Source organism: Aedes aegypti, chromosome 2 (genome assembly GCF_002204515.2).
Source record: "Aedes aegypti strain LVP_AGWG chromosome 2, AaegL5.0 Primary Assembly, whole genome shotgun sequence".
Lineage (NCBI taxonomy): Eukaryota > Metazoa > Arthropoda > Insecta > Diptera > Culicidae > Aedes > Aedes aegypti.
The window spans coordinates 58,002,280-58,112,905 of NC_035108.1; the positions used below are offsets into that span (position 1 = coordinate 58,002,280).

Here is a 110,626-nt window from a genome sequence, read left to right on the forward strand (position 1 = left end):
CTCAGAACCAAATCCGCTACAAAATTAATGTCTTCCAGCTTTGTCACCGGAAGTACCCTGAACTTCAAAAGAGCATTCACCACCACCACCTTCAGTTCCATCATTGCGTACTTCTGTCCAATACAGTTCCTTGGCCCTGCACTGAATGGCACATATGCGTAGGGATTTCTTCGGTCAACCTGCTCTGGCAAGAACCGATCCGCGTCGAAACGTTCCGGATCGGGAAACTGCTCCGGATCATGGTGCATATCCATTATGTGAATGTTCGCAACGCACCCCGCCGGGATGAGACTCCCGTCGTCAAGGATGATGTCCTCGGATATGCTACGCGATATAAATGTCACCGGTGGCCACAGACGAAGGCATTCCTTCAGGGCCCGGTCCAGAAATTTCATCTCGGAGTAGTCTTGTGGGGTGAAAGCTCGGGATGACTGAGGTTTATTGCTGTAAACTTGCAGTATTTCACGATAGATTCGATCTTGAACAGCTGGTTCGCGTGCCAAGGTGAAGAATATGAAAACCAGAGCGGCGGCCGTAGTGTCGTGACCTTCGAAGGCGAACGTGTCTACTTCTTCCCGAATGCCTGCTTCATCGATGAGTTGTTTCTGTTCAGCGAGTAAAAGCGAATCCAGCATGGCGTAACGCTTCTTTGGGTTAAGGTAACTGTGAAATACAAAAGCTTGAAGAAGGTCTGCTCTACAGGTACATCGGTCCGAGCTTACATATTTTCTTCGGTCAACTCGACGGAGGGTTCCAAGCTCTCCTGAAATTGCTTCCTTTTCATGTTGATGATCCCAGTTGTAAACAAATGAACGGGAAGCAGAAGTTTATCGAAAGCCGCCTTATAGCCCGTCAAACGGCAGAGGAAGTCGTTCAGCAACCATGGACGCATCAAGCGGTGAACCAAGACTTCACCGATTTCGTAGAGCTTCGTGCGGTACACATCTGCTCCAGAAACCGTAGATAACTTAACGCCCATCGATGTTTCTGAAACGATAGAATATTACCGTAGACATCGGAAGCATTGCAACTGAGTCTTTACCGCAAATGGTGTTCAACGTAAACTTGGACATGACCGGTTGCAAGGCCGTCGGAACTCCTTTGTCCACGTGTTCATCGATCGTGGCCAACAGTTGATCGCATTCTTCCACGAATGTATGGTGGAATCCATTGAGTATGTTGAAGTGGAACGAAGGCGTCAGGATTCTTCGGCGATGCATCCATTTGGATCCATTGCTGTTTAGCAGACCTAGTCCCAAGAAGGGATGGAGAAATTTGTAGAATCGACTCTTGTCGATATTTCTGGTGCTCGACAGGATGTGCTCGGCTTCACGAACTCTGACCACATTCAGTACGTACAGTGTGCTACTGAACCAGAATCGATACGATCCTCCGTATCGTTTGGGCCATTTGCGGGCCCACTGGTAAGTCGTGGCTGGAATCATGATACGGTTACTTAAACCCACGTTACAATTCACGCACTTACAACACTTTACCTTGATTCATGAAAAGAATTTCGCACAGAGTCCCAATGAGTGGCAAACATGGAGGTCCTGCAAATTTGTTTATGGCCCGATATATGCGCCCAGATTTGTCAATTGCATCCCGCACAAGAAGCACTGTTACGATTACCAGCGCTCCAAACCACCAATTCGTTAGGAAATCCATTTTGCTCCATCCACCTAGACTGATTCGACTCAATTGAACTGTATGCCTAGTGAGAACAATACGAGTTCCCTTTATTATCTCCCGCGCACGGTTGAGATTACTCAATGATGCGAAAAATATGACAGGATCAGAAAAAAACATTGATAAGCGGAGACAAACGTTGGTAATCAATTCAATTACATTGACGCCGTTTTGGTCCAGATTTGTTGTATACAAATGTAATCTATGTCTAGTTACGCATTGCATTTGCCTTCCGCCTAGCGTAGTCAACCTTGGCAGTCGGTTTTGTTTGCAGTATCTGATCAGCTATGAAGATCTTCATTTCTCAATAGCGCGATAACTGATCAGCAGGATGCAGATAATGGTTATCATTTCCAAAAGGGCGTACTCCGGTCCGCCATAGATCCTGGAGCCTTGATTCAATATGTTACATATATGGTAACTAGTTAGCGTACGGTAGTTACATTCTTCAGGAAGCGATACTTTAAGTTGTTATAGCTCATCCATGTGAAAGTTTCGCTCTCCGACTTCGAACTACAATCCTCTTAAAGTTTATCTTAAACGCGTTGTTGAGGTTCTTGCTCTGTTGCCAGCAGCAGAATCGAGAAGATCAAACCTGCTGCGGTCGTGTCACATCCTTCGAACATGGTGTTGTCCACTTCTTCCAGTATAGTCTCTTCAGCTGTGCCATCGTTTTTTCGGCTGTCAGTAAGATATTCATCATGATGTAGGTTGGCTTCAACCCGTATCTAGAAATTCTAGAAAGTTTAACTCAAACCGTAGAAGCGAAGGTCTGTTTGACCTCCTCACTGTACATCATCGAATCCTGGTTTAACTGCACACAATTCTGTAGAAAGATGCTCCGAATGAAGTCATGAATCGGTTCAATTGCATCCTACAGCGACTTCCGATACTTAAACAGATTGTAGACCCCATCGTCGTACAACAACTGGGTCATAATACTGTGATCGATTCTTCCATTTAGTCTGCCCATGAACAGCCCAAGTAACCATAAGCACTAATAATAAGCCCTTAATCAGCATCATAAATGCGTACATGCATTATAATAGCACCACAAATGCTTACAACCTTATAACAGCACTTCCGCTGCATAGAAACCCTATTACAGCATCATTAATGCTTCTAAGCCTGATGCATACGGGCATTAAATAAGCACTATATTGGCTCTATATTCGCATACAGGGCATGTTTAAATGCCATCCAGTGTTTTGACAGATATACCACGTGCTTTGTGTTTGCATATAGTGGTGAGAGGGAGTCAAACATAAGCCTTCTCACTACTACAATTGCAGGTTTTATGACGGGGAAAAGTGGTGGTTTAAATTGGTCACTTTTCTTTCCAATACTATTCATCTTATGTGGGCGAAGGAGCAAAGGAGCAGAACTTCAACAACTCAACAATACAGGTGTCGCAGGTTCGAGACGCATAATGAGGAATTTCATCATCATAAAACAAGGATCAACATGTGGCAATTTCAAGTCCTCAAAAGCATGAAAACCACCAAAATGAATAAGTCTGATATGGAGAAGTACTATCTCAATCATTTTATTACATTTTGCATACTATTCGAGGTTTCCGTTTTCATTCATTTATTTGTTTACCTCGTGTACCAGTTGCTTGGCCGCATACGCGAAAGCTCTCTGGCTGCGTACGCGAAAGCACAAAATATTCGCCCGAAAAACCTGGCGAAAACAACTGACGTTTCTCACGTGGTCTTATATCAGCACTAGTGATGCCGAGAAGCACGGTTATATCTTCGCATTATAATGGCACGCTATTTCGCCTTTTCTGGCATTATAATAGCATTATATGCGTATATAAAACTGACAAGCATCAAATGATTACCCTATATGCGCATATAATGCTGTTACCGTGCCGCATTATCGTGCTTACTGGTTACTTGAAAGAACCGATGTTCAACTTTGGTTTGAACCTTGCAACTTGTGTTGAACCGCGAACGCGCTTCGTCGTTGTACCAGTGTACCACGGCAAACCAGGTACATGTAAATCTTAGTTCAAACTTCGGTTTAAGGCGAAGTAGGCCGTCATTGAAATTTGAACCCGTCATTGATGATTGTACAAAACGATCTTCACTTTACACATGTTTGGGTTTAGGTTCAGCAATGCAGAGTACAAGGAGAGTACGAAACCGCCTGAACCGACGTGTTCGGTGTTCGCTTGGAAAGACTGCTTCCTTTCAAATCGTAGACTTGCCATAGGTACTTATTGATGCCGTTTCTCGTATCCAATTTCACATTCATCAATGTATCTTGAACACATTCGAGAAGATTTGTTCGCTTTCCTACAATATCCTCCACTAATCCTACACAGATTGTGATCAGCAAGGAACTAGAACACGATCTACTGCATGACTAGCTCTTCTTCAGTATCGGCACAACTAATCCCACCATTTTGTACGCCTCCTTTTAGAACACTTACAGAAACTCGCTCAAGATGCTGAAAGTGGGAATGTTTTTTGACAATACATGCACGAATCTGGTAGAATGTGCATTCAGTTTTTCAATTACTTTTTCTACACTGATTTTCATCCACCTACTGACATTTGGTCGAAGCAAATTCAATTTCGCTTGTGAAAAAAATCATATCCATCAAAATACCCCACAAAAACATCCGCAAATGGCAAAAGTTGTAAATTTTCCAATTGACATAGCACCATCAGTCAATTCAAATTCTCATCGGCCGAATAAGAGAAACAACGCGGAACCAAAATAAAGCGTGGCAGAAAACAAGAAACGAAACCGCCCGCGCGCACGGCTTGCTTCGATTTTTCAATCTTTACGGATACCACGGTTTAAGAGGAAAATAACCATCATCGTTTTACAAATTTCCAAAACCAGTTTTTTTGCTCAAATTCGAAGCAATGTTCATGAAAATCTATCATTGCATTACATTTGCTATCTATAATGTAATGATAGATTTTCATGAGGATTTCTTTAAATTTGAACAAAAAAACTGGTTTTTCATTTTTGATGATTGCTGATGATTGAATGATGGATTCTTGAGCCTTAATATATTGACAGCTACTTGACGACGTCATTCCTATCCACCTCGAAAAAAATTATGAAAAAAGTAATCTAGTGGTCTGGATGGTATATGGTGCGATAGCAGTGACGTCAGATGTTTACAACCAAAGTTGATGTGATAAAGAGCCTGTCTTGTTATTTTTTTTATGCCGTGACGGATACGATAGTGCATAAAACAAAGACGAAATAACCAATATTGTATGGCACACATAAGGGTAATATAGCAAAATATAAAACGCTGAGAAAAGTGTACTGCGATCTGCCAAACTTGTACATAGAGTTCAGTATCGAGGGACCAAATGTAATATTAGAAGGAATACCCATTCTGAGCCCAACTTCATTGTCTTCATTTTGTCCCTGCATAAACTGCTTCCGCCTAAAATTTCATTTTAAGAAACCTTACAACAATTAGACCAACAATGTAAAATTCAGTCATGCATTTCTCTTGGCTGCTTCAAGGATTCCACTATGATCAGAATCCATTCATAAATATCTGCAGCAATTATTCAAACGATTTGAATAAGATTCGATAGTCGGTAGTCGCTGCTTTATAATGAAAATATTATAGAAGCTTTTAAGCCATTAGATTTACTGGGTTGAAACCATAGCATCTTGAAATAAAGATCTTAAAGTTTTCAAGCGCAATCAGATACTGCTTCATGCCCAGGAGATTCAGAAGACAGATTCACGAAAATATGCAAGCAGTAGCGGTTCTCAAAGAGTCTCATTGGCTTCCCAACAGTTGCCGAGGAGTTTCTAAAAGGGTTTCCGAAGAACTCATTTTCACATTGGGCCAGACCGCAAAATTAGGACGAAAAAAATATTTTTACTATGAAGATGTTTTTTTTTAGAACAAAAGTGTCTTCGGCAAAAATGTTACATATAATGAAGACTACATCTTGACATTAAGTGGTTTAATAAAATACGGAAATATTTTTGCCAACTTTTATGCTTTTCAAGTTAGTGTTTCTTTGTTTAATTTTGAACAACTTTGCTGAAGACGCCAACCTTCTAGTCTACTGTAATCCTTGCTATGGCGTTTTCCATGATGCAGGGTAGGGCGGTCCATGAAAAATTGATATTTGAAACCATTTGAAAATGGTGATGCAATTTGCGCAGGATCTGAAAGGTGTAACTTAGAGGTGCAAATGGTATATTGTATTTCTGGAGGATACATTTACATACTCTCTAGAACACTTCGAAGTGCTAATTTGAAAAGCATAGAAGTTGGCAAAATATTTCCGTATTTTGTTGGACCACCCTAATATCACCTAATCACATGTAACATTTTTGCCGAAGACACTTTTGATCTAAGCGCTCTGGCCCAATGTGCAATGGTTCGTCGAGGTTCCGAAGGTTCATCGGGAGTATCTGGAAATTCTCAAGGCGTTTATAGATCTATCCAAATGTTCCCTTGGGTTTCCTATGAGATCCTAGATTGCTTCCAGGGACTATCAGGGGATTCCTCTATCAATTGTGAAAATATATTTTCACAATAGCACTTTTCGGCTCCGTTGAGTGTCATGCACGTTTGCGCCTTCCAAATAAATAGATAGAAAAAAGGGATTTTTAATAAGTTTGTAGTAGTTCCTATTTGTAGGGAATAAGATTAATTATAATTAATCTTATTCCCTACATCAGGATTTTCGAATCTATAGCACAAAACACAATTATTTAATTATTAAAAACTCCATTTTTTTTTGTATTATTTTCCTTCTTTTTTTTATCACACACTTTTCAAACACAACCATTGTCAAACACTTCATTCTTAAAACTCATCTCCCGTTCTCCTTCATATAACCCCATAACCCCGATTCAGATAGCCCATGTATACTCTTCTCCCTTACTCATTCTTCTATTCTACCCGTTCTTTTCGTCTTTGTCTGGAGCGTCCGATCATCCTTTGCTCGCTTGGGTTGACATCGATCCGATATAATGATGAAGTTGGATTTCCGTGCGCTTCTCTTGCTCATTCTTCTATGCGATGGGTACACTGATGTATATTTTCACACAAATTCTAATGATTCAATAAAACAACTTTCATTATAATTAATCTTATTCCCTACATCTTCCCCCTCTTCTACTCTTTAATCTCATTATTTACATAATTGAACGCAACATCAAGGGGTTTATTGAAATATGTTTTATGTCAATGAACGATTCAATGAAAATGAAGAATAAACAAATCTAAAAAAAAATATGTATATTGAAAAGGGCTGTTCTTTGCAATACCTAGATAATATTAAAACACCTCTATGAACCAATGTTTAATATCAATGGCATTACAACTCGAAAATTATGAAGCTTTGGTGTCGCTAATCCTGCAAATAAGAAGAATGCGTAAATATTATTGTGTTCAAGGGGTAATACTCACCACCATAAATAATAATATAAAAAAAAATATCCTCGCACGAAATTTTAACAAAAAAAAATGCTAATACAAACTTACCAAGTACCTACCAAAAAAATCCATCTGCAAAAAAAATCCTTATAAATGTTAAGTCAATTTCATCAACAAATTCAAACTCCCAAAATATGACTATAACTCAAACTGATCATACTTTTTGGATGAAGCTTGCCCGGCTTCAGAAGAATCCATCAAACAACGATATCAAAAAAAATACTATAACAACTGCTAAGTCAGTTTCATTAACAAATGTAACTCTCAAATTATAATTTATAAATAATAATATAAAAAAATATCCTCGCACGAAATTTTAACAAAAAAAAAATGCTAATACAAACTTACCAAGTACCTACCAAAAAAATCCATCTGCAAAAAAAATCCTTATAAATGTTAAGCCAATTTCATTAACAAATTCAAACTTCCAAAATATGACTATAACTCAAATTGATCATACTTTTTGGATGAAGCTTGCCCGGCTTCAGAAGAATCCATCAAACAACAATATCAAAAAAATACTATAACAACTGCTAAGTCAGTTTCATTACCAAAACTAACCTTCAAATCGGAAGCTCAAATTATAATTCTCATGAGATGACCCTCACTAAACCTGATCATACTATCTTGGATAGAGCTTAACAGGCTCCAAAAAGCTCTTAGCCCTTAGATGATGTAAAAAAAAATATGAAAATAAGTGCCAGTTTTATACCCCTGTTGTTTTTATTTTTTTCGTAAAGTTCTTCTTTTTTTTTCGCACACACAATCACTTCGAAACACTTCAAGAACCTAAATGTGAAAGAAAAATAAATCCAATGACTACCTAGTTCTCAAGTTATTTCGTGACATACAAACACCATTCCTTTTTTATATTTATGTAGATTCTCATAACATGACCATCACTGCATCTGATCTTTTTTTTTTCGGATGAAGCTTATTAGGCTCCAGAAGAACTGATCAAACAGTAAAACCAGAAGTTATGTCAACAACTGATTAAACCAGTTTACTTATCATTATGATTCTTATAACATGATATTCACTGAATCTGATTATACTCCCTCGGATAGAGCTTACCAGGCTCCAGAAGCAATAAATCAATTAAATCCAAGAAAGTACTTTTACAACTGCTAAGATATTTTCATTTACTATTTATAACTCTCAAATCAAGACTATTACAGTCTGAGCATACTTTCTCAAGCGGAGCTTATCAGGGTCGAGATAAAAAACAACGATCAAACAGCTATATCATAAATTATTGCAATAACATATTGAAAAATTCATTAAAAAATCTCATAACATGATCATCACTGCATCTGATCAAATTTTCTCTAATGGAGAAATCGATCAAACAGCAAAATAAAAAACTATTCCTGCAACTTAGATGCATTATTCCGCTCATGCATTGCATTTCCTTCAATCTGATCCACTCGGATCATACGTCATTTGTCACATGCACCAATCCGCTCGAGGATTGTTTTTCCTTCAACCTGATTCACTAGGATCTTACGTCATTTCTTAGATGCATTAATCCGCTCATGGATTGCATTTCCTTCAATCTGATCCACTCGGATCTTACGACATTTCTCAGATGCATTAGTCCGCTCATGCATTACATTTCCTTCAACCTGATCCACTCGGATCATACGTCATTTGTCAGATGCACCAATCCGCTCGAGGATTGTTTTTCCTTCAACCTGATTTAATAGGATCTTACGTCATTACTCAGATGCAATAGTCCGCTCATGCATTACATTTCCTTCAAACTGATTCATCTCAGACGCACCAATCCGCTCGAGGATTGTTTTTCCTTCAACCTGATCCACTCGGATCTTACGTCATTTCTCAGATGCATTAATCCGCTCATGGATTGCATTTCCTTCAATCTGATCCACTCGGATCTCAGGTCATTTCTTAGACGCATTAATCCGCTCATGGATTGCATTTACTTCAATCTGATCCACTCGGATCATACGTCATTTGTCAGATGCACCAATCCGCTCGAGGATTCTTGAGCCTTAATATATTGACAGCTACTTGACGACGTCATTCCTATCCACCTCGAAAAAAATTATGAAAAAAGTAATCTAGTGGTCTGGATGGTATATGGTGCGATAGCAGTGACGTCAGATGTTTACAACCAAAGTTGATGTGATAAAGAGCCTGTCTTGTTATTTTTTTTTATGCCGTGACGGATACGATAGTGCATAAAACAAAGACGAAATAACCAATATTGTATGGCACACATAAGGGTAATATAGCAAAATATAAAACGCTGAGAAAAGTGTACTGCGATCTGTCAAACTTGTACATAGAGTTCAGTATCGAGGGACCAAATGTAATATTAGAAGGAATACCCATTCTGAGCCCAACTTCATTGTCTTCATTTTGTCCCTGCATAAACTGCTTCCGCCTAAAATTTCATTTTAAGAAACCTTACAACAATTAGACCAACAATGTAAAATTCAGTCATGCATTTCTCTTGGCTGCTTCAAGGATTCCACTATGATCAGAATCCATTCATAAATATCTGCAGCAATTATTCAAACGATTTGAATAAGATTCGATAGTCGGTAGTCGCTGCTTTATAATGAAAATATTATAGAAGCTTTTAAGCCATTAGATTTACTGGGTTGAAACCATAGCATCTTGAAATAAAGATCTTAAAGTTTTCAAGCGCAATCAGATACTGCTTCATGCCCAGGAGATTCAGAAGACAGATTCACGAAAATATGCAAGCAGTAGCGGTTCTCAAAGAGTCTCATTGGCTTCCCAACAGTTGCCGAGGAGTTTCTAAAAGGGTTTCCGAAGAACTCATTTTCACATTGGGCCAGACCGCAAAATTAGGACGAAAAAAATATTTTTACTATGAAGATGTTTTTTTTTAGAACAAAAGTGTCTTCGGCAAAAATGTTACATATAATGAAGACTACATCTTGACATTAAGTGGTTTAATAAAATACGGAAATATTTTTGCCAACTTTTATGCTTTTCAAGTTAGTGTTTCTTTGTTTAATTTTGAACAACTTTGCTGAAGACGCCAACCTTCTAGTCTACTGTAATCCTTGCTATGGCGTTTTCCATGATGCAGGGTAGGGCGGTCCATGAAAAATTGATATTTGAAACCATTTGAAAATGGTGATGCAATTTGCGCAGGATCTGAAAGGTGTAACTTAGAGGTGCAAATGGTATATTGTATTTCTGGAGGATACATTTACATACTCTCTAGAACACTTCGAAGTGCTAATTTGAAAAGCATAGAAGTTGGCAAAATATTTCCGTATTTTGTTGGACCACCCTAATATCACCTAATCACATGTAACATTTTTGCCGAAGACACTTTTGATCTAAGCGCTCTGGCCCAATGTGCAATGGTTCGTCGAGGTTCCGAAGGTTCATCGGGAGTATCTGGAAATTCTCAAGGCGTTTATAGATCTATCCAAATGTTCCCTTGGGTTTCCTATGAGATCCTAGATTGCTTCCAGGGACTATCAGGGGATTCCTCTATCAATTGTGAAAATATATTTTCACAATAGCACTTTTCGGCTCCGTTGAGTGTCATGCACGTTTGCGCCTTCCAAATAAATAGATAGAAAAAAGGGATTTTTAATAAGTTTGTAGTAGTTCCTATTTGTAGGGAATAAGATTAATTATAATTAATCTTATTCCCTACATCAGGATTTTCGAATCTATAGCACAAAACACAATTATTTAATTATTAAAAACTCCATTTTTTTTTTGTATTATTTTCCTTCTTTTTTTTATCACACACTTTTCAAACACAACCATTGTCAAACACTTCATTCTTAAAACTCATCTCCCGTTCTCCTTCATATAACCCCATAACCCCGATTCAGATAGCCCATGTATACTCTTCTCCCTTACTCATTCTTCTATTCTACCCGTTCTTTTCGTCTTTGTCTGGAGCGTCCGATCATCCTTTGCTCGCTTGGGTTGACATCGATCCGATATAATGATGAAGTTGGATTTCCGTGCGCTTCTCTTGCTCATTCTTCTATGCGATGGGTACACTGATGTATATTTTCACACAAATTCTAATGATTCAATAAAACAACTTTCATTATAATTAATCTTATTCCCTACATCTTCCCCCTCTTCTACTCTTTAATCTCATTATTTACATAATTGAACGCAACATCAAGGGGTTTATTGAAATATGTTTTATGTCAATGAACGATTCAATGAAAATGAAGAATAAACAAATCTAAAAAAAAAATATGTATATTGAAAAGGGCTGTTCTTTGCAATACCTAGATAATATTAAAACACCTCTATGAACCAATGTTTAATATCAATGGCATTACAACTCGAAAATTATGAAGCTTTGGTGTCGCTAATCCTGCAAATAAGAAGAATGCGTAAATATTATTGTGTTCAAGGGGTAATACTCACCACCATAAATAATAATATAAAAAAAATATCCTCGCACGAAATTTTAACAAAAAAAATGCTAATACAAACTTACCAAGTACCTACCAAAAAAATCCATCTGCAAAAAAAATCCTTATAAATGTTAAGTCAATTTCATCAACAAATTCAAACTCCCAAAATATGACTATAACTCAAACTGATCATACTTTTTGGATGAAGCTTGCCCGGCTTCAGAAGAATCCATCAAACAACAATATCAAAAAAAATACTATAACAACTGCTAAGTCAGTTTCATTAACAAATGTAACTCTCAAATTATAATTTATAAATAATAATATAAAAAAATATCCTCGCACGAAATTTTAACAAAAAAAAAATGCTAATACAAACTTACCAAGTACCTACCAAAAAAATCCATCTGCAAAAAAAATCCTTATAAATGTTAAGCCAATTTCATTAACAAATTCAAACTTCCAAAATATGACTATAACTCAAATTGATCATACTTTTTGGATGAAGCTTGCCCGGCTTCAGAAGAATCCATCAAACAACAATATCAAAAAAATACTATAACAACTGCTAAGTCAGTTTCATTACCAAAACTAACCTTCAAATCGGAAGCTCAAATTATAATTCTCATGAGATGACCCTCACTAAACCTGATCATACTATCTTGGATAGAGCTTAACAGGCTCCAAAAAGCTCTTAGCCCTTAGATGATGTAAAAAAAAATATGAAAATAAGTGCCAGTTTTATACCCCTGTTGTTTTTATTTTTTTCGTAAAGTTCTTCTTTTTTTTTCGCACACACAATCACTTCGAAACACTTCAAGAACCTAAATGTGAAAGAAAAATAAATCCAATGACTACCTAGTTCTCAAGTTATTTCGTGACATACAAACACCATTCCTTTTTTATATTTATGTGATTCTCATAACATGACCATCACTGCATCTGATCTTTTTTTTTTTCGGATGAAGCTTATTAGGCTCCAGAAGAACTGATCAAACAGTAAAACCAGAAGTTATGTCAACAACTGATTAAACCAGTTTACTTATCATTATGATTCTTATAACATGATATTCACTGAATCTGATTATACTCCCTCGGATAGAGCTTACCAGGCTCCAGAAGCAATAAATCAATTAAATCCAAGAAAGTACTTTTACAACTGCTAAGATATTTTCATTTACTATTTATAACTCTCAAATCAAGACTATTACAGTCTGAGCATACTTTCTCAAGCGGAGCTTATCAGGGTCGAGATAAAAAACAACGATCAAACAGCTATATCATAAATTATTGCAATAACATATTGAAAAATTCATTAAAAAATCTCATAACATGATCATCACTGCATCTGATCAAATTTTCTCTAATGGAGAAAATCAGACTCCCAAAGAAATCGATCAAACAGCAAAATAAAAAACTATTCCTGCAACTTAGATGCATTATTCCGCTCATGCATTGCATTTCCTTCAATCTGATCCACTCGGATCATACGTCATTTGTCACATGCACCAATCCGCTCGAGGATTGTTTTTCCTTCAACCTGATTCACTAGGATCTTACGTCATTTCTTAGATGCATTAATCCGCTCATGGATTGCATTTCCTTCAATCTGATCCACTCGGATCTTACGACATTTCTCAGATGCATTAGTCCGCTCATGCATTACATTTCCTTCAACCTGATCCACTCGGATCATACGTCATTTGTCAGATGCACCAATCCGCTCGAGGATTGTTTTTCCTTCAACCAGTGTTGACCAGACTCATTTCCCCGAAATTCGAATTGTGAAGCTATGAACTATTATAACTGTGCGTTGTATTCCTGAGATGGAGGGGGAGGTGGTTGGGCTTGAGTGTTGCACATGGGATCCGACAGTTTCGATCTCGGTGGGCCGCAATTCAAGTTTCGGTGAAATGATTCGCACTCACTCACTCACTCATTTCATTTCACCGAAACATGAATTGTGGCTCTCTGGGATCAAAATCAATCGATTTTGTGTGCAGTATTCAAGCTTAATCATCTGCTTTTCTATCTTAGGAGGATAGAGCATGGTTGTAGTAGTTCGTGGCTTCGTAGTTCGGAAAATATTATTTTCGGGGAAATGAGTCTTAACAACACTGCCTTCAACCTGATTCAATAGGATCTTACGTCATTACTCAGATGCAATAGTCCGCTCATGCATTACATTTCCTTCAAACTGATTCATCTCAGACGCACCAATCCGCTCATGGATTGCATTTACTTCAATCTGATCCACTCGGATCATATGTCATTTGTCAGATGCACCAATCCGCTCGAGGTTTGTTTTTCCTTCAACCTGATTTAATAGGATCTTACGTCATTACTCAGATGCAATAGTCCGCTCATGCATTACATTTCCTTCAAACTGATTCATCTCAGACGCACCAATCCGCTCGAGGATTGTTTTTCCTTCAACCTGATCCACTCGGATCTTACGTCATTTCTCAGATGCATTAATCCGCTCATGGATTGCATTTCCTTCAATCTGATCCACTCGGATCTCAGGTCATTTCTTAGACGCATTAATCCGCTCATGGATTGCATTTACTTCAATCTGATCCACTCGGATCATACGTCATTTGTCAGATGCACCAATCCGCTCGAGGATTGTTTTTCCTTCAACCTGATCCACTCGGATCTTACGTCATTTCTTAGATGCATTAATCCGCTCATGGATTGCATTTCCTTCAATCTGATCCACTCGGATCATACGTCATTTGTCAGATGCACCAATCCGCTCGAGGTTTGTTTTTCCTTCAACCTGATTCGCTCGGATCTCACGTCATTTCTTAGATGCATTAATCCGCTCATGGATTGCATTTCCTTCAATCTGATCCACTCGGATCATACGTCATTTGTCAGATGCACCAATCCGCTCGAGGATTGTATTTCCTTTAAACTGATCCACTCGTATCTTACGTCATTTCTCAGATGCATTAGTCCGTTCATGGATTACATTTCCTTCAACCTGATCCACTCAGATCATAAGTCTTTCTCAGACGCACCAATCCGGTCGAGGATTGAATTTCCTTCAACCTGATTCACTCGGATCTCACGTCATTTCTTAGATGCATTAATCCGCTCATGGATTGCATTTCCTTCAATCTGATCCACTCGGATCATATGTCATTTGTCAGATGCACCAATCCGCTCGAGGATTGTTTTTCCTTCAACCTGATTCACTCGGATCTCACGTCATTTCTTAGATGCATTAATCCGCTCATGGATTGCATTTCCTTCAATCTGTCCACTCGGATCATACGTCATTTGTCAGATGCACCAATCCGCTCGAGGTTTGTTTTTCCTTCAACCTGATTCACTCGGATCTCACGTCATTTCTTAGATGCATTAATCCGCTCATGGATTGCATTTCCTTCAATCTGATCCACTCGGATCATACGTCATTTGTCAGATGCACCAATCCGCTCGAGGTTTGTTTTTCCTTCAACCTGATTCGCTCGGATCTCACGTCATTTCTTAGATGCATTAATCCGCTCATGGATTGCATTTCCTTCAATCTGATCCACTCGGATCATACGTCATTTGTCAGATGCACCAATCCGCTCGAGGTTTGTTTTTCCTTCAACCTGATTCACTCGGATCTCACGTCATTTCTTAGATGCATTAATCCGCTCATGGATTGCATTTCCTTCAATCTGATCCACTCGGATCATACGTCATTTGTCAGATGCACCAATCCGCTCGAGGATTGTATTTCCTTTAAACTGATCCACTCGTATCTTACGTCATTTCTCAGATGCATTAGTCCGTTCATGGATTACATTTCCTTCAACCTGATCCACTCAGATCATAAGTCTTTCTCAGACGCACCAATCCGGTCGAGGATTGAATTTCCTTCAACCTGATTCACTCGGATCTCACGTCATTTCTTAGATGCATTAATCCGCTCATGGATTGCATTTACTTCAATCTGATCCACTCGGATCATATGTCATTTGTCAGATGCACCAATCCGCTCGAGGATTGTTTTTCCTTCAACCTGATTCACTCGGATCTCACGTCATTTCTTAGATGCATTAATCCGCTCATGGATTGCATTTCCTTCAATCTGATCCACTCGGATCATACGTCATTTGTCAGATGCACCAATCCGCTCGAGGATTGTTTTTCCTTCAACCTGATTCACTCGGATCTCACGTCATTTCTTAGATGCATTAATCCGCTCATGGATTGCATTTCCTTCAATCTGATCCACTCGGATCATACGTCATTTGTCAGATGCACCAATCCGCTCGAGGTTTGTTTTTCCTTCAACCTGATTCACTCGGATCTTACGTCATTTCTCAGATGCATTAATCCGCTCATGGATTGCATTTCCTTCAATCTGATCCACTCGGATCATACGTCATTTGTCAGATGCACCAATCCGCTCGAGGATTGTTTTTCCTTCAACCTGATTCACTCGGATCTCACGTCATTTCTTAGATGCATTAATCCGCTCATGGATTGCATTTCCTTCAATCTGATCCACTCGGATCATACGTCATTTGTCAGATGCACCAATCCGATCGAGGTTTGTTTTTCCTTCAACCTGATCCACTCGTATCTTACGTCATTTCTCAGATGCATTAGTCCGCTCATGGTTTGCATTTCCTTCAATCTGATCCACTGGGATCATACGTCTTTCTCAGACGCACCAATCCGCTCGAGGATTGTATTTCCTTCAATCTGATCCACTCGGATCTTACGTCATTTCTCAGATGCATTAATCCGCTCATGGATTGCATTTCCTTCAATCTGATCCACTCGGATCATACGTCATTTGTCAGATGCACCAATCCGCTCGAGGATTGTATTTCCTTCAACCTGATGCACTCGGATCTTACGTCATTACTCAGATGCATTATTCCACTCATGGATTGCATTTCCTTCAATCTGATCCACTCAGATCATACGTCTTTCTCAGACGCACCAATCCGCTCGAAGATTGTATTTCCTTCAACCTGATTCACTCGGATCATACGTCATTTCTCAGATGCATTAGTCCGCTCATGCATTACGTTTCCTTCAATCTGATCCACTCGGATCTTACGTCATTTCTCAGATGCATTAATCCGATCATGAATTGCATTACCTTCAACCTGATCCACTCGGATCATACGTCGTTTCTCAGACGCACCAATCCGCTCGAGGATTGGATTGCATTCAATCTGATCCACTCGGATCATACGTCTTTCTTAGACGCACCAATCCGCTCGAGGATTGAATTTCCTTTAACCTGATCCACTGGGATCATACGTCTTTCTGAGACGCACCAATCCGCTCGAGGATTGGATTTCCTTTAACCTGATCCACCCGGATCATACGTCGTTTCTCAGACGCACCAATCCGCTCGAGGATTGGATTTCCTTTAACCTGATCCACCCGGATCATACGTCGTTTCTCAGACGCACCAATCCGCTCGAGGATTGGATTTCCTTCAACCTGATCCACTCGGATCTTACGTCATTTCTCAGATGCATTAATCCGCTCATGGATTGCATTTCCTTCAATCTGATCCACTCGGATCATACGTCATTTGTCAGATGCACCAATCCGCTCGAGGATTGGATTTCCTTCAACCTGATCCACCCAGATCATACGTCGTTTCTCAGACGCACCAATCCGCTCGAGGATTGGATTGCATTCAATCTGATCCACTCGGATCATACGTCTTTCTTAGACGCACCAATCCGCTCGAGGATTGAATTTCCTTTAACCTGATCCACTGGGATCATACGTCTTTCTGAGACGCACCAATCCGCTCGAGGATTGGATTTCCTTTAACCTGATCCACCCGGATCATACGTCGTTTCTCAGACGCACCAATCCGCTCGAGGATTGGATTTCCTTTAACCTGATCCACCCGGATCATACGTCGTTTCTCAGACGCACCAATCCGCTCGAGGATTGGATTTCCTTCAACCTGATCCTCCCGGATCATACGTCGTTTCTCAGACGCACCAATCCGCTCGAGGATTGGATTTCCTTTAACCTGATCCACTCGGATCATACGTCGTTTCTCAGACGCACCAATCCGCTCGAGGATTGGATTTCCTTCAACCTGATCCACCCGGATCATACGTCGTTTGTCAGACGCACCAATCCGCTCGAGGATTGGATTTCCTTCAATCTGATCCACTCGGATCATACGTCTTTCGTAGACGCACCAATCCGCTCGAGGATTGGATTTCCTAAAAATCCATCAGGCATCAAAATCAGAAAATTCTCAACAACAAAATAACAGATTTCCATTTATATGTTCTATCAATCAACAAACATCAAAAGCTGATTTTCTTATGCATTCTTGGATTGAGCTTATCAGGCTCCATAAGAATCCATCAGGCATCAAAATCAGAAAATTTACAACAATAAAATAGCAGAATTTCATTTATATGTTCTATCAATCAACAAACAAACATCAAAAGCTGATTTTCTTATGCATTTTTGGATTGATCATATCAGGCTCCATAAAAATCCATCAGGCATCAACATCAGAAAATTCACAACAACAAAATAATTGATTACCATTTATATGTTCTATCAATCAACGAACAAACATCAAAAGCTGATTTTCTTATGCATTCTCGGATTGAGCTTATCAGGCTCCATAAAAATCCATCAGGCATCAAAATCAGAAAATTCACAACAACAAAATAGTAGAATTTCATTTATATGTTCTATCAATCAACAAACATCAAAAGCTGATTTTCTTATGCATTCTTGGATTGAGTTTATCAGGCTCCATAAAAATCCATCAGGCATCAAAATCAGAAATTTTACAACAATTAAATAGCAGAATTTCATTTATATGTTCTATCAATCAACAACAAACATTAAAAACTGATGTTCTTATGCATTTTTGGATTGAGCTTATCAGGCTCCATAAAAATCCATCAGGCATCAAAATCAGAAAATTCACAACAACAAAATAACAGATTTCCATTTATATGTTCTATCAATCAACAAACATCAAAAGCTGATTTTCTTATGCATTTTTGGATTGAGCTTATCAGGCTCCATAAAAATCCATCAGGCATCAAAATCAGAAAATTCACAACAACAAAATAACAGATTTCCATTTATATGTTCTATCAATCAACAAACATCAAAAGCTGATTTTCTTATGCATTCTTGGATTGAGCTTATCAGGTGCCAAAAGAATCCATCAGGCATCAAAATCAGAAAATTTACAACAATAAAATAGCAGAATTTCATTTATATGTTCTATCAATAAACAAACAAACATCAAAAGCTGATTTTCTTATGCATTCTTGGATTGAGCTTATCAGGCTCCATAAAAATCCATCAGGCATCAAAATCAGAAATTTTACAACAATTATATAGCAGAATTTCATTTATATGTTCTATCAATCAACAAACAAACATTAAAAGCTGATTTGCTTGTGCATTTTTGGATTGAGCTTATCAGCACAGACAAACAGACGTTACACTTAGAACAAATCTCGATCAAAGTCATAGTCACGAAGACATATACGCCCAATGCTAAAATCGGTGTGTTTGGCCGACAGGCCAACAGATGGCGGTAGTGTGTAAACGTCAAACACGAACAAAAACGACGCGAGCGCTGCAGGTGGCGGATAAGCCACCAACAATATTTTTGAATTGACCGTTAAAAAGGTGGTCGATGGACAATGATGAGAGTGTGACGTCTGTTTGTCTGTGTTATCAGGCTCCATAAAAATCCATCAGGCATCAAAATCAGAAAATAGGGTCCTAAAGCCCTGTCCCAATTTCAGTATCAAACGCTTAAGTTTAGGGCAGAAACACATGTTTACTCAATTTTTAAATGATTTCCATTAATTTAAGTACAAAAACATTTTTCTATGATTTTTGAGATTTTGTCACGCCCCTTTGTTTAAACTCAAATTTTGGGTATATTTTGTTTTCCGTATCCCTTCCGAAATGTCAGATAGGAACAACCCCAGTGTTAAAACTATAAGCCCTGTGGCAATATTGTCGAAAAAGTGAATGTCAAACATGATCACAAGTGTCAAGGTTCATATTTGGAGCTATTTTTAAAATTGAATTTTAAAAAGGTTATAGCCGTTATTTGAGCTAGAAAAATTGCTAAAGTAGTTGCAAGAACATGCTCTTTCGTATTATTAAATAAAAACAAGAATTCATTAAACATTTTAGGACCCAATTCACAACAACAAAATAACAGATTTCCATTTATATGTTTTATCAACAAACAAACATCAAAACCTGATTTATTTTATGTACTCTTGGATTGAGCTTATAAGGCTCTATAAGAACCATCAGGCATTAAAATCACACTTAACATTTTAACTCTTATAACATGACTATCACTGAATCTAAACATTCTCTCTCGGATGGAGCTTATCCGGCTCCAGAAATATCGACCAAACAGCAAAATCAAAAATTATTCCAACAACTGTCAAAATCATATTATTAAAAATGTCAATAACTTGTTAATAATAATAAGTTGGATTTGCCTTCTTCTCGATCCAACCGGGTCCACGCCCAATGAAGCAACGACCAACTTCCTTCGAAACAGGCTTCAAAGTTGGATTGCTTGACCCACCCGGGTCCAGTGCTCAGCTTGGACACACTGACCAACTCCGTTCAAGAGTTGGATTTACATTTCTTCGCTCCAACCGATCCATTGGCATGATGGTTTATATTATTTAAAATCGTCATACTATTTTCTTTTAACTCAAACAACAGAAACAATCATGGCCGATTCGTTTTTTTATTGCATTGATACTATGATAAATATCCAAGTTGTGCTATAAATATTTCATTTGCGTTATTGCCTTAACTACTACTTTTGATATCACGGGTTAAAATTTAATTTATACTGTCTCAGATGAATCGTATTTGCATTTCATTGTAAACAAGTATCATTACCTTTTTTTTTCAATTAGGTATAATTAAAATTAAAATTCTTCATTGTATTTTTAATCAAGTATTCATCGTTTTCAGTTTTCGTTTTTTTTTTCACTTAATCATTATTATTTTTTTAGGTTTTAACGTTTGTTTGATTGTTTATCACACATTTCACGAGTTTCAACTAGGCAATTTGCAAGTTTCTACGCTTATTTATGAATAGAATCACTTTTAGCTTTCAAGATTGAAATGTAGTTCAACTGCAACCGAATTGCATGATCTTTAAATCAAAATGACATACTCAAATATCTCAAATCTTCCGCTGAGAAGATAATTTATATTCCAACGGCGTTACCAAAATTTGTCTAGTTTCATGTAAATAATTTATCTCTTTGCGCACCCCTTCCTGTACGCCGTCAACTACAATTCTATAACCAGCTACACAAAATGGATCCCAAATCCCACATTTTGCACCAACTGTTCATCAACATCTTATATTTTCACCTGTAAAATAAATACATACCCATCGATACAGCTTAGGAAATGCAAAAATTTAATTCATTTCCCCACAATATCTCCAAGTAGTAGTCAACCTCTAAGCCAAATAAATAATACGAACAAATTTACCTTGTCGCATGCCGCCATCCCTGAGACACTAGCTATGGATCGCTAACTAAACAGTTCACCAATTTACCGTTCGGATATGAACAAACATATCAGTTTTCACAAATACTTAGCACTACCGACTGTGCCATTGTCGGATTTTCGAATCTATAGCACAAAACACAATTATTTAATTATTAAAAACTCCATTTTTTTTGTATTATTTTCCTTCTTTTTTTTTATCACACACTTTTCAAACACAACCATTGTCAAACACAATTAAATTTTCAAGAAATTTGTTCGGATTTCCAAGAAATTCTTGAGAGGTTCCAGAAAATTTCTAGATTTTAGAGATGTTAGAAATATAGACTTCCTTGTGGTTTTCAACGAGATTTCATAGGAGATCCCAAGGTTTCATCAGGGGTTTCAATGAGAAATCCCTCAGAATCTGAGGAGAACCCTTTTGGAAACCTATAGGAATCTATAGAAATCTCTTATGGACCTCTGGGAAACTCTGCAAACTTCTTGACAAACGCTTCGAGAAGCCATGGTCTTTTTGAAACCTTTGGAACTGAGCTACCCTTTGAAGAACATCGACTATTTAAATTAAAGATGGGTTCACGGCGATCACACCCAAATCCCACCAAATCATCACCTGAGATCGAATGATTTACATTACAAAGAGGCAACATTTAGATTGTTATGTTGTACTTTCCTTAGCCTTACTTAGTTTTTTTTTGCCTCCCGCAGCGTAGTGGTAACGTCCGAGGCTAATAAGCAAAGCCATGCTGAAGATCTCTGGGTTCGGTTAAGGATTTTTACGTAAAGTAAATTCCCTTGACTTCCATGGGCATAGAGTATCTGTCCAACAAGTTGCGCGCCGGTGGCCCATGCGCCAAGTTGTGCGCCAGCCAAAAAGTAAATAAAGAAATGTCAAAATATCTCGCCGAGGAAGTGAATCACTTTTAGGGCTTCAGTCCTAAACTGGACAGCGAGCATAATTGTTTAATCCATAAAAAACATATGGAAGAAAAATTTTCGTACCTTCTTGTTTTCAAGTAGCAAGCGTTTTAAATCGTTTTGATTGATCACAACTCGGCGCATGAGCGATCGGCGCGCAACTTTTTCGAGGGTCTGCGGTTTTCAGAAAAGATTCGCAAAGTGCCCAACTAGTACCAGACCCTGGCGCGTAACACAAGAAGCAAAGAGAAAGTGATCGAAATGCTAAAAATTCTCGAGAAGCATAATACCTTCTGATCATAACGTTGTATGGCGAAATAGTCCACTGTTTCGGCTGTGGATAATTAGTTCCTAACTTTGAGATGGTCTAGAACACCCCAAAACCATCGTTCCGTATTTATTGAGCTTCCGTAAGATCAATATACACACTTGATGTCATGTCTGCAATCGCATAAGAATGTCGAGAGAATGAAAAAGACGACTAGCTTCCTTCCTAGGGTCTACCAGTCTACTGGCTGATTATTAATTAACAGAAAGCGAAGATGTCATATTCATTTATTACTGGGGATTTCACCTCAACTGAGCGAATCAAAATAAACTAAAACTTTGTATGTACTCTATATATGATAACCCGAAGGACAATCACTCACCTGTTTGACCTAAACTGCACACATCGACAGTTGCTTAAGATTAAATGCATATATTACGACGTGCGAAGCATAAGGCGAACTAGGATTGGTGAAATGATCCTAGTCTTAAAGAAGGACGCCAAGGAAAAGGGTGCAGTCTATAAGCAACTGGCACAAGAAGTACTTGGTGACGAGGTTGATGTAAGATCCCTTACTGCTGAAGCGACTCTCCAGTGTAAAAATCTGGATGAGGTCACCGATGCAGCGGAGGTCTCGGCTGCCCTCAAAGAGCAGTGTGACATCGACGTAGCCAGTAAGGCCATCCACCTTAGAAAGGGCCCGCAGGGCACCCAGGTGGCGGCGATCAGGCTGCCGGTCGCAGAGGCCAACAAAGCGAAGAACTTGGGCATACTCAAGGTAGGCTGGTCGGTTTGCCGGCTGAGCATACAACAGCCTCCTGAAGTTTGCTTCAAGTGTTTCGGGAAGGGCCATAAGTCGTGGAATTGCAATGGTCCCGACAGAAGTAAGATGTGCAGAAAATGCGGCGCTGAAGGCCATAGGGCAAGCGATTGTAAGCAAATCGCTAAGTGCCTAATATGTGTCGACAGAGCAGACAACGGACACTTAACGGGCGGACCCAAATGTCCGGGCACAAGCGGAGTATCAAAGCAGCCAAAACGGAAGTAACACAGTTAAATTTAAACCACTGTGATGCAGCCCAGCAGCTGCTTTGGCAGTCAGTCTCGGAAACCAAGACTGACGTGGTGTTATTATCGGACCCATACCGCATACCAGCCAACAACGGGAACTGGGTGGCGGATAGGTCTCAACAGCTAGCAGCTATAGGGACGACAGGACGATACCCAATCCAAGAAGTAGTCTCTAGCTCAAATGACGGTTTTGCGATAGCAAAAATCAACGGCGTGTTCTATTGCAGTTGTTACGCGCCCCCAAGGTGGTCGATTGAGGAATTTTCCCACATGGTTGACAGGATGATGGCCGAACTAGCTAATCGGCAGCCAGTAGTGATAGCTGGCGACTTTAATGCATGGGCAGTGGAGTGGGGTAGCCGCTGCACCAATCAAAGAGGCCAGCTATTGTTGGAATCCCTGGCCGCATTAAATGTAGAGCTGGCAAATGTGGGTACAGTGAGTACCTTCCGCAGAAATGGTGCAGAATCGATCATCGACGTGACGTTTTGTAGTCCTAACCTTTTAGGTACCATGAACTGGCGCGTTGATGACGGTTATACTCATAGCGATCATCAATCGATTCGCTATAGTATAATACCAGGCGGGCAGAAGGCAGCGCGATGTAACTCGACCCAAGCCCGAGGATGGAAAACAGCGCGCTTCGACGGCGAAGTATTCACTGAAGCCCTGAGGCGCGAACGAAACACTCTGGACCTAAACGGTGAAGAGCTAGTTGCTATGATATCACGAGCGTGTGATGCTTCCATGCCGAGAAAAGCCCCTCCTAGAGAGAACAGGCCGCCAGTGTATTGGTGGTGCGAATCAATTGCAAATCTTCGAGCAATCTGCCTTCGGGCTAGACGAAGAATGCAACGCGCACGCACAGAAGCACAAAGAGAGGAACGCGGTGCAGCATTCAGAGAGGCAAAGTTGGCTCTCAAAAAGGAAATCAAGAGTCGAAAACGGGCATGCTTTGAAAGTCTATGCGAGAGTGCCAATTCTAGTCCATGGGGTGACGCCTACAGAGTGGTAATGGCTAAGACCAAAGGAGCCACACGGTGTGCTGGAACACACATATTATCGAACTTGCATGAACCTCCGATCTTTTTTCACTAAAAGTTAGCCTTGATAGTCAGAAGAAGCTTGCAGAATATTAAAAAATCTTTCATCGGCAAAAAATTGGAAAAAGACGATTTTTGTATTTTTACCCTTCTCCCATATATGAGTTCATAGGAGAATATTAGAGATACACTAATATGATGACTTTTAACGGCTTAATGATCAATTTGACATATCTTTAACATGAATGAATTCTTAGATGTTTTAAATTAAGCATCATTTCCTACATACACTCACACAATATGACCAGCCCATGGTGGTATGCCGTATTTTATATAATGGAAATTTCACTTTTCACTTCAGAAAAGCTCATACGAACGCTTTGTATTCTTCTTTCTGAATCAAATAAGTAATATTTTACGTACCGTGAGCCATAGCGCCCCAAGAGAAATCGCCTGAGTTGCTGCGATCGATAATCGATGTACTCTTCCCGCACCATCCCATAAGCCCATGGCCCCCAGCGCCGTATGCGGCAGATGAAGGAGAAGAAGTGGCGAGAGTGACGAACGAAGAGCTGGCAGAAGTCGTGAAATCATTCGCGTCAAACAAGGCACCGGGACCCGATGATATCCCGAATGTTGCCTTAAAAGCGGCAGTGAACACGGATCCGGACATGTTCAGAACCACGATGCAACGCTGCATTGATCAAGGAATCTTCCCGGATGTATGGAAGCGACAAAAATTGGTGCTACTACCAAAGGCGGGGAAACCACCAGGTGACCCGTCGGCGTATAGACCTATCTGTCTACTAGATACGACGGGCAAGTTATTGGAGAGGTTGATTCTCAACAGACTAGTACCGTATACGGAGAGTGCGGACGGCCTGTCCAACAACCAGTTTGGATTCAGAAAAGGTAAATCTACTCTGGACGCCATCCAGTCGGTCGTTCAAACAGCTGAGGTGGCAATCGAGCATAAAAGGAGCGGCATCCGTTACTGCGCGGTTGTCACTCTGGATGTGAAGAATGCGTTCAACAGCGCAAGCTGGGAAGCAATAGCACACGCGCTTCACCGCCTCAAGGTACCGGTGCAGTTGTGTAAGCTTCTAGAAAGCTATTTTGATGGTAGGATTCTACTGTATGACACAGAGGAGGGGCAGAAAAGCGTTCGAATTACCGCGGGAGTACCTCAAGGTTCAATCCTGGGCCCGCTGTTATGGAATGCGATGTACGATGACGTACTGAGGCTGCCCCTTCAGACGGGTGTTAAGATTGTTGGCTTCGCCGACGATATCACTCTAGTGGTCTATGGTGAATCGATGGAGGAAGTAGAGTTGACAGCAGCGCACTCTATTTCCCTGGTTGAGGAATGGATGAAGTCTAGGAAACTAGGACTGGCCCGTCACAAGACTGAGGTGGTGGTGGTCAACAACCGCAAGTCCGAGCAACGGGCGCTTATCTCGGTAGGTGATTGCACCATAGAGTCCAAGCGATCCCTTAGGCATCTTGGGGTAATGATCGATGACAAGCTGAGCTTCGCTAGCCACGTTGAATATGCCTGTAAAAGGGCATCTACGGCTATAGCGGCGCTTTCGAGGATGATGTCTAACAGCTCTGCTGTAATTGCCAGCAAACGCAAGCTGCTGGCAAGCGTGGCGCTATCCATACTAAGGTATGGAGGACCAATCTGGTCAAAAGCGCTTAGAACGAACAGAAACCTAAAGCGGTTTGAAAGCACGTACAGGATAATGTGCTTAAGAGTAGCAAGTGCATACCGAATGGTATCTAAAGAGGCCGTGTGCATCATAGCCGGGATGACGCCCATCGGGCTCATCATCAAGGAAGATGTTCAATGCTTCAACCAAAGGGGTACCAGAGGAGTCCGCGACACGCATAAAGAGGAAACGCTCAGAAGCTGGCAGCAGGAATGGGATAACTCCACTAAGGGTAGATGGACCCATCGACTAATACCAAATGTGTCAGATTGGTATGGTAGAAGCCATGGGGAAGTGAACTTCCACCTGACGCAGTTTCTGTCAGGACATGGTTGCTATAGACAGTACCTGCATAGGTTCGGGCACTCAGAATCTCCTGCGTGCCCCAATTGTGCTGGTGTAGAGGAAACAGCGGAGCATGTCGTGTTCGATTGCCCCCGTTTCATTGTTGTGAGAGGTCGCATGCTCACTGTTATGAGCGTTACGAGCAACACTAAACCCAATCCTAGCTCGACGGAGAAACATTCACTCGGTATCGAGAAGGTTGGATAAACGGCGGTCTTCTGTCCCTCTCCTGACATTGACGGATAGAAGATAAGGTGTCAAACACTGACATATGAGATGATATGAGTCAGCAAAAGAGAAGAAAAAAAGCCAGATTTGAGTCTCAGCACTGTTCCAATTTATTGAGCTATCTTTGACTATTTATTTATCTTAAAATTACGCGAGTATATTATATCTAAATTGCTAATTGGAAGTATTCATATGTGAGTTACGAACTACTTTCTTTTATTTGTATATGATAAATAATATTATAACTACTTAAAACTATAGGGTGTGATCTTCGAAAAGGAGTTAATTTGGAGTCATAGCTACGAATTTGAATTAGATTAGCCGTTGTTTTGATTGTAAGTACTTTTTGCATTTAATTTCATAAAGAGTTTATTCCAATGAAAACATTACCTACTGAATTAGGGTGTAAACTCAGGTGCCACATTCGTCGACCGGAAGTAGATTTGGTGTTAAGGGTCACCGGAATTGTAAGGCCATAAAATACTTCTATTACCACTATCACTTTGACTAATTTGCTGTATTTTAGCTTTAAAGCGTGAAATAAACGGTACAGTTTCGCTAAAAGATCCGTGAATCCTGTTCTCTACTTCGACGTCGGAACACTCTTTAAAGAATTCCGATCAAGGCGTTGGTCGAAGACGGATTTCCAGCAGAACCACCGTAGGAGAGGCTGTTTGACGATGGCAACGAGCTCGGATTTGCAGAATTGCATTGCATGCAATATGCCGGACCGGGAGGAGAATTTGGTAGCCTGTGATGCCTGTAAGGATCGGTACCATTTCTCATGCGCTTCGGTAGACGACGGCATCCGAGAGAAATGTTGGTCATGCAGCAAATGCGCCTCTGCCATTAACGTGGACGACGTGTCGAAATCCGGAAAATCCGGCAAATCCAGCCGGAGCAGTCGGTCGATGAGGATTCAACTTCAACTGATGAAGATTGAGGAAGAGCGTAAGGCCGAAGAAAAGCTGATGTTGGAGCGACAACACCTAGAAAAAGAACGTCAGGAAAAAGCTTTGCAGGAGAAAGCAGCCATGGAAAAGCGGTTTCGAGATGAAAAATACGCCCTGCTGATGGCTGAAGCGAACGAAGATGACGACGAAAGCATTGCGAGCCAAAAAAGTCGAGTGAGCAGTAAGGATAAAGTTAACCGGTGGATAAAGGATCACGTTGGCATGTTAGAAGACAGCGACGGTCAACCTTATCCGGTTGGTGGAAAACCAGGATCTAGGGACCCCCCAACGAAACCAGCAAATAGGGTGGAAGAAGGAGCAAAGCGCCTTGAAACCCCACTTACGTCGTTGGGCGAAAATGTCGGCAAATCGAAAGCGATGGAAGTACTGAAACAAGGAGCCACCACATCGACGCCAAATCAGCCAAATCGTTTGGGACCACCAGAATCGTTTTTGCAGATGCAACAAGCACCCGAACGACCATCGAACCAGGAAGATCCGCTAGTTCCGAAGCAGCACGCTTTGAAATCAGGACCACTGCTGCCCAACCAAATCCACCAACCAGTTTTCCAGTCGGTGCAGCAGCAAGTTCCACGATCTGCAGCATGGCCACCGAATAAGCAATCGGAGCCGTGGCTATTTTCCTCGAAACCTCCATTAGTGCCCCCGAGTCAGCAATCAGTACTACTTCCGCTGGGCCAGCAAACACAACAGCCCACCTCGACGTCATTTCCACCATGGCAGCAACCTGTCTCACAACACGCCGAAGGTGTGCAGGTGGAGCCACCCCCTCGACCGCCTCCTGGATTTCATGGTCCCCTTGTAAACCCGAATCCACTAAGCAGATCGCTATCATTTCAACCCGATCAGTCCCAAGCTGCATGGGGCCAATTTCAGCAGCAGCTGGCAGCAAGGCAAGTAGTTCCGAAGGAGCTACCGGTGTTCTCGGGAAACCCCGAGGATTGGCCGCTTTTCGTGAGTAGCTACCGAAACTCAACGGAAATGTGTGGCTATTCAGATGCAGAAAATCTCATGAGGCTGCAGAGGTGCCTCAAAGGCAGCGCGCTGGAGGCTGTTCGAAGCAATTTACTGTTGCCTACGTCAGTCCCTCAAGTCATGGCGACACTAGAGACGCTGTTTGGAAGCCCCGACCGACTGCTGCAGACCATGTTGAACAAGGTGCGAAATGTTCCAGCACCGAAAGCAGAACGATTGGAAACATTGGTCAACTTCGGCATCACCGTGCAAAATCTAGTAGGACACCTGAAAGGAGCGAACCAGCAGGCCCATCTGATGAACCCGTCGCTGCTGAACGAGCTGGTGGAGAAGTTGCCAGCCAATATCCGTTTAGACTGGGCACTCCACAAGCAGCGTGCTGGATTCGTAGATCTGGGAAACTTCAGCGAATACATGATGGCGATAACTTCAGCAGCCTGCGATGTTACGCAGTTCAGCGACCAGGACGTCCATCGAGCCAACCGAAGCGATAGGCAGCGTCCCAAGGAGAAGGTTTTCATGAACACGCATTCCACACCAGATGTTCGTAAGTCAGGGATTGTCGGAGGTAAGCTAGTAGACGATAAGGCAAGACCGTGCTATGTTTGTCAGAGCTTGAAGCATAGAATCAGGGACTGTCCTAGATTTAAAACATTAGCTGTGGGGGATCGCTGGAAATTGGTCAGTACGCATCTACTGTGTAAAATTTGTTTAGTGCCGCACGGCAAGTGGTCTTGTAAGTCCAATAAAGTGTGTGAAGTTGGAGGCTGTTCCAAAGGGCATAATACGTTGTTACATCCGGGTCAGCCTGAAGAGTCTTCACGTTCCGGAGCCAGTGCACCGGCGGTCGTTTCTGTGCATCGCCATCTTCAGAGTACGATCCTATTTCGCATTATCCCGGTCACGCTCTACGGCAAAGAGACACAAGTATCAACCTTCGCATTTCTCGATGAGGGTTCACAACTGACCCTGATGGATGCCGACATCGCAGATCAGCTGAACATCGTCGGAGAAGTACGTCCGCTGTGCCTCACTTGGACAGCAAACATCAAACGACGAGAGGCCGCATCACAGCAAGTTAGTTTGCAAATCTCTGGTTCATCGACTGACGTGAAATTCGTGTTGGACGAAGTTCGCACGGTAGAAGGTTTAGCTCTACCGACGCAGACCCTTCAGTACAGCGAGCTGACAAGGCAGTATCCGTATTTGGAAGGACTTCCAATCCAGGACTACAAGAAGGCGGTTCCAAAGATCCTTATAGGGATGGACAACATTCATCTCTCTCTTTCTTTGAGAAGAAGGGAGCGCGGTGCACGAGAACCTGTCGCTACGAAAACGAAATTAGGTTGGACTGTATTCGGCTGCGTAGGAGATCCAGCAAAGATGAATGAATCGCCGTCGTTTCACATTTGCGAGTGTGAAGAACTAAAGGGAATTCATGAGCTGGTGGAAAGTTTCTTCACGGAAGAGAGTCTGGGCATTGAGGCGCCACGTACATTGGAGGGTGAGGAAGAACGCCGTGCAAGGGAGATTTTAGAAAGCACAACGGTGCAACGTAAAGATGGTCGTTTCGAGACTGGATTACTGTGGCGTTATGACGAAGTACAATTTCCACAAAGTTATGCCATGGCGGAGAGAAGACTAGCCTGCCTGCATCGTCGACTGAAATCGAGTCCCGAATTGCTAGCGAACTTAAATGCCCAAATTGCAGACTACCAACAAAAGGGATATGCACACAAAGCGTCAAAGCAAGAAATTGAGGAGTTTGAACCCAAACGCACCTGGTTTTTGCCGTTGGGAGTTGTCATTAATCCACGGAAACCCGGGAAGATCCGTATGATCTGGGACGCAGCTGCCAAAGTTAATGGCATTTCGTTCAACGGAATGCTACTGAAGGGTCCAGATCTTCTGTCGCCACTGCCAAAGGTGTTGTACCACTTTCGCCAGCGACAGGTAGCGGTGGTAGGAGATGTGCGGGAGATGTTCCACCAATTTTTCATCCGGCAAGCTGATCGTTCTGCGCAATGTTTCCTTTGGAGCCCGGATCCGTCGCATTCCCCGGAGATTTACGTAATGGATGCAGCAACCTTCGGTTCGACGTGCTCCCCGTGTCAGGCTCAGTTTATTAAAAATCTGAACGCAAAGAACTGGGCCAACGAGTTCCCGGAAGCAGCCGTAGCACTGATAGAAAACCACTATGTGGACGACTACTTGGACAGTAGGGATACAGCAGCAGAGATGGCGAAACTAGCTACGGACGTTCGAACGGTGCATGCCAAAGCCGGGTTCGAAATCAGGAATTGGCAGTCGAATTCGGAGCAGGTGTTGGAAAACCTAGGTGAGAAACTCACAGCTCAGCGGAAAGACTTCACCAGTAATAAGACCAGCCATGTTGAGCGCGTACTAGGGATGGCTTGGCTTCCTAGCGAGGACGTATTCACCTTTATTCTATCGTTTCCGGAGGACTTACAGCGACTCGTGTCGGGAGATTCTGCGCCTACGAAAAGGAGAATTTTACGATTCATCATGAGCCTGTTTGATCCCCTTGGCCTTATATCCCACGTCCTCATACATGGAAAGATCGTCATTCAAGATCTGTGGCGGAGTAAAGTCGGATGGGATGATCCTATTTCTGAAGAAGTCGATAGAGATTGGAGAAAGTTTGTAGACGTTTTTGATAGGCTGAACCAGATGCAAGTGCCGCGCTGTTACTTTCCCGATTACGACAGGAACAGCTATGATACTTTGGAGCTCCATATGTTTGCTGATGCAAGTTTGTCAGCCTTTTCGTGTGTAGCGTTCTTCCGCATTATTGATCGAGGGCAGGTACGGTGTTCGTTGGTGGCTTCGAAGGCGAAAGTAGCACCGCTTAAGCCATTATCGATTCCGCGGCTGGAGTTGAATGCTGCGCTAATAGGGAGTCGTTTAGCGAAGTCCATTACTGACAGTCATTTCTTGGAGATCAAGAAGCGATACTTCTGGACTGATTCCAGAACCGTGCTACTGTGGATACGGTCAGATGCCAGGAGATATCGTCAGTATGTTGCCGTGCGAATAGGTGAAATCCTCGACGACACCAAGGTACTGGAGTGGAGACACGTGCCGTCGGAACTCAACGTTGCCGATGATGCGACGAAATGGAAAGGCGCGCCAGATCTGAATCCAACCAACCGCTGGTTCAGGGGTCCGGATTTTTTGTATAAGACGGAGAGTGAATGGCCACAGCAAGGGATTGAATACGTCGAAGATCCGGCAGAGTTACGGGCAACAGCGGTACATGTACACCGCGAAGTCATCAACCAAGTTTTCATTGATTGCAGTCGATTCTCTAAATGGGAACGTCTTCTACGATCAACTGCGTATGTTTTCCTGTTTATTCGTCAATGTTGTGACACACGAAGTACTGTGGAGGCACCTGGAAGGTTGGATCAAGAGGATTTTCAGAAAGCGGAGCGGGAATTGTGGAGAATCGCGCAAAAGGATGCGTATTTAAATGAGTTAAACGCTTTAGAGCAGATAAGATCTGGATATAACAACGAAGCGATCGGCGAAGTGAAAAAGCGCAGTCCGTTGAGGAAGCTATCGCCTTTCATCGGTGAAGATGGTGTGCTGCGCATGGGCGGTCGTATTGGAGCTTCACCATTTGCTACATACGATGCAAAATTTCCTGTCATATTGCCCAAAAGACATCAAGTTACCGATCTCATCATCGACAAATACCATCGGAGGTACGGGCATCAGAATAGTGAAACAGTGGTAAACGAACTAAGGCAGAAATACCACGTTTCGAACCTGCGTGCAGAAGTTCGCAGGATTGCTAGGAAGTGTCAATGGTGCCGCATATACAAAGCAGAACCACAGATCCCTCGGATGGCTCCGCTGCCAAAGGAACGTGTTACACCGTTTGTAAGACCGTTTTCATGTGTCGGGATAGACTATTTCGGTCCGTATTCTATCAAGATCGGTAGAAGTCTCGTCAAACGATGGGTCGTACTTTACACCTGCCTTGCAATTAGAGCAGTGCACCTGGAGATAGCGGCATCTCTGTCTACAGAGTCGTGTATGCTGGCACTTCGTCGGTTCATCGCTAGACGAGGAGCACCGGAGAAAATTTTTACCGACAACGGTACAAACTTTGTTGGCGCGGAAAGGGAGCTAGCGAAGCAACTGAAGGATGTCAACATGAAGATATCCGAAAGTTTCACCAACACAAACACGAAATGGAGTTTCATCCCTCCTGCCTCCCCACACATGGGCGGTTCATGGGAAAGGATGGTCAGAGCGGTAAAGGTGGCCATGAACTCGATCAACCATCCAAGAAACCCTACGGAAGAAGTCCTCCAGACGGTTCTATGCGAAGCTGAGTCCATGGTCAACTCGAGACCTTTAACGTACGTCCCCTTGGAAAGTTCGGATCAGGAAGCTCTCACGCCAAACCACTTCATCTTAAGAAGCTCGACAGGGGTACAACAAACTGAGAAGCTGCCTACGGAGGAAAGAAGAACACTTCGAGACAACTGGAATCTCTGCCAACATATGCTGGATCAGTTCTGGTGCAGGTGGATTCGGGAATACCTGCCAACTATTACTCGAAGGACCAAGTGGTTCGCAGAAACTAAGCCTATCGAAGTTGGAGATGTAGTCTTCATAGTAGACGGAAGTCAACGGAATCGCTGGACAAGAGGTGTAGTGACAGCTGTATTCCCGGGTTCCGACGGCCGTATCAGACAAGCGGAAGTTCAAACTAGCTCGGTAAAACTACGTAGACCCGTTGCAAAGCTCGCGGTAATGGATATACGTCCTGAAGGTAAAGCTCAAGGAACCGAGTCGCTTTACGGGGCGAAGAATGTTATGAGCGTTACGAGCAACACTAAACCCAATCCTAGCTCGACGGAGAAACATTCACTCGGTATCGAGAAGGTTGGATAAACGGCGGTCTTCTGTCCCTCTCCTGACATTGACGGATAGAAGATAAGGTGTCAAACACTGACATATGAGATGATATGAGTCAGCAAAAGAGAAGAAAAAAAGCCAGATTTGAGTCTCAGCACTGTTCCAATTTATTGAGCTATCTTTGACTATTTATTTATCTTAAAATTACGCGAGTATATTATATCTAAATTGCTAATTGGAAGTATTCATATGTGAGTTACGAACTACTTTCTTTTATTTGTATATGATAAATAATATTATAACTACTTAAAACTATAGGGTGTGATCTTCGAAAAGGAGTTAATTTGGAGTCATAGCTACGAATTTGAATTAGATTAGCCGTTGTTTTGATTGTAAGTACTTTTTGCATTTAATTTCATAAAGAGTTTATTCCAATGAAAACATTACCTACTGAATTAGGGTGTAAACTCAGGTGCCACATTCGTCGACCGGAAGTAGATTTGGTGTTAAGGGTCACCGGAATTGTAAGGCCATAAAATACTTCTATTACCACTATCACTTTGACTAATTTGCTGTATTTTAGCTTTAAAGCGTGAAATAAACGGTACAGTTTCGCTAAAAGATCCGTGAATCCTGTTCTCTACTTCGACGTCGGAACACTCACTACATGCGGAGGGGACACGTCCCCCGACAATATTATAGAGAGAATGTGTGCGGATGCCGAGTGCTGGAATGCAGTAACTACGGCTGTCACTCACATTATGTTAGAATTGCAGCGTCTATGGCGCGCTGACCAAGAGTTGGCTGCAGAGGATTAGCCCTGCCGAGGCTGGTCCCTTGTAACATTGTTTAAGTCGGCTAGGAGAAGCAGTTTGCCTAGGCTACTTCTGCTACACGTGTTGTGCTATATGCACTGGTCCCTTCCCGAAGAAATGCCGTAAGGTGGTTCCGGGGAGATGAGGGTCTGAGTCCAAGGGTCATGTCGATGCACTGTTCACCACTTGAGCAATTCTAAATGAATTGCTCATGCACAGGGCATAGGCTGGTTTTAGCGGGTCGTCGTTGGTGCGTCATCCCCGCATTCCCTGAGTTATCCTCTCAGGGGATCTGTTTGCAGATTTCCCCCTTGTAAAAAACAACAAAAAAAATGCATATATTAATAATGCGCTTCTATGTGACTAAAATGCGAATTCTACTCTACCCTATCATCGTCCAAATGAGCTCCAAATCCAGCTCGAATTCGAAGGTTATCCGCTCCCATCAGTTAAGATTAATAGTTCAATCGCCATGTACGTTTTTACCATCGTTGCCAGTCTACTGGTGTTCATACTCATCCTGTACGAAATCTATCTCCGATCGCTTCCAAGCTACAGAGCAGCCAAATTCTTTCGCGGTTATCCGGTGTATCCGATTGTTCAGAACCTTTTCACAGCACTGTTTAAGACCCAAACCGGATCTTTCCAACTGGCACGGCAATGGGCTCGTACCTTCAACAACAGGCCCTGATACAAGGAGTCCTTTTCGTTCAGGTCTTAGTGTTCTTATGAGCACTTCCACATTTATTAACTGAGAGCTTTCTTTGCCAAATTTGCCATTTTTGCATTCGTATATCGTGTGGCAGGTACGATGATACACTATGCCCAGGGAAGTTAAGGAAGTTTCCATTACGAAAAGGTCCTGGACCGACCGGGATTCGAACTCAGACACCTTCAGCATGGCTTTGCTCGGTAGCCGCGGACTCTAACCACTCGGCTAAGGAAGACCCCACAGGCCACAAGCTATGATGTCATGAAAAAGACAGTATGAACACTAATACAGGAAAAGCTGAATCTAGTAGAGGATCTTATTTATGATAAGTTCAACATTTTATCAGGCGAGCAGATATATGTAACTTATCTGCAGTCACTGTCGAAGGCAGCAAGCAAACGTGTTTCAGAAGGTTTCTGAGGATCCCTACTATTAGTGGTAGGGTCATTGGGCCGAAATATGTCAGGCCGAATGGGTCATTAGGTAGAACGTGTCATTAGGCCGACTGATTGGTGGTGTAATGGCTTCCGCTTCTGCTTCATAAGCAGCAGGTCATGGGTCATGCTTTCTTGTGCAAGTGCGGCTGATCTGGCAATACTGGAGTAGTAACTACAGGCGGCTAATCAAGCTCAAGCTCAGTTTTGAAAGTTTCGGTCTAATGACCCATTAAAACAAAAATAACTTTAATTTCTATATATATTTTTGAGTGATTTTTTCCAATCACGGATTCAAAAGCAGTAACGGCTTGACTTAAGTAAATTATTTGACGATTTTATAACTAGATAACTAAACATATTGAAGGAATAGCTGCATTGTATCTTTAGCAAAGTTGTAGATTTTGAAGAGATCAACAAGTTTGCTGAAGACAGTTTATGTGTGTAGGGCTATAAGATATGTAGATAAATAGTGTTGAATTTTTCGTCGAAAATTTCACTTTGGTTAAATCGTTATTACTTTTGAACTCGTGATTGGAAAAACTATTCCAAAATATATGTTGAAATCTAAGTTAGGTCTGATGTTCTGTGATGTAGCTCACCAAAGTTGGTCATTTTGTATGGAAAATCGAAAAAGTCTCAAATGTTTTGTCCAATACTGTACCAGATATTTGGAAGAATCTCTCCTAAAATCCCAGAAATTTCTTCAACAACGGCATCTTCTGCCCTTTCTAACAACGTTTCTGTACTAACCCAGACAAATAAAAATCTGGTTCCCAAATCATAATTTACGAGTCATGAAATTCATAAATATGTTGGGTCATGATATCATGGTTACTGGAGTTATAATCATGATTCTTCATAATCGTAACATCCAGAGTGACAACAGTAGTGTGGTGAAGTTTGTGGTCTTCAATCAGAAGGTTCATGGTACAAATCTCGCTTTGGCACGTTTTTTTTCGTTTCATCAAATTGATTGACAGAACTATATTGCGGTGCTTATTTTAAATCCACGCGTAGATAATATGCGCGCAATTCAAACGCAACGTCAAAATCCAAGTAGGTTTGAATGTTTTCGTTAAGGACGCGAATGTTCCAAATTTGCTGAATCTGAAACAATTGGTGAGTTTTGTGATTTTGGATCAGTGCGACGGTATATCGACATTTTCAGATAATCACATTTCGTGGATTTTTGTTGCAGAGCACAATAAATAGATCTTAAATGGCCGTTTTCCATGCAGCAATGGTGAAAATGAGAGATTTATGATTACTTAAAACTTCGTATTAAGCATACGGAAATTCAGGCCTCTATTTCATATTTTATTATATCCAGAATTGGGTTGTTTAGCGATGAAAAAGTTAAGTGTTTTTGTGGGTCGATCGAAAGAGCCCGTTTTTTAAGTATATCTCAACTTTATTGCGCTTCATAATTTATATTCGGATATTATAGATAATCAAAAATAGTTTAAATATGTTCACTCAATGATATTTGAATTCACATAATGACAGCTCATCCCGTGGTAGTTTTCCGAGGGATACTCTCCATACTAATTTCAAACAAATTTCGAAATGAGTTTCTGTTCACTGACAATTTTGAAACTTTTAATTATGGTTCAATTTTTAACGTGGAACCAGAATATGTAAGAATCTGTATACCCATTAACAAGTCAATTGTACTTGGTAGACTCCTTATCACTGAAGTTACTGGTTACTGATCATAGCCGAATTCTTGCGTTACGGCGCAATTTTTGGATTTGTCTGCCAAATATATCTATTGCTTCACTCTGAGATCGTTGTCAGTTGGCAGTACACTAATCTTATGAATAGGATATTTTTGGAGCTTGACCAGATCACTCGCAGAAGTCCCGCATGATTCAGTTTGGTTCTCAATCTATGCTTCATTGAGTTCATTGGGCAAATTCTTCGTTTTCATAAGCCTCGATTTCAAGATCATTTATAATCAAAGCTCCGCAAGATGTTCGTAGACCTCCAAAGGGGGCCGCAAATTCAAAAAGCTTAAGAACCACTGCATGTTTCTAACAGTAGTGCCAAAACAATAAAGCTTCTACACAGCAAAAACAGAATATCGGCCGACGTAAATTTCAGCTATGTACTAATATTTGAACGTTATTTCATTTAATCACATCCGTTTTTCTACAATATTCCGCATTAAATATAAATGAGCGACATCGATGTAAATGCCAACAAACCTCTCTTGACCAACAACTGACAACTTGTTTCGAATTTATCTGTTCTTCCTCAATGTAGTGAGACGACCGCAAGGTAACGATCTTTGTTCTCTTACGCTGGATCGTAATTAAAATCCCGTTCATTTTTTTACTTTTTTTTATTGTCCATTATTCAAGTCGGTTCTATCGGTTGCTAGTCCAATATTCAGCTGCCCCCAGCTAGTTTTTGTGCGTTTGAAAGATGTAATTATGCATCATATTTGCGACCGGAATGATGTGCATTTAAAATGACGTGGTATTACAATTAGGGGCCCAGATAGCCGTAGCGGTAAACGCGCAGCTATTCAGCATGACCATGCTGAGGGTCGTGGGTTCGAATCCCACTGGTCGAGGATCTTTTCGTAAAAGGAAATTTTCTCGATTCCCAGGGCATAGAAGTATCTTCGTACCTGCCACACGATATCCAGCTTTTTACGCTAGCATGCCATAAATGTTCGAAGACATATCTTGCAAACACTATAATTTTTATGGCTTGATCATAGCAAGCTAAGCAGTGAAAAAAAAGTTATGTTGTCATAGAAAAGTCAAGCCTGCAATGTTGTGTTTTTGGAAATGAAAATCATTTCATTTTGAAATTGCATTTATAATTCTAATCGGTTTTCTATTTCAGGTTGATGGATAAAGTTATGCCAGCAGGATTTTTTGGCTTTGGTTCAAATTCGTGTTGTAAAAGCTCCAAACTAAATTCTACTAGGATGCAACATCCTTAAATACGTGCCGGATTTCACTGCAAGACAAGTCACTTTTATCATTCTAATTGGGAACGTTGTGGGGAGTGAAGCTCATCAACACTTGGCAACATCCAATGTGTAACGTGCAAATATTTCTTTTTAATATTTATCTGTTCTACTTCGATAAACTGCGTCAATTTTTTACTGCATTTGTACGATTTTAGAAGGTCTCTCTCCCTTAACCATCCTTAACAATATTATAAGTTGCAGCATGGCATGATATTGAAAAAAAAAACCATGACTGTTTTCTACAACGTATTCAAATAGCCCTCATTAGTGACGAAGGTTAACCAAATGTTCTCAATAGAAATCATTTGAATTTTTTGATCATTTATTGGATATTTATAAAGATAGGAACTTATTTCTTAAACCTAAATAGTTTCTTCAAGATTCCAGGCACAGATTTTGATCTGGGTTAATCGCAACGGAACTTTTGTTGTTTGAACCAATTATGAACAAATATGAGTGACTATTGAATAATAGAACTTGCGATGCATGGAAGCTTTCATACTTGCACCACAAAATATGAATTTATGCTATATCTTAAAGCCACATCAGCTGACAACGACGACAAAGGATATTTTCTAAGGAGGCCAATTTCATACCATTTTGCCAAAAGGATGCATTCTCTAAAATTCTCTTGGAAAACCTAAAAATATGTAAAAGAAATTAGTTATCAAAACGAATACGAAATAAATGAAAAATTTCAATAAAGGCTCCTGACTACGTTTCAAATGTTGTGAAAATTTTTGACATTTCAATCAACAAAGTAGAATTACTGCCTACTTAGATTTAACTATAAAATCTGCAGGCAAGAAATGTCAAAATCGAATTACCCCTAGTTGTTTTATGGCGAGCGTAAAAACCTGGATACACATGCAAAAATGGTCAATCGGCAATGAAAGCTCTCAGTTAATAACTGTGGAAGTGCTCATAAGAACACTAATCTGAGAAGCAGGCTTTGTCCCAGTTGGGACGTAACGCCAGAAAGAAGAAGAAGAAGAAGAAGGTATTACCATTAATTTTTTGCTGTGTAAGAACAGGTATTTCATGAACTCATCGATCGTTTATTTAACCTAAATAACCGTATCAACATAACAATTGTAATGGCTTTATATGATTTTTGTAATGTTCTATTGCAGCAATGAAAAAAAAAACCTTACAGTTTTATAACGGTATTTTTCAAAACTATCTAAGGATGGTTTATAAAGCACATTTGCAGTCTTCCATAAACCTATTCGTCAAAACTAATGGATTTGTAAAATTGTTCGTTTCATTGAAGGTTTTATTATTGTATTCAAGCGCATCACAACAACAATTTGTTAAACCGTTTTAACATTCGTAATAGTATTATGCTGTCGCAATAAAAAAACGGGTTCTTATAGATAAACTTTATGAAAGTTTAACGAAATGCTAAGAATAAGCACATTTTTTTTGCATTTATCTACGAATTACACCCGAAAGTTTTCAGTTTAAAATTTCAAAAACCGTGCAAAAACCGTAAAACTATTTCTCGACGTTTCATGCAAGAATAAGGTTTAGTCGAAAAAAATGTATGGAACCTTACACGGCCGTACAAAAAAAAAACCGTGCAAAAGCAGAATCGGGTGTAATGTGGTTTAGAAATTCTAAAAACTTTTCCATATGCGCATATATCAGCAGTTGCTCACAAACAATTTAATTTGGTTTCGTGAACCTCAAAATCAAAACCTAAAATGTTCCTTGGATATGCTTGTTTCTTAATACATGTGTTACAGTAGGTCACAGGGCTGGTAGCAAGTCACTTTTCAGTGACTTGATTACTTTTTTCGACCTGGTCACTAAAAACTCACTATTTTCAATAAAAAGTCACTAAAGTCACTTTTTTCAGGAAAATGGTCCCTAAAGTCACTTTTTTTCGTGATCTGATGATTATGAAATTAAAGGCAGGTTAGCTTTTCAAACATAAACTGAAAGAAATAAATAATTGTTATTCTAAAGGCAACTATAGTGTAAATTTGAAATCAATGTGTCAAGATTCTTGACTAAAGAAAATAGAAACTCCCGGCTAACTTTCTGGTAGAATTTAGGTAAATATTCCGTAGACATTTCCAATGGAAAATGTAAAAAAATTCTAGGGAAAAATTCTGTCAAAACTTAGAAAGCGACTTAGGGATGAATTTGTTGTCGGAAATATTTTGATAAATTTTGAAAAAAAAAACAGGACAATTATCTGACAGACTTGCTGAATAAATTACCAGTGATCTTTCTGCAGTAATCTGCGGCTATGGAAGGAATCCTAAACTTGCCTTATGAAAGAACATCATCAAAACTCTTTCGGGAATGAGCCAGAGACGGTTAGTAATAACATTCAAAAAATTCAAAAAGTTTTTTTTTTCAGAAACTCGTACAGAACTTCTAAAGCGAGTACTAATTTTGCTATAAATCATTTCAAAAATTATATTGGAAATGCCAAAAAATAAACTATACATTTATTTATTAATTGCATTTCTACTTCCAAATCTTTAATGGACTTTTGCCGGTAAGTTTCTCATGAACAAGAGTTTGTTTACCGTAGTTCATGTATTTGAAATCAGAAATTTAGAGTAATAACCTATATCATAGTATGAAATAGTATGAAAAAATAACTAAAATTTCTAAAAATTACTAGAGACTCAAAAGTGCTTATTGGAGGATGAAATTTTGTGCAGCTCATACCCAATATTAGGTGAATAGTCACAAAAAATGCTGATAGGAGTTTCATTTCTACAACATTACGAGGCTCATGTATAATCTTATTGTGACTGTTATGCGGAATGTAACAATTTTTTTTTATAGAACATTCTCACAGATATCAGTAATTTAACCGAAAGTGTTTATCATTTTATGAATCTCCAAGGTATCAACTCGAAATTGGTTTGTTTAGGGGTATCCAGTTTCTTACATATTCTGAAGCTATGTTAAAAATTGAAAAGGATCCAAAGTTTCACAATTTTTCGTGGCCTGGAACTATTTTCAAAACACGTTTGAAATTAGCAATGAATTCACTTTTGTATCACCCCTGTTGTTCGGTTTTCGCGTTTTGCTGGACAGTGCGATTCAGAAGCCCTAGCATGCGGTTTTGTGTTTATTTCCGCATTAAATTTTTCATTCACGCGTTTTGCTGTACAATGTTTTGCTACGGCAACCCAAGCCATCAGGATCATTTACAATAATCCCCGAGTAAAGAAAATTTGTTTTTGTTATGGTCGATTGAACGTTGAATTGCAGAGAGGTTTCAAATGCAGAATTCGGTGAGCTTGTTCCAATATGCCAAATTATTATTCATAGGTGCCAGAACGTTTGCCAAATGTATCCAATAGTCGTTCACATCCCATTACCATTCCACAATATCCCATAACACCTATGGGAGGTCATAGAGTTCCCTACATCTTTCTTAAGTAGGTGTTCAATTAATCATTACTTCCCATTCCTCAGCATTCGCAAGGACGTGGCCAGGACAGCTCTCAACTGTTGGAGGATGCGTCAATCTTGTCTAAGAGGCAAGAGTTAGTCCCAAATCTTTGACTTTGGTATCGGACAGGGAGGAGGCAACCCTCATACAAATCTTATTAATGTTCGAATCCTCTGAGCAGAATCTCAATAGAGAAACTTAAAAGTAGATGGAGTACCGTGTACCTTTTTATTCCGCTCCTAAATGCTTATCTTTGACAGATACGTGTATTTCGACTACCACTTGCAATCTTCTTTAGTGTCAGTTACTCGTATCCACTGAGGTAAAAAAAGCGGGCAAGGAATTGGAAAAGGGATTAGCGTATGACTTTAACGGTTTATGACTGTACCAAAAAATTGTGCGGTAAAAACTACAATTTTGGGGGGTTAACTTAAGCACTCGCACCGGCAATTTTCAGCAGACCAGATATGCGCTTGATTTTACCATGTCCGTAGTCGGAATCAGATTGTTGTAAATTATGTCTGTCAAATGTACCAGTAATGCGGTGGGGTGCACCGTAAACATAGTAAATTGGTCTGAATTACCATGGTAGTTTCAAGAATGGGTGTAGTCAGCTAAAATAGATATTTTTACAACAGAATTTTTTCCCGTGCACCTACGAATTTGTGCGAATTGCTTAAGGGGGCAGGATCCGTCAGATTTCGGAATTTTCAAATGCAGTTTTTTCGTTCAAAATTAAGAAAATTTACAGGAAAATGTGTTCACTGTATTCTTTTCTCCAACCGAAACACAATGAACACATTTTCATCGAATAAATTTTTGTTTTGAACGGAAAAACTGCTTTTGAAGTTTCGATGATGACGATGATTACGTTGACGGAGCGTTGAACATTTAATACTAATGCTAAAATTCACTTTTGAATTACTCACATATTTTACTTCGGAACGAGCTGTCATGTAAATTTAAATGCCACTGAATCGACGGATTGAAATCTTTTTTTTTATCATCGGGGCCTAGTTAGCCGTAGCGGTAAACGCGCAGCTATTCAGCAAGACCAAGCTGAGGGTCGTGGGTTCGAATCCCACCGGTCGAGGATCTTTTCGGGTTGGAAATTTTCTCGACTTCCCAGGGCATAAAGTATAATCGTACCTGCCACACGATATACACATGCAAAAATGGTCATTGGCATAGTAAGCTCTCAGTTAATAACTGTGGAAGTGCTCATTAGAATACTAAGCTGAGAAGCAGGCTCTGTCCCAGTGGGGACGTAACGCCAGAAAGAAGAAGAAGAAGCTCCTAAACATCAATACCGTGCATTTATATGATTAAAATGTGTATTATACTGACAAAACTGCAATTTTCATTTCAAATTTGTAAATATTTTGTCGATGAAAATTATTCCGTTTTTGTCAACTGAAAATTGCCGATCGTGTTGATAAAAACGGAACATACCTGTAGTATTATGCTGTCACAATAAAAAAACGGGTTCTTATAGATAAAGTTTAACGAAATGCTAAGGATAAGCACATTTTTTGCATTTATCTACGAATTACACCGGAAAGTTTTCAGTTCAAAATTTCGAAAACCGTGCAAAAACCGTAAAACTATTTCTCGACGTTTCATGCAAAAATAAGGTTTCGTCAAAAAAAATGTATGCAACCTTACACGGCCGTACAAAAAAAATCCATACAAAAACAGAATCGGGTGTAATGTGGTTTAGAAATTCTAAAAACTTTTCCATATGCGCATATATCAGCAGTTGCTCACAAACAATTTTATTGGATAATATATGACATTCTTGCTGTCTCTCTGTTGATTATTGGTTTCGTGAACCTCAAAATCAAAACTTAAAATGTTCCTTGGATATGCTTGTTTTTTAACCCTCTAATACCCAAATTTTTATTTTCGATTTAAGTATTATTATTCGTTTTCTAAAATCGTTCTAAACACGTTTTGGGCATTTATTTATTTTTATTCGCAAATTTTTAAATTTTGGTTTTTGATTTTTATAATTTTTATTTTTGAACATCCCTAGCTTTTTTCATTTTTTCTTGAAGCCTTTTCTATTTGTTGATTTTTGGCAATAATAAAAATTTTAATTGTTACGGTATTTTGAAAAATATTTAATTTTTAATTTTTTTTCGGAGCGTATTTCATTTTCTGTGTAACTTACGGAAAAACAGGTTTGAAATGATTTTAATACCACCAGGCTCTTAGTTTGTGATAGGTTAATCGTAGAAAAATATAAAAGGTACGATTTTTTATATTACACGTTAAATGAAGCCCAGGCATTTGTAGGTTATATAAGAATGCAATTTTTCAAACAATTTCTAAAAATACAAAAAAGTTTCAAAAGTCATAAAAAACTTTTCTTAAATGCGTGTTATGCACACTTAGAATCAAATGCCGAAGCTCGGCTTTCGGAAACCGAGATCCGCACAGCCGAGCGTTCGGCATTGATCTCGGTTTACCATTTGTAACTGATAAACTCGGTTTGTTCAAGAACTGTCATCTGATGTGTTTAACTGAAATTTTCGGTTAATTAAAACTGAAATATCAGCAAAAAATCAAAACAATCATCTTAGACGATACCGAGTATTCGGCTTTTTTATGTGATAAAGATATTTTCAAATTTGGTTTTTGTTGGAGAGCCAAAGAAACTTTTAACGCAATTTCGACGATTGTAATAAATAATGCTTTAATTCACATTTTTACTGTTCCAACCTAATTTATTTGAAAGTAATGAATTTCGGAATTCCGGATCACTTGATACAAAAAATTCCAGTCATACTTCGATTTTTAGCATGTCCGTGGCAGTAAAACCACTATTGTCAATCTGCAAAATATTTCCTGATTTGGTCAAAGGGTACGATGTCCAATTTGGAGTTTGTCGTTCTACACGCGGTTGAAGGTATCCATTTTTTTGGAGTCTTTTACAAGTATTTCTGTGTAGTTCTCGACTCCGGTTGCTCAGTAGGAAGTGGACAATTGAACAATCCTTAAGGATGTCGTTTCGAAGGCTTGTCATGATTTTTCCTAAAGCCGAGTTTGATACCGGATCGAAGTTCCTGTGGCGAATGTGAAGAAAGAAACAAGTTTTACTCAATATTAATCACTGAACGAAGAGAAAAACTGTAACATAATCACTGCTGACATATTTTTTTTCGTTTCAGTAATTGTTTCATTTTAAAAACCTTACCAACAATATTATTTACACTTTTAACATAAGAACACACGACTACCGAATGTTCCACTTGTAAATTAAAACAGTATGGCGGATAGAACAAAATGCTGAAAATCTCGGCATCGCTCAGTGATAAACCGATATGTCAGCATCTTAGACAACTGAAGTCGGCGAAAATATTGTAAACGTTGGTGCTCGGCACACGGGTATGCCGAGTTTCGGGTAAAAAATAATGTTATCCGAGATTTCAGTTTAAAAATAAGCCGAGAGTCAGTTATGATTATTATTTAACTGATTTATCAGCAAACAATCTGAATGCCGAGAGAGTTCAGCACTTTCAAATGCCGAGCTCGTGAATATATTTTAAGTGTGTGAGTCAAGGTATAAGCCAAAAATAAAATCATTTTGATTTCAAAGCTACGAAAAAATACACAAAATTCCAAAGTGTACCCCGTCTAAAGGCGGGGTTGGGTATTAGAGGGTTAATACATGTGTTACAGTAGGTCATCAAAATGAACTATTTTCGTTATTTTCGTTCAGACACTAAAGATAGTGAAACATAGTTTTTCGGCCACATCTATGGCGTTTTCTATATGTAGAAAACTTACGTAATGAAATGAAAGTGATTGTGATCGTTTTAATAATTACCGGCGATTTCACTTCACCCGACCGAATCATAATAAACTCAAATTAAAAATAAACTATCCGTATATACATTAAATGTAGATTAATCCGGTGCAATGTACAATCAATCAGTACATGTTCGACTTAAACGATCGTATACATCGATGGCAGCCGTAGACGATTAAATGCCGCTGCTGTATATGCGCCTCTATATGTAACTGAATTGCAAATTCTACACTTTTCTATCATCAGCCAAGCGCGCGGAGTGAGTTCCGGCTCGTATCCCGCCAGAGGTTATCCGCTCGCATCAGTTATGATTCATAGTTCAATCGCGATGTACGTTTTTACCACCGTTGCCGGTTTACTGGTGTTCATTTTCATCCTGTACGAAATCTATCTTCGATCGCTTCCAAGCTACCGTGCAGCCAAATACTTTCCCGGTTATCCGGTGTATCCGATCGTTCAGAACCTCTTCACAGCACTGTTCAAGAGTCAAACCGGATCGTTCCAACAGGCGCGACAATGGGCTCGCATCTTCAACCACAGGACTTATCGCTTGCTGATACAAGGAGTCCTATTTGTACAGATCATCCACCACAAGGACGTTGAGATGTTGCTGTCCAGTTCCCGGTTGATCACCAAGAGTCCGTTGTACAAGTTGATCGTTCCGTTCATTGGTAAAGGTCTTCTGAACAGCACCGGGGAAAAATGGCACCAGCGCAGGAAGATTCTGACGCCCACGTTCCATTTCAACATCTTGCAAGGTTTCTTGCAAATTTTCCACGAAGAGTGTAGAAAACTAGTGTATCAGTTGGATAAGGACGCCGCGCAGGGGATCACTACAACACTTCAACCCTTGTCTACACAAGTAACCCTGAACACGATTTGCGGTAAGTTTCATGAGTGTCATCCGATCCACATTCAATTTAACTTTCTCTGTCTTGATAGAAACGGCAATGGGTCTGAAACTGGATACGTCAGAGACAGCCGAAGTCTACAAGAGCAACATCCGAGAAGTTGGCAAGGTGATCCAACAACGGATAATGAACCCTCTGCTGTTTGAAGACTGGATCTACAAGATCACAGGTTACCAGGCGAAATTCGACAAGATTCTCCGTCCAATTCATGCCTTCATCAACAGCATCATCCGACAGCGAAGAGAAACATTTCATGAAACGATGAAAAACGTGGACACCCCATCGGAGGAGAACATATACACCAACATAAAGCAGCGCTACGCCATGCTGGATAGTCTTCTGCTGGCGGAATCCAAGCAGCAAATTGACGCCGAAGGTATTCGCGAGGAGGTTGACACGTTTACCTTCGAAGGCCACGATACAACTGGCAGTGCCTTCGTGTTCACCTTTCTGCTGATTGCTCACGAGCAACTCGTTCAGCAGCGTCTGTTCGAAGAGATTGAACGCATGTTCAACCTCCAACCCAATCCAGCCCTACAGGACTACAATGACCTGAAGTACATGGATCGGGTGATCAAGGAATCGCTTCGAATCTATCCGCCGGTGCCGTTCATCTCCCGTTTGATCACCGAGGACGTCCAATACGATGGGAAGTTTGTCCCGAGGGGTACCATCATGAACGTGGAAATCTACGATCTGCACCGGGATCCGGAGCAATTTCCCGACCCGGAACGATTCGATCCGGATCGGTTTTTGCCGGAGGATGTTCAGCGGAGGAGTCCATATGCATACGTTCCGTTCAGTGCCGGACCGAGGAATTGCATCGGTGAGTTTTGCGTTGCTTGATAATGGAGTTTTTCGTAGATTGCATACTGTCATGTTAGGTACTTTACCACTTTTATTCGGATTGCTTATGGGAAAATATTTTGAAAGGAATATTGCCGGCCACGAAGCGTAGACGTTAAAAGGGGCATACCGGAAAGCCTTTGGTGTTTTCGAACATAAAGTGATACAGATAACACGAGTTATATAAAGTGTTTAGAAATGCGAATTAAGCGTGTCAAATACGGCAGACTTCATTGGGCTGGTAACTTAGTGCGAATGTCGGAAGAAGAATTACGAGAATAATATTCAGCAGGGAACCAGGTAGTGGTAGGCAAATTCGTGGAAGACCACGAATACACTGGCTGTACGCAGTGGAAGAGGACCTGACAAAGCTAAACGTTCGAAGAGAATTATCGCCCAAGACCGACATGGGCATCGAAAAACCGGTTGCGAAAGAATTTTAAGTCCACCAGGGGATATTCCGAGTAGTTCGGAGCCTATCATTTAGTCTTCAAAGCGCCAGTGAATGCGTGGCTGTAGAGAGTCACAGTAGCAGATGTGGTTCAAGCTCCATTTCCTGAGAGTACGATAGCTGCTCAAGCCATGCCGTCAAAATCGGACAAAAAGTGCCGTCATGGAGCAGCTGTGTCACTCAGAAACTCAGAAACTCAACACATCCTGCAAAGATTCCTTGCCGCGTGCCGAAGTGTACCAGGATAAGGATTAGGGTATCTCAACGGATGAGAGTGAGGTGATTGGAAGGTGTAAGCAGCACTACGGTGAACACCTGAATGGTGAGGAGACAACACACCAAAATGGCAGGATGCATAGCTATTTCGGTAGATGATGCGTCGACTACCACGTTAAGAAATGTCAAGCATGCTATCCAACAGCTTGGAACGCAATTCATTAAGGTGAAACATCTCGGAATCCAAAGATGGCCGTCACAATGGCCGATTTGAGCCCCTACTCACGGTTTCAAAGGCACTAAACTGAAAAAATAGTTATCAAACGTTTCTGATCTTCTTATTTTAAGCTTTCTGTTAGTGCACAAAGCCAAAATAAAAAGTTCACTGTTGTTGGATGCTTTCTTTGTGAGATTTGTGCCTTTGAAGTTTCAGTGCAATCTTAGAAGTTGATTCCAAACTGTGTCCCTTTAAGATGGGCTAGCATAAGTTGGCTACTTGTTTCAATATGCCTAATTTATCAAAAATGTGGCAAGCTAAAATGCTAACGATCAAATTGGGGACGGACCTACTATACTATTTCTTGGCATTACATCCTAAATGGGACACCACCTGCTTCTCAGCTTAGTGGTCAATGAGCACTTCCACAGTCATTAACTGAGAGCTTCCTTTGCCAAAATTGCCATTTTTTAATTCGTATATCGTGTGGCAGGTACGATGATAGTGGGTGAAATAAGTCGACGATTCTAAGTATCTGCGAGCAGGACGAACCAAGCGGGATAAAGCTCGTATTGGTAGAAATATGACAATCGACAACGTCACAGGTGACGTCGAATGACTGCCTCTTTGAAATTCTGAGACGCGTAAATTACTCAAGTCATATTTACTATGGACTCCACAAGACTCTGTGGTCTGGTAAACCTCATTTCTGTTCTAAGTGAACCGTATTTTGTGCAAAATGGCCACCAGATGATGATTACATGGAGTGGACGATGGATTTTAAAGGAAATTGTTCTAAGTGTTACATCTGTTTGTCTGTGTTATGCCTATCGGTATTCATTCAACAACTCTTCATATCAAACTCTCTGCTAAATGTATTTCTAAGAAAAGAGCAACGATTCTGTAGAAATATTTTTCGCAACGTTTCCCTAGCAACGATGAAATGCACATTCAACAAATGGCGTTGTTTGCAAATAAATCATTCATCCGCATCTATCGAGCGTTCCAGACATGAGCGTCGCCGGACGATAAGTCCGTGTACTAATTATAGTATCAATACGCGGACAGATTTGCGCCCTTTGAAAATAAATCCAGCCTTATCGTCATCCGTCGGTGCATGATTCGGTTGAAATTCAACGCAGAGAGTGCGACACCTACCATACCGTTAAATTTACACGGAGTAATTGTGTTCTATGCCACAGATAAAAACAGACGATGTTCTTTGATGTTATATTTTAACGATAGATTATTATTATTAAAATCGTTTGAGCGGTTTTCGCCCTTGGCGAGTTCACCTCTATTTAACGATAGAATGAGCTATAACTATTTTAGCTATTTAATTACGTTAGACGCTTCTGTCACAGATTTTAGTTTTTTTCCAGGGTAAATTTGCCTATATATATATATATTTTTTTTCTGTTTTTAAATTTTATTAGTTGAAATGAATGTTCTAGATTCGGACTGTGACTCTGTAAAATAATTAGTTACTTTTTCAACAAAATAATAGAAATAAGCCAGGCCAGTAGAACTGGTAGCGACTAAATGTCCTAATAAAAAACTTTAGAGACCTCCTGCCTGAAAATAGAGACCAAGCAAAAACCAAGACAACGAAAAAAATTCAAAATTCATGAAGATTTATCAGAGAATCCGATCAGGAATTTTACTATGGATGTTTTTACGAGCTCTTTTTTGAATTCCTTGTGACATTATTATTACTATTCCACAAGTATTACTGTTTATTTTTATCATGATTTCCTTCAGGAACATCATCTGAAATTAATTCAGATGCTTGCTAACAGTGAGCTTCAAATATCATAGCGAAGATTTGTTCTGAAGTTCATTTAGTGATTCTTCCACGGTTTTTCTAATGAATTCTAAAATTAGACCTAGAATCTTTAAGAATAACCCTAGAAATAGCTCCAGAGATACCAACAGGAATTTCTCCAAAGAATTTTTCAGAAACTTTGTCAAGAAATTCATAAGTTCTCCAGAAATTCATCCATATCCAGATCCTTTAGATATTACACCGAAGATTTGTTCGGAAATTCATTTTGTGATTCTTTCACGGATTTACGACGTTTCGACTTTCTTCGTTTTTTCGTTTAGGACAACTTCTAGAATTCAACCAGCAATTCCTTCAGAGCTGTCTCCTGGGGTTTCTTGAGATTTTCTACAAAATTGTCGTTCAGCATTTATTTAAGATTTCAAGGAGGATATTCTTTAGCGATACTTTTGGAAATTACTCCCGAGATTTTTTTGTCTTTAATTAAAACTTCTCCATAATTCTTTGAGCAATTATGAGTCTTCAAAGAATTTGTCCAGCAATTCTTAGAGCGATATCTCCAGGGAATTGTAAAGGGAACTTTTAAATAAATTCCTGAAAAAAATATCGGTAGGTATTCCCATAGTAATTACTCATGAAACTTCTGTAGAAATGTTAATGAACTCGTGCAAGGATCTTTTTTTTTGTTTTTGTAAAACTGGAATAATTTATTGTATCAGTATTCGCTGGTGTGAAACCTGAGCCTTTGAAGAATCAATGGAGATGTTACTTGAGAAATGACTCGAGAAATGTTTGAAAGAACTGCAGAAGTAACCCCTGGAAGAAATGTTGGAGAAATACCTAGAGAAATATCTGACTGTGCTGCATGATGACTTCCTAATTGGATCTATTGAAAAATTCTTAGTCGATTTCTTAAAATAATCCCTGGTGTTATTTTTGGAATATATCCTAAGAGAAACTGCGTATGGATTCTTGTTAGAATCTATATTGATCCCCCTCACGAAAAAAAAATCAAATCGCGATAACTATTTTGTTTCTCGATATATTTGCACCATTTTCTCACAAGTTCCCAAAAAACTGAATACGAAAATATTCCAAAATTCCATGAGGGACCGACGCAACCATAACCCCTCGTTAATTTCTCATGCTACAAATTTTTTATCGTATTCAGATTATCACTCTTCGGGACAATACATTCTTGAGAGTATGTTGTGAAAAAAATGAAGCAATTTAGTGCAGCCACCTTTGAGTAATGAGTATTTAGGTTTCTGGTACCACGCTGGCCAATTAATTACCTGACATTATATAATCCACATTTTATTTCTTAGATAAATTGTCCAAAAACAAAATGGCTGCCAAAGACATTTTATATGGAGAATGTCAGTCCCTCAAGGAACATCGATATATCATCAAAATCAGATTAATATCGATACGGATTCTTAAAAAATAAATGAAGCTGCTTTTAGAGGGGTAAAGGACTGGAAAATTGACGTGAAAACTTCTGAAAGGAAAGTTTTTTTTTGCTGGAAAAATTCCTAACCGTTGTTTTTTTGCATAAATTCAGAAAAAAAACCTAGTGGATTTTCTTGGAAAAAATACTTGTAGGAGTTTCTGGACCAATTTCTGAGATAATTAGGTTGTTTAATTATGAAAGCATATTTTTCAATGCATAATACATTTTTTTTGCGCTTCTAAATCTAAATCTGGTTTAAAAAGATTTCAATTTGTAGACTCAGGCTGTGAACCGTTTCACCGATTAGTTTAACTTTTAGTTAAAGTTTGACATTTTGATAGTCATTTTCCCCTCAAATGGTTAAATTCAACTTCGCGTTCGAGCCATTTGAGTTTAAAAAGTCGAGTAGTATTTCAGAACAAAGCTCACAGATGGTTAATTATTCTCAAATTACCGGGAGCAGAAAATAACTTTCAAACTGTCAAGTTTAACCATGCTCCAGAGCAGGGTTATTTCTGATCGGAGGGGAAATAACTATCGAACTGTCAAATTTTAACTAAAAGTTAAACGAATCGGTGAAACGGTTCACAACCTCAATGACCTTTCAATTGTCATGTAGACAATGCGTGCCGAGGGTGATTTTCATGCTGATTTCAAACGTGTTTTAAAAATAGTTCCAGGGCACGAAAAAATTTGAAATTTTCGTTTCTTGACTCGTTTCTATGTAGAATCAGAATATTCTAAAAACTGGACATCGATAAACAAGCCAATTGCTAAAATAATCTCTAGATAAATTTTTGTTATTATCACTGGAGGAGTTGTTTAACACATTCCAGAAGAAATCTCTAGAAAGCTTTCGCGATATACTGAAGCTTTTCCTTGAGGAATCTAAAAGAAGCATTCACTGAAAAAGACTTGACAAGATGGAAAAAAGTAACAAAGAGAGACTATTTTTGTCAAAACATCAAATAAAAAGAAAACTTTTTAGAGGCTAGCATTAAAATAGTGACCAAGTCTCTGAAAAGAGACTTGCTACCAGCCCTGTAGACTATGAAAAATTGACAAACGAAAAGACCAACTCAACCAAGACAAAACGATAGACACTTTTACCCTTGAACAATTTCACCCCGTGGCCAAAACGTCGGACAGAATAAAACAAAATCGTTTGTAATATTAAAAAGTGAGATAGTCTGCTGAAATAGGGCTGGGAGCGGCTAGCTAACAAAATAATAGTGACTAAAATTATTAAAATAATGACTTACGACTAAGTATCCCATCATTCGCTTTGACAGCCATGTTGTTTTTGCTGCTTGCAATTTCAAAGTGATAAAACTGTGTCATCATAAGTAATATTGATTCAGAAAAGTATCACTACTTGCGCTTACATGCAAGAAGTATGCTAATACTTTTGCAACCAAATGATTTTCTAGTAGAAGCATTAACCTAAGAATGCTAATGTCGCTGCTGTTCGTGTTACCAACATCTAGTTTGCCACGAACTGACAGCGTGAGTACCGGGCTTCAAAGTGTCAGATTAGTTTTCAAAACCAAAACAACAACATGGTATTGAACAAACAATAAAAACCCATAATTTAAGGCAATAATTATTAAAATCAATTTTGTGACAACAACGCCTCTAGCATTCTACTACTAATATTTCTATTGATTTTCTTTAATTTGCAATCGCTAGACGAATTAGCCATAGTCATCGATGTCCAGTACAAATTTCAATTACGGCCTACTTCGCCGTAGAAGTGACTTCAACAATGTTCGCCGAAAAAAGCATAGCAACAAAAATAGATATATAGAAATGTAATGAACTGTTGTAATTTGAAATATTTCTGAACAGTAATCCATCCGTAATGAGACTTCATTGCCGTAAATGGCAAGAAATTAGAAATCAGGTCACCTTAACGTGATAGATGAGAAGCATCTTAAAGAAGAGGATTATACAAACATGATTACATATTGAATATAACTTACGCGACGAATATAGGCTAGAATTTCTGGTTAAAATCCTGTGTAAGGACTGTTCATTTAAGAAAGTGGACACCTAAATATTAGCATTTTGGTGTAAAAATTCCATAAAAACAAATAAAATTTTGTTTCAGTGTGATCTCAAGTGTTTATTTTGACAGCAGACAAAAGTTGACATAAAAAAATTATAAATTCTAAACGATGAGTCGAATTGACATGGCGACTATCATTTTTTTTCTGCACAAATGGTGTACAGAAAAACTGCCGTTCCGAGATTTGGCTTAAATCGCGAAGTGTCCAAATTGAATTTTTTCAACGCTGTGGCCAAAACAGATATTCCTGACGACGTACGATACATCCCAACAGAAAAATTTGGGAAAAATGATTTGGTATGGCAAGCAATTTGCTCCTGCGGTATGAAAGTACTACATATTTTACAACGGGTTCAATCAACGGCGGAAATTACAGAACTGAATGCATTAAAAATTGGCTTCTGCCCATCTACTGAAAGCATACCATGCCTCCATTGTTTTTGCCAGACCTAGCATCGGCTCACTATGCTTCAGCTACTTTGGAGATCCTCAAGAAGGAATAAGTCGAATTTGTAGAAAAATGATCGAATCCATCAAATTGCTCAGAACTACGCCTCATTGAAACATATTGGGCAATAATCAAACGGCATCTTAAGAAGGATGGAAGAGAAAAAAAAAAATGTGGTCAGCAGTTCAAAAAGCAGTTCGAAAAGTTCCGAAAAAAGTTGTGCAGAATTTTATGGGAGGTATCAAAAGAAAAGTAAGAGCATTCTCCAGCAATGCTCAATAAATGTTCAAATTTAAGTGAATTTGATCGAAATTACGTTGATTTCCATGTATTTTAGGTAAACTCATGAATTTGTTCGAAAATAAACAGTTTACTGTAAAAAACACGTGTCCACTTTCTTAAATGAACAGTCCTTATGACAACTTTAATGGCTGCAATTCACAATTGTAATCTTTTCAGAACTATTATTTTATTTAAATTTTCAGTCTGATAATCAGGGATTGAACTTTGATCCGAATAAGCCGATTGAACTATACTCAGAGAGTGTAGCAGTTCGTGGCACATCGTATGCGGAGAGCACTATGAGTGTTGATATTCATTCTCTCGCATGGTACATGACATCCAAGAGCATTAACTCTCATAGACGACAACGATATTGAACTATTTAGTCGGCAGATTTCTGGTTTGCTTAAAGTTGGTAACAATTTCCATATTTTCTGGTAACACAGTCCCAAGCAACTTAATTATAATCGATTGGTTCAAATGACACCCATTTGGTCGCAAACATTATACAGACAATGGAACATATCTCTTATGCTTCTTGATCAGAATCAGAATCAGTGTCAGCGAATGTAACATGTGATGACACACAGTGCCGATCAAATAATGACGAAAAAATGCCAAACAAATAATGGTGTGTCTTTTTTTTCTCTATCGTGACTACCTTACACGAACGATAAAAGTCATGCGTGTTGTACAAATGCGGGCGCAAACAAGGATATAAATATGGCTCGTTTTTTTTCCAAAGCCTGCTGACAATGGTGTTTGTCAACTTAAAACGCTTTGGTATTTGATTTTTTAAGAATTCTCTAATTTCACGATCAAAATAATCAACATTCTTTATTAACATTATTTAATCCAGTACCAGCTAGAATGATGACAAACAATACTCGAATAAGTTTTCAAAGGGACCTATTTAACAATATGAGATTCTCTTCTCTCGCTCTCTTCCGATAATAAAAGTTCAATACTAAAGTTTTTGGGATATTTTTGTATCTTTATTAATGTGAATTTTAATACTAAATGGGCACCTAGACAACAGAATGTACAAATAACGAAATCACCTTTTGCGTTATGTGATGCTTATATTTGCAAAGTTTCACGCGAAAAGGCCTTATACGTATAAAAGTGGAGGCGATATAAGTGCATGTTTTATATGATGAAAAACAACATGCAATGCGAGTGTATTGATTTTCTTGCGAATTAGTCTGTACTCTTATGCGACTTAATTTATGATAACAAAGTTGATTTGACAGCTGCTACGGATTGATCCGATTTACTTTGTAGGAGTATACGGGCCGAAACAAAATTCGCATATAAACTCATAAAATAGCGTTTTTTACGAGAAAACTCATCGTTCAAACGATTTCATCCACCATGTAGTGCGGGAGTGATGCATTTTGTACAAATAAACGACTCGAATACTACTATGAGATTTCTGGTTGTCTGCGCATTTCTTCACTCAGCTTCACTATGAATCGAAAGACAATGCCCTTGGCTAACGTTTTTAAAGAAAAACGCAACAGAAGAGGATAGCGTTCAAGGATCCGTCATTGTATTCATCGAACCCAAATAAAGATAAATAACAATAACTTCGAAAGCAGTTTTTCTGTTCAAAACTTAAAATTATTCGATGAAAATGTGTCCCGATTGTAGAATATTTTTGTGTAAGTTTCCTTGATTTTGAACAAAAAAAAAACTGCTTTTCAAAAACCGAAAATTCGTAATTACGAATCCCCTTAATGTGGATCAGTTATCTGTTAAAAAGAAAGTGAACAAAGAGAGCCATGTTGGATAGGTCTTTTTTAAAGTTACGTGTGAATAGTTTGGTTGTGAATTTCCGTGTTTTAGGAAAAGAAGGGACAAGAAGGGTAAGGGGGAACGATAGATCATTGTTATTTTGAAGCGCAATTTATACTTTTTTGACAACATGAATAATGTTATTAGATGATAAATGTGTAGCTACCGGAAAACAAACTCGCAATATTTTTTTAGCGAAATTCTTGTTTATGAGAAACTTACTGGCTAAAATGCATTGAAGAAAACAAATTACTGGAAGAATTTCTTAACAAATTTGTGGAATAAATCGATGTTTTTGATTATTATGTGTGCGATTCGTAACCTCACGTTTTACATGATCTACGACCAAGAATGGGAATTACAATCGGAAAAGCAATAAATTTAATCAATCGGTCATAATATTTGCCCATGGGTACTTGAGGTTTAGAGCTATGCTGATAGATACATTTGTCCTCAGTCTAATTATCGTTTGGAAGCTTAAGTAAGCATTTTAAAATCGTTTTTGAACAATTCCGCCTTTTGTTACACGTCTAAGTTAGTCTGCCTTTTGAGTTCCCGCCTTTTGTGATTCCGCCTTTAGTGATTCCGCCTTTCGTGTTTCCGCCTTTCGTTAGGGTCCCGAAATATTTTTACAAATTGAACATAATTCTGTTGAATGCCTTTAAAACTCATTTGATCGACCGCTGTTAATCGAACGTCCGTCGTTGAGTTTGCTCCCGTTTTAGTTGAAGATCTCGAACGTATTATAAGTTGTTTTATCATCTGTAACTACCGATCAACTGTTTGAAGACATTTGTCTGCGTATTTCAGTGATATTTGTGTTCGCGTCCGAATATTCGCAAGGAATAGTCATCGAAATCTGTTATCGATTAAAAGTGAATTGGCTTCCATTCCCGCTTCTAAATGGATCAACAAAAAGACTGTAAAAAGTGCTCTCTGAGTATCGATTTCAAAGCTGACTCCTATACGGTTTGTGAAGGTGATTGTGCCGGCTTCTTCCATGCAAGCTGCGTTGGAGTGAGCGAAGAGGCATTGTGCTTTCTTTCGTGCAATATCATCTGGATGTGTGACGAATGTATGAAGAATTTTCGGAGATGGAGAGACAGTTACCACTGCGACCCTGCCAATGCGATCAACGGAAAAAAGAGTTTGGAAGACGAAGTGAATCACTTAAAAAAAGCTGTCGCTGAAATTAAACGAATAGTATCGAATACCGTAAGGGCAACTCCTGCGAAAAACGTGCCACTACTCCATTCAACGCCAATACCATAATGCGAACTTTTGGATGGTACCAATGCAAATGTGGAGAGTGATAAGAATCAAACCACAACAAACGACGATAGCTTCTCGTTATTTTTAACGAATATCGACGAGAGTGCGACTGAGCGGGATATTCGTTCGATGGTTCTTCGCGCGCTGGATGCTTCCGAACCCGAGCACATCGATGTCGTAAAACTGGTGTCAAAATGGAATCAACGACGTTTAAGAGACTATGTTTCGTTCAAAGTAGCTTTAAATATAAAATGGAAACCCCGAGCTTTAGATCCGGCTACATGGCCAAAAAATTTAAAATTCAGAGAATTTGTGAATGTGATGCAAAACGAAACATGGAAACCTGTTTGATTGTCTTTTTGTAAATGTTTAAGATTTTCGATCATTTTTGTTTGTTTCTGAAGTTATTGATTGTTTGCTTCTGATTAATGTGAATTTAATTTGAGCTGTGAAATGTATTGTGTTGTACATGATAGTGATTTTGTTTTTCGTTTGTAATAGTTTGTTGTAAAAGCGTGATTTTTTTTCATTCAGTGCGTAATTTGTAATTGTACTTGATGTTTTATTGCTCACTTAGTATTAAGCCATTCAATAAGACTTGTAGTCAGTTAAATTGAACAATAAATAAATAAATAAATAAATAAATAAAATAAAACTGATACTTGATGGAGGTTCAAAATCGTGGCCTGAAAACATGATATAGATTTAATCCAGAAAACTAATACTCTGTATGTTGTTTCTACAACTAATAAGTTATAATATGACGAATTTTATTTTACGAAATTTTAGCAACAACTTTTTCATATAAATACTTTTTATAAAGATGTACCTATGCGGGGTGACTTGCAACACCTAATTTCCATGGAATTTAGAGTTTTATAAAAGTGGAAAACTTTTGTATTAGGTCTACTTTATAATAAAATGAGTCATAATGCGTCAATCATCTTCAAACACTCGTTAAATGTATTGTTGAATTAAGATATTTGACCTTGATGATTTTACGCCTCATTTTCCCATACAAAAATGTCTCAATCATTTTCTTGAAAATAGGTAATCAAAATGCTCTTGTAATGGTTCGAATGCTTTAAATACACGAATAATAATTCTTAACAAGTGCGACTAATAAAAAATATCAACATTTTGATGGCAAAAACTAAATTAGCATAGAGTGTTGCAAGTCACCCCGCATAGGGAAATTTGAAAATTTTTACCTTTTTTATGATTTTTGGTATGATAAAATAATACGATTCAATCTTCTGTCACCTCATTCTGTAGGCGGGTCGACCATTAAAAGTTCATAAAGGAATTCAGATTTTTAGATGACGTTTACATCATGGTTTTGGTTGATTGAAGTTGAAAAGTGTTGCAAGACACCCCGTTTGACGGTAAAAGAAATACGAATAATTAAAATATACCGTTTTGTCTCAAATTCCGAACAGACTCATATTTCGAACACTCAGTTTTTGTATGGCGATTTGGTTGAAATGTTTCGTTGAAATATGTCACCAAATAACAAGGAATTAACAGTCAATTGCAATTCAATTTAACCGTCTCCAATATAATTTATACCGCCGGAGCAGTAATGATTCTCTAGTTTGAGACCAGTAGAACAAGCTCAGATAAATTTATTTGCGAAATTATTCATTTGAATACGATTTATTCGTGCTGTTCGGAATTTGAATCAAGGTGTTCGGAATTTGAGACAGAATTAACACAGTGTTCGGTATTTGAATCAAAATGTTGTTCCATTCTTTTGCGTAAAACCAATACTGAAACTAATTAAATCAACATTATTATCGGTACATCCAACAGCTAAGAGTTAGACTTTGCGAAGAAATTAAAATTTACACAAATATCAGCTATTTTTTGCCAGTCAGATGCATTTGAAGTCACTGTTGGCCTTAAGTGTTCGGAATATGAGACAAAACGGTATAATCCACCAAATTTGCCTTATTTTCATGTTGTCGAAAATTTCCCGGAATCCCGGGATTTTCCGGGAAATGGGATTTTTGTTCCCGTTTCCCGGGAAGTCAAATCCCGAGAAAATTGGAAACTCTATCTAGGAACGTAAATTTTGTATAGAAATAGTTAACCAAATATATAGCTTATATGTTGAAATTTTCAATGTAATTTCTGAACTGATTTCTATCAAAATTAGTACCCACTTGCTTTTGAAGTCGTAGACGAGTTTCTGACAAACTTTTTTATTTGTTTAGATATTCATCTTAACCGTCTCTAATATATCCTCCGGAAATGTTTTGTTGAGGTTCTTTCAAAAAACAGATTAGCGCAGAAAGTTCACTTGTAATTTACACACATCCCAATACCACATTCTCAGTTTTGCCAGAATCTTCTGAACTTTTCCCAGAAAAAAATAACACTTTACGTTGGAATTTTTTACGGAATATTTACCTGAATTCTTCCAGAAAGTCCCTATCTTTCTTGATACTTAGATGTCCAAATCACACTGTATTTGTTTTTATAATAACACATAACTATTTCTTGCTCACTACCGAAAAACTGAACATTACAAATACTTTGCAATTGGATTGAATTGGATTAATCCCAGAGGCGTCGCGTCCACATGTGCAACATGTGCACTGCACAGGTGAGAGCTCGTTCATCCTAGCCTCCAACAATATGTACTACTTTTAAAGAACAATTCAATAATTTTCTTAATAAAATTAAATTTATTTCTTTTCAATTATCTCTCATTGATAGTTTGCAACGAAATTTTCATCTAGCAAAATATCTGTTGTTAAATTTTTGCTATGCAAATTAAATGAAAAAGCTGTTTCGTGCGACGCACGATATGGGACCTAAATTTTTCTTGGCGCTCGTCGCTATGCATGCTACGCAACTCTTCGTTCCACGCTACACTTCGTTGCTGTGACGTTGAAAACCAACGCGTGCACTCTCGTCGGGAAACACGCTGCCTTGTATTGTACACGCAGTTCTGTCTATGTGGAGAAAGCATTTTGAACTGCAAATGCGAGTGTGTAAGTAGCCAAAGCGTAAACTCCGGCCGGTGCACAGTCTTGCTACATCAACCAACTCGATCAGTGCAAGCGTGCGGATGAGAGAGATAAGAGAAAAATCGATCTACGGGAGAGATATGTTTCGCTTGCTCTTTTTTACCCTAGCGCCTTCAGCATTACCACGCTTGGGGTATGAAAGCAGGTCCAGTGCGATTTTTCCGATTTTTCAGGCGGCTGTCCGTAGGAAGTTTGTTCAAGCTTGGCACTCGCGCTGCTATTTTCTGTACAATACTGGTTAAAAACCTCGTTTTTAACATACAGTATTAGCGCGGTAGTACTTGCAAGCGATAGTCAATCAGATGACAACCTGAAAATTAACGTACCCTCCATCATCGCCAGCATCTTGGCGCTTGTTGTGTGTTTTAAAAGCCAGCATATTCCATGATGCGTGCACTCAGTACAGAATGCTACCGATCTTTTAGTTCTAGGTAAAGATATGTAAGCTATGATTACAGCAATATTGCGCATTTCTTTCATCACTGGACTATCGCAGAAGTTTTTACAAATGAGGAAACGCTAATGAAGGTGCGCAATTGCATCTAATCGGGTAGGTGTCTTCGGAGGACTTATTCTTCGCACAACAAAGAATAAGTGCTCTGAATACATCAACATGATTTGATGCTATCCCGCACCTTTATTCACACTTTCGCACTTATGAGACTGCACTTCGCAGTCCAGTGGTGAAATACCCAATATTGGCTAGAATCCAGTGCATTATAAATCGTCACTGATGACCCGCATAACTAGAATTATGTTCATACTCAATTTAACAATTTTACCATAATGATGACTAATCGTTAAAATTGAAAAATTGTTGGCTGAGTTGATAAATTAAACTAAACAACTCTATAAGTTTTAAATATTTTGAATCAACTGAAAGATCAGAAGAAAATTGTATTTGAAAACGACGTTTAACCACTGGATTATTAACATAAAAAAATGGTTTGAACCCAAGGTACCTAAAAATGACAAACATAAAATGACACTTAAATATAAGTGCACAGGTTGACAATTAGACCACGCGACGCCTCTGATTAATCCAATTGCAAAGTATACGTAACGTTTAGTTTTTCGGTAGCTGTTAAACTTCTACTCGGCTAGTTAGCCGTAAACCACGAATCATAATCATTTAAGTATTTCTTGCTGTTTGTGTTTGAAAAGCTAACTCAGCCTTAAATTTCACATCAGACCATGAAAATAGTGACTTTAGTGACTTTTTGTTGGAAATAGTGACTTTTTAGTTATTAGGTCGAAAACAGCCCTGCTAAAGCATTTTGGACGCTAAACATATGTCTATTCTTAGTTAATTCTTTGTATAAAACATAAGTATTTTAACGAGGTTATAAAAAGTCTAGGGTTTCAAAATAAATCATTTCTTTATAATTTGTTGTTTTTGTTTAGTCAATATGCATGTAACATTTTGGGAAATAGAAAAAAAAGTGATTTTTGCATATTTGTTCAGGTAAAAATTGAATTTAACAAAGGTTGACTCATTTGCCCCTGGGTCTATTGTTTAAGCATACGTTCTAAAAATTGCTCGTCAAAAGACGGTTATCAAACTTTATGACTGTTGATTCACCTGTTAGCAATCTATAGCATATCTATATGTAATCTTTCAAGTGTAATCAATAGCTGTGATATCATCACTTGTTTTAAAAATTTAAAATAAAAATCATTCAAAGAAAATGCAGAAATATTCAGATTTTCTTCCAAAAAACTATCTAAGTTACCCTATTTTATGGTACATACTATTTATCAATTCAGCTATCACAGGGTGGTAGCCACACTCTTCAACAAAAATGAAGCTAACAAAACCTATACGAAACAGTAAGCATGAATGTCATCTCTGATTGTCTATGACTCTATTATTAACCTCTGTATGAGCTACTCAATCAATTAGCCAATTTCTCCCGGCTGAGCTCGGCCTTATCAATTGCAATACATGCAAGCCCATCCACAATCATAACCAGCTCAGCAGAATCACTCTCTCCTTCTGATTGCGGATTCAGTACATTTCAAACTTTCACGCAGAATGGATTGGCTTACGATCGTACTTCTTCTAATCCTTGCCCTTCTGGCTTTGTACGAAGTCCATCTGCGGCTGCTTCTCAGTAATCGGGCTGCAAAACAGTTTCCTGGTCCACGCCGTCTACCCGTCCTCGGAAACGCTCTAGCGCTGCTGTTCAACGACCAGGTTAGCACGTTCAAGCTGCCTCGACGCTGGGCCCAACGCTACAAGGAGTCCTATCGGTTGGTAATCCGCGGAGGTTTCGTTATCAACGCGATAAGGGCGCGGGAAACGGAGGCACTGCTATCCAGCACGAAGCTCATCGATAAGAGCATACTGTATACGTTCTTGTACCCGTTCATGGGCAAGGGTCTACTGACCAGCACCGGCCCAAAGTGGTTTCATCGGCGGAAGATCCTCACGGCGGCGTTCCATTTCAATATCTTGCCGAAGTTCTTGGTGACCTTCCAGGAGGAATGCGACAAACTGTTGAGGAAGTTGGACGCAGATGTTAAGGCAGGCAACACGACTACGCTACAATCAGTGGCTGCACGCTTCACTCTGAACACTATCTGTGGTTAGTTATCTACCTACCAAATCAATTTGAATACTGAACCTTATGAAACCGTTTCACAGAAACCGCCATGGGCGTCAAGCTAGACTCGATGTCGATGGCCGACGAGTACCGTGCGAAGATCCAGGAAGTGATCAAGCTGCTTCTGTTGCGGGTCATGAACCCCTGGCTGGTCGAAGAATTTCCCTACCGCCTGTTAGGTTTCCGACGTCGACTGATGAAGGTTCTGAAGCCTATTCACGCCTTCACTCGGAGCATCATTAAGCAGCGACGAGATCTGTTCCACGCGAACGTCAAAAACGTGGATGACTTCTCCGAGGAGAACATCTACGTGAACACCAACCAACGGTACGCCCTGCTGGATACCTTACTGGCAAGCGAGGCAAAGAACCAAATCGACGAGGAAGGAATCCGCGAGGAGGTGGACACGTTCATGTTCGAAGGTCACGATACGACGGCCTCGGCCTTCACGTTCATATTCCTTGTGATTGCAAACCACCAGGAAGCCCAGCGGCAACTGGTGGAGGAGATCGAAACCATGATTGCGGGAAGAAGTAACCCTACGGAACCGCTAAGCATGCACGATTACGGTGAACTCAAGTTCATGGACCGAGTCATTAAGGAGTGTCTACGGTTGTATCCTCCGGTGCCGTTCATAAGCCGAGCGGTTTTGGAGGATGCACAGTTGGGTGATCGATTCATTCCCAAGGATTCAATGGCCAATGTGCACATCTTCGATTTGCACCGGGATCCGGAGCAGTTTCCGGACCCGGAACGGTTCGACCCAGATCGTTTTCTGCCGGAAAATGTGGAAAAGCGGAATCCGTATGCGTACGTGCCGTTTAGTGCAGGGCCGAGGAACTGTATTGGTGAGTTGGGTGTGGAGCAATGATAATTGTTTGTTCTGGGGCAGATATTTGTACAGAAACGCAATAACTGAGTACAAGAAGTCAATGATAGTCTATGAAGGTTCGCGGTAGGTCTGTGAAGTTCCGCGAAATGCTTTGCAGGGATTCCTGTGCAGATTCCTTTCGAACCTTATTCGGTGACGCTTCAGAACCTGTGGAGACGTATCCGGACATTTATGGATCTTCATCATTAAATTTTGTTATTTGTGTAAACGTTGCCTGATTCAAAAACTACTAATAGAACACTGGATACGTTTGTAGATCCAAAGATCTACACGGAGACGCGATTCTTCTCAATTTTGGGTTGTTTCAACGCAATACCGTAGTCGAGCCCAATAACTCAAAAAAAAATTCCTAGGTAGCCATTAGAAAGTTTGTCCTTATTTTTTAAAAAAACAAATTTTCGAATTTAGATGGATGCTACTTAAAATTGAGTTCTTTCAATTCAAGCATAATAAAAGTTGCATTTTATCAAATTTGGCTTATTGATCCAAATTACCTACCTTCATAGGATAGATACACCATCTTTTTGACACCATTCGTTGGGAAGAGAGAATACCGAGAGATTTTAAATTGAAATAATAATAGATGTACTTTTAAGTACATCTATTATTCTTTTAAATTAAAATCTCTCGGTATTAAATATGTACGTGTACATTATATGGATTTTTGGGAAGATCTAAAATATCTGAATAGCTTGATAGCTTTTATTTACTTGTATGAAAAGTTAATTGTTTGCCATATTGAAAATCACCAAAAGACCAACGATAACGCTTGTAGATCCAAAAGCTTGTGTTCCATGGAGACCTTGGAGGACCACGAACATCCACCTAATTTAAAATAATATTCCGTTTATTTGTACGAAAGGTTCAGGGACTGTGTCAAATTCGAAAACCATTGATAACATAGATCCTATGGTCTTATTCCAAGGAATTCTTGGAATTTATGAAGATATTTTTGGTGAAGTTGTAAAACAAACTTAGACTTTTAAGGAAGTAAAGGAGGAGAAATTCCTGAATAAATATAAAACAATCTACATGTATCTAACAATAATCTCTAGAAGAATTCTTAGAGAAGCAGGATGTCCATTCCCGGATGCATAAAAATTAAATGACATCATGATCCTTCATGATTACGATCCTTTGCCAGGCGTTTGATATTTTATTTGACTTTCAAAATAATTGTTTCCAAATTTTGAATTTTGAAGTAGCTTTTTCACCATTAAAAATCTTTATGTTGCTTGATAATATGGAAAATATTCAAATATTTTAAATTTTTATCAATGCCATTGCAGTGGCATAATTATTTAGAGCATTTGCAACTTAATCGTTTTTCCATACAAAATGTCCAAAGTATTAGATTTTTCTGATATTCAATTATCAGTACCTCTTTTTTGTCGAAAAACCACTTACGGCAGGGACACTTACGGTTTCGGCACCATTCGACTTTATCGGCAACTAAATTTCAAGCGACAAATAGGGAGCCGAATCATATTCTTGACACTTTTGATTCACTTCGGCAGTGAGGTTTTTTGAAAGCTTTTGCGCTCGTACTTGGCCACAATGTGCGTCGCATCAAAGAGTTTCTTTCTGCAAAGTTTCAGATAAATCGTCCGAGAAAATCTCCACATGCCAAAGTGAACCATGGAAGTTCCCAAGAAGAGCTGCATCCTACACAGTATTTTTCTGTTAAAACACACCAATGAAAACATTCAGCTTCCCACTGACGAGATATCCGAGACTGAACAAACAATTTCGCCAGATATGTCATCAATTCAAATGAGCATGCCTCAAAATGCGACTGATTTGGAGCTGCCGAAGAGATTCACCAGCAGTTCTTATGGGAAACCTGCCGAAGAAAATAAGGCTGCCGACAATAGTCACACTGACAAGAGATGTTCGAAGCGTTGTAAACACGTTTCAAGCAAGCTTTTAACAAGTCTGTCGATGTGAATCGATAGAGGATTGAGCCGTGCATAAATGTATAACCACGTATGTTGTCTGGTGATGTCCGAGAAAATTACAAAGTAAGCACGGTATCGGATTGGACTGCCGAGAATACGTAAATTCCACTATACTTTTGAATCTGTTGAATAAAATATTTGGCATTGTGAAAATAATCTTCCAGTATTTAAAGTTTAGAGTAGGTGAAACTACTGTGTTTATCATAATTTTAAGCATAACTGCACAAAAATACCAAAGTTTAATAGCTGTTCTAAAAATGTATTAGAAACTATGTGTTAGATATGTCCTATTACTGATCCCTGGATACATTCTGAATCTGATGAAATTTTTGTTTAATTCAGATCCAAGGAGTGATCTTTTTTGACAGAAATGATATAACGCCAGAAAATATTTCATTGTTTTCCTATGAAGCCTGCTAAAGTAATTACATAAATATAAAGCATCATCTTCTATGGAACTCAACAAAATGTTTACCAAAATTCATATCTAACAAAGCTAATAAAAAAGGGATTTCGCCATGGATTCATTAAGGATTCTAAAACAAGTTCACTGAAAATGACGGGAAAAACTCGCTGTGAATGTGCAGAAATCTATGCAAATATTTTCAAGGACCTTATAAGGACCATGTCATAGATCAAGGACTTTTCAAGCTAGTACTTCTAACAGAACGTCACGAAATTTCATCAGGAATACGCCGAACAGGAACACTTGATGAAGAATCTGTTTAGAATTTCACGAAAAATCAGCCCATAATCTTTTATACAATTTACTTATATTCTTATTAGCAATCATCTAATTACTTTTTCAGTGATTTCCTACAGAAGTTTCAAGTAACTGATCAATTATTGCCTAGATTCCTAGAATTTGTCATGCATTTTTAAAAACAATCTCGCGTAACTTTCCTAAAGGACCTACTGTTTTGTCTCAAATTCCGAACAGACTCGTATTCCGAACACTCGGGTTTTGTTTGGCGATTTGATTGAAATGTTTCGCTGAAATATGTCATCAAATTACCAGCAAATCAGCATCTATCTTATATCTCGGGAGTAATGATGATGCTCTAGTTCGAGACCAGTAGAACTAGCTCAGACGAATTTATTTGCGAAATTATTCATAGAAGGTGAATATGAATCGAAGCCAAATTTCAAATTTTCAAGAGCACGGATCTGGAGAACCAAACATCCGTTTAAGCTGAAAACTTAATCGATTGCTCACTAGCTGGTGGTGACCAATCGATTAGGTTTTCAGCACAAACGGATGTTTGGTTCTCCAGACCCGTGCTCTTAAAAATTTGAAGTTTGGCTTCGATTCTTATTCACCTTAACTATCTCTTCAAAAAAAAGTGTTTTGTCCGTAAATTGAAATTAACCCTCTAATACCCAAATTTTTATTTTCGATTTAAGTATTATTTTTCGTTATCTAAAATCGTTCTATCGTTTTATTTATTTATTTAATTTTATTCACACATTTTTAAATTTTGGTTTTTGATTTTTATAATTTTTATTTTTGAACATCCCTAGCTTTTTTCAATTTTTCTTGAAGCCTTTTCTAGTTGTTGATTTTTGGCAATAATAAAAATTTAAATTGTTACGGTATTTTTAAAAATATTAAATTTTTAATTTTTTTTCGGAGCGTTTTTTATTTTCCTTGTAACTAACGGAAAAACAGGTTTGAAATGATTTTAATACCACCAGGCTCTTCGTTTGTGAAAGGTTAATCGTAGAAAAATATAAAAGGTACGATTTTTTATAATACACGTTAAATGAAGCCCAGGCATTTGTAGGTTATATAAGAATGCAATTTTTCAAACAATTTCTAAAAATACAAAAAAGTTTCAAAAGTCATAAAAAACTTTTCTTATATGCGTGTAATGAGTCAAAGTATAAGCCAAAAATAAAATCATTTTGATTTCCGAGCTACGAAAAAATACACAAAATTCAAAAGTGTACCCCGTCTAAAGGCGGGGTTGGGTATTAGAGGGTTAACCGGTATCCCTTATTCGAAAAACATATTTTTACCGGTGTGTGTTTACAATTCCCCGGGCATTTTCCGTATTCTTCCCGATCATTTGAAATTCCTTGGATTTTCCGGATGGTTGGACACCCTGGAAGATTCTAGAGAAATTTCCTAATATATTTTTGAATACATCTTTGGTAGAATTTATGGAACAAATCTTTAGTTCATACACAAAGTTTTGATTACCATTAGAATTAGTTTTCCAGATACAAAAAAAAATTAGATTTCACGGTTCAAAATCAATTTAATTTGTTCACTTTTAGCCATTTTGAGATATTCTATATTGTAGTCAACTAAAAAAAATGTGTACCCTTTATGAAATATTAATTGAATTACACTTGATACCTGTAAGGGGCTATTTAAGAGGGATTTAAGATTTCTTACGCGCCAAACCATTTTGTTTTTAATTTTTGTTCAAAAAATCTTATCATCTTAAACAGCAAAAATTGTCCTACGAAATTAATGGAGAGCCCCACACCATTTTATTGAGCATAACAGTTCACTACTCAGGAGTAGATTCTAGATATTTATCATTTTTTCATGTTAGGTAGTGTTATCCTAGGGGTGGGACAGCTTTTGATTTTGAGCAAGCTCTTGAGCGCGATACAGAGTAACTCTGAGTTGCTCGATATCAAGCGCACATAGCAACCCGTGTTGTAACTGTCGTTAGCTTGTTAGAAGCAATGGCGTCAATGAGGTGCTTTCATGAATGCAGTTTTGTTTTCTAAGTTCCGACGCTGCTTTTGATCCGGATATCGCTTTTCTTTCGAACACAATTAACGTAGGAGTTTACATATACACACGAGTTGTTAGTTTACATTAAACGATCACTTATGAACTGAATAAATTAAATCGAGCACCATGATCTTCCCTGAAATGGCAGGCTTTTCTTAAAACAAACTGTTCGTTAAACTATTCCTTGAATCTTTTCTCCGCTGTTACACGGTATTACGTCGCAAAGTGTGATTTTCATAAAAGGTGAAATAAAAGACCATCCAAGTTTCAGAATTCTTTCACAATTTATCATTTTATTATCATGACCATACATTTAACATTTTATTGGTATTAAAGAAGTGATTTTTCCTCCCAGAAGGACTTCAGATGTTTTTTTTTTTTTTTTTTTTATTTTTTTTTTTTAAGGCACTCCGTGCTCGTGGCCACTACTATGCCGGAATCAGTTGATCTGTAGCTTCTTAACCGATACAGATCTATTTTTAACTTATCTATATTTACATCTACACTCTCTCCTACTCTTTTTACTCTCACACCGAGCAGGTAGGAGAGAGCTCTGCTGTTAGTGAGGCTAGCTGCCTGCGAAGAGGGTCAGTTTGTCTCAGTCACCATCTGATACTGACGGAGGATGGATGTGCTCCCCAAAGCACGGTCCTCCGTGAGGCGTCTTCTGGTGGCTGGACGGGTTTTTTGTGGAGGGGCTGGGAATCGAACCCATGACCTTCCGCTTATGAAGCGAAAGCGTAACCTCAAGGCTACAGACCCCCCTACACTTCAGATGTTGGAATCCATCATTTTCTCACACACAAGAACCTAAGCTGCTATTTACTTGAGGGTGGTCTTTTGCATATGGGATTGGATGTGAGTCAGTTCCTGGCTCCAGGTGCGGATGTTCGAAGGACCACTCAGGAACCTTAGTGCAAGCTTATCTTGGAACACTTTTAGCAATTCCATGTCTTGACTAGATCGCGCATGAGCTTGGTGTGTTTATTTTGAATTTCATTGGCATGAGACAGGCAATCTTCGCGATACTGCATCTGCTCAGCTTAGAGCTCATGTTGCCTTTGTTAAGACCGACACAGATTCCATCTCAGTATGAAATTGAGACCGCTAAAAATAAGGGACCAGTAAATTTCGATCAGTTTTGATATCAAATAAGGTTTCGGTTGACTTACATTGGCTGGGGTGAAGAATATTACCTTCACGAGATATTCAATATCAATTGACGTGTCACAATACTGGCACATGGCCACTTCAACTGGAACACCTGAATTAGGAACATCGCATTTAGAACTAATAAATATTGTTGAAAAAACGATTTGACATATGGACTACTGCGCATTATTGATGTTGGTTGCTAGTGAGATCTAAGTAATCGTACATAATTTTGAGCAAAATGTGAGTAACTCAAGCTTGCTCAATGTTCAAAGTGTTGCTCTGTGCAAAGCTGTCCCGCCCCTTGGTGTTATCAGCTAAATAAAAAAAATGTATATCATTGTATGGCAGTGCTGGGAATGGTAATAGTAGTAGGCTTGAATTTCGCGAAAATCACGTGGCTCTCTCACTACAGTAGTTTAAAATCGTGAATCTCATCAAGTAGTCTATATTGGGTACATGAATTTCTCTAAATCAGTAGTGTCATTGAAGGCTCTAAATGCGGGAAATGCAGCGGGAAATAGAACATTTTTCTACAGTAATTTTGGGTTGCCCTTAGCAACGGGTGTTTTGCAATTTTCAAGGCTTTTTGCCTACAGCAGCGATGAGCGTGAGTTTCACTGGCTTCGCTGACTGTGATTGGCTTTGTTTGACTACTGTAGAGTGAATTTCAGTTTTTTTCCCAACCCTGTTGTATGGGACATTGGACTGCAATCAATATTTTCTAAAATACTGTAAAATCGAATTGGCAATCTTGCAGCATATTAAAAATACATATTTAACACTTTCAATTTACTTAAACAGTGTTGCCATCTAATAAACTATGTATCATACATATATAAAACAGTTGATAAAGCTTATCTCACTTCATTTTTGCTGAAGATTCGAATTAGCTATCTAGCAGCACATTGATTCATTTCAATTAACAGTGTTGTTAGTATGGTGCTATTTCCTCAGGAGTTCATTAAGTAATTCTTTTACAAATAATTACTCCAAAAATTTCGTTTAGGATTTCTCGGCATTCGACTTGGAAGTTTTTAAGTATTTCATGAATTACTCCATAGATTCCTTCAAAGTTTCTCTCACAAATTGTTCAAGAAAGTCCTATGTTTTCCAGAAGTTTTCAGTGTTTTTTTCCTTTGGCTTCCCTAGTATTTCAACTAAAATTTTCGTTTATTTATTTATTTATTTATTTATTTCATGTCGTCAATCAGAAGTAGACCATTTTGATACAATTTTAAACTTAATATTATATAGTTTAAAAACGTTATTTTCTTAATCTAGTTCGAATTTTGATATGACATAAATTTTTGTTTTAGTTCCGATTTCGTCATAGTAAAGTCAATGGTTTCGCAATGTTTATTGTAAACAGACATTATTTGATTTAAAGGCTCAAATTTGGCATAATTTGTGCGGTGATGCAGTTGTCTAGAAGGAGCATAAAAATTTAATTTTGACAAAAGTGTCATCGAGTCAATACGATGCGAAACTATATCGTTTACGAACGAGACCATTGCAAATTCGCGACGTTTCTTCAATGTTTGAATATTAATGAGCATGCATCGTGCTTCATAAGATGGTAGAGGTAACCTTGTCCAACCTAATTTTCGAAGTGCGAACAACAGAAATTGTTTTTGAACTGATTTTTGAAAATGGTGACCAAACTATGCTACAGTATTCTAAAATTGAACGCACATAGGTTATGTATAATGTTTTTATAGTGTAAGGATCGTGAAAATTATAGCTAAATCGTTTTATAAATGCTAACATCTTGTTTTCCTTGTTGATAATTGTATTATAGTGATCTATAAAAGTAACTTTGGAATCTAAAATCACTCCTAAATCTCTTATTCTTACGCATTTTTCTACTAGTTGGTTCCCTAGGTAGACTGTTGTGTTAGGTATACTACGCTTTCTGCTAAAGGATATAGAATTACATTTTTTCACGTTCAATTGGAGAAGGCTTTTATTGCACCATTTGTAAAACATATCAATTTCATTTTGAAAAGTATGTATATCTTCATCGTATGCTATTTCAAGAAACATTTTTATGTCATCAGCATATATGAGAGCTTTCACTTTTTTTAGAATGAAGGAAATGTCGTTAACGTATAAAATAAAGAATAATGGCCCTAAATGAGACCCTTGAGGAACTCCCGATGTAACTTTAATTGGAATAGATTTTACTCCTTTGTATCTAACTATTTGTTGACGATTAGTAAGATAAGACTCTACCCACTTAAGAAGATCCGGTTGAAATCCTATTTTTTCTAACTTAAAAAGCAACATTGGTATGTTAATGCTATCGAAAGCTTTACTGAAATCTGTATAGAGAGCTTCCACGTGATTACCATTATCCATGGCTGTCAAAGAATAATGAATGAACTCCAGCAAGTTTGTGCATGTTGAGCGTCCCTTAAAAAACCATGCTGAGTATGAGTTATTCTGTTTTTAACCATATCGAATAAAATTTTATTTAAAAAAAAATTGCCTCGAAAATCTTAGGAATACAAGAGATAATGGCTATCCCACGATAATTACGTATGTCAGATTTTTTGCCACTTTTAAAGATCGGCACTAAAAATGAGCTTTTCCATGTTTCAGGGAAACTACCTGATTGCAGAGACATATTGTAGAGCCAAAATAGCGGAGATGCAAGTTCGATTGATAACATTTTCAAAAATACAGGTGGAATCCCGTCAGGTCCAGCACCTTTGGAGACATCTAGACTTTTTAGTGCATCTACAATATCATGTACTTTGATTTGATTGACGCAAATGTCATTTGGGATTTCCGGAAGAAATGAGAAATATTGTAAAATAGTGTAAACGTCTTGAAAACATGTTGCAAAAAGATTGCAAGTTTCTTGAAGGTTCACACCAATTTTATCATCAAGGTGCATTTCAGATGGAAAGTTGTTAGATTTGGTTTTTGTATTAACGTAATTAAAGAAATTTTTAGGACATGATTTCAATTCACGCTCAGTTCGTTCATTATACTCTTCAAATGCGGTATCAATGGCAAGATTTAATTGATCGCATATATTTAAATAGTTTTTCATCATTTTTACATTTTTTGTATATTTTATGTGCCTTTTGCTTACGATTCTTCAAATTTTTGATTTCTCTACTAAACCATATATGATACTTCGAGTTATGATTCCTTCTTCTTTTTATTAAGGGTATATCGTCGTGTTTTATTTCGTTTAAAATTTTGTAAAACATTTTAACGGCAGATTCAACATTTTCTTCGTTTCTTAACACATTTTGCCAACTTACTTGATTGATTTTCTGTCTTATATTGTCATAATTTGCTGAACGATAATCATGAACTTCTTCAAAGTCGTAATCTTTAGGTCTGTTATTTCCATGCACTAATAATGAAAACTCAATAGCTGTATGAAATAGTTCGTTTTTCCATAAGGGAGTCAATGATTCTACCACACAGAAATCTTCATCAGTATTCGTCATTAAGAGATCTAAATAACAGTTCTGCTGATTTTTAACGTGGTTGATATGATTTAGACCTAGACTTGCCGATGTATCACATATAAATTGTAAAGCCTCATTTTCTCCAAATATTGGCAGCAGGATGCTGTCGTTGTCGACGTCTGGGAAGAAATTAATATCACGTTGATTGAAATCTCCATATATATGCACTTTTGTTTCGGGAGGAAATCCGCCAATAACATGTTCAACAATATTGTAAAATTTCTCATAAACTATTTTACGAGCGTTATACACAGACACAAACACATGCGTTTCGCCTGCTATGTGTACTTTTACCCATACATGCTCGAACTTTTTAAATTTAGTGGTTTCTATGATTTCTGCACTAAACAATGTAGAAACAGCAATAAAGACTCCTCCTCCTGACTTCTTCTCAGACGTTTGACAGTCACGATCATTCCTAAAAACATTATAATTATTTCCAAAAACTTCTTCACTATTCACAGTTTCATCCCAGCTAGTTTCTGTTGCCAAAATAACTGTGTAAGGACATGTTAAAATTCTGTAATGGATTTCTTTTATCTTAGAAGCGCTTTTCATACGGTTAAAGTTTTGGCAATAAACCAAAACTTCTGTACCTAACTGTGAAGAAGTTTTAAAAGTAGTAGAACAATCTGATTTACTTAGATTAATTACCTCTTCATCTTTCAATTCGGTACTTGTTAAATTTGAAGATATATTTAGATCTAACACGTCATTGTTGTTTCCTTCATCTAGGGAGAGCGTCAGTTTCGTTGAAAACACGAGTACCTAGTACATCCACACGATTTGCATGATGCAGTTGATGTTGAAGGACAGCTCGGCTCCATCCAGTTTGTTGGTTGGTTGGTGGCGGGAACGTGACGTTGTTGACCATTGCAGACTGGATAGGGGTTTAGAGTTTCCCCCCTTTGGAATTGTATAGGTGGATAGTTCGTTGGCGGTTTCGAGTATCGTTCCTTTGCTACAGCCAGAAGCTCCTTGTCAGGTGGAAGGAAATTGTTTCCGTTTCGACATCTGTTTATGAACACCTTTGGTTTTTGGCTGTTGTCATGATCACACTTTCCGTTACTTCTGCCCCTGAAGTGACTGTCGTTATAGTTCATAAAGTTTGGTAAAACATTTCACGTCTTTTCTTTGTTGTTCATATTAGTATTTGTGGTGTTCTTAGAAGTGTTGAAGCTTTTCTTTGCTTTCTTCCGCTCAAGACATCTTCAAGAATTCAACCATTGATTTCTCCAGAAATTCCTTCAAGGAGTTTCTAGTACTTTTTCCATTATTGTCGTTTAAAATTGAGCATGAGTACCGAAGACACCAGCCTTCTGTCTGATCAGCATCGACAAATATAAAAAATTGAAACATTTCAAAACGCACTAGCGCCTTCTAGTTGTACAACCTAACGAACAACTTTGCCAAAATATCGGGCTTCTAGCTGTGCTGCATCTAGTATTATATGTGTTTCAAAAATTAGTAGCTTACTAGCGCCTCCTAGTAGTAGAATTTTGAACTAAGCACAGCATGTTGTATAGTCCTTGAGTGAATGAGCAAGTTGCCGAAATGTTTACATCGATTTTTTTTTCAAATTAACAGTTTACAGAACTACAGTGAAACCTCCATGAGTCGATGTTCCATGTTTCGATATCGACTCATGGAACCATATTAAAAACACAATTTCTTGGTTACTATGTTGGTCCCCTCAAAAAGCTTTCCATAGCAATTCTGTTCCATTACTCGATATTTCCATGAGTCGATGGTCCCTTCAGATATCGACTCATGGAGGTGCATTTTCTTTGAAGCACTCTTGTAGGATTTTTTTGGAAACCCTATAGCAACGGAAGCGGGTCATGTGGCATAAGGTCATGTGACACACGCTATGTCTAAACCAGCAAATTATGAAAGTCGAATGCACCTCTGATTTTTTTTTACTAGAGTTCAGTAATTGGGTTATATTTTCATAATAGGAAGGTTTTAAAATATTCCATCGGTGAAATTTTGATTTTTTTTCCCACTTTTTAGCTATTTTTCATATACAGTCTATGAAAATCAATTAAAATCGCGTTTTTCTACATATTTCAGCCCATACAAAATGTACGGGAAAAATTTCACCGACAGCATATTTTGAAACCTTCCGATTATGAAATTATAGACCAAATACTGATATTTAGCGGGCAAAAATCCGAGGTACATTCGATCTTTATAATCTGCTGGTTTAGACATAGCGTGTGGCATAATGGTCATTTGGCATTATGGTAATTTGATATTACCAGAATTAAAGCCCTTCTTTAAGAAGATGTCTGTTCTTCATGAAAAACTGTTATGCAAAATGACCATTATGTCATATGAATGGTATGCCAAATGACCCAGACCCTATAGTAACAACTGCAGAAATCTATGGTGGAGTTAGTGGAATAATCCCTGGGCGAATTTCAAGAGTAATCCCTATGGAAACTACTTTAGGTATTAACGTCACAATGTGCAAGGACTTCCTGGAGCGAATTCTGGATAAATGTCTCTAAACATCTCTTAACCCTCTCTTTCCCATGGTAGCACCGATTTTTGACGAACGCTAGCCAAACCGAATTGATGCGATTAGCTCAAATAATGATAGGAATATTTTTTTACGCTTATTTATCTCAAAAACATCAAGTGACCTAAGCGTTATAGTGATTTTGAATAATATAGCTCATTTGCAACAATTTTTGTTCAAGCTTATTCAGAAACGACATTTTATCAGTCAAATTGTGGAAAGCTATGTGAAAAAAAGGGTTGAACAATTGCTGAAGAAATTTCTGGGAGAATTGGAGAAATAATAATCGATAAATTAAAAAAAAACAAGATTTGAATAGCGTGTGGCATAATCCCGTAAGAGTTTGTGAAGTATCTGGAGTACGCAGAATTTTGCAACAGGATTCACAGACGAGCTATCAGCCTTGTAAACACTCTCAGCTAATGATCTTGATAATCGAGCAGTGTTGCCAGCTAAAGCCATGTATAACTATCCTCTTTTTTAATTGAAGAAAAAAAAACACGTTTTGAGCATCAAACTCAATTTATCGATAAGCAATTTTGTAACATGAACATGACTATTATCCCTTTGCCAAATCATGATAATCATGAAAAATAATCAAGATCCATCGTTCCTTTCCCGTTCTAGGTCAACGGTTTGCCATGCTGGAGCTGAAGGCCATCCTCACCGCAGTGCTCCGCGAGTTTCGAGTCCTGCCCGTTACCAAGCGCGAGGATGTGGTCTTTGTTGCGGACATGGTCCTCCGCTCGAGAGACCCAATCGTGGTCAAATTCGAACGACGCTAAGCTCTCTTTTGCTTTCTATAGCGACCCGTTGACCCAGTGAATTCAAGGATTTCTCAGTTTTCTACGGACAAAGAGCGCATCCTGAACTGCTACTAGGCTACCCAAGTGTCATATTCTTAAATTGTTAATCCTAACATACTGTGTGAATAAATGTTCTTTTATCGATTACTTACCGTTTACTGTTGTTGCACTTGTTGTTGCTGCTGCGGTTGTTGTTGCTGAGTTTGCTGTTGCTGCTGTGGAACCGACGGTTGACCGCCAGCTTGTCCAGTCGTTTGCGGCTGTTGAGATTGCGGACCACCCTGAGCAGGGCCCTGGCCAGCCGCCGATGCGTCAACATTCTGCTGATCGACACCGATCTCGTCCACGTTCAACCGGGTGATGAAACGTAGACGCATCTGCAAGGCCGGCCTCAGTCGGCGTATGATCGCCTCCAGATCGGACTTCATCATGTCCCCGATGAACATGTACTTGATGTGGTACAGCAGGTCACAAATGGGGTCCATGTATTTCAGCGCTAGCGAGGGTTGCGCTTTGTCGACCTGTTCGAGCAGTTCGTACAGGATGAGGGTAATATCCGAGACGGCACGCGATCGCTCGGCGCAGAGGCGGTTCAAGAACGGACCAACCAAGTGACACAGGTAGATCAGTTGGTACTCGGTTTTGATGATGGGTTTGAAGTTTTCCTTAATGTGCCTGAAAAGAGAATGGGGGAATGTTAACAAAGTTCTTCTGTAGATTCAGAACAACGTACTCTGTAACTGTCGAAATCTGCCCAATTCCACTGTGGTGCAGAATACTCTGCGCGATCGCCAAAATTACCACGTAATTCTTTTCCAGCATAGCTTCGCGGACGATCTTGAAGTTGAACAGCTCGAACGGGCTCTGCCGGTGAAGCCAGTCGGTCATCTGCGGGCAGCTAATGACCTCCCGAAGCCGTTCGTAGATCACACCCCAGTAGGACTCCGGCAGGGCAGCCATGATCAACCCGATCGTGTTGATCCAGTTGTGGACGCTTTGCGATGGAATGACCGGGTAGCCCTTCACGACCACATCGATCAAGCTGTTGGCGACGCCCTGGGGTCCCACCGGGAGTCCCAGCAGTTCGACGCACGTTACGTACAGGGCATGCGCCGGTGGGTTGGGGAACTCGTTGAAGCGCCAGTCTGTGCCCGGGAAGATGTTGGTACCGTCAATGGCTAAGAGTTGAATGAGTTAAGGAAGCCTTTTTTCGGATTGATGGTAGTTTGAATTGGATTCATTTCGTTTTAGAACGAATGATTCGATGCGTAGGGGGGTTCTGTAGACTTCAATGTCTGAACTTTCTTCTTCACTGGTGACATGTAGATTCAAAAAATGATACTTTGGGTAGTACTCTTTGTTTCTTCCAATTACTTACTTGATACTTGATGGTTAAGTAACTCGGTAAGCATAGCATAGCATAGACTGACTGTACATGTCAATGGTTGAAACTTCGTGGTTGATCGGAACTCGTAGACATTGCACTTCAATCCAAATGAATAAGGGATGGGACTTTCCGCTTACTCTCGGAGTGTACATTTTAGCAGTTCTCATATTATTGATCAAGTCTTTACAGTCAATTAGAATGGGGAAGGAATGTTAGTGTGTAATTATTGTTGCTTCTAAAGACCGAGAATACCTCTGCACCTCCACAATCATCACGGGAAAGGCGTTTATTAGTGAGGGAGGAAAAAGATCTGGGAGTCGCTTTTGGTCGGTGATGCGATCCATGGATGAGGAGGAAAACTAATGCAGCCCACAGACGCTCAGACGGTTTGACCAACATTGACTCCGCCACCCACGTTGGTGCTATGTTTGACCGTGTGTGATGCTGCTTGACGAACCAATTTGACAGTTTGTGAAACCGATTTGACGGTTGACGAATCGGTCGGCCAACATCAAACGAGTTTGATTTTGCTCAAACCACCGGTGGACGCTGTGGATGCTTGACGAACTGATCGTGCTGTCTGTAGGGATGTTGCACGAACATCAACGTCAGTATATCAAATTGAAGCTTCGACGTCACATGAACTGCCTTTTGAGTTGTTTCTATATAGTTCACTATAATTTCCAACAATCTCTAACCGTTTTCTTTAGCAAATTCACCAGGGATTTTTTTATTATTCTTCAACCAATTTTTCCCGAACTATTTTCAGAGAATCCATCAGCAGTTTTACCTGCTATTTCATCAAAAGATCAACAAGAAATCCATCCAGGGATTCCATCAGGAATTTTACCAGGATTTTCTCTAGGTAATCTTCTCCTTCCCATGACTTTGGATGACTATTTCTATATAAAAGAAAATCGTTTTTCTGAAAAGTGCTGAAACAAACAATATTACACAAAGGCTATTTTTTTAATTCGGTTTAAATGTCTTATTACTCTTCAATAGTAATTGAATTGTTTATCAATAGTTTTATTATTGAAACAATAAGTTGACTATAAGATTAATCTGATGCATATAGAATCTTATTCTGATCACTATGGCCTGCATGGATTTGTGTCGCGTTCTTCGAACATCAATGGAACTACCATGGGAAACACAGAAGGTTAAGGAATTCTATCAGAAGTTTCTCTAGGGATTCCTTAAAAAGTTCTTCCAGGGATTCCAGGGATCGGAAGATCCAATATGAATTCCATCGGAAGTTCCTCTGCGGGTTCCATCGGAAGTTCCTCTAGCGATTCCATCGGAATTTCCTCTAGGAGTTCCATCAAGGGTTCTTCTGGGGATTTCATCAGATGTTCGTCTAGGGATTCCATCAGGAATTCTTTCAGAGATTCCAGCTGGAATTCCTACAGAGATTCGATCAGGAGTTTTTTCAGTGATTGCACCTGGAGCTCATCTAGGGGTTCCATCAGAAGTTTCTCCAGGAATTCTATCAGGAGATATTTCAGAGATTCCACCTGTAATTCCTCCATGGACTTCCCCAGGATTCTATCAGGAGTACCTTAGAGCTTTCATCAGATTTCTTCTGGAGATTTCATCGGGAGTTCCTCCAGGGATTCCATCAAGAATTCCTTCTAAGATTTCACCCGGAATTCCTCAAGAATTCCATCAATATTTCTCCCCGAGAAATTCCATCAATATTTCTGTTAGGAATATCATCAGTTCCTCTAAGGATTCTAGCAGGAGTCCTATCCGGAAACTTATCAGGAATCCTTCCAGGGATTTCATCAGGAGTTCCTAAAGGGATTCCATCAGGAGTCCCTCCAAGGATCAGGAGTTCTTTCAATAAGATCTTTAGAAATTCCTCCAAGGATTCCATCAGGAGTTGCTCTAAGGAGTTTCTATAGGGATACTATCAGGAATACCCCTATCAGGAGTTTCTCCAGAGTTCTTTCTTAGATTCCATCTGGCATTCCTCCAAAGATTATATCAGGAGTTCCTCCAGAGATTATATCAGAATTCCATCAGTACTCCTTCTGGGGATATCATAAGGAATTCTCCTCCAGGAATTCCATCAGGAGTACCTCTAGCAATTCCATCCGAAGTTTCTTCAGCGATTGCATCACCATTCCCTTCAGAGATTCCACCTGGTTCCTCTAGGGATTCCATCAGTAGTTATTTAATGAATTTCATCAGAAATTCCGCCACTAATTCCATCAAGAGCTCCTTCACAATATCTTTAGGACTTCCTCCAAGGATTTCATCAGGAGTTCCTCCAGCGATTCCATCAAGAGTTCCTCAAGAGACTCTATTAGGAGTTCCTGCAGCAATTATATCAGGAGTTCCTCGAGGAATTCCATCAATATTTCTTCTAGGAATATCATAAGGAGTTCCTTTATAGATTCTATCAGGAGTTCCATCAGGAAACTTATCAGGAATTCCTCCAGAAATTTCATGAGGAGTTCATCTAGAGATATCATCAGGAGTCCCTTCAACAATATCTTTATATTCCTCTAAGGATTCCATCAGAAGTTCCTCCAGGAATTCGATCAGGAATTCCTATAAGGATTCTATCAAGAGTTCCTTCAGAGATTTCATCTGGCATTTCTTCCGAGATTCGATCAGGAGTTCCTCGAGGAATTCCATCAGGATATCTTCTAGGGATATCGTAAAGTTTTTCTCTAGGCATTCTATCAGGAGTTCCATCAGGAATCTTATCAGGAATTTCTACAGGGATTTCATCAGGAGTTCCTCCAATGATTTTATCTGGAGTTCTGCAAGAATATCTTTAGGAATTCCTACAAGGGTTCCATCAGGAATTCCCCCGGATACCATCAGGAGTTTCTCCAAGGATTTTATCAGGAATTTCTTCGGGAATCATCATTAAATTGTTCAGAAATTTTAACATGAGTTCCTATAGGTATTCCATCAGGAGTTCCTCTAGAGATTACATCAGAAAATTCTTCAGAGTTTCCACCCGGAACTCCTCCAGGGATTACAACAGAAGGTTCTTCTAGGGATAACACAGGAGCTCTTCTGGGAATTACATCAATAGTTTTTTTTTAGAGATTTCAAGAAGAGTTCCTTCAGGGGTTTCATTAGCATTTCTCTTAGACATTCCACCTGGAATTCCTCCAGGGATTCTATCAAGAGTTTCTGTAGGAATTCCATCAGGAGTCTTTCGACAGGAGTTCCCAAGCGATTCCATCGGGAGTTCTTCTAAGTATTTTACCAGGAGTTCCTATAGGGATTCAGGGATACAGGGAAAACAACAGAAGTCCATTTTGGGATTTCATCAGGAGTCCCCAGGAAATTCCATCAGGAGTTCTTCTAAGGGCTTTATCAGAAGTTCCTCTAGGGTTTCCATTAGGAGTTCCTTCAGAGATTCTACCTGGAATTTCTACAGGAGTTTATCTAATGATTCCATCAGAAATTACTCTTGGGATTTCATCAGGAGTTCTTCAATAGATTTCATTGGGAGTTTCTGTAGGGAATCCATCGGAAGTTCCTTCATGGATTCAATTAAAAAAACTGCTAAGATTTAGCATTAGCATTAAGCATTTCGCACAAATTCGCCTCTTTCCCGTTCGTTACCAAAATCAGAAATTTGGGACTAACCTCTGAAACTCTTGGACAAGATTGACGCATCCTCCAATTATCGAGAGCTGTTCTGGCCACGTCCTTGCGATAGCTGGGGAATGCAAAAGGATGGTTGATTAAACTCAAGAAAAATGCAGAGAACTCTACGACCTTCTTCTTCTTCTTCTTGGCATTAACGTCCCCACTGGGACAGAGCCGGCTACTCAGCGTAGTGTTCTTAGAGCACTTCCACAGTTATTAACTGAGAGCTTGCTTTGCCTAAGTTGCCATTTTCGCATTCGTATATCGTGTGGCAGGTACGATGATAGAGTAGCCCAGGGAAGTCAACGAAAAGATCCTGGACCGACCGGAAATCGAACCCAGACACCTTCAGCATGGCATTGCTTTGTAGCCGCGGACTCTAACCACTCGGCTAAGGAAGGCCCTACGTAACTCTACGACCTCTCATAGGTGTTACGTGATGTTGTGGAATACTGATGGAAAGGGTAGCGCCATAGGATACGTTCGGTAGACGTTCTGACCGTCAAGTGTTTAATATTTACGCATTGTGATCAGGAGCTGCTGATCGGAACAAACTCACAAAATTCCTTTTTTGAAACTCCTCTGCATCCGCCGCTCCTCTAGCAATGAACATTCGCAGGCATCCGAATTCTCACTCACTCTCACGATAATGGATTTATCCCTCACAGCAATTTTCAGCGATTAGCTGCCTTGCGATTTTATCCGTCCACAAAACGAAGCGAAAATAGATAATTCAAGCGTGTGCTAGAATAAGGGCGTAAGTCGCATGATCGATTTCTCTTCATCGATCCTCTCTTCTGTGAATTAAAGTGACAAGATGCAAGTTCGTCAGATCTTTTACACTTCAAACCGCTAGGCAGCGATGCAATCTTGCGTTCCGAGGTGAAAACATGCAAACAAACTTGTATCTTGTCACTTGTATTCACAGAAGAGAGGATCGATGAAGAGAAATCTATCATGCGACTTACGCCCTTATTCTAGCACACGCTTGAATTGCACATTTCCGCAGCTGTGAGAAGTTTGTTTTCTCTTTCTCCGATCCATGGAGAGCTTTTCTGTATGCATCGCCACAAGCAGCAGTTGCTTTTATGCACCAAATTAACCACTCCTTTCGTCAAGTTGGTGTGGTAGCATGGTTAGCGTGCACGCATCGCGGTTGTTTTTAGCAATGTTCTAGGTTCGAGTCCCGTCGCCGGCACTAGTTTTTGTTTATCCACATAGTGATAATTCTGGTGAGCGCAATTGGCGAGCGAAAATATGATGGAGTGAAAAATATATTATCCCCGGAGTGGAGTGATTTTCGGTTATGAACCATCGTAGCTCCAGGGAAAATTAGTGTGAGCGATAAAAGATGTTCACGTGAGGAAGCGAAAAAAGCATTCTCCTTACGTGCGAAAAATCGTAGACTTCGCATCATTTATACGAAAATTCAGAACCCTGAACATTCGCTAACTTTCTGGCTTCTGGCCATCACAAAATACTCGCTCTTCACTTTTCACTTTTTAGAAAGATTCGAATTGTTCCACTAGCTATAACTTGAAATAATACTAATCACAAGCAAACAAAAAATCCGAATGACGTGGTGCCAGCGAAACTGTTGTCATTTTGACCAGTCTAGTTAACGATGTTTATCATCATTGCCTTGTGCCGACCCTGTGATTCGTATGTATGTTGTCTGTTGTTTATGTTGTAAATATTGCACGGGAAAAAATCTGTGGTAAAAATAACTATTTTAACTGACTACGTCCATTTTTAAAACTACCATGGAAATTCAGACTAAATTATTATGTTTACGGTACACCCAGAGGCGCGTCCACGTTCGAAACCATGGGTAGGACAAAAATTCGCAAATATGTTGTGCACAGTTAAGAAAAATGTTAACCATGGACTGAAAACTGAAAGTCATTATATTACTATATAGAATACCTCAAGAAATCAACCTGAATTTTTCCAAGGAGAAGCACAGAAATGAAATTTCTCAAAAGCTTTCTGAGATATCATCTGAATTCCTCCAAAAATTCTTTGATAGTTTTTTAAAGAAAGTTCGAACTTTTCCAAGATTTCATCCTTCTATTTCTCTGGGAGATCCTCCAAAATTCTCCTTTCTAAATATCGTCTAAAATTCAATAAATAATTAAAAAAAAAATTCTAGGGATTTCCTTTGAAATTTTCATTCAGGATTTAATTAAGATTTCAACTAGGGACTTCTCTAATAATACAATCAGCAATTCTCCAAAAAATTTCTGAAAAAATAATCCTTGAAGTATTCTAAAGAAAGTCCTAGAATAACCTCTGATAAAACTTACGTAAATAATAAATAAACTTTTGAAGATTGCATGGGATTTAGATTTTTGAGAACCTTTTAAGAAATGTTTAGTAAAACTGTAGGAATAAACCTAGGATGAAATGCTGTAAAAATTCCAGAAAAAAATTGGATTGGAATTTTTGCTTTCTGGGATTAAACATAGATGAATTCTTGAAGCAATCCACACGAACAGGCGGAGGAATTCTGGCAGGGTTTCTTAAAAAAAAAATAACACTCTGGAATAAACATTTGAGGATTTCCTCGAAAAAAATTCGATAAAAATCCTTGAAAGATCTCCTGAATTAACTACTGGAGAGGGGACGGGCCTAGTGTAGTGGTTAGAACACACGCCTCTCACGCCGAGGTCCTGGGATCGAGTCCCATCCCCAAGATAGTCACTTATGACGTAAAAAGATTATATTGGCGACTTCCTTCGGAAGGGGAAGTAAAGCCGTTGGTCCCTAGATGAAGTAGCCGAGGGCTGAAAATCCCGTTAATAAAGATAGAAAAAAAAACAACTGGAGAACTCAGTTGAAAGATTCGTGAAAAAATATTTGGAGGAAATTCTAGGATAATTTGGGGAAAAAATCAAAGTAATACCCGTAATACATTGGGAAATTACTGGAGGTAGTAGCTTTGGACTTCTCAAGGATTTACAAGAGAAAATTCTAAAGAAATTCTTCTAAGAATCCTTTGAAAAATTGCTGGAAGAATAAATAGAGAAAGCTCTAGAAGATTTCTTGGAGAGATCGCTTTAGGAGACTCTCGAAGTTTTCTAAATAAATGCACTATGATGTTTCCTGAAGCTTTTCCTCGGGGAATCTGAGACGAAATTCTTGATGAGCCTGTTGAACCCGTTATAGTCTCAAAAGGTTTCTTTAGACTCTGTACATTTTTTCATCAGAATTCAATGCAAGCAGAATAAGAAAAAAGAGACAGGAGAGCATTTTTTTAAAGACCTTAAAGACCTTCCATTAAAAAAGAGATATTAGAGACTTGCATTTAAATAGAGACCATTGCTCTGAAAATCGTCAAGAGGTTCAGCAAAGCTTTGATAGATTATTATAAGAGTTCAGGAATCGCTAGCACCATCACACTCGTGCTGTGTATAACACGATGCATCTGGTATTAAATTAATTCATTACTTCATCCAAATATTCTTCAAAAATCTTCTGATGATTCTCTATGGATGCTCCAGAAACTTCTCAAGAATTACTTCCAGGAATTCTCACGGCAATTTGTTCTAGAACAAATACAGGGTTGATCATATATATTTTTAAGGAATTAGCTATTAATTAATTAAGAAATGCCATAGTGATGCATTTGTTTTTCTAACGGTTAAATAAGTTTCTTGTAGCAATTATTACAGTTTGATTCCCATGATTTTCACTATAGATATTCTTAATCATTCTTCTCACGATCCAGAACTTTTGGAAGTCATTTACAATGACAACAATGTCATTGTCGATGAGAATACAATGAAAAACCTCATCGTATCTTCCATCCTCCATAAGAATAAATACGACGTTCATCGAGTTCACGTGTATATTGAACAGATGATAAATAATTTAGTTTGTTTTTCAAGCTTTCTGTTGATCTTGTTTTTGTTTTTGTTGGATCGTGGGTAGGACAATCCTTTAAGTGTCTTACCCAGGTGTTTTTGTGCGTAGTACATGTCCTACCTGTCCTACCCACTTCCCGCGCCACTGGGTACACCCCACCGCATTACTGGTACATTTGACAGAAATAATTTACAACAATCTGATTCCAACTACAGACATGGTAAAATCAAGCGCATTTCTGGTCTGCTGAAAATTGCCGGAGCGAGCGCTTAAGTTAACCCCCTAAAATGGTAGGTTTTACCCGTTTTACCGCACAATTTTTTGCGTGTAGTAATAAAACGACCGCCGCGACGAGCAAACGTACTCTGTGTGTTCCGTGTTCTTTCCCCGTTCGCGTACCGAAAATCCCCCGGTGGTTTTGTCGGTACCACTGTGTACCTGACAAAACCACCTCACTGCGAGTGACGTGAGACGACTAATGTTAATCAAATTGGAGCGAGTCGACAATTGTCACCTCATTCGACTCGTGTCACCTCACACGCCGCGCAGAATAGGCACGACTACTGCGAATCACATGGAAAACTAGCCCGCAGAACACCATAAAATTATTATTTGCAAAACTAACACAAGTGGCGCAGCACCATCAGCCGATTCTATTTTTCGTCAACCGAATTATAAACGCAAAACCGAAGCAAACGTGACAGAAGATTCAAAACGCAATCGCCCGCGCGCACGGCTTGCTGCAATTCCACTAGAGTTTGTATCCTTTAACAGATACGTGTACTTCGACCTCAACTCTCGCTGAAGGTGCAAGAAAGAATGAAGCAAATATCAAAAATGAAAAAGCAGTTTTCGCCCTTGAAATCAACAAATCGGAAAAAACAAAAACACACAGCCTTTTTATTTTGCAATTAAAACAGCTGTGTGTTTTTATTTTTTTCGATTTGTCGATTTCAACGGCGAAAACTGCTTTTTCATTTTTGACATTTGCTCCATTTTTACTTGGGCCTGAACATTACTAAAGGACCTATGTACAAATGAGAGATCCTCTCCTCTCTCGTTCTCTTTCGACTATAAAGCTAAGTATGCTGTTCAGCTCAAGAAAAAGAAAAGTTTCTGCGCAAGAAATTTCCCACGCACCGAGATAGGCGATTACTTTTCTGTTGAAGTGCATACTTCCCATAACAGTGAAATACTAGAGCTTTTGCGAAGTTAATACCATCGATCGAAAGACAATTTTTTTTTTCGTGTACTAGAATCGACTTAAAGAAATCCATCGTATTCACACATGATGTGTCTGTCGTATGGGATGAAAGCTCTCTTCATGGGTTCGGTGATAGGGGTGAGTGTCGTCAAAGCACTCCGAATATGGTGTATTTCCTTTTTGTCGATTATGGCTTTTATCGTCCTTTCCTTGTAGCCATTCACTCTTGCCTTCTCAAAAATATATTCCAGTTCCTTAGCTTTTCCGTCTTCGCTGAGGGGTATATTCTGCACCCTGTGGACCATGTAGTAAAACGCTACCATCTTATGCTGGAACGAATCATTCGATGTGTAGGAGATGACTCGCTGAACGATGAACTTCCTTCCCTGATGACAAGTAGATCCAAAAACGGTAGTTTTCCCTACTTCTCCTACAAAAATGGGGAGAGAAGGTTTACTATGGGCTCCTGTCGTCTGCTTGTAGAAGTTTCCTTGAAATTTGAAAGTAGTTTTCGTCCTTGCCAACCTCCTTTCCATACTGCATCCGTGCTTTGGGGTAATAACCAGTACTCAAGAAGGTCTGGAATTATGGGAATCCTTCCGGATATTCCTGAGCCGATTTTAATTGTAGGGAATAGCACTGCGTCATCAGCTTGTCCAATTTCCGTGCAATACGTTGTGGAATATGGGGGTCCATCCCAATTCTATGGCTAACGCGTGTTAGCTTTTCTTTTAGATACTTCTTCAGAAATGCCACGCCTTGCTGTGTTTAGGATGAATTTCTTCAGACAAATAGTGTTGGTCGCTCTTGAACTATCACCAAAAAGTGTTCAGATTCGAGAATGCGCCAGTGTCATCACGATTTCTTCCTAATTGAAGGATCAGCACATTTATGTAGTAGGATAAGGAATCTAGATTAAGTCACAATCTGTGCAACCATAAGTGTTGAAGATGTAGAACCAAATAAATAAATAAATAAATAAAATGATGGAGTTTGGTAATAGCCAACTATTTCTCAATGTGCACAAGTCTAGAGCTCGAAATTTAGAATTCAATAACGGCGTCGGCTAAAGCCTTACGGTCCTCTGAGAAGCGAAGGAATGTTAGTTAGCCAACCATTGTTACTAGAGACCGAGTATACCTCTGCATCTCCACAGTTGTCATGCGTCGTGCTTAGGTTTGAAAACTAAGTTCGATAACTCAAACTCACAACAGTGTGTGGAGTGAGTTGCCTCTTTGATGCGATTGGCAATTTGCTGAAAATCAACTAGAGAATGTTTAAGAAATTGTTGTAAAAGGATACTGTCCTGCATGCGGCGAACCAGATAGATGTAGTAGTTCAAATCAGGCATCCAATTGACGGCGTCGTCCTTCTTGGACATGTACGATTGGTACTGCTCAGTTACAGCCCAATTATCCGGCCGTACATCCTTCAGCGATCCGATGACTGTCCCAACCTGTTAAATGTCAAATTGATCGATCATGTGTCTCAAATAAAACTCCGTGAAACTTACCAGTCGTTTCTTCAGCTGAGGCCTGTCACGCAACATCCTCTCGTAGTAATGTAGCGTGTTATACAAGTAAGTTATCGGCCGATCATGAAACTTGTACAGCGGCCCCAAATGATCCAGCAGGACGTCTAACGTCTTGCTCATTGCGGCAGGTACCTCCAGATACCTATGAATCGTAATATCCAATACCGGCAGGAACCGCAAGCACACATTCCCGAAGTAAACCGGCAGCGAGGGATGCGACACCGACTCGTCCGGGGTGAACTTCTCCGGGAACTTCTGGTGGAACGCCAGGTGCCGTTCGTGCCAGTTGTTCTGCTTCCAGTGTTCGGGCGAGTTGATGCTTACGAACTCCTGCAGACGGTTGCGGAACTCGGACGTCTTCAGCAGCAATAGCTGGATTATGCAGAAGCTGACTTGGGCTTCGTTGCCTTCGAGGGTTCGCAAGGAGAGGCAAAGCACGAGGCGATCGATCGTGATGATGTTGTACTTCCAGATCATGTCGTTGATGGTGTCGACGCACTTGTTGACGTGGGCACCGTCGCCGGAGTTGGACACCTCAAACACCAGGTAGTCGCACAGTTTGCGCAGATGAGCGGATAGGGCGCGGGCTCCGATGCGTTCCAGGATTCTGTGGAAAGCATATTGTATTAATTATAAGAATTCATTTAATGCTGAACACAATGAATCGTTCAGAACAATCAAAAGCGTTTGAATAATCAACAATGAGTTCCTTTTAACGTTTTCTAAAAATATCAACTCGATTGGTCTAAGTGCCATCGCATATGATGCAAGTTTGTATTAGAAAAAAAAAATGAATGAAAGCATGAGGGAAATTGCCTGTTGGAATTCTGAAGTTGGATTGAATTCTGAGCAGGATTCTGTTGGAATCCTGAAGCATGATTCTGTTTAAATCCTGAAGTATTCTGTTCGAATTCTGAAAAAAATTCTGTTTGATTCCTGAAAAAAGGATTCTGTTCGAATCCTGAAAAAGGATTCTGTTAAAATCCTGAATTCAGTTGGAATCCTGAAGTAAGATTCTGTTCGAATCTGTTTGAATTCTGACGTAGGATCCTCTTGGAATCCTGAAGCAGGATTCTGTTGCAATCCTAAAGCAGGAGTCTGTTTAAATCCTGAAGCAGGATTCTATTGGACTCCTGAAGCAGGATTTTGTTGGAATCAATAAGCAGGATTCTGTTAGATTCCTGAAACATGATTCCGTTAGAATCCTGAAGCAGGATTCTGTTAGAATCCTGAAGCAGGATTCTGTTAGAATCCTTAAGCAGGATTCTGTTAGCATCCTGAAGCAGGATCCTATTGGAAGCCTGTAGCAAGATTCTGATGGAATCCTGATGCAGGATTCTATTCAAATCCTGAACCCTGAATCCGGATTCTATTCGAATCCTGAAGAAGGGTTCTGTTCGAATTCTGAAGCAGGGTTCATTTCGAACCGTGCAGCTGGATTATGATGGAATCTTGAAGCAGGATTCTGTTTAAAAAAATCATGAAGTAGGATTCTGTTCACATCCTGAAGCAGGATTCTGTTCGAATCCTGAAGCAGGATTATGTTGGAATCCTAAAGCATATTGCTGTTGGAATCCTGAAGCAGGATTCTGTTGGAACTTCCCGTGGAACTAATGAATTGAAACTTTCGGGAAGACATGCTATGTTTGGGTGCCCAAACTATCATTTAGAGAAGCACGGTTTGAAATTCTAGATTTGTCAATTCTTCATATGAATCTGGGCCACTTACTTGTACGCCACCGGACTGATGGTGTCCGTTTCGACGATCATCTTGAACAGCAGACACAGGAACAGCGGTGGCGTTCCGGGCGTCCCAGCCGTCCCAAAGTGCCCTATGATGTCGTTCTCGTTGGACATCGAAGTCCAGTTGCGGTACTCTTCGTCCACTGATTTCTTCAGCAGCTGTTTGTTCTCCTTGGGGACATTGTGCTGTACGACCAAATCGTTGAGGACCGGCGGGAAGCACTGCAACGTGTGCTGAGACCACGTATGGGGGGTGTTCTGCATAATACTGTTCAGCAGTTCCTTGCACCAGGTCGTTGACTGCGGGTCGTTTCCGGTGCCGGTGATTTGCATCGAGCGGGCCAAGGTCAGAATGAGAGCGCGGTTCAGTTCTTCGCTCTCGGCGGACACGATGTTACCGGGGGCTTTCTGCTCGGTCACGTACCGAGACATCTGCGCTTGGACTTCGACCGAGCCGAGCCCGGTGATGAGACGGAGGGCGGTGGATTCGACGCTGAAGAAAATAAATTGAAATTCAGTTTTGCGTCACTGCTCAATGATAGATTTTATTATTTTAGCGCTCAAAAAAAAAAAAAAATAAGGTAAGGAAAAAAAAGGTATAGCCTTAATCCACTACTTCTGACATTACATCTCAACTAGAACGGAGTCTGCTTCACAGCTTACTATTCATACAGCCCTTTCACAGATAAATTTCTTTGTCCATGTTGCAATTTTTCAGTTGAACATATTATCAATCTCTAATAGATTATACATCATAGCCAGGGATTGAATCCTGAGAAAATTGAGAGAATCTCTCACGTATCGCTCTCTGTAACTATCATAATATGCTGCACATTATGAGAGACTGTTTATTGTATACTGCTGCAACTTTGATCAGATTGGGGGGATAGTAGTGCATGATAAAATCCTTCTAAATATCCTCCAAACCTGGGGGACACTATTGCTATTGGAAATTCGTGGATTATTTATTGTGCCAGTAAAGAAAAATCAGAGGGGGTTGTGTACAAGACACGACCGCATGACGTTAACTGCGCCAAGTGATTTTCTGCATTTGAATTTAAGTCGATTGTCATAGTTGCAGCCTTCCTTTAGTTCAAACTAAATATCGTAACGGTCGCAACATTATAGATTCTCAATTAACACCCAGTATATTGCCGTAAGACGTAGTTAACGTCAAAATTTAAAATCTTTTATTACGTGGGGAATGAAGGGGAATCATAGCTGGCAAATTTTGCGTTACGTAATATTTGAATCATTCAATGTAGTAATTCAACGTCTTTGCGAGCCAAGAATAAAAAAAATCAAAGACGTTGAATTACTACATTGGCGCAGTTTGATAGCAAGAAAATAATCTTATTGGCAAGTATCGATTAACAAAATTCCTGTAAAATGATTCAAAAAGTAGTCTCCGACGGACATGGGCGGAGATGAAAATTGACGGTTTCTGATAGGAATAGGCAGAAACCCGCAAAAAGGTCTCTGATGGACAAAGGCAGAGAACCGAAAACTTGGATTCTGACGGAAATGGCAGAAATCCTGTATTAAACTGACCTCTGGTTAGATAAAGATCATCGATGAATGAAACCTTGTTTTGAACGATTGACGAAGAAATAACCTAAATTTGATAAAAATGTTTGAAATACTGAGAGTTTTTTTTTTCGACTGCAAGATTATGGCAGTTCTTACGTACTGAAGCAAAACGCATAATTTTTTCAACTACAAATCATATCCATTACGTTAAAGGTCGATAAAATTGGAATGTTTATGAATAAACGCAAAACCCAACACACTGTAACGAATCAGGCTAACGTAAAATGCGTTGAATTTCTTTTCCTACTTAAATCTAGCGCTTATATCAACAGTTATGAAAAATGCTTCCGATCTCCATCGAATCCTGAGAATATTTATCACTTACAACAGCTATGCTATATATACTGGAAGCATACGCAATAAAAGGTATAGGAAAGTCCAGTACAGTTAGGGTTGTGAGTCGTCCAGTGTTTAAAAAAAATGTACGTAAAGAATGAAATCCACTTCAAGGTTTCAATATTTTACGATACAGTGTTCTGATCATGGACCTAGTGCTTTAAGTTCAAGACACAAAATATCTCGCATGGCTATGCTTGTACAGTATGGTAGTACACCAAGTAAGGATCATTGCGTGATCATATGATTTTTTTTTTATTTTATCTTTATTAAGGAGACTTTTAGCCAGCGGCTGGTTCGTCTCCGTTCGTGATCATATGAAGATTTTTCGAAGCCAAGGCAATGGTACCCACTTAAAAAAGGAAAAGAGAGAAAATATATATATTTTTTAAACATTTTATTGTTTTAAATCATAGATTCAGCCTATGCTGCCAATATCTTTCAAGGATACACAAAAAGTTATTCTTAACGTGGACATGATGGAAATTTTATACAAAATAGGTTTCATATTTAAACAGAATCAGACGAAGAACTTCAGAAACTACGAGAAGCGTTGATTGCCAAATAGTGGAAACAAGGATCACAGAAATTTGGGTCTGAGGTCAGGTACCCTAGCTTTTAAACATTCTGTTATTCGAAGATAGTAAGATTGTATTTTCTAGAAACTTAAGGTATGGAACTTTGCAATCTTCCGTGGAAAAGAATCGCCTGAAAGATACAGTAAGTACCAGATGCCTTACTGTCATCGGCGTACGGTATTTCTTATTGTTACGGAAAATATATATTGATTTTTTTTAGTTCTGAGAATGTTTTTTTAATATGCTAGTGATAAACCACTGAATGCATACGGTCCTAGCAGAAAAAAATCAAGGTTATTCTATGAACTCACTTCCATCAGATTAACATTAATCGTGTCATATCATGTAAGCTGAGATCAGCACGTCTCGCTTCAATTTTGATAGTATTTGATGATCGTTCGGTGCTAACGGAGTTGATCTAATGAACAAAATCCAGTCAATTTTGTGTTCCAATACAGCTTTATGAAACAGTCTATAGATGTTGGACCTTATATCAATTGGTTCGTGTTCAAGATACGCGTAATCTCGTACGGTTATGTTTGTGCATTATGATACTACATTGTAAAACACATCCATGTACATTTCAATTAAGACCATTACATGTTCATCCAGAGCTTTTCTGTAACCAAAACAATGATGTTTAAATGAAAAATAAATAATTTATGAACATTCATTGCCTTCAATCGTGGAATCAACATATGCTCACAATATCGATGTACGATGATATCAGAAAATAAATTTTGTTGTGGACACGTCGGAAATATCGTGTAAAAATTACTATAATTGCAGAAAAAGTCGAAGAACTAAAAATTACAGTATATTTAGTACCTTGTACTGTAGATTACTAGGCTCCGGTATTGAAAGATAATAAAATTGTTCTTCGTAGAAGGCTACCAAATTCGAATGGTGAGTTGAATAAGCCATCTTAACTAAAAAATGTCAGTATTTGTTTAAAATACAACTAGAATATTGTTGTATACTATGAAATATATAAATATACTATGACACAACAACATAAGGATAAAAAAGCAGACGAGGATGGTGACAAAAAAACCAACACGAAAGAAAGAGCTCCAAAATAGACAGCAGAAAATTTAACCATTAGAGCACAATTTGAAATGGCATATAATTCAAATTTCGTAGCATCTTTGGTGTTGAAATTCGATAAGCATTGTTCAACGACACGATTCAATGAAATCCACATTGAACGACTAACTTCGTTGTGTGAATCGCTAATGAATACCGCTATGAACAGCATTCCTTATAAAGCAGAACGTTCCACAGTTTTAACCGTTCGAAGGGAGATCGAAGTGGATAAGCAAGCAGACTTACACTAACAAGAAAATTTTGGAGCATCGCTGATCATAATCAGATGAATATGCGGTTGAGAAGTAGAATTTCTAGAATAAAAGCTGGAGAAGATCTGTTGGAAACTTCAATGGAACGGTTTCAGAACAGGATGCCTAATGAAACGTCATCGGATGTTTAGACTGTATCAATAGTGTATAAAGTTTCTCAAATAAGCAATCTGATGAAAAAGCCGTTACCGATTTGTGTAAGTACATCAGTTTTATGAAGCTTAAAGTGATTACAATGACTCATACGAATGGTACCAATTACAGTACCGTTGGTGCAGTAGAATATCAAAATTGATCAAAGCGGAAATCGATGAAATGATGTAGATACCGTTGAAGATTTGAATAAGGTGTAATATCTAATAAATAGACATTCTGTTATTTAAAACGTTTGAAATTGTATGTTCTATGTTTCAATGTAAAGTCACGTAAAGTATTGCAATCTAATGCTACGGAAGCACGTTCTGTGGAGCTTATTTTTGTGGCTACTATGCTTGGAAATTAGCCAATTTAGTTTTAGAATTGAACTCTTGAAAATAAGCCATGAGAGACCTTCAAATCGATGCCGATGTAACAAATTTCACATCACATTGTTATCAGTAACATTACTGTTATTATTGTGGATTTTCGTCCTCGGCGAGTTCACCTCTGAATATTTGATTTTTGGGTTTATCCTTCTCAGCCATTTAAAGTGAAAATGGCACATTGGAAGACTAAATTTGTAGTTGAAACAAACTTTCAAATTGACAGTCTCAACTAACTTTGTGTAATATTTGGATAAATTTGGAATACATCTAGCTAAGAATTGTAATACAAACATAGAATGAATTATATCTGAAATAAGCGTATTTCATACATTTCTAATAATAAGAGAAATTAAACACTGAATTAGATAAAAAAAGGAGTAGGAAAAGAGAGTAATGTGAGGAAGTAATGAACTGTAATTGAATTGATAAGCAGACTTAGGGATATAAGAAATAAGCAGGCTTAGAAAAATAAGAAACAAACAGACTGTCAGTTATTGGTCTATTCTTGGCTCGCAAAGACGTTGAATTACTAGAGTAATGAATAGTTTCTTATGGAAGGATAGTCTGGGTTTGTTTGAAAATGAATTATTCATTGATTTCAGTCAACTTACATGCATGCTTTCCAGCCTGTATGCGGATTTATATAGTTAATTTACTACAGAAATCAGTTTTCAGGTGCTGAAGAATACGACACAACAAAGTTTGTAATAATATGATCACCCAAAAGTTGCTTTTAAAAGTATTACATTTGCCTATATAGAAGAAACAACAATTTTTTTTGGCGTACAATCCATAATCGGGACGCTTTGAGTCAACACTGCTTTGATACTCTGAACATGATTTTGTGACTAATAAAATTCAATTTGCCACAACAATACAATTAAATCTCCTCAACTTTCACCAGCTATACGATGATTTTCCTTTCTGTAATCCATGTTAAAGTGCCAAAAAATTGAAATAATAGTGACATTCATGTTATGAGCAGAAACTGTAAGTGTTCAGTCAGAGTAGACCAAGTGAAAATCTTGAGTACCGACCAAAATGTACTGGTCTAATAAGCGGGTTCTAGCACATTCCATACATACATCATAGAACTACCATAAACTTCTATCGGACTCCGGAATTGACTCAAAAAATGCAATAATCAATCGGTTTATTGCTTTTTAACATTTGGTCCACTCTGTCTGCACAGAAATTGTTGCAATTTCTGACCACACATCCAAATACGGTAAACGGTCAAAAAAACAAAATCAAATGCATCGAATTCAGTAATATTAATAAATTTCTATTGATGGATAAGTAAAAGAATCATTCGTTGGCGAGAAATCTGACATATCTCTTGAAATGTTTTTCATTTCCTCGCATTCCACAGTGCGCTGATCATTTTCGCTGATATGGTAATAAGCACTTGGTCCACTCTGCACACTTTTATCGATTTGTATTGATCATCCAAAGTAAATTTGTTACATATCTCTCGCAGTTTACAGCATTCTTAAAATTTGATCAAAGTGATACGGAGGTAAGGTAATTTCGCATCTAATGAGAGAATAATCCAATTTTCCCAAGTTTTGTACTTGGTCCCCTCTGACTTAACGCCGACCATATATTCTTTATTTTATTTTATTTTATTTTATTGATGTACAAGGGGGTCAGGGGCCAAGCCTCCAGCATAAGTTTAAAAACTCACACCTTCCATAATACACCGGGGGTTTTGGAGTTTGGGAAGTAGGCAACGCAACATCTTTGACCAGAAGGTTCTTTAAGTTTTGCTTTTACTCTAGACTTCCCCTACACGTATGAATGATGCAAGGTCGAAAGAACATGAATCAGTCATACATATAACGGTAGTGAAGTGTTTTGCCTAAGGATATGTGAAAGGAGGGATTTTGTGTGGTGTTTTGTAAATCGCTCTGTGGAACAAATTTGTTATTAGTTAAATAATAAGTTCATTTGATTTACCTATCAATTAGTATTCAATGATTACAGAAACTTTATACTTAACAAAGGCGTGGAGTGCAGCAAGCTAGGTGGGCGGATCAAGTACGTATCGATTTGGCGAGCGTGGGGCAGAACCGAGGATAAAGAGATGCGACCGCAAACCGACGTTTTCTCGGCCATTACGCTGCCATGATGCCTTTCCTCTTCGATGAATTATTCCTCGAAGCGGGTTAGATATGAAAACAAGGACAAAGAGAGAAGGAATGTTAGTGATTATTACATGCTTTAGTATTGGCGTACATTGAAGTCATACAAAATTTGCTCTTTGGATTCCCACGATAACAATCCCTGAAACTAATGATAAACAACAAAAAATTAATCCAACAGAGCGAGAACCTTGATGTTTCAATGTATGACAATCCAGCTTTATTGCATGTGAGAAGTTCTTGGTGATATTCTCACAACGGCCATTCAGAATGGTTCGACGGATGTAGATAAAAGATCATTATGATAAAATTTACGCGACGACATGTTAGTAAACTCAAAACGGTTAATTTATTTGCAACTGTTAATTTAAATAGTTAAGCTAAGGGTCGGTTATTGCATATAACTATAGATAAGCAGCAGTAAAGCACGAACGCGAATCCATCCCATCTTCAAATGCACAACACTTCATTCTGGAATTTTAGAACGTCCATGTTGTAACTTGTTCACACAAAAAATCTGCCTCGACCGAGTTGGCAGAACGCGCCCATACCCCTTTCTGAACCAAAGGACAGGGAACTAATACCATGATACCTTAATTACAAATACAAAAGCTACTTCTATGTTATTTCCACTACTACGCTCACGATAATTATGTTATGATCGTTAGAATAAAAACGATAGAGGTTACTGCTACATAACAGAAATACTACCCAAAGAACGCTATTGTCGCCAGTGTTGGTGTGATAAATGCAAAGTAGTGCAAAAATGCGTAGAGGATTAAATAAGTTATTAATTACAGCATTTTGTTCAACAATATTATATTATATTATGAAAGATATTTCAAAATGAAACATTTCAGTAACAGCAGTGCCATCAGTTTTCTAATTATTATACATATATCAGTAACATTACTAAACTATCTCTAACACCGCTACAACCTACCTTACTAAATAACGCAATACCGTAAAATGCCGTAATTCAGAACATTTTGGAATATTTCTCAAAAATCATAAATTATTGTTAATGACAATTTTAATTGGAATTATTATGCATTACCAGCATATACAAATAGCGGTATGGACAAATTTCAAAATTTTTCTTAAATTTCGATTAATTTTGGACCAAATATGCGGATTTAGGCGATGCGCTGAATTACGGCACCTTACGGTATTACTAAGGTAATAATTACTACATTGTTAGTAAACCTAACATAATAATGTCTATTTTCAATGACCTGTGAGACGCAGAGACCACCCGCACCCACTCTTGCGCCTCGTGGTCTACTGAAAAAGATTTATGTATATTGCACTAATACTACTATTAGGAATAGTGCTACTGATGAAGGTGATCGTTGGTTTCCCAGTCTTGTTAGTGATTTGTTAGTAGAGACTGGTAGTGAGCCCTGCCGGTCCCTCCAGCATTACGCGTAGTTATCTGGTGTTAGATCATGCGACAGTAACTAAACTCATGCTGAAGGTGTGATAAATCAAGTGTAAAATATATTTAAGCATTGAAACACATGTCATTTTTTAATTTAAAACTATTAGACTAGCTTACATTTTATAAGTTATAATTACGATTATTTTCGCGATCAATATATTAGTATTAGTATATTTCACAATATCAACAATATGCAATCACTTGATAAATCACCGTCAATCCCATCACCTAAGGGCAGGGTAAATGTCATGTATTCACGTTGTTTAGAAAATATTTTTAAATTAGTGGATATCACACATATTACATTTTCAATTACGATGCATTACAGATTTTCATTTTAGATAAGGCTTATACAAATATTAATCTTCTTTTATGTCCGTAGGTAACCATTTGGGTGGTAAGAGGGGAATAAAAATAAATGAGCAACAAAAAATAAAATAAAATAACGTTCATTCTACATTTTTGTATTTAAATTTTGTAATGATTCTTTGCTGGTGCTCAGGAATATCGAACTAAAACTTAATTTTGCGTTTTTCGATAACTGGTAAAATTGATTTAAGGTGAAAGTATATCGAAGCCAAACCTCAAATTTTCAAGAGCACGGATCTGGAGAACCGAACACCCGTTAAAGCTGAAAACTTAATCGATTAGTCACCACCAGCGAGTGACCAATCGATTAAGTTTTCAGCTTAAACGGATGTTTGGTTCTCCAGATCCGTGCTCTTGAAAATTTGAGATTTGGCTTTGATATACTTTCACCTTAAGGAGTACTTGCTTGCAAGTGTGCAAAATAAAAACTTTTCAATGCGAAAGCAATCAGCAACCACATCGTCTTCTTCATCTGCTTATTGAGAAAGTACAGAATGAATTTGGCTCGGCACATCCCACGAGCCACTGTATTTTAGATCTGCGGTCAAGGCTTACAGAAGTTGCCTGAAAAATTTGTTTCGTCATTCTGGATCTCCAATATAACAAATTAGCTAGGTTGCTCTGGAACATCTCGAATTATTTCCATCGGGTTCCATTTCCGCATTATCCAAAAGATGATCATCTCGGTCTCTCATGACTGGGGCTCATGACTGTAAGCGCATTCCACATCATGACGTGTGTTTTGAGAAAGCATTCAATCCGATGTTTTTTTATCTGGTGATTCATCCATGGACATACAGTATACTATCCGTATCTAGAATGTGGGTTTTCATGGATACCTCGATGGTCCCTTTAACCAAAGTTACCCTGATTGTGTGTTCTTTAACACGATATTTCCCTAACTCGATAGTCGCCTTAACATCGAGTTACAGAGAGTTGACTGTACTATAATAACAAATTTTTTTACGGCCAAAGAACATAACCAGCAAATGAAACAACCAGTGCATTAATAACAATGAGTGTTTTAGTAGCTGTCGAACGAGCCGATGAACATGATGGGACTGGTATGCAATTACATTGGTATATTATATTGTATATAATCGCATAACAGTCTCACTACGATTTTTATGCATTTTAAGAAAAATTTTCAACTTGAATTCAAAAGATTATTTATAAGGTTTGTTCGTGTACTCAACCAACAGTGATATGTAGCAACTTAACACAACACAGCCAAATAAAGACTCAAAATGGAGCGAAATTGTTTCCACATTTCAATCGTCTTTTTCTCAGTTTGTCGTTTTACAACATGGGACTGTTGTGCAAAGGGGGCAGAATAGCATTAATGTCCACTTCGAATAGATTAATTATTTGAAATGGGCATCAATTCTATCAATGACGCAGAATGTCCGTTGGATCACATCCGAGATATTATTGCCTCTATGCCATATGAATTATGACGCGGCTTAAGCAAAAAATGCCAAAATGTGATACACCACTACAGGTTACGCCTTTAGTTTCCATCATATGGGCTAATGGATTATGCCCTCCCATCGCGGCAAGGTCGCATATCCAAGGGGAGGGATAAACTGCTAAGATAATTATTGAAACAATAATTATTCGAATTCCTGGATAACGTTTAGCAGGACTTTCTGAAGCAATTCCCATTACAAAAATGTCATTACCCCAATTACCGTTACAAAAATATCATTGTACGTCTGGGTTTGTTTGAAAATAAATTATTTATTGATTTCAGTCAACTTACATGCATGTTTTCCAGCCTGTATGCTGATTTATATAGTTAATTTACTACAGAAATCAGTGTTCAGGTGCTGAAGAATACGACACAACAAAGTTTGTAATAACATGATCACCCAAAAGTTGCTTTTTGATGATTTTGAAGAGTGTTACATTTGTCCATATAGAAGAAACAACAAATTTTTTGGCGTACAATCCATAATCGGAACACTTTGAATCAACACGGTATTCTATTTTTGACTAAACATCATAAAAACCACTGCTATGAGACTCTGAACATGATTGTGTGACTAATAAAATTCAATTTGCCACAACAATACAATTAAATCTCCTTAACTTTCACCAGGTACCTATACGATGATTTTCCTTTCTGTAATCCATGTCAAAGTGCCAAAAAATAGAAAAAATAGTGACATTCATGTTATGAGCAGGAACTGTATATATTAACAATAAAACAATCAACGAAGAATAAAGTCTGCCCATACACTACAAACTTTAGATATCCCTTTGAATAAATGATGTTTTCAGTTAGGTACTCTAAATCTTTCTTTCTTATGCGTAGTTCGGGTTTTTTTAAGTTAGGTACACGCTTGGAAGCATAATGGAGGCGCTATTCATTGAATGTGCAAAAATGGGAAGATCCCCCACAGTGCGTAACCTTAAGAATCTACTCACCACGAGTGCAACTGCATCTGATTGGTGTGCGGCACGGAGGCCAGCGAGTGCAGATGCGACAGCAACTGAACGCGATAGTGCGGCTGAATGTGGTGCATCCGGTACGAGAACATTTCCAGCAGCGTGTACAGAATTCCCCATGCGGCAGATTTGAACACCTGCGGCAGCAGCTGCCCCAAGAAGCCCTTGATCCCAAGGGATTCGATCTCGGTGTAGACCAGCAAGCGCGAGTAGGTTTCCACCAGGGCCGGGGCCATGTTGTTCGTGTTCGGGACGGTGGTTTTGCTCTGAGCTTGTTTGATCATGTGCGTAACGATGCTGTGGATGAGAGACATCTTGCTATGGATCGTGAGGCTGTCCAGGACGCTCATCGAGAGGGGGACCGTGGGGAGAGGTTGGGTGGCGGAGGTGGAGCCGCCTCCGGCGGATGGGTTCTTGCAGTTTCCCAGAATAGTTTCGATCAGGGCCGCCATCGGACGGGAGAAGTAATCCGGATTGGTGGAATAAGCGTTGCAGAGCAGAGCCAGACGGTAGTCAGAGCCCATGCAGAGGGTGGCGTTGTTGTTCGGCATGACCAAGTGCTGCAGGAACTCGTGGTGTAACTTGAGGGCCGTGGGGATGGAGCGATTGATGTTGTAGTGCTCGGATTGGGCCCGCTTAAGGAGGTGAATCCAGATGCAGGTCGGTGCCATTTGATGCGTGCAGAGAGGGTTGTTGTAATCCGGAACAGGAAGGGGTTCCTTCTCCGGGTAGAGGCTATCGTACAGTTTCAGAATCGGCAGGAAATTGGTGATGGAATTCCTCTGGATGCTTCCGGAAATGTACTGCAGAAGGACCCACATCAGGTGGTCTCGGCCTCGCCTCAGATTGCTCACAGCCAGCTTGTCGTGCAAGGTGTTCACGATGTTCTGGAACGTGGCAAATTGAAACAACACGAAGTAGATCAGTTGTGAGCTTAAGTGCAGCCACACCCACTGAGTGTGGCTAGAAATCTCCCCGTCCACCGTGTGGACTGGTTCTTTTTCGGAGCATTCCATGGCGCACATCACCAGCCAGACCAGTTGTTCCTCCAGGGCCATGCACTTTTGCTTCTGGGTCTTCTGCAGGTTCAGCATCGAACATACCATGTCCCTCGAATAAGGCTGCTCCAGCACGAACCGGAGCAACTTAATCTGCGGCTGCAGGAGTTCCGGTTCGTAGGGCAGATTCCCGCGCAACGCAAGCTTCAACGTTGTCGGATCCAGCTTCCAGGGGTTGATCAGGTTGTCCGCATAGGACGAGTGCTCCACGATCGGCAGCATCGACGAGTGGCCAATGATCGACAGCATCTGCGCCACGATCACGAACTCCTCGATGAAGTTCGCAATCAGATTGGCAATGCGCCAGTGGGTGTCCTGGTAGTCCGCCTTCTGGATCTCGTTGATGATGAAGTACGCCGGAAGAAGACACGCATTCCGGTTGAAAATGTGCTCGATAACTTCCGTCAGCTCCAGCATCTGCGGCAGGATGCTGGAACTGATCCCGGACGGAAAGGAAAGGGCCTTCTCCTTGCAGCACTTCATAATCTCCCGGACGCCCTTGTAATCGACCCCACCGATCACCCGTCGGACAACCTGAAAGCACTCGATCCAGAAGCTCTGGTTCTGATAGACCAGCTTCTCCGAACTCATAATCTGCTCGCAGAGCAACCGCGCCGGAATGATGCCCTTCCCAACCAGATCCTTCAGCACCTGCATATGCTTCCGCACCTTGTTCCGGTGATTTATCCCCGCCACATGAATCAAACACGATCGCAGCGCATTCTCCTTCACCTCCTGGGACATCCCTGCAAAAACCGTGGCAAACTTCTTCATCCCGTCCTCGGCCCGCTTCTGCAGTTCCGCCTCATCCGGCATCGGTCCCTCGTAATCGTAATCATTGGTCTTCTCGCACTGCAACAAAGACAACAACAATGAAACAGGAAAAAACTTTCCAATTTCACACCCAAAACCAGCACTCACCAGAATCTCCTCGACCAGTTTGATGATCTGCGTATCGGTACTCATCTTCGTGAACAGTTTTTAGTTCATAATTTGAGGAAATTCAACGCGAATTTTAGGTTTTTTTCCGGCAGCAAAATTTAATGCACCTGAACTTGTTTACCAAACAACCGAGCATGCACTTCGTTTTTGTTGAGCTGTCAAACTTCGTGCCCGTTCGGGAGGGGAAATCTGCCGGCCGGCGACGCGCTGTGTCGGAGTTTTGATCTCGCGTTTCATATGTCGGAGTTCAGACCAGTAACAAAGTACGCAGCCAAAACGTACAAGAGTTGGTTTTCCGGTTTTCATCGAGTTCGTCCGGTAGAAATTTGAAGATTCGTAAAAGTTTAGTTTTAGTGCGAAAACAAGTGAAATTTATGTGAATGATTGAGTTGAGCAGTGAATTTGAGTTGTGTGTGAAGTGATGATGTGAATCGATAGGCGAGGAAATTCTTCGAAAATCGGTGAGTGCCAACTGATCTGATTCGGCTGGGAAAATTTCTATTTGCCTCCATGACTAAGGGAGCATTTTGGGTCAAATTGGTATAAATTCAAGTGATGTATGGCTGATATAAAAATAGTTATTTTTTCATTTACCTTCATTTTTGGTCGAGGGGGGGGGGGAGTGAAGGATAATAAAACATAAGAAATTAAATAAAAGAAAACGACTTCAAAATTATCTAGAGAGCTTATTTTATGTTAAATCAGGCATATTTTTTCAAACCGACGTATACACTCAGGCAAAAGTACTACGAATATCCATTGTTTCCCCTTATGCTTATTTGCCACAAGAAATCGGTATGTATTTCATTGATTCACCTTATGAATTGAACTGAATCATGCCAATGTGGTGTCTTGCTTATTTCATAAAACAGCCTTATGAATATTTTTTTTTTTTTTTTTTTTTTGTAGGTAGCGATAGGGGTAGTACTGGGACTCTTAATCTGCCCTAAGCTCCTTCCCAACATTTGCTTTTATAAGCCTCTATTACGTTCATCACACAGACGTTCCTAAGCAATGTTGCTCAAATGGTCACTGTGTACCCTAGCAGCAATCAGCCGTAGTTTTGCAGTCTAGTATTTCAGACTACTATCAAACTATGGTAAGGCCTGAAATGCTACTAGAGTGGTTAAAGTGAAGAACGAAATAGTTTTATTAAAAGGTCCTCATTCCCCATTTCATTTCATCACTCACTATCGTCACTTTTATTTTCGACACTATCACGTATATCACCGATTATCACTCATCAACTTTCCATTATATCACTTTTCATATCACACCATTTTCATATAAATTCATTGTTATTACCATTTACCATCTGTTAGCATTACTAAGTAATTAAAAGATACTCAATTTAAATGTTTCATTATTTTTGTTGCTGTAGAGTCATTACTATTCAAACTACAATTTAGCACTATCAAAAAAGTTAAAGTAAAACAAAATCACTTAGATCCATTCTTCTGCACTCGCTGTCATTATTAACACGTTTATCATGCATGTTTGAAGAACTAGGCAATAATGTTTATATTCAGAGAAATGATTGCAAAATGTATTATGGCCTTTATTAAATTAGTAGAGTTCACATCATTATACATCATCATTATTATATTTTTAACAAAACTATCAGAATCACTTCCAATTTCATTTTCAAATTTTCATCACCATAGATTTTATTATAAAATCACTATTAGCACCCTCACAATCACTAAATTTAATAACAACGAGTGTTACGCGCAGTTCCACCAAACACCCATTCTTATGTTGCATTATAACACGATTGATCACACGTTAGCTTCGAAACTTAACAACCATTACTGATTAGTACAAAGGATGCTACAGCTCGTGGTAAACGAACTGAACCATAAACAACCAGCACTGGTTTATAAGTATCTAATGAGCCCTGGCGGTCCCTCCGTTCGAAGAGGACCTGATAATATGCCGAAACATATTAACAGATCCTCCGCCTGAATGCAGCCGTTTCATGAAGGTGATATGTTTCACAGGCGGGTATTATTATGGTGCACCTTCTACTTTGGCACCGTCAAACCCTGTGATCGTGGCCAGGGCATAAAACAGCCTTATGAATATTGATATGATATTTTAAGATTTTCTTCTTTCAGTAGTATAAACTTCATTACTTTTTATAACACTAATTATTATTTCTTTATTCATTATGTATACCTCGTGGACTATACAGTCCATTCTGAATATTTACAGAATTTCCAATGCGTAAATTTACTTAATATTAGGTTATTAATTACCTAACGTGCAGAAATCGAATTTCCACCTACTTTGTCATGTTGCTGCTCGAATAATAATGCAGTATTATGCAGTAAAGTACTATATTACTTACTTACTTATTTGGCTTTACATCAATTATCTTGATAAAGCCTCGCCAACAATATTTCGCCAATTCCCTCGGTTCATGGCCGCTTCTCTCCATCCTCGACTGTGACCCACGCTCTCCAGGTCCTGGTGTACCTGGTCAATCCACCTAGCTCGCTGCGCCCCACGCCTTCTTGTTCCGACCGGATTCGTGGCGAACACCATCTTTACAGGGTTGTTGTCCGGCATTCTTGCAACATGCCCTGCCCAGCGTATCCTTCCGGCTTTAGCTACCTTCACGATACTGGGTTCGCCGTAGAGTTGAGCGAGCTCGTGGTTCATCCTTCGCCGCCACACGCCGTTCTCCTGCACGCCGCCGAAGATCGTCCTTAGCACTCGGCGTTCGAAAACCCCAAGAGCTTGCAAGTCCTCCTCGAGCATAGTCCACGCCTCATGCCCATAGAGGACTACCGGTCTTATGAGCGTTTTGTACATCGTGCATTTGGTGCGGGGGTGAATCTTTCTTGACCGCAGTTTCTTCTGGAGCCCATAGTAGGCACGACTTCCGCTGATGATGCGCCTTCGTATTTCCCGACTAACATTGTTGTCAGCCGTCAACAAGGATCCGAGGTAGACGAACTCGTCCACCACCTCGAAGGTATCCCCGTCTATCGTAACACTGCTTCCTAGGCGGGTCCTGTCGCGCTCAGTTCCGCCAACCAGCATGTACTTTGTTTTCGACGCATTCACCATTAGCCCGACTCTTGTTGCTTCGCGTTTCAGGCGGGTGAACAAATCTGCCACCGTTTCAAATTTTCTCCCAATAATATCCATGTCGTCTGCGAAGCAAACAAATTGTCCGGATCTCGTGAAAATCGTGCCTCGACTGTTAAGTCCGGCTCTCCGCATGACACCTTCAAGCGCAATATTGAACAACAGGCACGAAAGTCCGTCGCCCTGTCGTAGTCCCCGCCGAGACTCGAACGAACTGGAGTGTTCGCCCGAGATCTTCACGCAGTTTTGCACACCGTCCATCGTTGCTCTGATCAATCTTGTGAGCTTCCCGGGAAAGCTGTTCTCGTCCATGATTTTCCATAGCTCTATGCGGTCGATACTATCGTATGCCGCCTTAAAATCGATGAACAAATGGTGCGTAGGGACCTGGTACTCACGGCATTTCTGGAGGATTTGCCGCACGGAAAAGATCTGGTCCGTTGTCGAGCGGCCGTCGATGAAACCTGCTTGATAACTTCCCACGAACTCGTTTGCTATAGGTGATAGACGACGTAAGAGAATCTGGGATAGCACTTTATAGGCGGCGTTTAGGATGGTGATTGCACGATAATTTTCACACTCCAGTTTGTCGCCCTTTTTGTAGATAGGGCATATAACGCCTTGCTTCCACTCCTCCGGTAGCTGTTCCGTTTCCCAGATTCTGACTATCAGCCGATGCAGACAAGCGGCCAACCTGTCCGGGCCCATCTTGATGAGTTCGGCTCCGATACCATCCTTGCCAGCGGCTTTGTTGTTCTTGAGCTGTTGAATGGCATCCTTAACTTCCCCCATCGTGGGAGCTGGTTGATTTCCGCTGTCCGCTGTGCTGACGTAGCCATCGCCTTCGCTGTCCTGACCTTCTGTGCCTGTGTTCTCTGCGCCATTCAGGTGTTCATCGTAGTGCTGCTTCCACCTTTCGATCACCTCGCGTCCGTCCGTCAAGATGCTCCCATCCTTATTCCGGCACATCTCAGCTCGCGGCACGAAGCCTTTGCGGGATGTGTTGAGCTTCTGATAGAACTTCCGCGTTTCTCGAGAACGGTACAGCAACTCCATCTCTTGGCATTCCACCTCTTCCAGGCGGCGCTTTTTGTCCTGGAATAGGCGGGTTTGCTGTTTCCGCTTCAGTCTGTATCGTTCCACGTTTTGCCGCGTACCATGCTGCAGCATTGCAGCCCGCGCTGCATTCTTCTCCTCTAAAACCTCTTGGCACTCCTCGTCGAACCAATCGTTTCTTGAGCTCCGTTCCACATATCCGACAACGCTTTCGGCAGCGTCGTTAATGGCTGCTTTGACTGTCCTCCAGCAGTCCTCAAGAGGGGCCCTATCGAGCTCGCCCTCATCCGGCAACGCTGCCTCAAGATGCTGCGCGTACGCATTGGCGACATCCGGTTGTTTCAGCCGCTCGAGATTGTACCGGGGCGGGCGTCGGTACCGTACATTGTTGATGACGGATAGTTTTGGGCGCAGTTTCACCATCACCAGGTAGTGGTCGGAGTCAATGTTGGCGCCACGATAGGTTCTGACGTCGGTTATGTCGGAGAAGTGCCGTCCATCGATCAAAACGTGGTCGATTTGCGATTCTGTCTGCTGAGGTGATCTCCAGGTGTACCGATACGGGAGGCTGTGCTGGAAATAGGTGCTACGAATGGCCATGTTCTTGGAGGCGGCAAAATCTATCAGTCGTAGGCCGTTCTCGTTCGTCAGCCGGTGGGCGCTGAACTTTCCAATCGTCGGTCTGAACTCCTCCTCCTGGCCAACCTGAGCGTTCAAATCTCCTATGATGATCTTGACGTCGTGGCTTGGGCAGCGGTCGTACTCGCGTTCGAGCTGCGCGTAAAATGCGTCCTTGTCATCATCAGTGCTTCCGGAGTGTGGGCTATGCACGTTAATTATGCTGAAGTTAAAGAATCGGCCTTTGATTCTTAACTTGCACATTCGTTCATTGATCGGCCACCACCCGATCACGCGCCTTTGCATATCACCCATCACTATAAAAGCTGTTCCCAGCTCGCGTGTGTTGCCGCAGCTCTGGTAGATGGTATGATTACCTCTAAACGTTCGCACCAATGCTCCTGTCCAGCACACCTCCTGCAGCGCTACGATGTCGAAACCGCGGGTCTTCAGTACATCGGAGAGTATGCGAGTACTTCCAATGAAGTTGAGAGATTTGCAGTTCCACGTACCGAGTTTCCAATCGCTAGTCCATTTTCGTCGCTGTGGTCTTTGCCGATTGTTCCGGTCCGTATTCTCTCGTTGACGTTCCTGTGCTGATGTGTTTTTACGGCTGGCTCGCAGGGCCTGACACCAACCCCCTAGATTTCCGGAGGACCATTCCCCCTAAATGTTCGGAGGGCCATAGTGCGCAGTTTAGCTTAGAGTCCTTCTCTGGCACTCGGACGATGATCAACCGCCCCTGACATGGGGAACACACATGGGCAGTAAAGTACTATATGGTACTATTGAATATCGAGCAGTGATGCGGCGAAAAATAAAAATTCGATTTCTAAACGTTAGTTAAGCCATTTTCCAAGGCAAAATAGATATTAATGTAATATGCTATTACTCTCTTTTTAATAATCTGTATATTTGTACCTTTGTTTTTTTTTATTTTCACGATCATCCATTGCCGTAGTTCCTTCCTCATAATTAGACTTCTAAAAAAGTTGACTGCAGTTTGTGGAATGTAAACGATTATGCTGCTCTCCAGTCGAATGACTGTTCTGTCAATGGAATTATACCTGAAAATTCAAATCCGTATTAATTTCAAATCCTCTGAAAAATTGCCAACTTATTACCTTTTAGAATATTCTAAAAAAATATGATGCTTCAGTAAATGAATCCGCAATCAGCGTCCAATTATGCTTCCATTTGCAAATTTCCATAATAACAACCTTATGAGTTTTTCACACTGATGAGAGCTATGAGCTTCATAAGGTGGCTTAATGAAATTGATATACGTTAATGAGGTTTAACATGCTTCGCAATTATGGTTTTCATTGGACTAATATGAAATCTATAATAGCCTTATGAAAGATGGTATCATTAAGGAAATTACTAATGACAGCAATGGAAATCATAAGGCGCGCAATGAAATTTGTGAACGTTCATTATAATTAACTATGTTATCAATTATGGTTATCATTTCAACGGTATGAAATCCATAATAGCCTTTTGAAATAGGTTTTTATACATTTTTCAATGCTTCATAAGGGAAAATTTATGAAATTCGTTAATTTATTTGCTTGAGTGTATGCATATTATGTCGAGATTTCCGAATCAGACATTAACGTATTTAAAATATGACACTAATTTACGTCATTCGACTCGCTTCTTTTATGTGTCCCAAAAGACATAAAATCACATGAATTTCTGTGCTATTCTTAACTTCCATTATAGATTCCTCATTATATTTTTCGCCCATTCTGTAATATGCTTGTTTACTATATTGGACATTGACTCTGAGCGAATCGATTCATTTAATCAAAATTATGCAAAATGGTTATGTAGCTTGCGGGACTTGAACCCACAATTTCCATTCTGTACACGAACGCATTACCAATTATACTACAGCTACTGTAGACTGAAGTATTTGATTATAGACCATTGTAGCATCCCCAAGCTTCACATTCATTTATGTCCAGTATACCACACCTATCCCTCACTATATCTCTAAGTTTTACTTTGGTGTAACCGTTTAATTAAAAATTGTTGATTTTTGTTTTGTATTTGTTAATGTTGGTTGGACCCTTCACGTTTCTTGTGCAAAAACAGAAGGAAAATACCACAGGAGTGATAGGGTTAAGTACCGCTGTAAATGCCTTCGTCCTTCGTGTTTGCTACCAATTATTAATCATGGCGATGATTCATGAGAAGCGAGATGGCATGCTTAAAAGATGTACTTTGATGAAAGTGAGAAATCTTTAAAAGAACTGCCATTGCCCAAAGTCGGGCTCTTTTAGTATCAGGCGTTCGTGTGCTGTGGACAATAACTAAGTGCGTGCAGTCTTTGTTTTGGACCTTGAATAGGTTCCGCCGTCCAGCACACGGATCGGCTCGTGAAGCCATTAAGCTTCCGGGCCTTAACGCTAAGGACCTTGTCCTCCAGGAGGACCGAAATCTCGGGCCGTCGGCCCTTATCGCCAAGGAGATCCCCCTCTCGGCTTTCCAAGGTGGCTATGCCACGGCCGGCCGATTATCGTCCATGAGGGAAGACGGCTGCAACCCCACCGTCCAGCAACGCCCGCTGGCCCGTCAACGGAGTTGAAAACCAGCCCGTACATCCGCCCGCTTCGCCATTCCGGCGAGAGCTCCGGCCGCACAGTAGGATTGAGTCGCTGTGTCGGCCATTCGTCATCCGCCAACGAACGGCAGCGGTATGTACTGGTACAAAAGTAGATTAGGCAACACTTAACAAATTCACACAAAATTGGAATCCACAGAACAACACGCACACGACACAAAATAGGGATTTTTTAATAAATGTCCAAGAAACGTTAAAGATCCCGTGTTAGTTTTTGTATTCGCGAAAAGCCCTTGATTATCCAGTAGCTAGCCGACCCTGGGAATGCCGGAGAGCCTCTTGTGTCCTGAGTTGGCCTGGCACTGTATATTTTCCCGCAGTTTCAAACGACTTGTGAAAACCATTAATAGAAGCTTTATTCAATAGTTTATTTTTGAGTTTTTGATACGTTTTGATGAACCTTTTCATTCCCGCCGTATTGTTTAACCGT

The 110,626-nt window shown here is 39.5% G+C and overlaps 3 protein-coding genes across 4 annotated transcripts in view; 1 reads left to right on the plus strand and 2 right to left on the minus strand.

Annotated features, from left to right (window-relative positions):
• The window catches only part of LOC5578182 (cytochrome P450 4C1), a 1,807-nt gene extending 82 nt beyond the window's left edge, over positions 1–1,725 (minus strand). Inside the window, exons 1-4 of the mRNA XM_001663703.2 lie at positions 1,497–1,725; positions 1,043–1,435; positions 723–987; positions 1–663 (exon numbers count right to left, since the gene is read on the minus strand). The exon at positions 1–663 is cut by the window's left edge and continues 82 nt beyond it. Coding sequence (XP_001663753.1) covers positions 1–663; positions 723–987; positions 1,043–1,435; positions 1,497–1,668 — 1,493 coding nt within the window. The 5' untranslated portion in view covers positions 1,669–1,725. The remainder of the gene's footprint in view (positions 664–722; positions 988–1,042; positions 1,436–1,496) is intronic.
• A 44,182-nt stretch (positions 1,726–45,907) lies between these two features.
• Positions 45,908–76,797, plus strand: LOC5579144 (probable cytochrome P450 4ac1). Of its 2 annotated transcripts, none has more exons than XM_011495469.2 (3): positions 45,908–46,574; positions 46,633–47,427; positions 76,472–76,797. In XM_011495469.2, the coding sequence occupies exons 1-3, from the start codon at positions 45,998–46,000 to the stop codon at positions 76,627–76,629; spliced, it is 1,530 nt and encodes a 509-aa protein (XP_011493771.2). In that variant the 5' UTR covers positions 45,908–45,997; the 3' UTR covers positions 76,630–76,797. The 2 variants fall into 2 exon arrangements, with proteins under 2 accessions (XP_011493771.2, XP_001664239.2); XM_001664189.3 differs by lacking the exons at positions 45,908–46,574; positions 46,633–47,427 and adding exons at positions 62,449–63,057; positions 63,117–63,923.
• LOC5579145 (mediator of RNA polymerase II transcription subunit 23) lies at positions 76,720–102,933 on the minus strand. Its single transcript, XM_001664190.2, has 7 exons — positions 102,777–102,933; positions 100,777–102,707; positions 89,993–90,499; positions 88,243–88,870; positions 88,032–88,185; positions 77,384–77,828; positions 76,720–77,325 (listed from the first exon to the last, which is right to left on the minus strand). The coding sequence occupies exons 1-7, from the start codon at positions 102,819–102,821 to the stop codon at positions 76,806–76,808; spliced, it is 4,230 nt and encodes a 1,409-aa protein (XP_001664240.1). The 5' UTR covers positions 102,822–102,933; the 3' UTR covers positions 76,720–76,805.
• Positions 102,934–110,626: the final 7,693 nt, after the last annotated feature.

Excerpts from the sequence above, each read along its gene's own strand:
- LOC5579144 (XM_011495469.2), top strand. The coding sequence starts at position 45,998 with ATGATTCATAGTTCAATCGCGATGTACGTTTTTACCACCGTTGCCGGT. Across the intron at positions 46,575-46,632 it reads AACCCTGAACACGATTTGCG|AAACGGCAATGGGTCTGAAA; the intron begins GTAAGTTTCATG and ends CTGTCTTGATAG. Across the intron at positions 47,428-76,471 it reads CGGACCGAGGAATTGCATCG|GTCAACGGTTTGCCATGCTG; the intron begins GTGAGTTTTGCG and ends TTCCCGTTCTAG.
- LOC5579145 (XM_001664190.2), bottom strand. The coding sequence starts at position 102,821 with ATGAGTACCGATACGCAGATCATCAAACTGGTCGAGGAGATTCTG. Across the intron at positions 102,708-102,776 it reads AACTGGTCGAGGAGATTCTG|TGCGAGAAGACCAATGATTA; the intron begins GTGAGTGCTGGT and ends TCTTTGTTGCAG. Across the intron at positions 77,829-88,031 it reads GGTTCGCCGCATGCAGGACA|CCATTGACGGTACCAACATC; the intron begins GTATCCTTTTAC and ends TTCAACTCTTAG.